This window comes from Schistosoma haematobium, chromosome 4, assembly GCF_000699445.3.
Source record: "Schistosoma haematobium chromosome 4, whole genome shotgun sequence".
Classification (NCBI taxonomy): domain Eukaryota; kingdom Metazoa; phylum Platyhelminthes; class Trematoda; order Strigeidida; family Schistosomatidae; genus Schistosoma; species Schistosoma haematobium.
In genome coordinates this window covers 22,842,082-22,986,260 of record NC_067199.1, presented here as the reverse complement: position 1 = coordinate 22,986,260, position 144,179 = coordinate 22,842,082, and the positions used below count along the sequence as shown (strand labels likewise).

General features: G+C 30.7%; 2 protein-coding genes across 2 annotated transcripts; one reads left to right on the top strand and one right to left on the bottom strand.

Moving 5' to 3' along the window:
* The first annotated feature begins 1,838 nt into the window (after positions 1 to 1,838).
* On the top strand, positions 1,839 to 3,270 carry TOMM40L (Mitochondrial import receptor subunit TOM40B). The gene has a single exon (XM_051215996.1). It carries the CDS (start codon positions 1,974 to 1,976, stop codon positions 2,928 to 2,930), a length of 957 nt encoding a protein of 318 aa, XP_051066543.1. The 5' UTR covers positions 1,839 to 1,973; the 3' UTR covers positions 2,931 to 3,270.
* Positions 3,271 to 52,180: 48,910 nt separating this feature from the next.
* Positions 52,181 to 82,734, bottom strand: TBX3_2 (T-box transcription factor tbx3; the record flags this gene model as incomplete). Its single annotated transcript, XM_035729823.2, has 6 exons — positions 52,181 to 54,823; positions 59,439 to 59,692; positions 62,155 to 62,231; positions 63,617 to 63,763; positions 69,377 to 69,644; positions 81,353 to 82,734. The coding sequence occupies 6 exons, from the start codon at positions 82,732 to 82,734 to the stop codon at positions 53,496 to 53,498; spliced, it is 3,456 nt and encodes a 1,151-aa protein (XP_035585308.1). The 3' UTR covers positions 52,181 to 53,495.
* Between the last annotated feature and the right edge of the window lie 61,445 nt (positions 82,735 to 144,179).

Genomic DNA, 144,179 nt, shown 5'->3' with positions numbered 1-144,179 from the left:
TGTGATTACATGTAAAGCGTTATAAGTAAAAAAAACCAGTTGTGGTCTTTATTTTGCCATCACAAAAGTCATTGAATGTACATGCAATTCTAGTCTAAACTAATTTCCAAACCAACGATTATAAGCATGTCTAATCGCAATACCCCACTCGGTATTGCATACGAGACTGAGGCCAACGATGAGCGTGAGATATTTAACATTTATTTGGGGCGTTCGCAGGGAAAATCAGTCTTGTAATTCTAAGAGAGAATACGAGAATCAAGTAAAGTCAATCGAACGTTTTAAAACAAAGTGCTGAGTACGTGAATTTTTTTAAGCTTCAAAGACAAATTCAGTAACATGCAATCTGTCATTATTTTTGCATTTCTTAATCTGGTCCGTTCTTAAGGGAAGGTCTACCAACGCATTTCCAGCCTTCGATCAGACAACGAGTCAATTACGATTTCAAGCTCCAAATTTGCCAATTTTGTTAGCGAATCGCGTAGCATCAGTGTAGTTAGTTCTTATAACAATTTTATTGACAGTTTCAAATTTCAAGGTTTACAGAGCATATGTTGCAAAAATCCGAATCGAAGAAAAAGAGAAAACAAAATTAATGGGTCTAAATTGTGAAAAAATCATGTTCAAAGCTTGGTTCAAACAAATAAATCCCAAAACCTGTACAACATATGAATTAGTCACTTTATCCATTGACGGACACCACAAATACAGACATATCCAGACAAAGTATTTTACTGAGCTTAATAGAATGTAATTTGCTGCAGAAACTCCTCAAAAGACACTACTCGTGTTTAAGCTACAGTCTTGACTGCTGAGCGCTGAAGAGATTTTTCAACTTTGAAGAGGCATTGTGTGTATCTTTGTGCAGTTTATGACATGCTTTCCTTTGGAATATAGACTAACGAATTATTTATCCCATACATTGATATGATACGTCATGAAACTTTTCATTTTTGATGAGGGGCCTGCTGAAATATGAAAAATACTAGGCTTAAATTTGGTATAACATATATTATTGAAGTTCCTTATGAATATAGAGGAAGATCAACAATATCAGATATATATCCTGATGGAAGCAATATTATGGAAAGAAGTATATTTCTGTTGACTCATTCGGAAGGCTTTTGTTAGTTCATATCTTGATGTGTGTTTTTCTAGGCTTTTCTTTAAAGATGTCACAACGCCTTTGCCAGTAACACATTTATAATCAAAGTATGCCAAACTAGACAAATCAGAAGTTAGAAGTGAACAGGTTCGAAGTTATATTTGAAAGGCTATCGATGTTTTGAGAAGCGTCTGATCTAAGCTGGCCTACGGTTGTAGAAGATGCGTAACACAGCCTATCACTCGTGGTTTGATGAAGATGCGTGATCGACCCCTGCAGCTGGATGTGTCCACTAAAACTAATGAGTTTAGCTTCAATTTCGAAGACTTACAGAACATATTATTTTGTGGATTTCTTTACTGCATCAAAGTCTTGGCAACCCATGAGTATTGTAACTACTATAACAGGTCTTTCACATCACTTCTTGATCCGATTATCTCTTTCATGCAATTAAATTACATCAAGCTTAGTCAATGATCATTACCGTGGTTGTAGACAACGCAAACACCCAAATACAAATACGTGTATATTTTCGGTATTTCCGTTGTTAATATTTAACGAACATGAACCAGTGATGCAGTTTTCTAGCTACTTCAACATTATCCTACAAGAAAATTCTAAAAGCCATATTACTGCGCAACAAATTCTTAACCCATCATTTTTGCAAAAGATTTTAGGAATTGTTCGTACTCATCAGCACACAATGATTTCTCACACATGTGTTTAAATTGGCACTTCCTTCCGCGGGTTATATCAAATGTAAGCGTGTGTGTAGGGTAGTTCTTTAGGACCTTATCTTTATTTAATAAATTAATTGAATCTCAAGAACTCCCTAGCCTTATTAATCCGTCTTGTTTTGTTTAGAATTATGGGCAATGCAGTGCATGCATCCACTCCCAGGGATGATGTATTTGCTGAGCTTGAAACGACACAATCGCAAGAGCGTCCGAACGTCGAAGGCCCTGGAACTGTCGAGAACATTCACAATAAAGCCCATGACATATTCCCCGTGCCTTTTGAGGGTGGTAGACTAGTTGTTAATAAGGGGCTTTCCCCCAACTTTCAAGTAAACCACTCTGTTTCACTAAATTCTGATGAACAATCGGGTTACCGTTTCGGTGTTACGTATGTCGGACACAACAAAGTTTCAGATACAGAAAGTTATCCGGTTTTCATGAGTGAACTTCAGCCCAACGGGAATATGCAGGCCCAAATAATACATCGAATGTTTCCTTCAGTATATGTTCGCTATATCGCTCAGCTCCAACGTCACCGCTTTGGGGGACAACAAGCTTGTGTAGAGTATCGCAAACCGAAAGTTCAAGCGTCTTTAACTCTTATTAATCCTGATATTGGTCGTGGTCAGTGCATGGCTGCACTAGATGTAATGCGTCAAATCACAAAACGATTAGCTCTTGGAAGTGCTTTCTTTTATCAGTGCTCTCCCCAGCTGCCTGCAGGGCAAGACGGTGTTTTTAGCTTTGGTGCGAAGTACACATCTTCACATTGGCAAGGTGCTGCGACTATCCGACCTTGGCAAAGTTCGTTTCACAGTAGTTTCCATGTTCAAGTTGACGATAATCTTCAGTTGGCAGCAGAGTTTGAATCCAATTATCAACAGCAATCAAATACTACCACTTTAGGTTACAAGTATGAAATTCCCAAAGCAAATGTCACCTTTAAAGCACAAATGGACTCTAACTGGAATATAGCTTCCTCTTTAGAAAAAAAATTAACTCCATTTCCTTTCACATTTTCTCTATGTGCAATGTGCAACCAAGTAAAAGCCAAATACTCTTTTGGCATTGGACTTATGGTTGGTTAGGATTTTTATGTTATTGTTTTGTGCATATGCCCGGCTTTTCCCCTCTAAATGCACAATTTAGCTGCTAGATAATCTTCAAGTTCATGTGACCTTGCTGATCGTTTCTGTATATAGCCGATTATTTATTCCAATATGTAATCATTAGCTTGTAATACAAGCCCTAATTTTGCAGCTGTATTCCCGAGTGAGATCATGCTTGTTATAATTAACATTAGTCAGCCAGTCATGTTTTGTGAATAAAATTAATACCTTTGTAAGTAGATTTTTAGTTTTTCTTTTATAAGTTGAGGTTGGCTTATCATCACTCTTCAAAAGTAGAAATGTGATTTGTAAAGTTCTTAGTAGGTTGCGAGTTCATGCGAAACCATAGCTTTCAAGTCGAATATCTAGTTTTTCTGTTAATTCTATAAGTTAATTGTAGTAAATTCCCAACATATAGGCGAATAATCAAATAATATGTTATTTTTATGGATCTAGTCTACTTTTTACGGTTATATTCGTCTGAGCTATATCTTATTATTGGCAAAGCAGATTAAAAAGCTTTATCTCTATAGCGTGGGTTTTAACCTTAAATCGAAATCTGTTTTCGCTTGCAGATGTAGGCTAAAATCGTAGTATTGTTTCTATTTTCACCACCAAATTGGACTCACCTAAGCGACTATGAAAATGTTAGCTTGTATCAACTGATAATTTGTATTTAAATCACTTGAATGTCTATCATGATCCACTGTCGATATCTTTTGCAACTCAGTAACCATGGTTTCGTACTCTCGATTTAGCAACGCCTTTTATATTAGGACTAGACATTATATAGTCTGTCAAACTAAATCAGGTGAAGCGTAATCCAAATTTATTACTCTTAGTTGTATCAGCAACAAACATATCGATAGCTTTTTGACTGCTTACTTCTGTAAAAATATCAAAACTGAACAGCTTTCTTCGTAATTTCTGATTCCATTGCAGTTTATCAGTTTTAGCAACTTTTGTTAATTTTTCTGCAAAAGACAGTTTCCTCTTAAAATATTTTTGTCGGTTTCTAAGTATAAAACATTTTGTAGTTCGAGGTTTTTGTTCATTTTCTGTACTATCTCTTGGTTGTTGCTTAGCCTATTGTGTTGCCCAGTCAGGTTCATTATCTGCCAGTCATAGTCAACGTGGAGCCTAGCCAGGATGTGTGTCAACTCACTGCTCAGTATGGTTTCAATTAGCTCACTTTATCCCTTTAGTTTGTTCTGGTTAGCAGGAAAACGCTTTCTTGAAATATAGTGGATGGGTAACAAAAAACGGATAAGTTGTTAGTGAGTCTATTAGCTTTTGTTACGAATCCAGATTAGATCAGAAATTAAAAGACCCATAAATTCCCATCACAATGACCCAAGATTTGCCGTTTTCTTAATGTTTATTCATAAATCATACGACTGTTGGTTATGCTCAGTAACACGGGTGTTTTCTAGTAGTTTCTAATAAAAAATGACTGCTTAGTAGCGTTGCATAAAGAGTTGAGTGCTTAATTCAAAACTAGTCGGTGCCCATGGCATTTCCCAAAGATACTGCCTCCTGCTTCAGTACTAGAATAATGTTAACGAATTGTTAGTCACATCTATAGAGATTTCGACAGCCAGGTGGTTTTGTTATAACGCGACTCGGCTGATACGCCGTGCGTAGTTGACAGTTCGAATTCAGTTAGTTTTCAATTTTTTATCTCCAGAAAAATCACCTAAAGACTAAGTTGTGACAGAAACACGTTACTTTTAACTAGGATTCCAAGTCACTGTAAGACGAAGAAAATCATTTCAGTGGTAAGAAAGGTTTATAGCCATATATAATAGTAAGGCCTTGATTTGCAGACAATCAAATAGGTTTATCAGTCTGATTGTTCTTAGTGTCTCCAACCACTTGTATTTGAAGTCATAAATGCCTGTATCGGGAATCTTACACAACTTAGGCATTTTATTCTTGACTTAGAACTGCTTTGGTCTCACCAATCACAATGTACTCTAAACTAACATCGTGTAGTCTTACCTGGTTACTGGAGTTGGAAATGTCACTTTTTCTGCACTACTCTGACTACCACTTGTTTTCGGATATGTGTAGATTAATTACAATATTCAGAAGTGTTTTACAGCTGAAGCGTGAAGTACGCTTCAAACTACTGTAAATATTTTGAAAGTTTATTGTGTATGGTATATTTTTCCTCGTCACAAGACGAAGACATTCATGTGCAGATTTACGTCTCACTTCAATCTTCGTTGTTGTACAATACACCCTGGCTGAAAGTAGGAATCACTCAGTTCTGTATGTAACTTTGGTCTGTCCTTAGCTATGCGATTTCCAATTTAGTACACTGACTTATTCGACCAAACTAATGACGCATGCACCAGTACGAGCAACCTAGAAATCCGATTGGACCCTTTTCCTCCTAGCCCTGCCTGGTAAGTCGAGAACGCCAATCTCATCCTCCGCTATATGAATCATATGTTTCAAACATACTGCGTTTGTATACAAACAAATCAGAGCACATCGCACCATAAAATAGGAAATAACATTTGTGCAAAATCAAGACAACAAGTGCCTGGTTGTGAGAAACTGTAACTAATAAATTGTGAATATCTCAAGAATAATAAATCGTATGATAATAGTCAATAGGTCAAATAAAAGCTTATAATAAAGGGAATACGAATATTTGTATAACATTAGTCCATAAGTAATTCCTAACGCTTACCGTTCATTTATTCTCGTCCGAATGTAACAAACTTTTTTGTATACAAAATTCATGTACTGATAGTTGATAACCCTACCAACCTATTAAGTACTCGGTATGTTTGGAAGGCTTCAATTCGAGATCTCGACATTCCTTGTGTGGTTCACTCGGTTTGATACCATACACATCATCATTACCTTATTCAGCTTCCTGTACAATACTAGATAGCTGTAATGACTTTTCAAAATTCTGATACTACTACTTATTGCAGTGGAATGAGGGCTGATATTACTCGACTCGAGGAAGGAAAATAAGACACTAAATGAATCTGTGTATACATCAGTCACTGGTTCAAAAAAAATCAAAAACCACATTGAGATATCTGTCGTTTTAAATATCCGGCCGATAGGTGGATTTGACTACATCGGACAGGGAGCAGTTAATTTTCATAAGTCAATAATTTGATGTATGTATATAGTTTACAGCATAAATTAAATTTTTTAGTTCACATATATAACCAAATTACTGAGTTACATTTATGCTTCTTCCTGGCAGTAATATTCACTATACCTGAATATATTAACTAATTCGTTTTCGTTGATCCATCTTGGAGTAATCCTTCTGTAATTATCAGCCTTACTCTGAAAAGAATCCTTAGGATTTACTTATTTCCTCCTCATCGAATGAATACGTTATATTTACACAATATTGCAACCCTTTAACTTCGCATACTAAATTTGATGAACTAAAAGTTGCTATCTGGGATTTTGCTATCCATACTACTTTTTCGTTTTTATTATTTAACTAACTTTCATGAGCAAGGAAAGCTAGGCTCACTAATTTCTCGAAATCTCAATTCTGTATGTGTCTGCTGATTAATTTGAGCTGATGAACAACGAAAATAGATCATACGGACTTAAAATATATCCGGAGAGTTACTCAACCTACGTCTTCAATTTGGCTACAAGCTGATAATGTTTGTATTGAATTCTGGCTGCCAATATTATTTGTTGATATGTTCTCACCGTGTTAGTCTATTTCACAACACACTTCTGCTTATTACGTTTGACATTTACTACGTCTGGGAGAAAGCTTGGTCAGGTTCATTCACATCAATAATTATTTCTAAGTAAAACTTATTGTTGTTTATTCGAATAACATGTTGAGGGCCTTGTCAAATATTCAACTTTTTCGTGGCCAAAAGATCACTACAGTATTTTGGAATGGCATTTATTTATGGTAGTTTTGAGTCCTGACTATTTTCAAAAACGAGTTGTCAAAGATAATCAGCAGAGTGTATATCAATATATTATACATAATGGACGATTGATAAGTGCTCACGAACTCAAATTGTTGATGCAGGCTTGGAAATAAACTTATATTAAAAGATAATGCAAATGGATAGAAAAAAATGATATTTTACTCTGATGAGATGATACTCATACGTATATGGTATTGAACACCAAGTAAACCAGTTTTTTAGGAATGTGTTATGTCAGTTGGTTGTTAGGCTTTGTGACAATCCTTTATTCCAAGGTAGTTTAATATTTATACATGATTCGATGCCAGATACATATTTTTAGCGCGAGGTGATTTTTTCTTTTGACGTTATGTATTTCAATTAACTAACACTTTATAACTTCAAGAAATTTGCTTAATTGGTTATTAATAGTTTCCGTAATACAGGTCATTTTCTCATGCTATCATCGTTTTAGAACTATCTGTCCTAGTATCTGCTTGTGTATGTGTGACGAATTTTTCCCATCTATAGATTTCTGAAACAATATGACAAAGGTAAATGTATTTCATTCTCAAGTCTAAAGAAATAAAAATTCTGCATCGAGTATAATCTGTATGCGTATATTAATTCCCGTATCTCTGTATGGAAGATGAAGTGTGCGGCGAAATTCATTTCAGAACTAAGTCGGAATCACATTCATAGAAATGAGAATAAGTCATCAGCTGACTGTAAAGCATGGACGTAAACACATTGTTCATTACACAAAATTATTCATAATTCAAGCATATAAGTCCAAACACGAATGCGCATTATATTTTACTCAACTAGCGTACAAGAGTTTGGTCACTCTTTAATCTACTTCAGTCATGACAAGTAGAATACCCAATAAACTGAAAGACAAAAACAAAGATTGCTTGATGTTTCCAAATATTTCATACTGATGCCAGCGTTTATTCAACATAATATCACGAGTGGATATGTAATTTCTCGCTGATTCAGTGTGTATGTCTCAAATTGGATTACAAAGCATGTAGTGTCTCCAGGTTCTTTTCATTGTAAATTTTCAGTCTTCCATATGTCGATACTCACACATAATAATTGTTAATCAAATATTCTAGCTATTTTGCCTGTTCTGTTTCAGTATAGTCTATGAGTCTACATTGTTTTATATTATTTAACTATCAGTTTTTTTAACAGCAGTTGTCGTCGTTTGGTCTGTAGTACATGTGAAAAATTACTAACGCAATTTCTTGTTTCTTCACTTAAGTCATTTTATTTCCAGACTCACCTTAGATGGGATAATTTATTCCCGTAAACCATCTTTTGAAAACATTTCGTGCTTTGTCACCAAGTCCGAACTAACGAAACACCAACATACTACTATACACTTATTCGGTAGTATAATTTTAAGACGATATATTTCTTTCAAGTGATATTAGCAACTGTCACTCCATAAACTTCGAAGGATATTGTATTTTAGCATCTTGTCCAAAAATCAACGTTTTATTTACATTCAAATGTACAACAAACTACAAATCTACTTTTAATATGTTCTAATGATAATTTTCGTGGTAAATGATATCTGGAAAGTAATCAACCATTGGATTCAGGAAATCTAACACGTTACCATATGTGATTTGTCAACTGTAAAGCGTTTCAATTTGATGTGATACTAACGAAGCTAGTTGCGTAACGTAAACGTAACTGAACTACTTCTGTGGTCAGTGACGAGATATCATTATATGTGTAAGAGCTGGGAATGTGATTTATCACCTAACTCACATTCCGTTAATAACTTCTGGAAATGCTTCTCGTCTGACATACTTGTGCGTTCGGTGATGGCATACTTCGGTTTATCATACGCTGCAGTTATAGGGATTTCATCTGTATAATGTGAAACTTCTTCATTCACTTCAGTGTGTTAAATTCTTAAAGCAAAATAGTGATCAGAATTTCGGGAACGTATATTCCAATGATAGGACTGGTCCTGCGCAAACCAGATTGGATGATGCTGGGGTAGTGTATTTAGACACTTCATCAAGTAATGGAAATTAGGAGCTATATTTTATACTGTTAGCGTTTATAAACAAAATATACTGAATACGGACATAAGTACATGTATAATGTCTCAGAAAATAAAGAGAAAACTAAATCTTAATAAGATTTTTTGTTTCCAAAGGAAGTTACGCTGTACTATTCAAATGCCATTTAATGCAAAGATGCCATTTTTCTTCAGGTACTCATTTGAACAGTTAGCTGTGATACAAAAACGGTTGAAAGAAAATACACTTCTGTAAAATTGCGTGTGGTTGATGTTCCTTTTGACAATAATTTTTCCACATTATAGTGAACATGTAAAAAAGTTTTCTTTATTGAGTTAACAGCTGGTATCATTACTTACTAGTGAAATCCACTTTTAATATTTAGAAAAATGCTGTTGTTGTGTGATCAGAGTTATCAATAATATGTAGGTATTGAAGAAATAATTAAAAATTCGTATAGTTGTTAAAAATTAGGAACTGTTGTTTAGTTATTTTTACACGTTCAGAGACTTTTGATAACAGCACTCATGATCCCTCTCGAGATTCGGTTACTAACATTTCCAATTCAATGTAATTACCATTTTTTCAAACTAGGATATTAGTCATACAAACATGGATTTCATCAAAACATTGCTATGACATCTTAGAATAGTCGTCATAGTAGTAATCTTCGCTTTCCTAGAGTTATCCAGTATATTGTGACACCTGTCTTTGGATTATTTACTTTAATGATCCGGAATTTGTGCTCACTAATAATCAGCTACGAATGAGACGTACAAAAATTGAGTTGGAAATACTGACTATGTGGTTTTGATTCACTAATCTAAGTTTATATAGGCTGTTGTATATAAACACGATTGTGAAGTACCAGACTAGACCAAAAGAGTTAGTTCTTGGTAAAAACTATCTTCAAATTGAACCAAATCACTAAAACCAGTTAATCAGACAATGACGTGTTTCACTATTAAACTGTCGTTGCTTTTAATTGTTATAAAATTATCAGTATTACATCAGAAACTATAGCCAGAAGAGAAAATATTAGGGACTAATCAATATTGGAGGTCATAGTAGATATCTGAAAACTTATTTTTAGATTTTTTCAACAATACAACTTTTAACACGCATATTAATCATTGTATGTGCAATAATTGTTTATAATCACGCAGAATGAACTCCACTGTTAACTACTAACCCAACCTATTTATTCTTTTCTATGTTATCCAAATCTTTTTATACACGTTTAAAATGTATACATTAAAACAAACCCGTATCTGTTATTAAATTACGAACTCGGAGTTCATTTGTAAACTAAATATTATTGTTCATTCATTATTCTATTTTTGATAGCCTTAATATGTAAGCTCCGATATTATCATAGCTTAAACTTCATTATGAAACATTTAGGGATTTACTGAATGAAATCTGATGTTAAATTATTTAGGATCCAGTTGTTTCATCAAAAATGAACCAATGAAAATTCTAATTAGTTCCTTGTTCTAAAGTTTCCTAATCTATCTGAGTATAACTTTAAGGAACTATCTAGAACAATAGTTATGTACAATACTCAGTTGGTGGAGTGTAGTTGATTAATAGATTTTTACTGTTATAATGATTAAAAACTAGGTTAGTAATTTAAACGACTCTGGCCCAATAATAATACCTCGGATTAACTACTGATCATGTTGAAATCAGTGGTTATTCGTGTTTTCTGCAACTGAAATAATTTCTTTCTCACTACATTATTTAATGAAACGTGAGTGGGATGTCATAAGGAATGTTTTATGGTTAATGACTACTAAACTATGGCTAGTAGTATAGAAAAGTGTTTGATATCGACTAATTTACAGTTTATACCAAAATAACTGAATTCACCATTAAAAACTAGGGACCACTGAAGTTAAAGTGACACTTTCAGCACAGCTTAACATGAGAAACATACAGAATACATTTAATCCCACCGTGTGACAACTGGTTCAATGTTGTATCTCTTCTGCTCATTTGGGTTGTTCAATCGGTCATAGGGAGGACATCACAGATCGCATTGAATGGTTGAGGATATCACGGTTCAACTGAAGTTAACAGTCGGAATCACTGAATTCTATCTTAGCTATACAGAGACTAAGCCGTCATGTCAAAACCTGGATTCTTGGGTTAGGTTGCTAACGGGGTTGTGAATGTCGGATAATCACGTTCGAAAGAGCTTTCCGGTTCCCCCTAGTTTTCAATGGTTGTTTAACTGAAGTCAGTCAACAATGTAAATTATAAACCCGCAAATTGTTTGTTCCGACTTCTTAACTCTGCATGTGATTGTTAGCCTGTTGTCGGATAAGATGGAATTGTCCTCATTTTGTATATGCTTTTTTGTTCAAATTTGAATTCCATACAAACTGTTATTATACGTGTTGACATCTGTACCACTGATATTTGTTATCGGTAGAGTTTGACCACTTTGATATTTAATGTATAAATGTTTGAGGTTTATTTCGTCAGTTGTTGATGAATTATTCGTTCATATTTGTGCCTAGTGCTCACAAATTCAAATCTTAGCTCTGTCTAATTAGTTACTGACATACAATAGTTACATCTGTTTGAGCTGATCAATTGTCGCATTTTTAATTACCGATACCCTGGTGACCTAAAGTCTACTGTGCGTTAATAGTCTGTAATTCATATTACTAACTCCTTTCATTATTATTCAGAACTTGTTCATGTTCATTTCATTACCTAGATATTATTTATATTAAGCTTTCTTTAATTGACCAACATATTACAACAATCTTAAGTATCTCGTTTAATTTCAAGTTTTATATTTATTTCAATAATTGAATAGTTAATAATGTGACAGAAGGAGTTTATTTTGATTATTTAATTAATTTATGCCTAAATATAAGTTGCAACTGCATAATATTATTGAGTAAAACAATACTACATACATTTAAGCTATATATATATTCTCCGACAGTCGTAATTTCAGGGTTTCATCGACCTGACTGATATTCATATACTCCTTTCAACTTCTTAAGCATTGTAGAATGATAGAGCACAATTAAAGCATCACAACTACCATTAACCTTTGGATCACATTTTAATAAATATTAATTTTCACTCAATGGAATTCATGATTATCTATTCAATGTGTACAATTTAGTAAATCTGTTTGATAACTATTTTTTTTACTTAATATGATCAATAGTCAACAATGGAAAAACTAATATAAATTTCCATGATGTTCACGTATTAATTCTATGAAATAATTTTTTTCAATTCAATTTAATCAATAAACAGTTCAAATACACTTGGTGTTGTTTTACTTGTATCTTCCGATTGTTATTTAGGACTGCAATTGATCAAATTCCTATTGGCATATGTACATCCTGTGCGGATTGCCTCGATATTGTCTTCAGTCAAAAGCTTTTTAAGCCAAGATCGATAACGGCTATCAGTGGAATCCAGGACGCGCGTTTCGTCCTACTTGTTTCTCGTCAGCTGGATGTACTTGCATCCTAGAGTTGATGTTCACTCCGAGACTCGAACCCAATACCATTCTCTTCGAATCTCAGAGTAAACATCAACTCTGGGATGTAAGCACATCCAGCTGACGAGTACCAAATAGCTGGAAACAATTAAGTTTATTTTGTCCAGTTTAATACAAGTAATGAGTACCTTCTTTAAATTCAAATTTTCACCTAGTATTTATGCTATATTTTGTTTATTGAATACCGAAATTAACAAAAAAATCAGTAAAATGTCTATAAAGTTGATTATTAAAATTTCCACTTTGTTGACATATATATCTAGTGAATTTCTATAGTAAAAATACCAACTTAAAAATTACATTTTTTTTTCTGGCATAAAAGACTTAATCATACACGCACAACACATTATGACAATTTCTATGCCAATATGAATTATAATTTGTAAAGAAATTATTTGACAGATTCAAGATAACAATCATATTTTATAAGTATTAGTCAATATTTATAAATATACACAACCGGAAAAAATAAAAGGGGTAAAAGATTGAAACTCTACTCACTTATAATATACATGTGTGTTTGATGATGAAAGTTTATTAACTGGGTTTGTTTCTTTTCTTCTGCACGGTATAAGTTTTCTTTCGCACTCTTTTTCATAGTGAGAATAAACAAAGTTTTTTTTAGTTAACTTTGAGTAAAGCTGTTTTATTCACTATTCAAGTGCTTCCGTTATCACTATTCATTGTATGGTGTATGTATATACGTATAGAGAGTCAATTTAGTTTATCTTATTCGAATCTTCGAAATGCCAGATGGCCAGTGATTGTGAGTGTCAATATTTATATGTATGCATGTATATGGTATATATCGTATCAACATAGTGTAAAATGAATTGTTTAACTTATTACTTTATTTAAACAACTATTACTGTTGTTTTCTACCTCTTTTTTTATTAATTATTAGAAAAGAGAGAAGGAGAGAATACTACCTAATTTGTATGATACCTTTTTATGCATATTCGAATGCAGAAGTCTTCATTCAGTTTTATTTCTACTAGATAGCTACTGATGATTATAATGATAAATATGAAAGCACTTAATGTGAGATAGATTAATTCTCACTGATAATATATATATATATATATATATATATATATATATATATACTTAGGAACAGAAGCGATGTAGGTGGCGATACGCATATATCACAGTATTTGTTCTTTGTTGCTTTTGTCGCCTCATGCTCTGCTTATCCTTTATCTATCTTTCCATTCCTCTTTCTATATATTTTGTGTTATTTTTTCGGCTGTGACAATTTGTGTTATCTTGCTTTGCTTTTTATTTACACTGTATTTTGTTTCGCTTATTTCATGATCAATTTTACAGTCTATATTTTGTCTATGAGTAGAAGTTAGAGGTGTTATTTATTTTGATTTTTGTCTGGTCATTTATGAGGTCTGTTTTTGTTGTATGAATGTGTATGGGTTAATAATAAATTCTTCGAAGTGATAGCTCGATTTAGGGAATTATCTCATTCTATCTCCTTTAAATGATAAGTTATATTAAATGGGTAAAAATCAATCATATATATTCCCATTAGTAACGCTGTTTTGTTTATAGTCAAGTTGTGAATGTCATGTGAATACTAAGTATATGCCTGATAAAAAATGGTTAATAGTTGAACGTAGCAATCAATATTTTTGGTCGTAACATCTCCATTTTTATGATATTAGTTTATACCTACCTTATAATTAACGTAAAATAAAATTGTATCAGTCAATACATCAAGATACTATTTTCTGTGTTAAATAAATCGATACTAATTTGTCTTTTATTCTCATTCTCAGCAAGTGGTACATGTTCTTGAGTAGTTTGTAAATAGAAAATTGCATTGTGACTAGTTAGTATGATGTGAAGAACACATTTTCGTTTTGATCGTTTTGAACGATCCATTACTCATACAAGTCAAGAAAAATATTTTCTTCTTGAACATCACGCCTTGTCAGCAAACAGTAGACTGATTCTAAAGTGTACTATTAATTTATTTAACAAAGAAGTTCTTACCCATAGACTTCTACCTATTTGTTTACTGGTAAAGCTTTCACTAAATACTCTGGATTCGCTTATGTTCTTGCCTTTGGGTTCAACTCTGCTGAAGCCCTTCTGGTTTTCTACCATCGTTCATAACAATAAATCAGTAGTACAAAAGGTAAGTGATTAAATGAATCTCAGATAATAAAGAAAAACATTTTCAGCGATCATCTGTGACAGTTAAATTGACAGTAAGAAATAATATACTTATGCGCAATGAATGGTACGGTTTTCTTTGAAATAGGCATTTATTTTAATCTTTTAATTAAATAATCATTACGTCATAATTATGTGAATAATGTAATTGAAACGCATATATATTTGTCTAAGACATTTATACCTGATAAAAAACCTATTTTATTTTATTCATTACAGTAAGTACATTTTATAAATGAAAGTACAATTGTGCTTCGTCAATATAAATAAGCCTTGATTTTGTGCTCCTAGTTTTCCCGACGTAATCACAATTGATTGATCACTGGGGGGCGATCAATGTCATGCGTGTCTAGTCCTCATTAGTGCAGATCGGATGCTATCGATCATGTTGCAATGTGGCCACCAGTCTGGGTGACTCGACACTGCGGACACTATATATTGAGATTAGATGGTGGTTGAAGTTAGTCGACAGGAAACCCTGGACCCGGGTTTCGTGCTACTTGGCACTCGTCAGCAAGGTGGCACGGTTTAGTGGTAACGTCTCTGACTGTGAAGCTGGGTGACACGAGATCAAATCCGCCAGGGAGCACCAGTTCCCTCAAGATTACAGGTACACCTTGATGACGAGTGCCAAGTAGCACGAAACCCGGGTCCAGAGTTTCCTGTCGACTACCTCCAACCACCATCTAATTTCCCGACATACTTTGACTCAAAAATTATTTGTAATATTGTTATGAAATTCGATCATCCTATTCTTCTAGTGATAAAATACTTTATGTCATCACAAACAGTTGCAATTTTGTTGTATCTTTTATCCAGATTAAGATTATCTAGAAAAGTCGTATTCGTCAAATGAAAGATTAAGTGAAAAACAAGTATTTTGTATAAGAAAAAGTTTATTTAAGGTCGTGTACTAAAATCACAAAGGAGGTTTGGAGTTCAAATGGATACTTTTAGCGCGTTTCCTTCTTTCTTTTATGCTTTGCAGTTTTATTGGGAAGATTTTAAGCGTATTTACTTGAAGAAAGTGCTGACCATTTATCAAAACGACAATAGGATCCTTGGAATCAATCCATCTACTCTAGACTAGATATTACCATAGGATCGGTATACATTTTAGGCATTTAGAATACTTTTACAACATATTAGTCTATTACAATAAAATAAGTAAACATTGCTTATGATAATGACAGTTTAGATTAGTTTATTTTTCAAATTAAATCTATCGTAATCTGCTCTCAGAAACATGCTTTTCATCTATTCATATGAAATCTGATAATCCTATTGGTACGTATCTGCAAAAAAGACTATTCGATTCAATCCTTATTATTCATGTGTGTTCTCGAAACATCATGTCATAGTTATCATGAATCATTATCCATTAAAACATACAATAATTAAATGATAATTACCAATGAAAAATATACGAGTAATTAAAAGGGTGATATATATGTATATACCTTCATCATTATTATATATGCTATATTATCTTAATAAACGTATATGGTTGACCTACATCAATGAAATAAAATCAAGATTATATTTTGATAATATAATATAAAAAAATTCTGTTTTATTCCTATCATTTGATGAGTTAAACATTAGTTACTGAGATGAAAAGGTGATGATATTGTAAATAATGGAGTTTTTTCGAGTTAGAGGAATGTTATGAAAATTTTTTATGACAAATAAATTATAAACTTAGTTATGAGCAAAGATGGACGGTTGTTAGCAATGGAATCCAGGACATACATGATGTATATATGCCAATAAGAGACTGATCAATTGCAGTCCTAAACATTGATGGGAAGATTCAAACAAACGATACAAAAATGAATTATAAACCTAACTGTTTTTGTTTTGATTATTGTTACTTATTCGAGAATATTTATAATAGTTTTGTTGAAGATTGTACATCATTTTACGGCGATTTACGTTTTGAACTGATGTCCATTGAAGGAATATTGACAATCAATGGGACTTTGGCAATTGTTTTATGAAATATTTCAAAGGTCCAGAGTTTGATCTCATATTCTTAATTGATTAGTCCGACGTGGAAAAGTGTTTTCAACTTGTTTGAATGGTGGGAATTGTTGACGCTTGTCATATGATTTCGAATTAATCTTTCGATTGTTTGGAAAATAAATCTACTTAATACTTAAGCAACAGGGAGTTTACTTTTGTTAAAAGATTTTATGAGTGATCATACCTTCAATAATATACATTTAAAATTCTATTTAACAGAGTGATTTTTTAGACAGTCACTAAAATCTAGGAAGGACTTGACATCTGTTCTGGGTATAAGACTCTTCAGTACTACTCGACCATGATCTCATCAGGAAATCGAACCCAAGACCTTTAGTTATCTCTGAAGGAGTTAAAGCTTTGGAGCCCTTTGTTGGGACCCAACGGTTTATATTTCTAACTTGATTCAACTCACAAGATTGTGCAAACACCATATATTGTCATTTGTGATATTTTTCTCACCTCTTATAATAAAATCATGTTTGAGAACTTCAAATTTAACCGTGTTCATAGTAACTTATAATAATTATTATGTATATAGACATATCGTGCAATCAGTCCTGATTGAATTGAATAATTGTGTTATAATCAATAATTTAATTTGCAATAAATGCAAATTAAATAATTCTGGAAATTAATATGTTTTTACCATAGAAAGTATTATTTGAACTAAACTTTGAGGTATATCAAAACAAGGACAACTTAATTATTATAGTATACTCTAGTATTTATTGATATGATTAGTTTATGGTTTCATCATCAATCGATAATGCCTAAACTATCAATATACTACTGTTTTCAATTATCAATTTTGTAAAACAACCATGTTCCATAGATTGACAAAATAAACAATATGTATTTTGTTGTTGTTAAAAGTAGAAAAAGTCCTGTTTTCGGTTTAGATTATTCTTCTTCTTATTTTAGAACAATCAACATTTCTTAACAGTATTATACGTTTTAATTTATTTTTTCTCTTCACTGTTGTTTAGTTGACAGCAGTTTTCTTACACTATATACATATATTCAATTATGCATAAAAAATATGTACATTTTTTCACTATTCAAGTTTACAGTTGTCATGATGTTTTTGTTGTCAACATGATCATCATCACAATCATCATCATCATCAATAATTCAATTTTGTGTTAAATGGTAATTTCACTCAACATGTTGATTTTTAAAAGATACTAAGGAATAAGAAAGATATAATTTACAATTTGTATATATCTATATTTATGTAGGTTTACACTTGTAAGTTACTGCTTGTGTGGTTCTTATGACATTATGGTTTGTTTTTTTGTTTCTTTTCGGAATCTCTTTTGAGGTGTTATGTCAATACACTAACAATATTATTATTATTATTTGTTCTATCTACATACCACCTACCCTTATTGAAAACCTTATTAACATAACTTTTTTTTTTGTAAATTTAAAAGTAAACAAATTGATGTACAATTTGTTTAAGTCATGGTAACAATTGATTAAGATACATGATTTTAGATGTATCAAACAAGATGTATGTAAGTTTATAATTAAAAATTGTCTTTATGTTTGCCACTTAGAATTTATGTGTTGGTAAGTGTATATAGGTATGTTAAAATTCACAAATATTTGACAGTTAAATGAGATTAATTTTTTTGTCACACCTAATGAAAAATGTAGGTATTTTAATTTAAAATGAAATTGAATAATTATGAAGAAATTCTACAAATCTTAGATATGTAAACTAAAACAGAACACCAGTTCATTTTAGTTGTAATGTACTACTTAAGTGAGCATGTAATACATTTTATCAACTATAGAATTCTAAGTTAACTGTGTTTTTTTTTTTAAGTAAGACAATTTAATCAGTTCTACCTTCTCTAAGACAGAGAATTTATAAAATATCAGCCTTTAAAACAGCAGATTTTCTTGCTTCATGAACTTCTACTTATAGGCGTAAGGTTTAAGCAGTACAGAGTTGACGGGATAAAAACAACCTAAAAGTGACCGTACATGACTGACCTCAAAACAGTTCTCTATTGAGCTCCGTGGTCAAACTCCCTGGTTGACAGAACAATAATACTAATCTTATTTTTTCCAGATTACTCGAGAAGAGATATCCTTCCGTGGAACTTTACTTACTTGAAGAAGTGTTTCATCTTTATTATCATCATGATTTTTGGACGACTGAATTTACGACTTGATTAGTGTATTTCAACAGAAAGTCTTAGAAGATAACTTAGAGCGGAGCACTAAATAGTATATCTTGATTGTTTTGTGTGAAGTCAAGTAATTAGAAATCCAAACTAATTTATCTTCTTCCTAAACATTATTTCTTTTATTTGGAACTGATTCAAGAGCTGAGGACTTTTAACTCGTACAACACAATTCTTCTTAGAACTTAAACTATATTTTATTATTATACAGCGGTAAGACAAGTTCCATACTAATTATTTATTTGTGTTATGTTAAAGACTGCAAACAGTACTTCAAAAGCATCTGCAGATTAATAATTAAGGATTATTTTGTTATTTTACTTTCAGTTGTTATGAAGATTTTGATAGTAAACGGACATTTTAGCCATTCCACAGATTATGACAGTTGGGAGCAGTTCACTTGTCAGGATTCGTGACGGGTAGAACAGGAGTAAATTGGTTAATATATTTAACTTTTTAAACCCAGTTCGTCACAAAAATTAGTTGATACTACTATTTAATCTTAAAAACATCCAAGGTGATCAGAATAAGTTGCATTTTGTAAGTAAACTCACCAAATAGTACTATTTTGTCCGGACACTTCAGACTATTGAAAAGATTTGTAAGTCAACGTTGAGTTCTCAATCATTTCAGAAACCTAAAATATCAACCCATTGTGACCTACCAATCTCAATTTCAATTGTGCTACAACTACCAAAATACCTCTAAAGGCCGAGATTTCAATATTAACTTTTCATTAAGCTTAATAATGGTTATTGGACTTGGGGAAAATAATTGGATACTAGTTTCTCAAAGCATTTAATATCCATTATTCTAGAACCATAACCAGAGATCGAGATACTGATATGTAATTTTTTCGTTATGATTTCACCAACTATTTACATTTTAAACTTCAACTTTATAGTTTTAGACAACCTTTCATTTTATTTTTCCGATTTGTGTCTTTTTGTTAGAAAATAGACAAAATACTCATTTAGATTGTTCTTAGTTATTATTAAACATTATGTCATGACGGAGTTTTTAGAAAGCCTTCGTGCTTTTTTCAGATCAGAATTTTTCAAAATACATTCCTCAGTTTCACATAAAACGGTATATATATATATGCACACTAACCAAATAAATTCTTCGGTACATAAACTTATGGCTAATGCTCCTCATGTCGTGATTTCACAATTTAATAGTTGAATTTATGAGTTCATTAAAGCTAGACCACTTTGGAAAACCTTGGAGTATTAGTGGCTGGCTTCAAGTTGGATTCCCTTGAGTTCTAGTGAGAAGCCGTGGCCAGTGCATTCTAATCCATGTCGAGTAGAGACAGGTATCTACCTCAGACAATGGATGAAGGATTGCACATGATCATGGATCCGTTGAAGTTAGACATTAACACCGTTGGATTCAGGCTCAGTGATCTAGGTGTCAAGCGTTCAAACGCGAGACCGAAGGTCCTGGGTTCGGATCTCATGAGCGGGATCATGGATGCACACTGCTAAGGAGACCCACACCAGGACGAAACGGCCGTCTAATTCTTTCAGGTTTTCCAAGGTGTTTTAGCTTTAATCGACTAATGAATACAACTATTAAATTACCACAATCTTCACAAAACTCCTTCATGATAATTTCTCAAGATAGTAATTCCTTTTTCTTAATTTTGGTGATAAAATATTTTAGTATGAAAGTTGGTTGATTAGTGTCTGTCCTTTTATCAGTGCTAGTAATTCATAATATGATACAGTTGTAAATAAAAATGTTTGTAAACTAGTATAAGTATACAAATGTTATGAGATGATAAACATCTTTAGAAACAAGCTCTTACATCAATAACAATCACTAATCTTTTTCACCACAAAGCAAACTACATTTAAACTTTTATGATATTGTAGTATTTTTCATTCAGTATTTTATTTACATACCTGTTTGTGTATATTTATTTAAATCTCTAGCAAACAATTGTTCTGAGAACGTATATAGTATAATGATGATTTTAGTGTAGAGAATGTATAGACAATGGATATTATCTAAATGAAGTCTTATTAGCTAATAAATTTTATTTTTGGTATTTTATAATAACCGTAAAACTTCAGACTGATTACCTGTATTATATACATATATATATACCCAACCGACTATGGAACGGTAAATAAATATCCGGACCACCTCGTTAGACATTACAAATTATATGAATACAGTTTGCAGATACATTTCTTACTAAAACAATATTGGTAGAAATATTATATGTGCACTATAAAGGCTCCCAAAGTTGTTAAATATCATTTTAATGAAAAGTTAAATACTTTTTTTTAATTACGAATTCCACAACTTATATGTTTTCTTTATAGCAGAAAGAAACATTGTACACAACAATGTTTTTACCAAATATCAAGATTAAAATAGAAATATTTTAACTATGTATATCATAACTTATGTATCTTTTTAAATATGTTGAATGGAGATTTCTTTTAATCATTATAGAATCCATCCGGAAGTCTTCGTTTCTGAATCACTGTAGAATAACAGTATAAAAGTCACTTCATTGTTGGTGTGTAACACTCTCTTACTCTCATTGTCACCAAGACTTCGATTCTTTATTTTGTTAATTTACTACCTTATTATACCCCTTTTTTATTTGAAATGAAATATTTAGTTGCTTTTTCTTTATAAAAAACAAGACAAAAAATACAACAGAGTGAAATTGAACATTTACGCAGTCATTTCAATTCATTTTAAATCCATTTATTATTCTTTTTAACCATTGGAAACGTTTTTTTTGGAGAAGTACACAATGGAGAGTTAAAGTGTATTTACAATGAGAAAAGCACAAATTATCTGATAATAAATAATACAAGACAGGAAAAGAGAATTGGAGACTTAAATTTCTTAATGTGTGGTTAACATAATATTAATATTATACAGTATTTCATTATTTCCTCTCTTTTATTTGTGGGTTTTCTTTTCTAACATTATTTTAGTCATTTTTATATAAAATTAATGATAATTATTGTGTGAGAATTATGTGTCCATTTTAGGCGAAAATGTTATATTATAATTTTTTTTTCACTGGTTAACCGATGATGGTAATGATGACTATTTGTGATAATAGAGGCGCCAATAACGGATATACACAGTGAAAAGGCGTATTCCTACACATTTTTTCCCTCAAACTAAAATGACTGACAGACTATTATTATTACTATCATTATTATTGCGAGTATGATTATAATTACTAACAGTAATACCAATAACGGTAATAATAATAATAATAATGGTTCATTACTTTCGTCGTTTATATTTATTTAATGCAAAAACGTAATAATTGTGATCAGTCTCGTGATGCATATTACTTTTCTGTTCATTTAAGTACCAATAGCTGAAGTAAGAATATTGAATTAATAGATTTGTCTTACTTTTTCTACGTATTACAAGCAAAATCGTGTTAATTTCTATACATAAATGTGAATTTTATTATATACATATATACAACGTAGGACCAGGCACATATGTGGATCGATCCAAGTTGCCATACCTCATTAGCACAACAAGATGAACACCGGATTCATAGAAGTGGTCAATTCGGTGGTGGTAATATGTAAGAGAAAAACTGCAACCTCAAGTGGTGTCTGTCAAGCTATCCACTTTCTCCATTTTTGCTTAACTTCATCATAGACTTACTGATGGTAATAACGCTCTCATCGACTGAATCTTCGGGCATTGATCTCCTACCAGGAGGTCCACTTATCGACTTGGAATACGCAGATGACATAGTCCTGTTTGGTGGACTTGTTCAATGTATTATCATTCTTATTCATGAGACAAAGAAGTTTGTACAGTTTTCTAAAATAATTTCAGATCAGAATAGTATTGATTGTAATTGTAAATATTTAAGAAAAAATTACTTTGATTGGTTTATTTCTAAGGTATTTTTTGTGAAACTGTGCTATTAATTACTGTGATTTATTGTGTAAAACAGAATACTAAGTTATCGATTATTCTTGCTTATATCTTTAACACTGAAATACTCGGTGCTATAATATGCTCAGTTGTTGTTGGCAATGTATACCTTTATAACCTCGTTACATAATGTAATATACGTAATGAATGTTGTTAGTTGAATAAAAATAATTAACAAAATATACAAGGAATTAAAAATGGATCAAATTATATAACTTAAAATCTATTTCATCACATAAAATACGACTTTTCACAGAAGTGAAAAAAAATTACAGGAAGATATATTATGCATGACTGTAATAAGAAAGTGAACTTGCCAGAATGGTGTTTGTCTACAATGAGTAAACATTATAAAACATTTGATTATGATCACTTTCGTAGTTTGTTCAATTAGTGGAAAGACGGTGAGACTATAATTTATGGACGACCTTTGAATGACTCTAAAGTGACCTTGAGAGTGTCCACCTTATAACTAGGACAAAATGCGGGTTATAAAAGAGTGTGAAGAATTAGAGTTATGATTTATAGTTTATGGTTAGGGTTAGGACTTAGATTTAGGATTTTCATCACAAACTGACATCAGATAAAATGCCGAAACTCTATTTAACCAAATGGATGGATGAACTTCGCGCCAAAATCTCAGACCTGCTATCTTATATCTGATTGGTTCATCCATACATTATAGTCTCGCCTTTTAGTCGACTGACAACTAACTCAAATGTTGACAATGTGAACACATTAATTTCATTTTAACATAGTTTTGTCTATTCAATAGATCCGACTAGGAATATTGTCCGTTTGAAAACTTGGATTTTTAAAAAAATTACATTGTTTATTAATATTCCTTTCGATCATATATGATGGAAAAAGAATTATTGGAATGTTTGGCTGGTTAATGAATAAGTCTGTGTTACTATCCCCTGATTTCTTATAACTTATTTGTCAGTCATACGTATTTTTCAAAAGCGATTTTCTTAGGTATTCACTCTAATTCTCTTAAAATTGGTTGGAAAATTTAACAAATCATTCAATTCACTTAAATTGGTAAACATACCTCGTCAAATATGATATAGTAATATGCTTCCTTTTTTACTGTTATCAATGTGGAGGTTTAATTTCAAAATGAAATTATTACATTTTTATTGAATGGGTTTCACAGCTATCTATCAAAATGGTTTGAGAAATACAGTAATAATTTGCACACTCATGTTAATAGAAAATTTTCAAAGTCTAGGATTGCCTGTTTTCTTTCAAACCGTACAAGTTTATCACTTATTAGTGTTATGCTTTCTTGTTTAGCGTGCACAGGCTACAAGTGATTTCGTTATTGGGCTTTTCAATCTGAGATTTTACAACAGCTATTCCTATAAATCCGTTTAGTTTCAGGTGTCATCTATAAATTCATCGATATACGGTTATTTTGTTAATAAATCGATATGTATCATATATTGAACCAATTAAATATCGGTTAAATGTTAATTGCTTATAACTGACCAATATATGGCTTTGTTTTCTTGGAAAGACCACATCCCACTGTTGAGAAAATGTTACTTAAAGTTCTAGGGAACGAATATATGTATGGGTGTAGTTGTTCATCTATTCAGTCGGGCAATAGAGGTTTCTTTCTCTCAGCCTTCTTACTCGTCCTATATATGGGTCTGATGTATAGGAATACTGAGTATCACTATCAGACGGAGATATTGAACACACGTAACTGTTTATATAATTGAAAATATTTTGACTAATGAAATTCAAAATAGACCCAGTTAATATGAAAATCATTTCTACTATTTTTACTGAGCTTCTGAAAAGCACTTTTACTCTTATAGACTAGGTCAGTAGACGAAAAAGGTCGTATTGTCTATTATATGTCTATGTATAAAATGTAATTATCATCACTATCATATTTCAAAAGATCTAGACGATTACTTGAACTGTTTCTCATTTTAAAAATTAGTTTGATTTCGAGAAATATATTGTTTACTTAGGTTGTTCGTAAAGGTTTGTTGAATCTGAAGAAAAGCTATGATTTTGGACTTAGTTATATCTGTTACGCAAGGGATTAAACGTTTATATTTAATGAATTAAAATTAGGATAAAATATCTGTCTAATGAGTCCTGGTTTTCAATAGCCTTTTAGTTGTTATCATCCCATTCTGAGAAATATCTTCAATCATACCGTTTACAAGCACAACTAAGTCTCATTTTATTTCTGTATGATTCATTTAGTTATTGTTCAATCTATTGTCATATTCTTTTCCCTACTATATTTTTTACATTTAGATCTAACTTCTATTATCACTTTTATGGAGTCGCCTTTTTCATATTCCTTCCAAGAGAATTCAACTATAATATATACCTGATTATATCGGAATTGTTTAAACATGAATAACGATAATCCTGATTAGAATCAAAATAGTAACCAGTAGACTAGGATTTAATTGAAAATAACATTTGTAATAGAATAAACAAAATTTATGGATCTTAATGAACGATATTTATCTGTAATAAACGAAATGGCAATAAAATTACATGTGACTTGGAAATGGAAAAGGGTAAATAAACGAGAGCGGGTTAGAAGAAAAGAGAAACTCGATCCATAGTAGAGAAGTTGATTATACAAATTATATTTGCGTATACATATTCGACATTTTATTACCTGTTGCTAATACTACTGCGATGTCATTGAAAAGAGTTGTTTGTGTACATCGTATGATAGACTAGATATGATCCTAGAAATAATAATCGATATTATCCATATGATCAATCATAATCTTCAAAACAATATTCGTATACATCATCTCCGTAGTTTACAAGTTTTAGCGATAGGCAACTTAATTCTGAATCTGAGTGTACAGTAACAGTCTGTAAAATCTTTTAAATTACCGTGGTCATAGTGTCTCTAATTTTCTTTCACGTTGTTTTTCTACTTCTTATCCCATTTTATCCCTTAATTTACAAGTGGATCTCATCCTTCTTAGTTCACGTTATCCAAATAATAAGCTGGATCATCGAATACATATGACATTCATTTTTAAAGTCAATATTGAATAATTTTAGCATTGATTCATTGGAATTTATATTATTTACTTAGCGCTTTTCTTATATAAACTTTATTATTATTATCACTATGATTATCCTGATATTGACGATGATGATGATGTTGATGATGATTGTTTAGTCAATAAGTTGTCATGAGATGCATTTATATCTCGCTTGTGTGTTTAACGATTAATGATGATAATGATATTTTGCATGTAAATTGTCTGAATTGTTTTGTGTTTACTTTTGTTTAAAAAAAAATTAATTTGAATTGCTAATCTTATTCTATGGAAATATCTAAATATTTTTACAATTTCTCTTTAAAATCTATGTGATAAACAGTGTAAAATTGTGTTTAAATGGATAATAGAATTTAAATGTAGCGCACTACTAGCTATAGTAATCATAACTTTAGTTTTATGACTAAAGTGATTATTGTAGTAATAAGTTCAAGTCTTTATTTCTTCAAAACTTAATGTTGTTAATATTTTTAAAAATATTATATCGACAACATACAACTAATTTCCTAACCATACTCAGATTCTTTTTCAAGGTTAACCAAATTTGTTCTAGTCAAAGTTAGCTGACAAAATCTCATAGAATGAGTTGTTTCGAACCGCTGACTTTAACTGACAAACATATATAAAAATGTTTGTATTTAATTGAGGAGAAAACTGATGTTTAGCATTTTCTTAGGAGGAGCTGAGTTAATTCATGAACAATCTCTGACTAGCACACCAAACATTAAGATTGTCAACCGATAGAATAACATAAGTTAATATTCGTAAAACGAGCTTCCAGCTGAGGGGGAAATTAGGAAAAGACGATGGAAATGGATAGGACATACATTACGCAAATCGTCAAACTGCATCACGAGGCAATCCCTAACTTGGAATCCTGAAGGGAAACGGAAAAGAGGAAGACCAAAGAACACATTACGTCGGGAAATAGAAGCAGATATGGAAAGGGTGAATAGCAACTGGAAAGTATTGCCCAAGACAGGGTTGGGTGGAGAATGTTGGTGAGCGGCCTATACTTCTTCACGAGGAGTAACAGGCGTAAGTAAGTAAGTAATATTCGTAAACTCTTATCAAATTATCTGAGTAACTAACATTTTCTGAAATTAAACAAATGTTGTGAAGATTTATAATGCATGAAGATGAATTATGTAGAATGATAAGAGAGATGCATCGTCTTCTAATCATAAGAAACCCTGAAAACCAAAGAGCACAGAACAAATGTTTCGTCCTAATATGGAACTCATCATAGTGCACTCCACTAATGGACAGGGATCATACTTACTTACTTACTTACTTACTTACTTACTTACTTACTTACTTACTTACTTACTTACTTACACCTGATACTCCTCGTGGAGGAACATAGGCATAGCATATCTAATCGGTGTAATGTATTAAATGAAACCAACTTTTTATTGATAAAGTAACAAGTGACAAAATGTTATAACTTGTCATCTAGCTCTTTGTAAAATATCTTTATGTTGTATGAAGTGATATGTTGGTTTAATTTGGTGTTTAGTTGACGAACTAATCTAAAACAGTTGTCTTTTTTAATTCACCGGTCGGATGAATTTTAATCTTCATTCATGCACCTAAAGTGAATAAATGCTAAAAATTTTTTACAAATTTCAATACACTTTCATATGGCTTTGTCACTTATTTATTGTATTCCACATAATAAAATAATATTGACTATTGAAAGTAACTAATTAAACGGAGTCTCGTTTGGATTATATAGGCAGATAGAGATACTAAATCAATGTAAGTGGAAGAGCTTACTAATTTACAGGTTAGTGATTAAAAATTCTGTGTTTCAGTCACTTAGACACCACTCCATAGTATAGTAAATTGTGATAAATAGTTAGGTAAATTAAATTTGGCAGTTGAATTCATGAGTCAGTTTAAGCTAGACCACCATGGAAAACCTGAAAGGCCGTTTCGTTCTACTATGGGATACCTCAGCAGTGCACATCTACGATCCCACCTCGCCGTGACCAGTGGAGTTCAGCCGGGTCTGTTGTGGGATAGTAAATCACTAATGACAACCGTGGATGGTGGCGCAATCTCGTGGGTTGGTCGAAGCTAGACGTCAACATCGTTGGATGCCGGCTCAGTGGTCTAGAGGTTAGGCGTTCGCGCACGAGTCCGATAGGTCCTGGGTTCAGATCTCGCTGGCGAAATGCGCACTGCTGAGATGTCTCATACTAAGACGAAACAGTCGTCCATTCCTCCCAGATTTTCCATGATGGTTTAGCTTCAAATGACTTATGAATTCAACTATTAAATTACTATAATATCCACAAAACTCCTCTGTGGTTATAGAGTAAATTTACCGATAGGTCCTTCATAACACTGTTATGTACTTGACAGTATATTAATCACGAAAACGTTTTTTGTTATAAGTAAGGAATAAAAACAATTTCAAAATTATTATTCCGACATTTCGAAAAATGTATTTATCTTTTACTAAATTTCACATTTATTTTGTATGAACATTTAGATATCCAATGTAAAGTACCATGGACTTAATGATAACACCAGTGTTATCAAATCATTCAAAAATATTTTTATGGTGTACAAAAGCCGAAGCATTTTGAATAATATGATAAACATTAAAGAGTGTAATCACTTAAAATAAATGAATGTTTCGATGTACGCAAGTCAATCTCTCTCGCAAAAAAATGGAATCTAAACGGTTCATTATTGACTTTAATAATAAGTTGAAAACTAACACTTTAGTCTTTTATGAATTTGTCGATTTGAATTTTTATTTTAATCATGAATTATGATTAGGTATAGAATTGCTATCTGGACTCATTAGTTTAGTAGATAACACATTAAGAATTTAAAATCCAGACTATTAGTTTCGAGTCCCAAATAGGACAGAATGCTCTGAGTTTTTTTATTGTTGACCACGTACTAGATGTACGAAAATATAACCACATAACCACTAAATTTTGAGTTACAATTTATTAACAAGTAGTTCAATATTCATTATATTAAAGATTCCCATTGTGAAAATTAGAACAACACATGTAAGTGAACAATTATTTCCAATTAGATCATCATTAGGCTTTACTTTAATATACATGAATATTTATACGAAAATGTTAAACCAATCAATATAATTTAGGTCAATGATCACAATGGCCAGTTATAACTTAACAAACAACCCTTTATTTATTTTTATTTTTATTTGTTATCATTAACCTTATTTCCACATCCAGTATTTGTTTGTAATTTTCGCCTCTTTCCGTTTGTATTCTTCACTATCTAATTATTTACTCACTTCTTATTACGTAATGGTTTTAATGTTTCATGATGACTATTCCAAGTCTATTTACCCACGTTTGACTTCCTATTTTCAATGTTTAACTATTGATATGACTTTTGTTATCATATTTCATTATTCTTACTACTATCAGTACACCTGTCTTTCGACTATAAACTTATACTTTTACCTATTACGAAACGGCCGTCCAGTGCTTCCAGGTTTTCCATGGTGGTCTAGCTTTAACTGACTCATGATTTCAATCTGTGAAATTTATAAAATCTCCAAAAACCCCTTCTGATAATAATCATCTGCTCACTAGTGACTGACTTCAAGAAATACTCCTGGAGTTCTAGTGGGAAGCCGTTACCAGTGGAGTACAACCAGGTCTGTTGCGAGATATCAGCTCACTGAAGACAATGGTATATGGTGGCGCAACTTCGTGGGTTGGTTGAAGTTAGACATTAAAACCGTTGGATGCCGGCTCAGTGGTCTAATGGTTAAGTGCTCGCGCGGAACCAGTAGGTCCTGGGTTCGAGCCCCGCGTGGTGCGGGATCGTGGATGTGCACTGCTGGGGAGTCCCATACTAGGACGAAACGGCCGTCCAGTGTTTCCAGGTTTTCAATGATAGTCTAGCTTCAACTGACGCATGATTTCAATCAAAAACTTAACAATCTCCACAGCCCCTAAACTGATAATCGTATTATTATCATTATTAACACTTTTAAGAAATGAATTGTCAGTGATTAATACATATTCCTTTTGTCCTAGTTACTGTGTTAATTAATGCTCAAAATCTACAGGATAAATTGTCTAAATTGTCTAACCTATCGCATTTTATTTTTTCCTCAAAATTTAAATTCGATTACAACAGGAAATTTCACACTTTCTAACTTTCTTCTTTGTCCTATTGGTTCAATGCGTATACATAAATTGATGCATACATTTTGTTCTTTTTTCTCATGATGCTTTTACACATTGTTTTATTTAATTTTTTTTCCTGTCTTTCTCTTACTTATGTTAAATTTCACACCCTTTCAGTACAACAAATTAGAATTTATTATAAAAACAAGTGACTTATTTTATAGTTCACACCTATCAGAAGAGGAATGAATAAATTGTCTATACATTTATAGTATGTACATATGTAAAAATAGGTGTGAAATATGCATTAAGATTGAGTATATGTTCATTATGGGGAAAGGACATTTTAAACATGGGGATTACTTATTACAGTCGTATGCAAATAAACATATTTTGTATGTTGTTTAATTTAATTTTTTTTATCTGTACAATTATTTTCCTTCCCCGATTTTCACACTCGTTTAAGGTAGTAATTAAATAGGAAATATTTATAAATAATTATTTTATCAGAGTGAATAGTTCAGCCGTGTTGGAAGTAAGCAATCTACTCATTAACCTCACGAGATAACCATTGCACTGTAAGGCAAATTGATTGTAGTTGGAAATATAAAGGATTAGAGATCAATTCATTGGTTTGAAAATAATGCTATCACCACTTCTAGGACCTGAAGATACTGTGTTTGATCTCTGTTCGATGCGACTATTGAGGAGTCTTACATTGGAAAGTAATGTTCAGTGCTTTATAGTTTTCAAAGTTACCTCAACTGATATTATTCAATGTCGAAAACTATGTACACAGTTGAAGGCAATATGTATTACAGGTGATTTACATTACAGGCTAAAGAACCTTTAAAAGTCGGAGAGTACTGGTCAGCTTTGTCGTCTTAGCCAAGAAAAAAAACTCAGTAAGAACTACCAATGACTTCACAAATGCTCGAGTTCAAAACTTCCAGACTACCATTTTGGAGATGCGTTATTCATTAGAAAATTCTCGATTATTTTTGAAAGATTAATTTATTCAGTAAAGTGTGTTTTTCTTTTTCCATATTAGGAAATTTATATTTTGCATATAAAACTATCAGTATTTATAACCTTCAGTGTGATTAGAATTTTAGCATAACTTTTTTATGTTGGATACAAATAGCACAATATTATAGAACTGAGAAATATTCCATTTTACTTTAATATTCCTTATCATCATTAGGTGATGACAACAATCATTTAAAATGAAAACAAAAATTCTCTTATTTAAATTATTCTAATTTAAACAAAACTAATGAATTTGATTCTAATATGGATAAACTCTTTTCAATATGATCCATGTCATTCATTCTATAAAAAGAGAAAACATAATTGTATCCAAGTTAATCCTAGAAAATGTAGTTAAAGTAATTAATTAAAATTATGTTAATTTTTTTTGTTTTGCTTTTTCTAATCTCAAATTATTCATAACTTGAAATAGTGTCGTCATTTTTAGTTAAAAGAAAAATGTCTATAAATGGAAATCAACTACATTCTTCTTTCTTCGTGTTGTTGTTGTTTCTACTTTAATTAGCTACTCATTCACGCATTGATTATCTCTTGCATATATATATATATATATATATATACCATAAAATTTGTCAAAATCAATTCACACATACAAACATTCAAAGAATAAATAAAAGTGAGATGTAGATTTTAAGAAGTAAAAAATAGGTCTTTTAAGGTGTACTACTTCCTATAATTCAATAAGACATAATTATTGTACAAATACATGAAATGTATTATATTCAATTGTTTTCGGTGTTTGAATAGTAGTGAATTGTGTGTAATTGATAAACTATTGGAGATTGAAAATGATTGAATAATAGTTGTTTTCTAATTTGGAATTTATTAGTATTGTATCATTATGATTAAGACAATGATCAATCCTAAGACTTTCTGATCTTACGATGAGCATGTTAATTTTAAATTCTTAAAACACAGTCTAATATTTTGCATACTTAGCTTCAGTTAATTTCTAATATAGGTAAACTATTATGTGATGTAATCAGTGAAATCTGCTTCAATCAAAACACGATTGAAATTTATCAGTTACGAATTTTGAATCAGTAATATAAGTGTGACTTTTGTGTTACGAAATTTGTAGCTATTGAGTATGAGTATGCTAAACAAAACTCAATTTGATGAGAAATGGTTATCTATTGTTCTTTATTTTCAACAGTTCACTAGCTGATATCAGACATTGAAGAAATCCATCTCGAAAGTGGACTGTTCTTCACAGAAAATGAATTTTCAGTTTATTTACATTTTACTTTTTTTGTTACCTTTTCACTTTCCTCAGTAAAATTAAAACATAACACATAAAAGATAATCATGATTTGCTAATCAGATTCAGTTATTTATCTAACAGTAATAAGGAAATTTGTATAAATTGGATTACATTAACTGCTTATTTGAAGAGATTCACACATATTTTATTCATGATTTTAATGAGTGAAAGATGAATAATTTGCAAACATTAAAAGTTATACTTCAACATGTTTAGTTTCTAGACAGATTCTAATATAATATTTCATTCTATTTTGTTTTAAAAATATTACAGTTACATTGTTTTGGTTTGAAAACGTTTGCATCAAATTATGCTGCTGTTAATAGTATCTTAGTTTGCTTAATGAATGTTTAGTTTTACAAACCCCTGATATAATCTACATAATATTTCGGATAATAGACAGACCTACACCATAATTTATAGTGTAACTGTGGTAAAGCAGTACCCACCAGTCTTTATCATCTAGTGGAAACGTATGTGACCGATGCCTAGATATATAACGTTGAATGCTTACTGTTTATCAGCGACTCCATTCAGAATTTTAATAAGAAAATCGATCAAGGACGTAGAAATAAAGCTTTCTAAACTCTACAGTTATTAGTTCTGAATGATTATTGATAAAAAAGTTCATAATTCACCATACGTATGTATTTAATTACTATAGAGTATCTTAAGAGATTGGCTACAGACATGTGGTTCTGCATGTTTACTATACTGACTCTGTTTTACTGGGTTTAGCACTAAAATCTGAACTGGGAAATGACAACCGAATCTACTGTAGCATGCTTATCAACAGTTCACTTCATAACTGGTTTAGACAAGCGTTATTATATATAGCAACAATGCAGTATATTCGTTTATTTGACTAAAATTCAATATTCTTATTAAATTTTTGTCATAACTCTTCAAGCAAGATATGTATTCGAATTAGTTTTCAGGAACATACCTTTACAATACTCTGAATGGTAAATTAAAAAATGACAATCATATGAATACTGTGTGTTCATCTTCAGTCAATCAATACTCTGCTTATTACTACAAACATTAAAAACAAATCCTGGTGAAAAAATGTGATTCCAAAAGAAGAACGTGAACTATAAGAGTTTGCTATCGAGGATTTTGATCACTGAGCTGATCATTATATCAATAATGCGTTATTCAAAACATAAGAAAAAAGCTTCTAAATTATTGGTTACTACTATTAAATTTAAAACCATGCAAATATTTTCCGACTGGATTTCTGCAAATCCTAACCTTTGAGATAAAGTATTGATTTATATGGAATGTTCATTCGTCTAGATACCTTGTAATTCAGTTATTTTCAACATTAAGTCCATAAGCATCGTAACAAATATTCAGTGAGCTGTTTTCAAATCATTATTTCCTTAAAAACCATAAAATAGAATACAAAATAGAAGAATGAAGATTTATTTCCTTAAAAAAGAAGGAATTTAACTTTATGGGTTACAAAACCATGATTGAGTAAGTGACTGAGTATCATACAGTTTGTGAAGCGTTGCAAATAAATATTTAATTTCGCTCATCGATTTATAATTTATGGATGGACCAATCAGATTTAGGACAACGGGTCTTGTATTTTGGCGCGATGTTCATTCATCCATTTGGTTAAATGGCATTTTGGCATTTTAACTAATGTCAGTTCGTAATTAAAAACACTAAATCTAATTCCTAACCTTAACCATCAATCACAAATCATAATCTTTATTCTTCCCACAAGTTTATGACTCTCCTTTAACTCTAGTAAGTTGGTGGGCATTCTCATGGTCACTTTAGAGTCGTTCAATTGTCATCCATAAATTATAGTCTGACCCTTAATTCATATCAGATAATCATATTAAATTATATAAAATATTTTTATAGTAAATATGAATTAATTTCCCAATCATCATAGGAAGGGAAAAAAATTACCGACCTGGGGATTATATATATATATATAGCTTCCTGTCTATTGATAATTATTGATTTTCTATAAAGTCTAAACTCACTTAATTGCTAATTTATTTTTGCTAAAAGCAAATAAGTCACCTAGAAATTTATAATATCAAAACTTAACCATATTTATATACAATTTCTGAAAAATAATTGACTATAAATTATTGATTAGCTTTTCCGAAAACAAAAAACCTCAGTTAATTTTCAGCAAAACATTGAGTTCATTTACTCATGAGAAATTCTCATTGCTATTATTATTATTATTATTAATATAAATCGGAATATAGTTTTAATGTTGATTAAAAAATAGAGTTCATTGAGTTTTGAAAAGTACTCATCTATCCAGTTAAGCTTTGTCTTATTTATTTTTAATAATTGAGATCATCAGTCAGTTGATGCTAGACCATCATGGAAAACCTGGAAGCACTGGACGGTCATTTAGTCCGATTGTAGGACTTCTCAACAGTGCTCATCCATCATCTCGCCTCGTGAGATTCGAACACAGGATCTATTTATTTTTGTTTTTTAAGAAAATATGGTAAACAAAAATCAATGAATTTCAACATTTAACTGTTGGGTAAATAAATGTTTCATAGATTTAGTTGATTTTTCTACATGTTTTAATTCAAATAGATCATAATTTTCTTATTATTAAGAAAGTAGATATGTATAGAAATTCAGGTTAATTCGATTATTGTTTACTAATCACTGTTATATTATCTAATGTTTGTATTGATTCAGTTTTGTTAAACTCCCGTTGCTAATACTGATAAACAAAATATCGAATAGTTTGATCATTTTAATCACATTGAAAGTTATTGACTAACCGACTAACTTTTAGATAATAATTTTGCTTGTAGAATAGAATTACACAATATATTGAATCATTAGCAGTTTTCTGAAGATTCTAAATGCACTCTACTCTCGAATGACATGCAGTCAAGAATCTAATCAAATGAGATTTGATTATTTTAAAGAGAGCAAGAACAAAGGTTGGTGCAGAATAATATGAACTCATTTTATTTCGTTAGGTTCTCATCAGCTGCTTACAACCTAAAATATTTGAAATTCAACATTATTACAGATATTGACATACTTATACATCAGAGGGTGATGAAGGATGAATATATGTAACATAATGTGGTAAAGATTTCGTTAGAGTTAATGAGGTCATAAAATTTTTGTTTCGAATAAATAGAGTTTGAGAGGGAAAGTTCTGGAACGTTGAAATAGTGATTAGAAATCATGGAATTAAAACACATTAGATTATTATGCAATGAAATAACTGAAAATAGATTAATGATAATAAAGAGAGATATGAATTGAAATTGGTCAGTTATGAATGATGAAATTATAAAATTCAGAAAGAGTTGGAATGACGTAATAAATAAAAGGGGGGGGGGTAATGTTACCAGGGCAAAAAAAGATTTATTACTGTTTCTTTTTGTATACAAAGACCTGGTTTTAAACGTTTGGTTGCTATCGCTTTGGAAAATTTCAAAAGGTTTGAATTCGATTGTTTGTTGATCACCTTGAAGGACTTCAATATATCGACTTCGTGTCCGGTGTCAAGGAGATGTCTTGCGATAGCGCTGCTGAATGCTTTTAGTCCGTTTGATCTCAAACCCTTCGAAATATGTTCTTTGAATCGGATGTAGGCTCTCCTTTCTGTTCTACCGATGTAACTGCTTTGGCAGATACATGTAAATTTGTATACACAGTTGGTGGTAATGTGAAAGGGAATAATTATCTTTAACTACATAATATCAAACTAAGTGCATAAATCTTTACGTCATTACTGAGGTGTATCTACAAGCAGGTTCTTCCGAGACTAGCTAATTGTAATATGACAATGGTAACATGAATTATTCTACAATAATCAAATTGTTTCAGCACTTTGATCTGGAATCCAACTATATAGAATTTTATACATAAGCAATGTTGGCTTATCTCATAATGAAAAGAAAAAATAGTCTTAATACAAGGAAGAACTTTAGAATCGATTCAAATAATTTAATCTTCATGATTAGGATTAACGAAAAGCGATCAACTATTGACGCTGATATCAAAATCATCAATGATAAGTCATGAGCAGTTCTCTCTATGAAGAGTTGAAATTTCTTGGATGACCACATAAAAAAAGACGATGAATAAAACACAACTAATAAATACAGATTCTTTTTTGTTATACAGATACTTGATTATTGAATGCAATAATGATAATAAATGAGAACGAACATTTACTTATATGATATTACGTTTTACTAGCTCTTGAAAGAAAACACTATTTAAGAATGATTGTTCAACTAAGAATTACTTATTAAAAACAAATAACTATTTTATTCTCATTTCTATAAAGTGAAAGCATTTCAATATTGAAAATCTCAATATCTAATCAATTCACCTCCATTTTATTTTAACAACTAAAGAAAAAGGTTAAGTTTCTTTCCTATTTTTTCTTTCAAAAAAGAAAATAATCAGGCGTTTGATTTCTTTTAAATCTTAATATTAAAACAAAGTGATTTTTGACCAAGTCATCGTTATTTGCTATAAGTTGATAACTAAAAAAAAAAGGAAAACAACATTTTTCTCTTAGTTTTTTTCGTAAAATTAGGGAAGAAAAATAGAGGGAAAACGAATCACTGAAGGATTATAAAAAAGAGGAAGAAGTAAAAAAAAAGACTAAAATAAAATGTTACCTTGGTCACTTCTATTCTTAATTACAAAAGAACTAAACTCATGCACATACACTTCATTTAACTGAATGCTTTTTAACATTTAACTATTCATCATGTGCGAAATGAAAGAGCTTTCTATCTTTTGTTTTATAATTCATGCCTACTTGATTTATTCAGTTATTCATTGAACATGAAATGAGGTAACGTGTTAAGTTGATAAATCTTCTGGGATTTTGAAAATGAATACCAATTCTTTAACAATAGAAATTTTCATTATTATTTTTATTGTTAGTTATCAATAAGTACACTTATATTCATTAAATATACAATAGAAAATATCTAAATTTAATAAAAGTTTGATAACTAACATTTTTCAAGTATATATAAAATTAATGAAACATTAATTCAATGATATAAGTAGGCTATACAGGTATTCAGTAATAGAAATAAGTTATTCTAAAAATATATGTGCATGTGAGAATGATATACAAGCTAGCAATCTTACATGCTTATAAGAAGCTAATGTAAAATATTTCGGAAAACAATGATTTCTTTATTTTGTTTGAATTATCTTAAGTATCTTAAACTTTGAAAATAAATTAAACATAATCAGTTTAAAGATGATGATGATGATGGTGAAGTAATCTAATTATATGTTATGTTATAAAACTTTAGGGTATACAATGGGATGTGTTGTTAATCTATTTGTGTACATAGTAAGTGTTACTCAAATACTGAAGCATATCGAATTTTTTGAGGGAACGGAACCCAAATTACAAACTATGATAATATTGACTTGACACAACCACAAGAGTAATGTTAATATTACATCTTAAGATTCGAACTAACACAAAACATTGGTCTCACTAGCTATCTTATACCATATGACAAAAAATAGGTGATTTTCGCTTAAAGCAAATGTTAAACTACCAGGCAACTCTGATTTTCATAAATGTCTGATGTAAATTAAGAACTAGAAAAAATAATGGTTACTACTCATTATCAAACTTATGTCAAAATTATATTCAAACTGAATAGTCTCTACAATACCATATAACTAAATACAAATCTATTTTCATGAATAAACAATTGTAGAGTTCACGCTATTGAATTAATCCGTCTTCTGATGTCATTACAAATAATATAGCTATTTATTCTGTTAAGCTATTGAATACTTAAGTGTTTGAATACATCTGAAATTAAATCAAATATATTCTTCAAAATTAATAGACAATATTAAATTCTATCATTAGAAAGGTTATTAACAGATAAAGATTGAAGTTAGGTATATATACTGGTGGATGTAGGTTCAGTAGTCTAGAGTTTAAGAGTTTGCGCGCGAGACCGAGAGCTCTGGGTTCGAGTCCCATGTGAGGGATCGTGTATATGCACTGTTGAGTAGTCCCATACTAGAACTAAACTGCCATTCAGCGTTTCCAGGTTTTCAATGGTGATTTAGCTTGGATCGACTTTTGGATTCAACTCTGAAAATACTAAAATCTCCACAAATTCTCATAATGAGAAAACGAAGTATTTTAAAAATTACTTTGCCTTCATTTAAACATACTTTCAGCAAAGTAAATTCCACAGAATTCCTTCTCTTTTTAAAAACAGAATTAAACATTTTCGAAAAGATATACACACCGAAAAAATTAAGAAAAGAAAAGAATCAAAAAAGAGGAGCAACAACAGTAAGAAAAATAAAATACAAGAGGAGAACAGATCAAGACAATGCCATACATTATTTCTTTTTCCTCGAGATTTAATCAAATATTTTGGTATAAAGAATTGTAAATATATCTATGTATTGCATTGAAGTAAGTTCACAAAATGTTCAGCAGACTCGATTGCCACGTTTTATCTGATCACTGATATATATATATATATATATATATATATATATATATATACTCTAGCTAATCTCACTTGTTAACTAGAAGGAAATTCTTTGACCCATTTTTTGTGTGACTTGTGTCGCTCGTCCGTTAGTTTTACTGTTGAGTGTGTGTTATCCCCATATCTAATAGATTAAATGTGTTCGTGTGTTTTCCTGTCAATTCATTCTTCTGTTATCATTTACCGAAAAAGAAATTCAACTTCTCTTATTCTTTCCGTACCCCTTCCCCAAACACATGCTTATTTGACTCGATTTATTTTATACCAATTTTTCTGAAAAAATGAATAAAAGCTGTGCGAAGGAAACGAATGATTGACCTTGGCGAAATTAACAACCGCCTTCATCTCCATTTTATTGTATAGAAATCAGAAAATAATTGTGAACTAGTAAACATAAATGAGCAAGGAAGTATATATGTACAAATAATCGAATATATATATATATATTTCTATGCAAAATATATCTACCTATGTATGTATGTTCTTTTTTTATTTATATTACATTGTATAGGCGAATAAAAGGAGTGTTAAACACTAAAATAGCAAATTCAACTAACAACTATAGAAAAATAAAACAAGATAGTGGTTGAGTAGAGAGTGATTACGTGTATATATGTGTGTGAGTTTGTATTTACAAAGGAGAAATAAAGAAATACAAATCCAGAATAAAAACACAAACAGGAAATATCACACACGAAAACAGCTATCAAACGATAAAACTGTCGAATAAAAATCATCATGTGTTGTTTGTTTATAGATGAACAACATGAGATAACATGAAAGAAAAGACATTGGGATAACAATAGAACACTATCGGAGACAATCTTTATAAACTATGTTGGTATATATATATATATATATATATATATATATATATATGACTCCATTTTTCTTTCTTAAAACATATAAATATTACCTTTCATTTCTACTTATCTTTTATGTATATGTTCAATGTTCTTGTTTAATTTTTTTGATGTTCTAATCATTGGTTTTCCTCTATGTATAGTACAAGGAGATTGAATTTTGAAATTATCAGGAACAGAATAGATAACCAATAATAATAAAACAACCAGATTTGATCTGTTTTATTTTCAAATCAACACTTCTATAATAATCATAATTATTACTATTTCATAATGTTTATTCCGTAAATTAGTCGAAGTAAAAAAGAAACCAAACTTCCTAATGTTTTGTGGAAAATGTAGGGGGTTTTGTTTTATTTTTGTACCTCATCACCCAGGTTAAATGTTAAAAATGTTTTTTTAATTTGTATACCAATTTAATAATAAAATATCAATACCCAATCGTCATTTTTAAATTTTTTCTTATCCTATGAAGAGAAAATTTGTACAAAATCAAAAATAATCACAATTTCAATAGTTGAGATCATGAATCAATTGAAGCTAGACCACTATAGAAAACCTGGAAGGACTGAACGGCCTTTTCGTCCTATTGTGGGACTCCTCAGCCGTGCGCATCACAATTGTTTTCCATTTAAAAAATAATTAATTTATATAATACATGAAAGATTAACTGTTTTAAGCAGTGTATTACATATAAGCAAAGATGGATAGTAGTTAGCAGTGGGAAGCTTGTGACCTAAAACAATATCGAGGCAGTTCGCACAAAATGCACATATGCCATCCTCATCGCATAAGCAGGTGGCTATCAGGACTCAGTAGCTAAGTGGATAAAGCGATGGCGTTTGAAGCGAACGGTACTGGATTCGAGTTTCTGAGTGGACATCGGCTCTGAGGTGCAGGTACATTTAACTGACGAATCCCAAATGAGACGAAACCGCATCTTGGATTCCACTGATAGCCATTATCCATCTTTGCCTAAAAAGCTTGCAACTCAAGTCTATATCGAGGCAACCCGCACAGGATGCACATATGCCAACATGAGACTGATCAATTTGAGTCCGAAATAACAATGGGAAGATACAAGTAAAACAACACCAAGGGAAGTGTAAAGACTATTTTCTTATGAAAAATCTCATGGTTTTGTTAACTATTACTTATAACAGTTCGATAAATAACTTACTAACCTGACTCATTAAGACAAAATATCCACAACAGATGCTCTATGATTTGGAGATGATGGAGAAGATTTGTAACTCTGGTGAATGGTTCAGGCGAAGTTTGGTGTGATAATTAAACTAGTACTAAAAATATGATAATCAGTGAATGATATTAATTGCTATATGAGTGAAACTAAGAATTCTTCACTACTATATTCTAATACTGCTTCTCATCGGTCAGACGACTATTAAGAGATATGAATATGTTCACTTGTTTTGTATAGTTGATTTGAATCATAAAGTTAGCAAAATGGTTTTTGTAGGGGACATTTCAATTTGAGGATAAATTTATCTGGTACTTCTTTGTTTTTTTTAACAATTTCTATAGCTGTTTCCAGTCAACGATAAAAACTAGTTTAAACCAAATATGTAAAATTTTATTCTGTTTTTTGCTCATTGTTATTTGTGAAATCTGGAATTTTTATCTTGTCTTATTTGATATTGGCCAACTAAACGTTTTACTTAGTATTTATACTGTATATCTGGTTTATCATATAATCAGTATCATTGGGAGTGCAAATAGTTTTAAGAATACGAAGGTGGTAGTCGAAGTTAGTCGACAGGAAATCATAAACATAGGTTTCATGCTATTTGGGACTCATCAGCAAAGTGTACCTGTAATCTTGAGAAAACTGATGCTCCCTTGCAGATTCGAATCCATGTCACCTTGCTTCAAAATCAGAAGTGTTATCATTGGACTATTTGGGGCGCAACTGATTTTTTTGTAAAGACAGAGGTGTATTTACGATTGTTTGGTCACTATGTAACAGTCAATTCCATATATATCAAGTTCCTTTTAACGCTAATCGAATGCTATCGACCAAGTTGCAAAGTAATTACTAGTCTAAATGACTTGATATCGTGTACACTATGTTGAAACCCTAACATGACTTGATAGATAGGATATTGGTCAATACTGTGTGATCGATCAATTACAAAGAGTTCTAAAACCAAAAGAAAAAGTGGTAGTTAACAACAGTCGATTCTAGTGTTATACTATAATAATATTTTAAGTTATTTATCAATGTTAATGACTACAAATAAAATAATATTTGTTAGAATAAGGTTAATTGGTTCATCGTCACATGAAGCCTACTTATTATATATTACATTCATTCATTCAGTACAGGTCAGTTAATTACTTCACATGTTAAATTTTCACTATGTATGTATCCATGTATGTACATACATGGATACATAATTTTATACTTGTGATTCATATATATAAATATAAATTCACAATATGATTTCATTTTCTGATAAATTATTATCATTGAAAATTAAATACTATTAGCACATTAATTCTAAAAGCTAACTTAGCTGACTTATCAGTAGTTATATATTATCCGTATAGTAATTCTATTTTATTGTGAATTTCTCATGTTCATTTATAAAGTAACTACAATTCTTTAAAAGAAAAGTAATAAGTTATCTTATGTAGTTGCATTTTCTCTTTTAAATATTAAATTGACTCTTAAATGTCTAAATTCTAGAAGTATTCAATCTATTCATTAACTAGGTAATTAAAACAATTAAAAAAGCCATAATGAATATTTAAGTTGACTATATTAAAACTATTTATGCATATGTTATTATAAATATTCATAAAAATATGTGATAATGTGAATTAACAAGTCACCCGATTTAATGATCAATGTAACCAATGTCTTATATCAAGATTTTACATTAGTTTAAAAATGATTAGAAGGGGTTTTGTGGAGATTTTAGTAATTTCAATAGTTGAAATCATGAGTCACTTGAAGCTAGACCACTAGGGAAAACCTGGAAGCACTGGACGACTGTTTCGTGAAGCTTCAAGACAATGATGTACGGTGGCGCAATTTCGTCGATTGATTGAATTTAGACATTAACACTGTTGGATGCCGGCTCAGTGGGCTAATGGTTAAGCGCTCGCGCGCGAGACTGTTAGGTTTTGGGTTCGAATCTCGCGGCGGACGGGATCGTGGATGCGCACTGCTGAGGAGTCCCATACTAGGTTGAAACGGTCGTCCAGTGCTTCCAGGTTTTCCCTAGTGGTCTAGCTTCAATTGACTCATGATTTCAACTATTGAGTTTAAAAATTATTGATAAGTAAGTTGATCCAAGCAACAACAACAAAAGATGGAAACTAAACATCGATTTTTATATGAAGTTTCATTATTTAACTTCAGAGTTAGAAATGTGGATGCTTTTTATTTATGCAGTGATAATAAGTTTTTGAGTTTTATTGGATATTGTTCAGTTTGAACAACGTATGAAAGTGATAAAAGGGTTAATAGTTACTGCATTTCATTTCAAATATTCTTGTATTCGGTAGGTATTGTTAAGTATTCAGTTCATATAAGTTAATAATCAAATTTACCTACATGAGATGAAATTAACACTAAAACAGATTTTTAGCGGTGTTACAAACATGGTGAGAATAATATTGGTGACCTGTTTGAACATCTGAGCTTCTTGTTCCTGTCATCTAGATATTTCAACAAGTTATCTATTTTTGCTTGTTTTAACATATCATTATGTTTATTAATCACATTCTATTAAAGTACGTTTATGAATAGTTTACAACCTTCCACTGTACAAGTTACAAAAAAGCCCAATCAGAGACATCGTGGTTGCTGGCAATATGCAGAGAAAAGAATGTACATTATTCATATGTCGATTCCTGAACTGCTGACTTCTAGTTGGAGATCACTCAATATTTATCAATGGGATCGACCAAGAAGTAAGAAATGGAAACTTATTGAAATACTTTGTTCTTAGAATTTTTTATTGTACCAAAAATATAATATTGAATAAAGCTAATGATAATAATAATTACTTTGTGCATATGATTTCTTTTAAGAATGAAATTGCTACAAGTATCATGTTAACCTTTGTCGTTAACTCACAAATGTTAAAATATCAAATGTTTAGCTAATGCACGTACTTATAGTATAAATGTTCTTGAAGAAAATGCCTTTTTACAAATCAGGATGATTATTAACTAGTCGGTAAGAATGAGAAGCATTTGTATTGACTTATTATTGAGCTTACTATTGACTCAATGTTTACTTCATTAGAAGATAACATTTTTTAAAGAATCCTGTTAATGAAGGATATGATGTATTGAAAAATTGTTGTATTTTTTCCCAACTAATTAGTACTAAATAAAAATATTATTATGACTAAATTGAACGAGTTTTGTGACTGTTACTAGAACTTCTTATTTGTCTAGTTAATTTGATGGATTTATTGAAATGACATTAAAAATTTGTAGCTCAGGTGTGTTCCTTTAGTTGTGTTGTGCTCTTTCATATGGGTACTTGACTTAAGAAGCTTTCATCATTGCTCTGGACAACATCAACGTTTATTTCACGTGGAGGTTTTCACTTAATCGTATCTATGCTTTTGATAAATAAGTTGACCTTGGTTCAGTTTATAATTAGGTTACCTTAAATATGATCGGTTCTTATGATCCAGTATACAGTATAGTTGAATTGCGTTTTCTACTGAAAATATCATATTAATTTCATTATATCATTATAAGAAAATCAAAATTTAAATGTCTCGTTTAGTTCCAAATATTAATAGCATTTTTACATTTAATTAAAGAAACTTCATGTATTTAACTTCACCTTACAGTTCTGATTAATTTGAATTTGATTTGGCATTGTTGCATTTGAAATTCATGTATTACTGATTGAAACTAAAAAAAGCTACTGGAATATAAAACACAACTTTTGTTTATTCATACTAAAACCGTTAAATTCCGACTGCATGTTAAGTTGTCCGATGCAAGGTACAAAAGTCCTGGGTTCGATCCTTGGGTGAATAATGTAATTTTCCCTAATATTTTCCTATTTCATACAGGGATATATATTATAAAAGATTTATCATTGAATTAATTGTTGTTCATAACATAACTACCTTTTTTCTACAGCTCTGAATAATTTTAAAAGCTATATTTAAAGAACTTTTGTGATCTTGCAGATCCTGTAATTTTTTAGGGGGGGGGAACATCTTCAATTCACTTCCTTCTAACTAAATAATTATTCTATTTTAACAGTTAGCGAAGTTCAAAAGTATTTTACTCTTAATTCAAGGAGCGCTCTTTAATTCATAAGTCTCTGTAAGAAAAATGATCTTGATGAAAATTTATACATTTTATTAATTATTATAAACGTTAAATCATAGATGATGCAGATGATGATGATGATGCTGATAAGATATAAAAAATGATGACTCGTTAATCAAAGATAAATGCTACGTAATATATATCTGTTACGTGATACATGTATTCGGGATTGTAACCTCTTAGTTTAGGTATATCACTACAAGTTTTGTTAAGTTATCAAATGATAAATATTTATACATTTATAATGTTGAATTCACTTTATGAAGATGAATTTTTAGTAAATTTTACATTTAGAATTATTTCAGTAGTTGAATTAATGAGTCGATCTAAGCTAGATCACCACTAAAAGCCTAGAAGCACTGGACGACCGTTCAGTCCTAGGAGTCCTCTACACCACTGAATTGAAAGTTAAGCGTTCGTATTCGAGGCTGAAGGTCTTGGGTTGAAGTCTTGCTTGCTGGATCGTGGATACGTAATGCTGAGGAGTCCCATACTAGGGCTAAACTGTCGTCTAGTGCTTCCAGGCTCTCAATGGTGACCTAGCTTAGATCGACTCATGAATTCAACTACTAAACTGATTATAATCTCTAAAAATCCCAATTCTGATAATCTGAAGTTAATTTTCGTTAAAAGCTAACATTAGTTTGATAAAATCAAGTAATGTTAATGAAATTCTAAATGATTAATTGAATTGCACTGTTTTCGGAAGTAACACAAATATCACCGACGGAATTAAAAGATTCTTATTTAATACTACAAATTGACTGAAGTTGGAATTAGTGAATTATTGCGTTCTAAATTTGTGGTCTAAAGGTAATGTACCCACCGTAAGATTTGATGCTAGTGTTGTATGTATGAATTACTGAAAGATTCCTGAACTAGAATTAATCAATTGCAATTTTTTCTTTTAACAGTGTATTCTAGGTATTTCTGATAATAAAACACTTCTTTCTGTATGCAAAAAACTGAACAACATTTAACATACATATTAGTGAATGATAATTAAAAAAAGCCAGATATACCGGTTTTAGGAAACACTGGGAAATTTTCTTATAGTAAAGTAAGCCAACACATATATTTGATGTACATTAACAAATGGTTCTCATTCCTAAATGGTACTAGCTAAAACGTCACCTGAGTATTAAAAATCATGAAAATAATCAATCGAACACTTCCCGTTATTGTTTACTCAAACATTAGATCAAATGCATTCTGCTACTTTCTTAGAAAATTGAATTCCAACTATCAATGTCGTTTATCATCATCAAGTTGAATAATAAAATACATTGTGATAGATGATATGTTTGTTATTGATAAATAAAAAAGTACCGACCGATATTTTTACTTTATGTTGACCTCAGATTAGAAATACAACCGTCACTCTTTCAACATTTAGTTCAGAATCTAATAACTGAAGTTATTTAATTCATTTATAGCGATATAAATTGTAGTTGTAAGCACAGCTCATCTTTTAAGTCTAGATAGTCTTTTAATCGATCACATCAGTAGTTTTCGATTGCAAAATAAAGCAATTAACAAACTGTTTTGTAAGCAATGATGGATATTGGCTAGCAGTGGAATCCAGGACGCGCGTTTCGTCTCATTCGGGACTCTTCAGCTGGATGCAGCTGCATCTCATAGTTGATGTTCACTCTTGGACTCGAACTCAGTACCATTTGCTTCAAACTCCATCGCGTTATTCACGAAATGCGCGTCCTGGATTCCACTGCTAGCCACTATCCATCATTGCTTACAAAAAGCTTGTGAATTAAGGCCATATCGAGGCATACGCACAGTATGCACATGTGCCAATAACAGACTGATCAATTGACGTCTTAAACCTCAATGGGAAGATACAAGCCAAACAATACCAAGTGAATTAACAAACTACTTTAAATTCTGTCATTATTTTTACAATAGTTATAATAAATTCCTTAAATTTTTATGTTACATCTACAAGTTTTTCTGTGCTACATAAGAATTTAGAGAAAATATATATGTACATGTTATAAATTATAGCCCTAAATATCTTCAATCTCTGTATATGCGCATAAATTTTCACTATAAGGGATTAGACACCAATTCAAAGAGAAATGAGTTCTTTTTTTGCCATTAAAAATATAGGGACTTGTTATTTTCTCCACATTAAAAAAGATTCCTGTGAAAAAGAGTATTCGCTGTCATAGTGTAACAAATTAATATGTTATAAATGTTAACTATATGAAGATACGATGAACGATTATGTCAATTTTTCCGCTGTCTTTTTTTAAATCATCATATGATTGCTTTATAACAATAAGATTATATAATCTATAACTATCTAGTTATCAACAGTCAGTAGAAGCAATCATATTCGATAATTATCGAACACATTAACTCTTGAAATGGTTCCGCTGAATGCCGTTTCGACTTTTACTACAAAGTAAAATTCATTTATTCGTCATATTTTTTTTCAGATTTAAAACTACCAGCAACCACCGGCATACATACACATATTTATCAATAGTATTTTGTAGATATTTTAATACTAGTTAGTTCAATGAATTGAACAACATAGTAGTAGACTACGACAAAAAAGAGTTCGTTGTTCAAAATACACATGCGTAACCATTTTGGTCGGTTAACTGAGATTTTTATTGATTTCATGATTATTCTTTCAACCACTGAACAGCAGTTATAAAAATGGAATCATAAAGGTGTATATGTATTTAAAAATGATTTTATCCAGAATTGTTTCATTATGATCCCTGTTAATATCAGCCTAATTTATAATAAATACAATGTTTGATTACTACTGACTTGTGATAAGATATAATAATAAAGTTATTTTGGTCTCATTGAAGATAAGTAAAGATAATTAAATGAAATATGTCTCAAGGTATACTAAAGCTTGTATATTAACGCTATCATTGGTTGTACAACCATTAAAAAAATATGTTAGACCATTCAACGTTCATGAAGTAATTCTCTGTGAAGAATAAAGTTATGAATGAACAGGGCAAGAAATCAATGACTTAAAATCAACTTTATCATAGTTACGTATATTTAGAAACAAAAATTTACACTTTACTAATTTTTTTTTCTTTTGATTGAGATCATGAATCGATGGATGTTCGACCACCATTGAAAATCTGGAAGCATTGGACGGCGGTTTAGTTCTAGTGTGGAACTCATACTTAATCATTTACAGAACATTATAGTCAAAATAAAAATGATGTGCAGCAAAAGCCACAGTATTTATCTTTAAAAATCCAACACATTATGAGACTAATCAATGATCAAACAGTTTTCAGTGACAATCACTAATTAGTCGACTTAAATTTCACTAATTTTAAAAATATAATTAAAAACCCAACTAGAAGTAACTGATAACTTCTAAAATAGTTTGACAATTAATTTGTCAGTCTCTTATCAGTAGAGGTAATCAAAATATTTTCCGGAAGCAAATATATCTTTAAATCGTGGAATATGTTTCTTAACGAGGGCTAACAGTGGAATCCAGGACGTGAGTTTTTTCCTATTTGGGACATGTATTCCAAAGTTGATGTTTATCCCGGAGCTTGAACCCCGTAACTTTTACTTCAAACTTCATCGCACTATCCATTTAGATACAGAGTTCACATGGTCACTCACTTGTGCACTGGGATGAATTTCGATTAATACATATTGTTGAAATCTTTTCATTGATATTTGGTGTTGCAGTTGATCAATTTTTTTATATGTACATTATGTGTGGATTACATATGGGATGCATATACATCCAGCCTAAATGTCTAAAATAGAACGAAACACGCGTTCTAAATTCCCCTGCTATCCACCAATTATCTCTGCTTATAAAGCTTGTGATTTAAGACAATATCGAACCGATCAGTACAGGATGCACATTTGTCAAAAACGGACTGATCAATTGCAGTTCTAAGAATCAGTGGAAAGATCCAAACAACCAATAAATATGAATTAAAATACATTGACTAAATTTATCATAGCAAATTCGTCGGCAACTTTTATTAATGAAGAAACAGGGTTAGGAGTTAGATTTAGTGTTTTCATCACTAATTGACATCAGCCAAAATGCCAAATGGATGAATGAATTTCGTTCTCAAATTCAAGACTTGTTATCTTATATCTGCTTGGTTCATCCATAAATTTCAGTCTCATCACATTATTTTTATGCAAATTATCAATCATCTTAAAATAATTGATTTAATTTACTAATTATTCTCACATTAGAAATTCCATCCACAACATTGGAGAGTTATTTTACTTAGTCTCTAATCAGTAGTTTTTATGGTTTTATTTCCAGTATTCATACATTATTATAAAATGTCATTCGTCCTTAAGTTTCTTCTTGAATACATTAATTACTTTTTAAAATTTTTGTTCGAAAGTTAAACATGTTCATAGTAATGTGGATAAGTTGTTTAACATTCGGGAATCACTGTTAATTATTCATTTACTGAGAGATAAAATAACAAGTATCTACTTAATATTTTTTATCTAACTAACTAACTAACTAAATATCATAATCAGAGAGAGGTTTTGTGGATATTATAGTAATTTTATAGTTGAATTCATGAGTCATTTGAACCTAGGCCACTATGAAGACCTGGAAACACAGAAAATCCGTTTCGTCCTAGTATGGAACTCCCCAGTAGTTGAAGTTAGACATTAACACTATTGGATGCCGGCTCAGTGGTCTAAAGGTTAAGAGTTCGCACGCGAAACAGATAGATCCTGGGTTCGAACCTTACAGAGTGGGATTGTGAATACGAACTACTGAGAAGTCCCATACTAGGACGAAACGGCCGTCCACTGCTTCCAGGTTTTCCATGATGGTCTAGCTTCAATTGACTCATGAATTCAGCTATTAAATAAAATAAATATTTCTGAGATTATATTATATTTGTATTTAAATATATTGCACAGAATATATCTTTACACCATTCTCTAATTTACTATTACAACAAGCTCAATCAAAAGTAGTGTTATACATTGAATTACTGTCGTTTTATCAGATTGTTGAACTGACAGAGTTAACCAATATAAAGCTTCTACACTATACATTTCATCACATCATCATTAACTGTTTTATAACAATTTTGTTGAGCATCTATTATTTAACATAGAGAATAATAATATATAATTTAAAGATTAAACAGATATATTTCAGGCGAATTACCTATAAATCACATGTAGCAAACAAAGAGCAGATTACAAATTATCATCATTGATTAGACAGAAAGAATTATTTGTTTAGTAATCTTAAAGTGCTGACAACAGATAATAGAGCAGAATAGTTCAGTAATGAACAATTTGTTTCTTTTTGTCAAGAAAACTAAACTTCACTATATATATATACATCTGATTGATTGCAATATTAGAGTAATATTTAATAGATCAGACGATTGCTGTACTGGTTTATGCAATTCTGTAAAAAGATCCGAGGAAATATATATATATATATATATATATATATATATATATATATATGAACCTTAAATTATATTTAGAATATAACATTTTACTGGCTATATGGCGCCATTATTCATTTAAATATGTTTATTTAGCAGATAACTACGATGTGGTCAGTAAGTTTGTGCATCTAATACATTCATACAGTTGTTTGTTTGTTTTTTAAAAATATTCGTATTATATTCAACTCTTATTCAATTCACATTTTTGATCTACCAAACAAACAGAGAGATAGAAAGTTTATATGTATGTTTACAGATGCACACATTGTTTAACAGATTTTTTTTCGTGTATCGTACATAAATTGACGGAATCAAGATTGGATTCCTTATTTATGTTTATATGCCATTCTGGTGTTTAAAAAAGTAAGTACACTAATAAGATTATTTACAAAATAATGATTATAAGTGGATTGGATTTTAGCCGTAAATTTTCCTGTTACTTAAAAAATAAATAAGAAATTAATTAATATTGTATATCAGCATATTTTGGTAGGGTCACTGATATATTTTTTGCAATGTATTAACAACAGGTATTGCTAGTAGTAGTGGTAATAATAAAAATAATTGTATCTAATACAACTATTAAGTTATGATGATTAAAAATGAGATTATCTGAAGTGTTTTGTTCATATAAATGAACGCCATCACTCACAACTCCATCTCGCAGAAAATCATAGACCGACGTCACTGGGCAATGTCATGACTTGACTGTCGTTAAAAACCCGAGTTATTGGATTTCAGCTGGGTCTTATTTATTTATTTGATCACATAAATATTGATACAAAGGGGCACTGAATATATATGCGTCACACAACTCGTTTGATTTGTGTGTGGGTGCCCAAACTGAGCAGGTGGTTTTCTTGGGGGGCCGCACCCGGAGCCTTCGACCCAGAGTTCTGATCCACAGGGCAGTGGAGCAATGTCAAGAGATACAGTCCCACGTTAGCCGGTGACCAACAACTTGTTCATACGCCATTTGTTACCTCAAAATACTGGGGCTCATGTGCACTACTGTTTGGAGTCAGGGTTTTCCAACTTCTCTAGGTGGACTCTCCATGTCCATCAGCTGTCTTAAAGCGCCAGACATTCTCTTTTTGTCTTCTCAATTCTATGAACAACACTCGCTCTGCAAGAAGTCAGTAAGTAGGACTTCCTTGACAGTGGCTGTATACGCATGGCCATGTGAGAGCATTTCTAGAGGGAGGGATGACCCTCCCCACCCCCGACCGTAGCACGGCATTTGGGGGCTAAACCTGATAGACATGAATGTCCCAATTTCAAACATATATAGGTATGGGTCTACGCATTTCTCAAGGATTGCTGCATAGGACACAATGACTGTCTAATAGTTCTATATTTTCATCCGTTCCTAAATTTATACCAATTTGTGACGAAATTAGTTTTAAATCTCAGTATTTTTCACAAATGATACAAATAAGCAATAATCGTATCTTTGATAGCTTCATCAAGAAGTTGCAGAAATTATGACTGAAATTTTTTTATATCATATTAAGAATAAAACACCTAATCAACACTACCACTTGACAATCGACCCCTTAATCGCCAAATCAATCTCCATATATTCATATTTGTATTATGATTCAGATTCACTAACTAATCTTTCTCAAGTTATAGTAATAACAACACTAATTGTAAATTTTATTCAAGGGAAATGAAAAACCATAGCAATATTCATAAGTACATTACATGCTTATACATATCATGTTATTATGAAAGTTCTAAATGTCTGAATGGAAAATAAAAATGTTTTGGTTTTTTTTTATTAGAAAGAAGTTATCTCTCATTCCGTTCTCCAATCATTTAGTATAATAAATACAAAATGGTCAAGTCAGAAGAACATAATTAAAACACAATCAAAATTTGAAATAAAAACTAATCATAGGAATGTCAACTGTAGAATACTACCACTCAAGATATCTTTTATTGAAGAAGAGTATGTTTGAAAGAAAAAGCAAATAAAAAAACAAACGAATTGATAGACATTAAAAAGCTTATCAGTTAAATAAATCAAATAATGCCTGACATTATTACATCATTTGTATTATTATTACTAGACAATATACAATTTTCAATATATCGTTAACGGATACTGTTATCATGCAATCAAACTACTGAATAAATACTTAAGTAGATTAACTTTGTAAACTAACTAGTTGATTTGAATGTTTTCTATTGCATGATAATAAGTAGTATTGACGATAACAACCACGAAAAAAACCCAGTAATAATAGAATCAACCATAAGACGGAATGTATTTATTGACTGTACATTTAATTTTATGCATTACACACACGTGGATGATATACGCATAACTAATAAATTATATATTTCACCGAATGTAAAAATTTATCAGTGTATATATTTGCTATTTTAGTAATATGATGCAATATTCTGGTAAATAAATGGAATGATAACAGTTTGAATCAATTTCGTTTTGTTTGTTTTATTGCTATTATTATGACTATTTCTTTTCTCTCATTCTTTTTTCTCTATATTTTGTATTCTTTCTATTTTAAGGGAAAATCAGTGTAATCAATTCTAACTGATTCTACTCACAGTGAATAGGTTCTGTTACAATTTATAGTCTAATGTGAACATTATCATTATCATTATAAATACAACTCTGAATATGATTATAATGAAGTTAAATATCACTGAATTATACAATAGTCATGGAGATTTGTTGTGTATGTGTGTTTTTGTATTAGATAAGAATAAAATATACAGTACAATTTATTTTAATTAAGATTATGTATAGATTGGGCATTAAAATTTGTAATTTAATCACAGAATTCATGTTTGTTTTTTTCTTATCATCTCTTATGTATGTATAAATACATTTATATTAGATCCATTGAACAATAAGCTAAAATGACCATATGATTCAAAGAAACAACTATAATTCATGTTTATTATTCACGATGATGATGTTATTGTTATTGTTTACTGAAAAATTTTTTATTATCTTTTATTCTTTTTCTCTGTAGATATTTTATTAATGGAATCACTTCCCAGTTGTTTATAAACTGACTGATCATCTGAATCGATTGACTGCACAGACAATGATTCACTGATAATTACATGCGAAGAAAAGGGTGATGTTGATGAAGATGGTGATGGTGATGATGATGAAGAGGATGATGGGACGGATTGATTTATTAATTTTGGTGATCTAGAATTTTGTTGTAAACTAGTTAGAGCATCAATAGAGAAATCGGGGGATCGTTGTTCTGAATTTAATTTCGATTTAGACATGATTATATCGACATCGTCATTCATAACATCAATATTACATGAAGTAGTATCATTGTTATTGTTTTTACTAGTTATAGTAGAATTATAATTAGGATTTATTGCATAATGATTAGTTGTAACAATATTATTATCATTTAATTGTGGACTTGATGTAGTTACATAATTTCTATGAGATGTATCTAAAGGAAATGAATTCTGATGAAATAACGATAAAATATGTGATAGAAATTGTGGGTATTGTTGCATGTAAATAGCTAAATTTGCGGTATAATTTGACAATGGATTCATAGAATTAAAATGTGATCTATTCATTGATTCATTGGATTGTTGTAAATATTGCATTGAATTTATTGAATTTTGAAAAGAATTTTGTATTGTTGATGTTGTTGCTAATGAGAATGACTGTGGTAAAGATGAATCAGATGAAACTGAATAATTGGATGATTTTTGATCGACCAATTGATTTTGAATTAATTGTGATGTAAAATGATTTGTCCAATTTGAAAGAAATTTATTCAATGGACTAGAAATGAACTGTTTGTTAATATTAATATTATTATTATTATTAGTAGTAGTAGTAGTAGTAGTATGAGTAGATGATCCAATTTTTTCCGGATCAATAACTTTTTCAGATTGTGATAAATAATTAGCATTTTCATGATTTATAATTGTATGTTGATTAATAGTAGGATGATTAAAATATCCAATTGATTCACTTGAAATAACTGTTACATTTGGTGGAATTTCATTGAGTTTAGAAAAATTGCCTAAAGAATTACATTTTAAATCTGTATAAGGTGAAGAACATAGATTATTTTTATTTTTTAATGTAGATGGACATAAAAACATTGATGATGAATGATGTTGTTTTGAGTCGATACCTTTTGGATAATATAAATTATGTTCATTATTTACGGAGAAATCTGTTGTATAGATATTATCATTAGAAGAATAAAAGTATTGATTATGTTGATGTGTTCGACGTATTTTTCCAACTCGACCAGTAAAATCAACTAATCCTTTCGATCCATTACCTAAACCAATGAAAAATAAAGTACAAAGTATGTTGTAATTAAGTTGTACATTTTAGAATAATCAACTCTATGAAAAAGAGGAGAAAATATGTAATTTGTTTCCTAAATTTTTATTAAAGATGGATAGCAGCTATCAGTAAATATCAACACGTGCGTTTTATCTTATTTGAGAATTGGTGTCTAAATATACTTGAATCTAAGTGTTAATATTCACAATGAGACTTGAATATTCTGTATTTTCATTAACAATTTACTTGATATTTGAAAGTTTATTATTCACTATTCTAAGTCATATTTAATGTAACATCCGTTATGCAAGATGTAAACAAACTTCGGAGATAAATGGCTCTTTAGCAGAAGATTCCAAAGGACAGTTCTTGTCCACCGAATCAAAGACAGGACTAATATCAAGAAACACAACGATTGTTGGGTTGCAGTATGTGTAAAAATGTTCTTGTATTTAGGGGAGTGAAAATGTGATCAATGTACATATGGTCTGGAGGTAAATTTGTTCTTTGAGGGTCACTTCTTCATAAGTTTTGTACGACCTTCAAAATATGTTGGAAGAAAATAATTTGGAAGCAATCAATAGTAAAAGTTCATTACGAAATTTGTTGCATAAATTAAGTAGGCCCTTTTGAAAGATTGAAACAATGACAACTTAACTTTAAAATAACGAAGCACTTTCTCTTTCCCAGACAGAAAACGAATTAACAGCACTTCACTATAACCTTGAACACATGTATTAAATCTAAATCACATATCGATACTAAGACATTCAAACCTGTATATTTTTTCATTTGTATCAATGTGCGAACATTAGAGGAGAAAAATGAAAATACTGCACATGGGTTCTGAATAAATATATTATATGATAACAATACTCATAATAATAACAATGATCATCTACAAAAATGTATATAACCTATTGCTAACTAATCAGTGTGTTGTAGATTTACGTGGAGAAAAGCGAACACACTTCATCGAACTGGATAAATGGGACTTTTTGACTGAATAGACATAACCTGATCATGAATTTAACCATTAAATTACTACAATCTCCACAAAAATCCCTTTCTGATAATAACCTGATTAAATAAACTATAATCTATTATAACAAATACCAGTCATCGTAATGATATACTGTGCAGATGGTTTATAAGTGAAATACACGTTTTTCATCATAGTTGTAATTGATAAATCTTGAAAAAAAATGTGGCTGAGAAACAAAAGGTAAAGGATAAAACTTTTTAATTATATTGAATAAATGCTTAAATGTTCAATGACATATTGTCCTCTCACTTTATATTCTTTTGATCTTAAGACACAATCAAAAACACTTTGATAATGAATAAAGTTTGCTCTCTCTATCTCTCTCTATCCTTCTTATCCCTTTCTACTTCTTTTATGTTACGAACCTTAGCAACACATGAACATTTCATGCTTTTTTAATGATAGATAATATTAGGTGTAGTAATTTATACTCAGCGGGAAAATGTGATGAGAACTTTTGTTGTAAAGATTCACGTGTAAAAATTTCATCATGAACTGATTCAAATACTTTATTATTGAGTTGATATTTGTTTCGTCAAGCATAATTTGTCCCAAATTATATTTCTTTTTTTTTTTTAGAAAAAAAAGGTATAATTTTACTAAGTTCCATTAACCTATTAATTTATGTTAACACGCGTTACTGATATATATGTACACGTATATGCACACTCACACACAAACACAACATATTTCTATGTCATCAATGGTTTGCCACTAGGTATATCATAACCAAACTTCCTTCCCTTATCATGTCTTCTGACCTTTATAATTTATTCACATTATCTCCCAGTATCTCGTAATTATCATTTTTATTTTATGTGATGGATAAAGAAATAAAGAGAAAGAAGACTTATTTCTCGTTTTTTTCTAACTTGTTCATTTATGTGAATGAGCATTTAGTTGTACAGGAAGAGAACAAACAAACAGTGACAACCAAATTATTGGGTCATGCTTATTACTGTTATTAAGGTTTTTATAGATTTACATTACATATACATATTTCAAGAACAACACCGTCTGATACGTAAAACTGCCTCGATTCCTTTAAAAAAAGTTAACCGAATGAACAACATTCAATAAGTGTGGTAGAATCGATGCTTTCAGCTGTTTTTCCGTTCATTTAGTGAGGAAAGTTTCATGTTAGAGTGTGATTTTCATTAGAGATTCCATTGCAAGCTTTTAATGTTTAATATATTTGTATGTATTTTTGATTTTCATATTTGGTTTCTCTTCAATGATATTTTCGTAGTAGACTTCAAATTTCTGACATGAAATATTCAGTGAAAATTATACTTCAATCAGCAGCACTCATTCACTAAATGAACAGAAAAATGGCTAAAAGTGCTGAACACATCACAGTTATTAAACACTGATGACACTGTAGATAATTTCAGCCACAGAATGGAATGAGAATTAGAAAATCGAAACAAACAGAGCACCTATACTTGATCGTTGATGTATTAGATGCGTTACGGACATATTTAGTGTAATTAAGATTTTTTAAATGAGTAACTACAGTATAAATATCATCCTTATTTTCAGAAATATAATCAGAAGGAGAGAAGAAACGGTATTCATCCGACATAAACAATAGTAACCATTATTGTTATAATTAGATATGTTCATTGAATCACTTTTAATGTTTACAGTTCAAATAACTTATGTGGTCATATTTTTCCAGCTGAATTTGTACACAAGGAATTTAAGTCACAAAAAGATCTTATATAAACAACCATCGAGAACCAGCATGCATTTAACAGGTGTTTTGTTCTATTACTCACTCTACAGAAGTGCATATTCATTACTCTACCACAGGGAATCCGACCCAGGAACTTCAGTTTTGCATAAAAACGCTTAGAATTTAAACCACCAAATAGTGAACATGTTTGATTTCAATGGCTTTTAAGATATTACATTCCCTGAGGTGGATAACTGTCTCATACCTGACATGGTTGAACTTCACTGATCACGACTTCTTACTAGAACTCCATAAATTATATCTTGAAGCTAGTCACCAATGAGTACATGATTATAATTACTTTAGGAGGTTGACTACTGAGTACATTCCGTTTAAACAAAAAAAATTTCATTAAAACCATGAAGTGATCAATGTTTGACCACCAGTGAAAGCCTGGAAGCAATGGAAGGCCGCTTCGTCCAGGTGTGGTGCTCCTTAGCAGCGCGCATCCACGACTTTACATACTCAACAATCTCTGCAACGCTATACTGATAATTATCATGTGTTCACCGGTGAGTAACTTCGAAAGAGAATTCTGCAAGTTTTAGTGAGATTCCATGACCAGTGGAGTTCAACTGTGTTGGGTGTGAGGCAATTACCCACAGGAGAAAATGAGGGATGGTTGCACAATACCGTGGATTGATTAAAGTTAGACATTAACACTGTTGGATGGTCGTCTAGAGGTTAAGCGTTCGCGCGCAAGACAGAAGGCCCCAGGTTCGAGGCCTGCATGCAGATTCGTGAATGGTCATTTCTAAGGAGTGCATAGTAGGACGAAACAGCCATCCAGTGCTTTCAGGTTTTAAATAGTGCTCTCATATTGTAACTCAAGAATCTCCGCAACCGTATACTGATAAAAAAATATTCGTTTAATTTCAGTCAAACATGAATATTGGAAGAGGTTATTTATTTGCTTTTTTAGTGTTCAATTTATGTAAGAAATCAGTCATTTTTTGGCATTTTTTCCGTTTATGTAGTGGATAGGTGATGCATTTAAGAGAACAGTTTATACTGAAGATTTCACTTTAAGATCTAACTGGCACTTTATTTACTTTTTTCATCCGGGAAGTATTGGATATCCTATAGTGTCGTGTTCACAGAAGACATAGGTAAATGGTTTTAGATAATTAAAATAGAATCCTCAGGGACAATCATCCTTTTATTACCCAATAATGACATACTAAATGAATTTATAAATCCTCGAAACCACTGAATATTGCATTTTCATAAAACATTCAAAAAAGAATGGATAACTTCACATTAACTTCCCATAGTAAGTTAGTTTATAAAGAATTATGTAATTTTGAGATGGTGGAGAAGATTTGTAGCTCAGGTGGATGATTTTGGTAGAGTTTTGTTCTCTGAGCTGGATGGTTTGGTCGTCCAGCTCAGAGAACAAAACTCCACCAAAATTATGTAATTTTATAATAATCTTTATAGTATTGATATCAAATGGTGAATAAAATAAGTACTGTTATACTATGTTTCAATTAAACTGCCCGAAGTTTCAATGTATTTTTATTAAATGTATACAATTAGATAGTTATTGAAAAATGGAATTAATTAATAATAATGGTATTCTATAGGCCAAATAGCATAGATAAATAATATGATTGTTTAATGATAACAAAATAAATGGAAGGTGTAAAGATTCTGAATTTAATTTTTTGAATGAGGTCGTTGATTGGTATACGTTGATGAAGAGTCGTAAATCTGTACTGTTTAATGGTGCCTAGCTTCATGATCCATAATAATAAAAAACTTATTATTAAGTCTTATTATATACACAGTGTATCAGCGAAAAAAAAGAGAAAAAAAACTTACGTTTATTAGAATGTTTAACAGATTTTGATTCTGTTCTATTCATATGTAATGGTAATAATTTTTTCATGGATAAATTATGTTTATCATTAAATTGTGAAGGTAAATGCATATCCAAATCATCAAATTCATGTTCATTTTCTGTATCGGATGATGTATTATTAGGACTTTCATAAATTTCATGTGTTCCATTTTTTTGATCATCATCACAATTATGAATGATTGGTCGATTTGGATATTTTAAATTATCTAATCGCCTATAATGAAAAGAATATAGTTATGTATGTAAATGTTACAATATTTGTTAAAATTAATACTACTCCTACCATTTATTGATAATTTGTAATAAAATATTTTTATATACTGTACAAGAAGTCATTGAAAAACTGTCTAGCCAATTACATCGTTACTGTGAACTAGGTTTCAGATGAACTTTTCAAGCGTTTAGTAAAAAAAAATCATGACTTTTGGAGTTATTCCAGTTTTTTCAATGGTTATGATCATGAGTTAATTAAAACTAGACCACCATGGAAAACCTGAAAGCACTGGACGACTGTTTCGTTCTATTGTGGGACTCCTCAGCAGTGCGCATCCATGACCTCGTCTCGCGAGATTCCAACCCAGGACCTTTCGTTTCGTAATATTTATATACTACTTATAACTGAGATCTTATTGTAAATTGAATTTTTCTTTAATATGAATCATTTCTGCACTGCAAGCCATTCAGAATACTAGTGACATAATTTAGATTAAGTGAGAAATATCATCGTTATCTTATATACCGATGAACTTATTGTAACAGATAAATATTGTTGGTTAAGATAAACAGTTTTTATCAGTATAGGGTTGTAGATCCTGTTCGTGTGATCCGAACCCAGGGTCTTCAGACTCGCGCGCGAACGCTTAATGTCTGGACCACTCAGTCGGCATCAAACGGTGTTAATTTCTAACGTCTACTAATCCATGAAACTACGCGATCATCTTCCATTGTACTGAGGTAGATACCTGTCTCTATCCGACACAGATTATCTCCACTGGTCACGACTTCCCACAATAGGACGAAACGGCCGTCCAGTGCTTCCAGATTTTCAATGATGATCTAACATCAATCAAAAACAGTTTATATCAATCAAAAATATTATTATTTTCAAGTTTTCTTTTTAGATATCAGTTATTTCAAGCAAATTATATTTTATTCTTTGAAAAAATCTTCAGATTTCTAATAGACATAAAAATTCACTATTCAAAATGAATTTCACCTTTAATTTGATAGTCACCATCAGATTATTGTAGAAAGAAAATTTTTAAAAATAAAGATAAATACAATGCATCATTGATGAACATGGTGGATCTCATGCAGATGTGAAGGCGCAGACCGACAAAGCAAGGGCGGTATATTTACAACTGAAGAACATCTGGAACTCAAAACAACTGTCAACCAACACCAAGGTCATAATTTTCAATACAAATGTCACGACAGTTCCACTGTGTGGGGCGGAAACCTGGAGGACTACGAAAGCCATCATCCAGAAGATGCAAGTGTTTATTAACAATTGTCTACGGAAAATATTTCGGATCTGTTAACCAAACACTATTAGCAACAACCTACTAGGGGAGAGAACAAACCAGATACCAGCGGAGGAAGAAGCGCTGGAATTGGATAGGACACGCAATGAGGAAAGCACCCAACTACGTCACAAGACAAGCCCTCACATGGAATCCTGAGGGCCAAAGGAGGAGAGGACGAACAAAGAACACATTACACCCAGGAAAGAGAAAAATGAACAAAAATTGGATAGAACTGAAAAGGATGGCCCAGGACAGAGTGGGTTGGAAAATGCTGGTCAGTGGCCTGTTCTTTATTGGGAGTAACAGGCGTAACTGAACTAAACATTGTATTACCTAGATGAATTCAGTAAGGAATCATAATGATTAAAAATGAAATTTACTATTTTACATGTCCTGATTGAATAAAATTTAATTTAATTTGATCTTCATTAAAGATACTATAGGTCTGATTGATATTTATTATAATAGTTGAATTCATGAGTCGATGTAAGTTAGACCATCATTGAGAACATGGAAGTACTGGACAACCATTTTGGCTAATGAACTCATCTAATAAAAACTCTATGATCTCCACAAATCCCTACTTCTAATGATATCTATTTATTAAATAGAATTAATTAGTTTAGATTAAATTAATATTTTCATTTGTTTGTAAACATTTACAGTGATTTGTAACAGAAAATGATGTTTAGTAATATTACTTCATTAAAAACAAGTATCAACTGTTACTGGATAGTTGATGGCCTGTTTGAACATCTGAGCTTCTTGTTCCTGTCATCTAGATATTTCAACAAGTTATCTATTTTTGCTTGTTTTAACATATCATTATGTTTATTAATCACATTCTATTAAGGTACATTTATGAATAGTTTACAACCTTCCACTGTACAAGTTACAAAAAAGCCCAATCAGAGACATCGTGGTTGCTGGCAATATGCAGAGAAAAGAATGTACATTATTCATATGTCGATTCCTGAACTGCTGACTTCTAGTTGGAGATCACTCAATATTTATCAATGGGATCGACCAAGAAGTAAGAAATGGAAACTTGTTGAAATACCTTGTTCTTAGAATTTTTTATTGTACCAAAAATATAATATTGAATAAAGCTAATAATAATGATAAAAATAAAATCTTATTTAAAACTCACTTTTTATCACGTCTCCCTCCACCAGATTCACGAAATCCTTTAGCGAATGGATTATTGTCTATTTTCAATTGTGTTATCTATGAATTTAATATGAAAAATTTATATTGTAATGTAGTTTACAAAATTACGTCATATAGATACATTCATATGATTAGTTTATCTTATTACTATACACTAGATTTTTACATAAACTTCTCAATAATAATGTGTTGTTTCAACAGTTGAGATCATGAGTCAATTGAAGCTAGACCACCATGGAAAACCTGGAAGCACTGGACGGCTGTTTCGTCCTAATGTGGGACTCCTCAGTAGTGCGTATCCACGACCAGGAGCCCAGGACCTATCAGTCTCGCGCCAGGCGCTTAACCAACTAGACCACTGAGCCGGCATCCAACGGTGATCTCAACTGTTGAAATTACTACAATCTCCACAAAACCCCTTCTGATAATAATGTATTGTTTAAAAACTTAGTAATAATAATAACAGCTAGTTTTAAATATTAATCGTAAAGTAGAAAGATATTCTTTGAGTGAAATCTTCATCATTAACATTTGATTGTCATGTTGCGATATGGCTTAATTTATAGATTTATATGGAATTTAAATCAAGTCGTCGTGCAATCTGAGTTCATTTATATTTCCTTAACTGTAATCAAATTATTTTATTTTTCAGAAAACCTACTGATTTTATTTATTGTTTCTTATTTGTCGAACTAAATTTTATTTATCACCCTTTTCTTATAAGAATGAATTCTGATCTAGAACTGATATAATAAACAAGCAAACAATTTGGATGGAAAAAAATATATAGACTATTGGATACCGACTCAGTGAATCAAAGCTTAGGCACAAGATGTTAGGCCTGTAGATCATGGGTTCATTTCCCGGCACAGTCATGAATGTCCACTCCTGGATAATAGTTAGTAGAACAAAACTACATCATGTGGTCACTGTTTACTAGCTTTAAGATGTAATTTCTGGAGTTCTAGTAAGAAATCGTGATTACTGAAATTCAACTATGTCAGGTATGAAGCAGTTATCCACCTCAGGGAGTGGGAGATATTCGTGCAATATCTTAAATTGATTAAAATCAGAGATGTTCACCAATGAATACCTAGTCAGTGATTTGACCCCCTACTCTGAAGTCATAAATGGACACTGCTAAGGAGTCCGAAAATAGAATTCAACTTCTATCAAATGTTTCCTATTTTTCAATAGTGATGCAACTAAAGTTAGTTCATAGCATCATTTATTTTTTGAAAATTTGTCGATAGGATGTTTATTGCACATTTTAGCTAAAGAATTTAATGTTCAGAATACTTCATTCATATCCATATGACGTAAATAATAGATTCTATCCATCATTTTCAATAATTACTAAACTACACCAGTTTAAATGTTCTTTATGTATTAAACAAAATTAGTATAGAACATGTTCAGTTTTTTTTAAAAATTTAACTCACCTTTTCATTTTGATAAGCAGTAACTGCTAAGAATTGAGTTTCTTTAAATGTATAAGTATGAAATTTTGAATATGGTAATCTTAATATATCATTAGCTCGTACTAAATGAAATCTTGGTTGATATTTATGCATTGAATTTAGTATTGTCTAATAGAAAACAAAAAAACAAAGATCGATTTGAAAAAAAGATAGAAACAAAAAAAGTTTAGTTTTGAATAATTTTTTTCAAATATTGATTCATTTAAACGAAAGTTAATGGATAATTGCATGGTGATTACTTATTAGTATAATGACTATTATTATTAGTGTTGATGAAATGATTCTGTAGCGGTAAATAAATCCCCAAAATAAATAGATCTGTAAGTTTTCGACATTGGATGCTGACCATATGTTTTAGTGGACTCATCTAGCTGAAGGCGCCCGGTCATGCATCCGCACCAGATCACGTGTGGTAACGCTGTGCTCAACTGCTACTGCAATCGCTAGCCAGATTAGATCAGAGAATTCCGATATTTTGGTTATCGCCAAATACACTCTTCCGATCTCATCGACTCTGTCTTTTGATTTCTCTCGGTGGGTACAAATTATATTAGAAGGTGTTGCTGGTAAAAGCGTTGTCAAACACTGAATACCTGTGACATCTTCAACTCTGGTTAAATATATATGACGCTAAAGTATAAAGTTGACAGATCAAATCTAATTGTTTGTACAATAAACTACTCGTTACATATTTACATAGTAGATCTGTAAAAACCAACTATCGATTGATCACTGAATTTAAAATATACCATAATAGATTCACTAATAATTGCATTGTCTAATATACTCTGATTTCATTGATAGATGAAAGTTTCTTTGAATTTCATTCATCAAACAGTAATTATAATAACATTCTATGAGAATAAATTTCTTGATAGATCTTGATCTCAATTCATAATGGAAATTACTTATAAGTTGTATTATTTAATTCATGAAATGATCTAATTAATTATTATTGCATTCATTCAGTTTGAGATGAAGTTACCAAAGTTGTAATAGAAGGTCAGTGAAGTTGACCATTTCGGGAATTTGAAATAATTACTTATTGCCAATATAAAGTGAGGATTATGGCCTATTCTAAGTTGGAAATTTATTTGTCTCATGCTCTTGATGAATTAAGAAGAATACACAACATTTAAAATATATTTCCAGTTATATCACAATAATCAACCAAATTTAGTTAAAATATTTTCATTCATATAATATATAAGTGATTTTATCTTAAAGTTACTTGATAGTGGCTAAATCAAATCCTTCATTCTCCTTTAAAATGATGAAACTATCTGAAATATAACCATTCAAGTGTTGAAATATCGCGTTACTATCATAATAGTATTAATTCATAGTGAAATAATTTACTATAAGCTTACTTGAGTAATTAAATACTAGTCACACAACTGAATATATATTTCATTATATCATTATGACATAATCATAACGATAATCCATGTATGGTAATAGATTGTAAATACCAGTCAATCATATATTATTTCTATATCTCATAAAAAATAATCAAGAAAAATGATTCACTTTGATCCGGATTTATTACTTTCTTGTGTATGTTACATGTTATTTGATCTCATAGTTAATTTTTGATGTCAATTATCACTTTCAAGCATGATTGAATGAGATTTGAAGCCTCCTTTAAACTGTACACATACATTTTGAATATGATATGGATATATACATATTTATCACTTAGTAAATTTCTTTATTCTTTGTTTTAGCACTATTTTATTCTACCTGTACAGTTTCTCGCTCACCTCCCTATCCGACAGCTATCACCACTATTTACTATATTTTATCTACCGTATCTTTATTGTCTTTCAGTGACAAAGTTCAGTTACTAAGACTTTGATGATATTTCATTAATTAGTAGGAAAATATAATTTCAAGTTATCAGAAAAGACCTTAACTACTAGTTTAGTGCAGCTGATGTTCTCTAGATAATAAACTATACATAAATGAATAAAAATGCAGACATACGCGACACGCACATGTCCAATTCATATATAGACATATTTACAGTAAGGATTATATTCATTCGACTAGATTAAAGTGGGAGATTGTTAGTAATTCACAGAAAAATTATTATTATTGTTATTGTATTTATTAATCTTTTGTGGGATATATTTTCACTATGAGTTCTTTGATGTCAGTTCGCTTTATTTATTTTCAAACGGAACAGAAAACAATTCAAAATATTGTCTGTTCTGTTAATTAATTCACCGAAAAATACACAACAAACAGAATATGTACATGCATGAAACATCTACAAGCCGAATAGAAATTATACATTGGTAACACTTTAGTTGTGGATTAGGTACGTTTTCTTTTGTCACGAATCCGAGAAATATAGTCCTTCATATTCACAGACATGAATTAAAAATTTATTCAGAATAATACTTACATATTTTTTGTACTGTAGCCATTACACACTTTGAACTAAGTTAAAGTTAAATGTTTCCATTACCTAAATATTTCAATCGACACTTTGTTTAGCAGCGACAGACAGATTGTAACAACGTAGAACTTCGTACGTACGTAAATCAGTTCAAGTTGCCATACCACATTACCACAGAGATATAATTGTCGATTCAAATCCCGTAGTGGTAGAGGTAGTAAGAGTATAAGTAGTAATCGGAAAGATTAGGGTTTGAAGATGTTATTCAAGGAGTATAATCCAGTGAAATATGATAAACTTTGTTTAGCAAATTTAAACGAAATACTCCGATTTCATAGGCCGTTAACCATCATAAAATTATTTAATTTTCAGAATAGTGACTGAATATGCTTGTGAATGACTTAATTTTAAATTATAAAATATATGGTTAAGTACAAGAGTTGTGTTTTCAATACGATTGCGTGTGCGTCTGTTTATGCATCAGCTGCCATAAAACACAGTAACAACTATTCCTTTCTGTAATCTTTTAAAATCGAATTCCTGTTTCACTGAAATCATGGAACGAACTTAATTAGACCACCATTGAAAAACTGGAAGCACAAGAAACCCACTTCGGTCTAGTATGGGGCTCCCCAATGATGTACATCAGCGATGGAGCTAAACATCGACAACGTTAAATGATGACCCAGTTGTCTAAAGATCAAGAGTTCAGGTTCGAGACCAAAGGTCTTGAGTGCGATCCCTACGTGTAAGGTATTGGATGCCCACCTCTGAGGAGTCGCGTACTAGGGCGAAACGAACGTTCAACGCTTCCAGGTTTTCAATGTTTGTCTAACATTGATCAGATCATGATTTCAAAACAATTCAAAAATCACAACTCCTTACTAAAAGATTCCATTACTTAACAAGTGAATCAAATATTATTTCAAATGTGATTCAACATTTCTACAACTTTCAAGTAAATAATTTCAGTGATGTAAGGACAGCATAGATGATATGATAAGATGTTTTTTGATGATCAAATCGGTCAACTTGATAATTTGTTCACAGGATTAATTTCTGGATCCCAGCTGAATAAATGACAAAAATTATCGGTGAGACTATAATTTATGGACGACTTTTGAGTGATTCTAAACTGACCTTGGGAGTCTTCATCTAATAACTAGGATCAAATGAGGGTTATAAACTAGTGTGAGGAATTAGAATTATGATTTACAGTTGATGGTCAGAGTTAGGAATTACATGTAGGGTTTTCATCGCGAACTGACATCCGCTATAATGCCAAAATTCTATTTAGCCAAATAGATGGGTAAATTTCGCGCCAAGATCCGAGACTTGTTATCTTATACCTGATTGGTTCGTCCATAAATTATAGTCTCGCCAATTTATCACCACTAGTCAATTGACTACAAATATAATTAGCTAATCTAAATTACATTTTTCAACCGTAACGGTGTAACTTACATATCAGATTATTGTTAATTAATGAAAATTATAAAATAGACTATTTCTTGAACTCCCGCTTATTATATGCTGATGTAAGTAGAATGTTTAAGAATTATATTCACTTCTTAATATTTCTAAATTTCTCATCATCAATGATGATCCGTTTAACATTTGAGATATTTTATTATAGATTGAAATCATGAGTCAGTTGAAGCTAGACCACCATGGAAAACCTGGAAGCACTGGATGGCCATTTCGTCGTAGTATGGGACTCCTTGGCAATGGGCATCCAACACCTTACACGTAGGGATCGCACTCAAGATTGTCGATCCCCAACTGACTCATGATTTCAATCTGTGAAATTTCTAAAATCTCCACAAACCCCTTCTGATATTTTATTGTAGTTTAATAAAAGTAGCCAAGATCTATTTACATTCTTTCAAAAGGATATATTCTAACAGAGGAAGTTCTAGGAATAGTTAGATTATTAAAATAATGAAATATATTTAAAAGCTACTTAGAATATTTTCATCACAATAAATTTCACCAATTTATCGATTAGTTATTCTCTTTTGAATTGAATGTAAATATCTGTTTATATTTGGCAATACTCAAAATGCGGGTAATATTGACCTTATAAGAATCAACACCATTTATGGCATGTTTTTATTCAATGATAATCATGTGTAAATTTATATGAATATTCAAATATATGTACGTAAACAGTATTTAAGTATTGTGTTACTTCAGATAGACACATACGTCTTTTTTTTTAATTATATCTTGTACATTGAACACAATGTACCACATTGTTTAGACATGTTAACCAGTTAAAAATCATTATAGATTGAACTAATTACTTTCTTAAACTAAAATGAATAGAAGGATGAATAGTATATTTAGTGTTGTTGATATCTGACTTCTACATAAACTGCTAAATGTTTCTCTCTTTTTTTTACACTCATTCTATTCAATAGTTATTTATTTATTTACTAATGTTTATTGTGTTAAATGCTGTTTAGTTACAGAGTTGTTTGTTCTTCTTTACAATAATTTTCGGTTGTTATTGTTTAAACAAATCCAAACTGGTTACACTTTGAAAAAAATTATAAAGGTAATGATAAATGTATCAAAAGAATAGAGAGTTATTTCATGGAAGATAAATGATCAGCATTATCATCATAGTGATGATAAAAGAAAATAGTTCAAATAATTTTTTAAAAAATTTTGTTATTCATCTTAGAATAAACAGAACCGTCTAGTTTCTAAATGTAGTCAGTATATATCATTTCACTTTAGTTTACGTTGGACTATATATGAATGTTTATTAATTGTATTGTATTTTATATACAGTACAGTATGTATAGCAGTACATTTGTACTGCTTTATATTACTCTTGTATTTTATTTCATATATGAATTAATCAAATGTTTGAAGTAAACAGAGTACAAAACAAAATGACTTACCAATAAAATATAAAACGAACAGTTTATTTTACTAGTGAACATACAATGACTAAACAGTCACAGTAACACATTCTTTTTTCTATTCATGAAAACTATATTGATTTGTAATTATGGAATTACTATTCCAATGACTAATATTTAAAATACATTAGAATTTTTTGTAAAATATAGGTCGTAATGAAAGTTTAATACACATTAGTAATGTAAATATGATTATGGTTTAATGAATCAAAGGATTTGACTTTCATTTATGGCGTCTCAGATTAAAATCATCATCCCATCCAATTAAATTGAACACTGCCAAATAGCATGATTAACTATTACACAAGAGAACAAAATGTTGCTTATACTCATAAATCTATTCACTTTAATTTTTAAACAAAAACTAAGTCACAGATAACTTACGTAACCATGTTTATCAGAAATATTATTGGTTAATTTAAGTTTATGAAAAGAGATAATTTTTTGCATCCATTGTTCACCAGTTGATGGAGAATCTGGGTGAATATACATACGTTTAGGCATTTCAGGATCAGCTTTTCCTGCAACTGTCCATAAATTATTTTGAAATTTATATCGACAATCATCCAATGCTACAATATCCATTAAAACAATATATTTAGCACGTTTTTCTAAACCAGTAATTTTCACTTTAAATGGTGGAAACATTCGTCTGTATAAAGAAAAAAAGATTTAAAAAAAGAAGAAATTGTATTACATTTAGAGAAAAAAATATCTAAAAGTATATGATTTCGTATAGTTCTATAGATGAATTGATTATCATCAAACTTAAATATAAATAGATAGTTGTTTCAAATGTGATAAAACTCAGTGATTATCAGAAAATATTGAGTAAATATTTGACTCTACCTGAAGATTCACCAACAACTCAATAAACAGTTAACTTATGTAAATAATCATATATAACAATATTGAATATTAATAGCTATCTTAAGGATTGACTTTATGTTAATTTTACTATTCTAATAATTAAAATGAATTTATTTTAATAATTGAATTTATGAGTCGATCTAAGGTAGATCATCATTGAAAAACTGGAATGACTGGACAGCCGTTTTGTCCTAGTATTGGACTCCTCAGCAGTGAGCATCCACGATCCTGCCTCAGTCTCCATGAGGTATTTTCTGCAGTCCTAGTGAAAAGCAGTAACCACTGGAGTTCAGCCTGGTCTGTTGTGAGATAGTAACTCACTGATGACAATGGTGGATGTGTCGCTCAGTTTCGTGGATTAGTTTAAGTTAGACATTAACACCGTTGGATGCTGGCTCAATGGTCTACTGGTTAGGCGCTCGTGCGTGATACTGATAAGTCTTGGGTTCGAATCTCGCAGGGGGAGGATCGTGGATGCGCACTGCGGAGGAGTCCCGTGGTAGGACGAAACGGCTGTCCAGTACTTCCAGGTTTTCCATGGTGGTCTAGCTCCAATTGACTCAGGAATTCAACTACTAAATTATTTATATGTTATTTTTCTAAAATCAAAATCATATTACAAATCACAAATGGACTAAAGTTCAAAAACATTAATTGGTGATTAAAATCCTGATAATTTTAATTTTCATTAGTTATTAAAAGATCTCAAGACTGTCTGAGTACACTATGTTGATAAGTCATAAATCAGGCTACGATATTTTGAAATAGTTCCTTACCTCTAATTCAAATCAAATATATATAAGAATTATTTGTAACTTATAAACATTATCAGAGAGAATAAGGATAAATAGATGACTGAAGCATTATTAAATACTTCTCTTCTAGTTCAAATATAACCAACCAGAAAAATGAACATTGTACACTGAACATTTTTCATAAACATTGATTTTGATTGCATGATTTATTAGTGAAATATATAATTAAGATGGGTGTCATATATAAAGTGAAAAGATTTATAAATTACAATGTATTTCTTATTTGGATAAATTATTGTTATTACGTCTACAGATAATTTGTGGCGAAGCTTCGTTCTCCGGACTGCGTGGTTTAATTGGCAACATTTCATTATCCTTCTGCACATCATTTGTGACATAAACCTTACATAAAATTTAGCTATTTGAAAATTTCACGATTAAACCATTTATTTCAGGATTGTGTATTACTAAAAATGATTACTTAAGAGTTGAATAATCTCAAAGAGTTGCCTAATCAATTGGGATTTGTAAGATATCTCAATCTGTAGTATAGGCAACTAACATTCTGATAATACCAGCACGTGTTACAAAAAAATATGAGTGAAGTGTACATTGTTTCTACAGTAATACATCACAGATGATGACTAAAACACTTCAGTAACACAGTAGGAATAGTGTCATAGATAATTAAAGTGATCTTTCTCATGATTTTTTCATCAGTGAAACAATAATTAAAGCAACAAAAAAATAATCAATGATGAATATTTAACTAAAGATATTACAAATGTTACAAAATTATTTATCTGTCATTTAAAGGAATTATTCACCACAATGTGATGTTATGTGGACTATCAAATAGCTTGGTTAATTTAAGCGAAATTCAGGAATATGTCTATATCACTATTGTATATTTCCTGTACCTTAAAGGATACTTGATAAACATTCGAATCTGGATTATCTGTAGAATTCTTTAGATACTGAACTCTTGATCATGAGTATTAAGTTTACTTTAGTGTTCAATAGAGCGACTCATTTTATTTATATCAAGCTATGTTTTCATATGACTTCTCGGGACTTGTTACTATGACAGCATAAAGATACACTTTAAAGATGTACATATAATTCTTAAAACATAAGATTATCATTTATAGACAGTTTTTAATTTTTGATGTCTAAACAATTCTCGGTATAGAACTACACAAAATTAATGAACACTAAAACATTAAAACAATAAGACAAGATTTATATATCGCTTGTTTGAATCTTCCTAATGATGTTTAGGACTGAAACCGGTCGGTCTCTTATTGGCATATGCGTATCCTGTGCAGATTGGCTCGATATTGCCTTAAGTCACAAGAATTATAAACAAAAGGTAAATGGTGGTTAGCACTGGGATCCAGGACGCGTGTTTCTTCCTATTTTGGACTCGTCAGTTAGGTGTACCTGTCTCCCAAAGTTGGTGTTCACTCAGGGACTCGAACCTAGTGTTGTTTGTTTCAAATACCGACGGATTATCCATTTAACATTCTGGATTCTATTGCTAATCACCATCATCTCTGCATAACGTAAGACAAAATATACACATATAAACATGTGTGTATAAAAGTATTGATATATTCGTAATCCATTTTTTCAATTAACAATTTTTTTTAATTTTCTATAGGAAAAATGTACTACAATTAATAGTATCATCTTTTAAATCTCACTGTTCAATTAGTTTATCGGAACGATACATATATTAATATTGAGTATGGAGCACTTAATGAAAGCATATTTTTCTCAAAAAGTCTCTTTTCGTGTTTTCCTAATTAAATGATAGAGAAAAAAATTAGTTCATTACAAAAAGCCACACAAACAATGAATAATTTAACCCGCATAAATATTTAACCCGTTTTCAAATAAAATGGGTTTATTTGTTTATTTATTGTCCTTCCTTTCTTTCTCTCTCCCCTACTCTTTATTTGCCTCCAGTTAATTGACCACCGAATTAACAAATGCATTTATCACATCATCTCATGTCTATCATAATTATTGAAATAAGTTTAACCGGCTTTATTTATTTTCACATTTTTTTTAAAGCGTGTAAATGGGTACACATTCAAAATAAGGCTAAACATTAATTTATGATAGAATTAATGAGAAACCGTTAAGACTATACTCGTCACTTGGTCGTTATTTTTGTTATTATTGTTAATAATGATAATAATAACAATAATAATAATGTTAGTATCATTAACTTTTATGGGCGTCACAAGCATATTTCTCTTGTCAATCCTATAGGGTAGTAAAAAAAAATGAACAAATGAACTGTTTTCCTTTTAGTATCTTTTGTTTAAATTATATAAAAATTTTAGTTATTCTTATTTACTTGGTTTATTAGCTCTGAATTCTTTCATTCAATATAATAATCAGATTAATTTTCTACCAACATTTTTGTTTGTTTTTTGCAGAGGATAAAAAATGGCATTGAATAAAAAAAATATTTTTCATAATAAATGCATGAAATTCATTTGGAAAGATATATACATATTGTGTGTGTGTGCGTGTGTGTGTGAAAGAGAGAGCATTTAATCATGTATATTAATGTATTGTTATTTTTTTGCGTAGGAAAAGAGATTAGAGTAATCTCAAGACTTGCTAAATATAGAAAACTGACAACATTTTTTTTAGTAATCAGGTAGTAGACAATTAAGAATAAAACTTTACTTTATTACAATAAAAATCATATATATTTATATAATTGTTATCTATCAAATCCTAAATTTCTATTTTCCATTATCTTTGTGATTTGATGTCATCATGACAATAGGTTGAAAGTGACAGTCATCTATGCAGCTATGTAAAACTTATTTTCTTAATTATTAATAGAAACATGTTTGGGAAATTAATTAAAAAATTATTATTTGTAAACAACCAACAACAAAAAAACTTTTGCAATGTATATCATTAATAATATACAAGGAAATTACTAAAACAATCTGGAAATAGATTATCTTAATGAATAGAAGTTTTAATGATTAGAGTCATCTCTAGATATTATTGTTATATATTAGTTATACTTATTATATTTATAAAGGGTTATTCAATTGAATTCAATCATAATAATTGTTAAAGTCATGCATATTTATGAAGATGAGCATTATGTAATGACGATAAGGAATTAGAAACTAACTTGTTATTATAATATAATAGATCATATATGAACTGATTTGTAATTGAATATCAGTTATAATAGTTTTTATATTTCAAAACATGACTAATATTTTCGTAAAGGAAATCTTAGCTGACATTATGAAATGATTGAAGTTAAGTTAGTCTTCTATATAAAGATTTCGTAATGGAATAAGTGTTGCCAAGGAAAAAAAACCATGAAAGAATTAAAACTATGTAAGATTTAGTAACAATGAAATAGTTTCTTAAGCAATGAATTCTTTTTCTAAGAGTATTTTACATTATAGTTTGATATCAAATACTGAACCAATAAAAACAGGAGATTACTAGAAAATTGTTTAACAATCTAGTTTGTTAATCCCTAGTAATATCTACTGACAACTACATACAGAATTCAATAAAGAAAAACCCATTTAAATCTCATTAATGATAGTAATATTAATTTATTGCTTAGGGACTTAATAGTTTACATGTCAGCATTCAATCATTTTATTATGTGTAGTGTTACATCAGTTCTTTTATTTACTGCTGTTTAGTATATAGTTGGATGTAATACAACAAAAGTGATATTATATTATTTATATCGTTAATTTACCCCAACATATTTTAAATGAATTTGATCCACTGAAAATGATCTACCATCTATTCGATCAAGTTTTTCGCATTTTCTTTTTTAGAATATAATTTTTGTAATGAGGATAGTGAATAATATCATACACTAACAGTTCAAATGAAAAACATACATTTCAAATCTTATTCCGATTTATTACAATGAAAATTTATTATTATTAAGCTGTAATCTAAAATAAGGCTGAATGTTACAAATTTATGATGTGCATACAGTCGTAGTTCCTCCCCCCGTCACATACACACACAAACATCTCAACCGTTACCAAAATTATTGAAGTTCTTTTCCTAAATAACATTTTGTCGGTATATACTACATCCTAATTTCCACTTTTATCTTATTTCATTCAGTTGATCAAGATTACTGAAACAAATAAAAATGATGAGTATAAAAGAGGTCAATCAAACATATCATTGTCATTATCACCACCACCACCATCATGATATGAACAACCAATCAAAGAGTATCACAAACAAAGTCACTAATTGTTAATCATATCGTTTTATTTCTTATTCTTTTATCATTTCATCTGACTGATACTTTTCTCTTGAATTTGTTTACTTGTAAAATTAGTCCCGAAGGAATATTTAAAAGAATTTCTTATGAAATTAAACAAGTGTTAGCGAGTATATATATGTGCGGAAGAATTTGTTTTTGTTTCTTGTTTTTTTTTGTTGAAAAAATGAAACACATTAAATCTAATATTTATCTATAGAGTACCAATTTGTCTAAATTGTCTTTACATTGACTTTAATTTCATTCTATATCAATAGGGTTCACTTTCTCTGTTCACTTTATTCCTTGTTTTGAGTTAGATGAAGATAAAAAATAATTGTATATGAAATATAGGTTAGGTGTGATAATTCCTAAACTGAGTATATAACAATAAACTTCAAAGTGAGTAGGAAGGCATTATCATGAAAATTTCAGTAATAAATATATAAATACATCATTTCTATCCCTAAGGAATTGATTTATACTTATGAGTTAAACTTTATTCATTATACGGTTTCATAATAGCCAATTAATGTATATGTAGTTGATTTGTCACAGTAAGAGCAAAAATAAACTAATACTACGCCAGCAATCAAAATGTACATGATAACAACCATAAAAGTTATCGATAAAAACAGTGATAATGTTTTTTATATGACTTAAATGTTTTACTGAACTATACTCATAGGGATTACATTTAGATGAAGTGTTCCTTCACTACAATGGATAAAATCCGACAATTTTCTAGATAAATAATAGCTTATGAATAATAATACAAAATTCGAGAATGTATCTGTTCATTGATAACTACTTTTAAAAGAAATTCCCTAAATTCTAGTGAGAATCTACGATTGACGGAGGTTAAATCATATCGGAGATGGGGCAGTAATAGGTGATTACCATGTAGAATCACTAATTTACTGAAGTTTGGGCTACTATTTTCCACTTTAGTGGCCTGAACATTAAACGATTACTGTGTCGCCAAGAGGTATTATGCTTAAGCCTGGGAAAAGTCGTAGATGTACACTGGAAAGCTATCTCAATCTAGCGAAGGAATCCATACTAATGGACATCCACGACACCAGTGAGGATCAAATACAGGACGCTCAGATTTCTCAATGAACACAGCCGTCACACCACTAAGCTGGCGTCCATTGGTGCACATGTTTGAAGTCAATCAACCTTCTGTATTGCGCAAACTTCTTTCAATCCAATCATTTGGCGACTGACTGACCGCAGACGTGATTAAACTCCACTGATCATGGTTTCTCACTAGAACTCAGGGAATTATCACTCAAAGTTAGTTACTAATATCTAAGTTATCATTATTAGTGTAAATGGTGGGTAAAAACTGCTGAAAATAAAAGTATCGACAATCATGCCTTATTAATATTATCTTATCAATGATGAAAATAATCGACATTTTTTACTCTGTCTATAATAGTCACTTTGCGTGTTTTCCTATTTTTGTATCCTTATTACTTAGAATATATGGTTATATGTATACAATAATCTGAAAGGATTCTAAGAATATTCAATCAAATTAATGAAGTTCTCAGTAGTCATGTAACTATTAACTGTTTTTCATACTTTATTATTTAAATGCACCCTAACTAGGGAAAAATTAATCATGAATATATCTCTCAATTGAAGTACTGAGTTCCTAGAGAATATAATTAGGTTTTACTGATGATTATTAAATAGGATTGAAATTAGTTTCAAAGCTTCTTGTGGAATACCTGAAACTGTCTTACGCCAAAGCTCACTACGATGTTGAATATTTTAAAGTTATAACTACACTTAAACCGAATTCGATTAGGACTAGGAATCAGATAATTTGATACTAATCATATTTCAATCAGCAGCTATCTGGCATAAATAAAATTAGTGCTAATGAAACCTAAAAAATGCAGCGACTCATCTTTTCCTAGACAATATGAAGACCTTTTCCAGATGAAAATACCTTCCCTATAAACATTTTATTTAGTAATCCTCGTATTCTTATACAATAATATGAAGCAATCAATATAGAGGGTGATAATATCACTATTTGTTGATGGGTCGTTAGAGCTGATCTGGTCTAACCGCACATATAATGCAAATGATGTAGATTCACTTAGAGCGGTGGTTACAGTAGAACTTAATAGACAGAATATGATCACTTAGAAGAACTAGACAGATGTGATATTAGACAGTATCAAGGTAGGCCACACATTCGTAATCATCTTTGGTACTGAGTACTTTTCTGCAATATTATCATATTGTGTAGAGAATTTCAATGGCATGGAATGATGATGATCTATTAAAACGTCATTTGTTTCCATAAATTTGATACATATGCATATGTATTTGTTGGGAAACTATGGGAAATCATGAGTGTTTCTCATTCACTTAACATTTTTTGTTCATACAATCAATATAACATTAATAATCACACGAATTTCTGTGGACGACAATACGGCCTTTAGATTAAGAAACTAGTAAATCAGCAAGGTCGTGTATGATCAACCTTTAATGTATTGTCCCTTAGGTTCTCAATTGATCTATCTAGTTGACTAAGACTACTACTAATTCATTTTCTTTTTCAAATACCTCAAGAAGTATCTTTTCATAGTGTGTACAACTGAAGAGTGATGACAGCCCATATATTTTTAGCATCACCAGAGATTATCTTGTCTATGATCATATCCCTTCATTATTTAGTTGATTAATGGTTTACAACAAATAATTTTAACTAAACTTTTTTTTAGAAAAAGTATATGTATTCTTAAGACAGTTAATCAACCTTTCTTCTAATACTATAAAGTTATCTACATAGATATATATTATTCCTAATATTTGTTTCATCAAACTAACATTGAATGAAGTATTCACATAATATTTTCTGTCTCATATATTCGAAAAGTAGTGTGCGTATACTCAAATATATTTCTATAAGATATGACAATCTAAATAAATTATATTTGCCAAATTTTTTTTACTCAAAATACTTTTTTTAGACTGTCATCTAATGGTATACTTTATACATGCAGTTATATATATGTTAGATATTAGTTAGATAACAAATAGGCTATTTGTTGTGTTTATTCTCTCTAATCATGGTATAATGTACATTTTAAAATACAATATACAACTATCCACAATTTTTAATAAATGTACATAATTTATCTCAAACATACAAACAAACATTAGTTTGGTTATATCCTGATAAATTAATTTGTGTGCTTATTAATTACACATGAATAAATAAATAACATTTAGGCGATGGAAATGTAGTTCTCTCATTTTGTCTAATGTTTGATCTGTTCTTGATTCTCTTCTTTCTTTTTGTCAATGGAGTTAATCGAATTTTCTTTTCTTTTTTTATTTGTTTTTTTTAAATAAATCAATAAGGACAACTAGTTAATCATTATAGTAATCATTACAGAAGCATCTGTCAAGATAAGTCTATTAGTATGTTTATATGAAAGAAGTGTAGATAGTATATATATATATATATATATATATATATATATCTTATGTTTGTGTTCTAACTGATTATATTATTTCTATTTCTAGTTATCTATGAAGTTTCAGTTAGTTATGATAAAATTTACTGAAGTTCATGTACATCTATCCAATAGAACTGATTAATGATGCATGAGAAGATGGAATAATATTGAAAACAAGATGTTCACTATACTATAAATGATGATTAGATTTTTATGAATTTAAAAAAAAAGTATTTTAATACGCAATAATTTGTTGTTAATGAAAATAATGATTTTAGATTTTATAGTTTACACCATGGATTAATCTTAGTGAACCGACTAATGAAGACTAGAAGACACTAGACAGCTGCTTTTGTCCTAGTATGTGGTTAGTTAACAATATGGATCCATAACTTTATTGGCGACCAAACCGAAGGTATTCAGAAGTTTTGGCGACCGCTTAACCTTTTGATAGCTGAGCTGGAATCCAATGGTTTGGATTTGTAACTCTTATCAATTAGTGATATAATTCAAGTATCTTCCAATGTAACTTAATAATATACTGATGAATTTGTTAAATATTGTACTGTTTCCTTCCTTGAGTATTTTGGAAAACGAAGGTTCACATTATAAATGGTTCAGTTATCATGATAGTTTGCAGTGAAGTGATTTGTAAAGACTTCATAAAATTTGAGAATTAACTATCATTACGAACGAGTACTCAAAGGCTACCTTGTAATCATCTATAACTTTACTATAATACATAACTATCACCTTATCCATGAAGTCTAGCTCAAAAGTATCCAGTTGAGGACAATTATTCTATTATCATAAATCCCAATAGGGAATAAGCATAATCTAATATGAGCTCAATTACTTAAAAACATGATGTTCATCAAGAGAGACCTGAAACTTAAAACAAAACAGTTATTCACATCACTTTACTTTTACTAATAGTAATAGTTCTCCAGTTAGTGTCAGTTTGTGATCAAATCTGTTTTCAAGTGTTCTTAGAAAAAAAACATTTGGGGTTTTATAATCAAGCATATAACTTTAAAGGATCAATTCATCTTTTTACTAATCAGTATGAATAAATTACTTTCGCAAAATATAATTGTACGATCCAATTATTTTCTACATGTGCCTAAAACCATATTTTGACAAAATAAATGGTATTTCCCATTCACTCATTTTAATCAACTCAACAAAATGTAAAGAAATTACATATTAATTTCTATTTGCTGGGAGAAGGGTAAATAAAAAAGGTGTCTCAATTTTCTTATCATCTTTAGATCATAGTTAGAATGTTAATGTAATATGTATTACGTATTCCATGATGCATTAGGCTTAAGACTATTGGATTAGATGTTTGAGTTCTATTGTACTTATATTATACTGAATAAAAATTGAATATCACCAGCCTTGACATTTAAATTGTGGTTTAAATTTCTACTCGGTTAATAAACTTTACTACTATTGTTTTTGAATTTAAATAATATTAAATAAGATTAGAATTTCATTTAGGAACTCCACTATTTACTCTTGTCTTGATTAATAAGATTTCTAGATTACTGATAGGTATAACGAGTGTGTTTTCCAGAAGAAAAAAACCCATTGATAGTGTAACTCAATCAGAACTACAACATTTTGTCAGTTCTGTAAACAGTATACTCTATGATTTTATTTTCACAAGATGACAAAATGTTTATGATCCTTACTATTGACATATTTGAAATAGAAAAAGAAAGTAATATTTGATTAAGCATTGAAAATCATCTCATCAAAATACTACTCTACTTCTCGACAATTACTTCTTACAACACTAAACAGTTTGTAATCTATGAGCTGATTAGTTAGCATTATTAGTTTTTTTTAATATTTCATGTAATTTATCAAACACAACAAATAGATGGGTAGTACCTATTGAGTTAAGTATGTAACTGTATATTTGTTCATTCATTATAGACAATTATACACATTTTAATGATGACGTGAGATAAATAGGATCATTTTTATCATGAGTCAATGAAACACAAAGTGTTTGTAGGTTTGCTTATAGGTATGTTTGTAATAACAATAACCTTGCTGGATATATATATATATATATATATATATATCCGTTTAAACGTCATTCGTAAATATTATTCGTAATATACGTCTTAAAGTCTTTAATGTATTAGTAAACATAACAACTAACCCTATTAATGAAATTAATTACTGATAAATAAGTATAGCCATTCATTCCTATGTCCTTATCTGTGTAATGTACGTGTGAATACAAAGAAATGTGATGTTAATATCATCATTAAACACTTGAAAAACCTTCAGGAAAAATATCTCAATCTCTTTTAAATTTAAATTTATCCTTTTTTATATGTGACTTTTCTTATCATAAGTTTAGTTTAATGACAATAATCAAGCTGTAACTTTTTATTGAGTATGCATATACATTTGAATGTCACTGTAGTACATTTTTTAAATATGTGAATTACTCAAATTATTTTGTCTAATGTTAATAACATTTTGAGTAAATATCTGAGAGAAACATTCACTACAAATTATTCTTGGTAATTACCACCATAACTGTTTATTACCATAGTTTTCATCAAAACTATGATCGATTTTCTTCAAGTTTACGTTGTAAATACTTCCCTCTCATAAAAAAATGTTGAAATCACTTTACAGGATAGTATTTTTATAGTAAAAATATTTTAATGGTTTGCAACTTAGTGGTTTAGTACGCTCCTAATGTCCAGTTCATTTTCACAGTGAAAAATCGACTAATGTCACTGACATTCATACAAAAATGATGTGAATCTAACCCGAAATGTGGTGAATGAATTGAATAATCTTATCACACAATGAATTTCTTCATTGAATCCCACTAATGAAGTATATTACTTGTGATAAGTTAACTTACAAATGAATTAAAATAAATGTTATAACCTTGAAGTTTTATATATTAACTTACCTTCCACTTTTAGTGATCACCATTTCGGTACCATGACAGTGAAATTTATCCCATAATGACTTATCAATTAATTCTACTTCTGGTCGGATTCCACTTGTTTCTGACGATGTTGTCGCTCCCGTTGATGACGTAGGAGATGTTGATGACAGTAATAAATTTGATGAGTCCATGTTAAGTTGATGACTGAAATTTGGTTGCAACAATAATGGATTTGGACATGATTTGAAATTGGTTGGTAATGATGACGATGATGATGGCGATGTATTACTGCTGTTTTTCTTTGTATCTTTATCTTTTATCACCTGTAAAGTGTCTGCTTTCCAATTATTTATTGAGTGACTGTTCATACTACTCATACTGTTGTTACCATTATGATTACTATTACTATTATTACTACTAACATTACTATTGTTGTATAATAGATGTGATCCCATAACAGACGCTACAGCATTCATAATTGAGTTAATATCTGGTGTATTATTATTTATGTTATCAATACTATTATTAATATTATTACTACCATTGTTTATACAACTGCCAATATTCATCCCATTGATCAATGAATTACATGGTGATGATGTTGATGACATTTTAAAATTGTTTGTAGCTAATGCTGCCGCAGCCATTGCTGCCATTGCTATAACCGATTGAGAATAATTCATTTTCATACTATGAACATCATTTAGAATAGATGAAGCTCCTGTAGAAGTAGTTATTGTATTCATGGTTGTAGTTAGAGAGCCCGACAACTGGTGATTATCTCCTGTACTTTCCTGATTTTGTTGATTTGAATCTAAAGTTAAAAAACGACTAGGAGAAAATGATGAATTAGTTTTTTGTGTTGCCGTAGATGACACTGGTGTTGAATTGTTTGTATTGCCAATCATCGATGAAACAGTGGATCCAGTTGACTCAGTCGTATTTTTAAGACACTTGAAAAGAGAATGTGTTTGATCATGTTCATTTGTATCTTCAAACGATGATTCAGATAAACTGTGATTATTTCTGTTCGCTTCTACTAAATTGTCACTTAAATTTGATGGAGATTTGAAATTACATATTAGATCAGCATAATGTTTCTTATCCCATTCGTTATTAGTTAACCATGGTGGTATAGGTAATTTCATGGATTGTTGATTTCGCTGACCATAGAAATCTGTGACTGTAGTTGGATTCATCGCTGCTGTGGACATGGTTAAACTAGATTGTGAATCTAAACGTGAATTATGTATCGAATGAGATATTGGTAAATTATTTGATTGTAACCCTAGTAAGTTTGGTAATCCAAGTACTGAATTTATTCGAAAATTACGATTCTCGTTGTGTGAATTATGATTATGTGATAAATTTATCAATTGTCCTGTGGAAGAATTAAAAGTCATTATTCTTGAAACATCGAATATGTTGAATTGGTGTACAACAAAACAATTTCTGAATTGATATATAATACTATACCCAATTACTTGAACAATTTAAATGTAAATTTATGTAGAGTGAAATTCACTTGTTGGCTGTCTCGTAGAAAATATGTGGGAACTATTCATACAAGACTTAGAATAATAACATAGGGGTAGAAAAATATTAGAAGTCGCTGATATCTTTGATAGGTGGTGAAGTCAGCACCTTTTGGCGTGATTTTCATATAAAGCGTAAAGCATAACTAGTATCCAATTGGGAATGCAGGTGTGCAAGATATTGAAATTAAAGAGTGGGGCAGACTAATCTATTTTACATTTCTGTCACATGGATTGTATTATTTTTTATCTTTCTATTAAATATGTGCCAATGATTAAATAGAATGATTGTGTGTGTATACACGTGTGGATAAGATTTTTTGTTCAAATGTATGTTCACCTGTAGGCGGCTTGAATCAATCACATCATTAGCTATCAGTCTCACCCATTACTTCTCACCCTTAAAATAGACACACCAAAAATCAGTAATTCTATTGGTAAAATGAAAATTAAGTTGACTATTAATCGAGACATTTATTATAATTGGTCAATCACACCTTAAGTTTATAACTGCGTGAACATCTTCTTACTTAAACCCTTACCCTAAATTAAACTGAGTTCGATTGTATTTAAGACATATACTACTTGTCTCAACGCAACATGTGAAAAGTAGCAACGCCTTTTGGGATCATGTGATTCGAATGAATACATTATGTAGGAATACTACTACCCTTGTGATAAACTATTCTATAAGAGTATTTGGAGGGAAGAAATTTCTTGTGAAATTAGCTTTTTTTAAATTAGCAATTAATCGGCGATAGCAAATAGGTTTCTTGTGTTGCAGAATACTTGGCACCTTACTGAAACTGGACAATTAAATAAAAATTTAACTAGAATTGTTTCTAAAATTGTGAACCATTAAAATAAAGTTTTATTTTCATCATTTCAGATTAACATGTTTTGAACGTTTGTATTAGAAACTAGCATTGGTTAAATCAACACTATAAATCAGCATATGGTGAATAGATGTTCTATTGTTTTTATGTAGCAATCACTTTGCAATACACAATCCTTGATTTTACTCTCAGTCGAATATAAAATTCGTATCAGAAGGGGTTTTTGTGGATATTATAATAATTTCAGTAGTTGAGATCGTGAGTCAATTGAAGCTAAACCTGGAAGCACTAGACGGTCCTGTCGTGTGACTCCACAGAAGTGCGCATCCACAATCCCGCCTCGCGAAATTCGAATACAATATTGATTGATTTCGAAATTAATGAGTTTTATTCCACACATTGAATCACTTTATTCTGTACAACAATATCAATCACAAATCATTAGAGCAATACAACTTTTAGGTACAGTAGACAAAGTGCAATTTCAATGTTAATTATCTTATTTTATTTAAATTAATATTAATAGAGATAGTAATCCAAATTCCCTGGTTTAACATCTATTCTATTTGGAAGATATCTGATGAATCGACTTCAGATTCTCAGTCTGAATTATTAAATTTTACATAAAATTTAATAATTCAAAATTTATCATTTATATAATTTAATTCTATGATTATGTTAATCTGAGATACTTTTACAATATTTAACCCCTTTTATACTACTCATTCACTATCAGTCAGATAGTACTGATTAAGATGATTCGAAAATTGTATTCTAAGTTGAAAATAAATTCGAAAGTAGAAATAAAGCGAATTATTGCAAACAAGTAATCAACTTATTATTATGCAATTGACAAGTAAAAAAATACGTACATTTTTAAAGACAATGTTAGATGTATAGAAAATAGAAGTTCTGGAGTCTCAGTAACATACAATGAAGACTTACGCAATTCGAATGTTTACTATGAATAAACTTATTATGACAATACATCAACAACAAAATATTTAGTATGTTAGATCATTATGGTGTATTAAGGTGTGATTAATTAAAAGTCAATGAATCTTAGTAAAGATGTATGTGTTCATATGCTGAGCACTGAGTTAAATGATTGCTCAAAAAGAAATTAATTTAATATGATAAGAAGAGAAATACTGTTGTGTTGTGTGTATAGACCAAAGAGCCAGAGTAGAGTAGGGTGAATGATCTCAGAATGAATATTCCAAGCAATGGAACATATTTTATTAGTTACTAAATTTAAAATACTGTTTAAATAAATAAAAAGTAGATTAATCAATGGCACTAAACAGTAATCACATTTTTAGTATTGATGAATAGTTATTTTTATAAGATCATTCAGTCAGTGACTTGAAATAACAGTGTATTCTATATGGTAATGAGTAATCACAACTTATTAACAGGAAACTGTTATCAGTCTAGTAGTATCCTTATTTATAATAAAGAAACGCATCATTCTTTACTTAAATATCCAGGTCTGTGATGTAATTTTTATTCAGTATTGTGTTTTGTAAACTTAACAAATTTCTCAAATAAAATATCTTTTTGTAAATTTAATGTAAAAGTGAATGTGTATTCTATATTAGTCCATAAGATGGTAAATGGACTCTTGGGTTTATCCTCAGATAGATTCGAACCAATATCACTCAGTATCTTAGGTGTATATATACTGTATGCAAACAAATGGTAATCAGAGTCAAATCTAGCTCGCCCCAACTTTTTAAATAACAATAATAATAAAATAACGAAACATAACTAATTACGTATATTATTAATTGTATGTGCTTGTGTCTTCATATTGTTGATATCCAAGAATGAATTCTCTCAGTGTTTATTGTTACATCGACTATTTGGGCAGATATTAGTGGAGGTTAATGATGAAATTTTATTTTTAATATAGTTTGCAAGAAAACTATAAATTCTCTTGTTTATCGTTGAATAAATATGATTTCAATCCGTGAAATTTCTAAAAATGTCCACAAACCCCTTCTGAAAACATGACTTCGTTGAAATATTGATAACGTTCGTGATTTAATATTCTAGTCGACGGTTATTGAGTTTAGGTCTCAATTAGGACAGGGAATATAGAATACAATTATATTCAGCTGACCAGCTTCAATACTAGTCGATCACTAAAATACATGGGTAAGCAGTTTCTCTTCTGAACATAGGTACCTTGGGATCATTGTATTTATATTTGAAACGGACTAGTAGAGAATATTAAAATTAGTAGTAGAGTATTAAGAATATTTTTTGTTTAAGGCAGATCAGACATGTTCTATGTTTTCCCAGCCATAACCTACCTTGTATAGAAGTAGTGTGGGTGGAAGTTAGTGGAGGCTAAACCAAAGCGTGACAGTAGTCCATGAAATCGTCGAATACTGGAGTCTGAGATGAGGAAAGGTGTATACTACTTCATTGAAGTTGGTGCGATAATCGCAATCGGTGTTTGAAGTGATATTGGGTAATATCTGTCTTAGAATCGATCACATTAGCGTAGATTTACTTATCTTCTCCTAGTTCTAGAGTTTTCATTCATTCTTTCTGAATCATATTATCCAACAATTATTCTTTTTCATCATAATTGATACTACTTATATTATGACCTTTTTACTATTCGTTTTGTTAATTTTCTCTCAATGCACTGATACAGTATGACAATTTAAGTCTGTTCTTATTAATACTAAACTCTATTTTGATTATAAGCGACTGAATATGTTAATTTTAATTAATTAACATTCTGTTACATTTACAAAAAAACAATTTCACTATTGAATTTCAATTGATTAATTAAGATGAAAATGGAAATTTAAAGAAATTTTTGACTAATAATTATCAACCACTGATTTTCTCAGTTAACTGTTCCGTCGGAAATACATTTACCTAACTTCATATCACTTTTCATTCAGATACCAACTAGTTCTATGAATTTTTATGATTACATGGGATATATATGCATATATATACTACAGTGGCATTATATTCACAGTCACATATCTTCATCCAAATTGAACCTATTACAATTATATAGATAGGATTGTTTATACAGTGAATCAGTAATTTGATGGCTATTAACAGTAATCACGCAGACGATTAGCAACTCAACCGAAGTATTTTGGTGGTAATTCCAGTTAAGCATTCTGAATATCATCGATACCTACTTGAGTTATATATAAAGTGAGTATTAATGATATTCAGAACACTTAACAGTTAAATTATTTAATTTAAATAACACAGCATTACCCATCATATGATCTTATTCATAATTAATCCAAATCTTTTTCGTACGATTTACGTCTCTCTTTCTATATAGTTTAATCATGGTGAGTTTTTTTCTCTATTTTATGCATAACTTATTACTTTTATCTATCCATCTTTTAAATCTGTGACATTCATTGCACAAGTTATTAATGGGCATATACGATCTAGATAAATAGTTTGAAGTAAATTAACAATTCAATGTTTTCTTTCTTTTTAGTTTTTTTTTCACAGATTAGATAGGGTTCCTCTTCTTATTTTATGAGATTAAATTATCTTACTAACCATCTTTATTTAAATTTGTCTGATTCAAAATAGAATGACAACTGCTGTATGTTTTTTTCTTGATACAATAAATAAAAATGGCCATCTTATCATGAAATCAGTGTTTTATTTTTTTTTAAAAGGAAGGTATTCGACACCTGTAAAACAATTTTAAGTTTCAATCATTGTTAAAACATAAACTGGTATCTATTCCGTTGGGATTTAAGTGATTTACACAATACTTATTTATGGTTTTCATTTTTATAATAAAAACGATTTACTGATAGGAAGGAAATAAACTTGTAATTAGTATTAAAAAAGAAACAGACAGTGGTTGACAAAAAATATTTAGATGAAATATATTGTTTCACAGATTGAAATCATGGGTCAATTGAAGCTAGACCACCATGGAAAACCTGGAAGTACTGGACGGTCGTTTCGTCCTAGTGTGGGACTCCTCAGCAGTGCGTATCCACGACCTCGCCCCCTGAGAGATTCGAAGCCAAGACATTAACACCATTGGATGCCGGCTCAGTGGTCTAGTTGGTTAAGCGCCTGGCGCGAAACTGATAGATCCTGGGTTCGAATCTCGTGGGGTGCAGGATCGTGAATGTGCACTGTTGAGGAGTCCCATACTAGTACGAAACGGCCGTCCAGTGCTTCCAGGTTTTCCATGATGGTCTAGCTTCAATTGACTCATGATTTGAATCTGTGAAATTTCTAAAATCTCCACAAACCCCTTTTGAAATACATTATGACGAATTGATGATAGAAGAATTTCTTTTATTTAGGAAATGAAATTCCAAGATCGTTATGAATATGTTTTTACTTAATTTGAAATTTTTCAACAGTAAATCATCAATACTTACCACAGTAAACATGAAATCATTCAGTCACTATGTTGGAATCCATTGATTAGTATATTTGAAACTTCAGTTAATATGAATTATAAATGGTTGTTATTCAATGATTAAAATCATTGTGAATTTGTTTGAGTAGGATGTCTATCAAAAATGTCACATGATGATCGAGTTGTTTATTAAAAATTAACTAAACTTTTAAAGTGATTAGTTTAGTATCATATGGCTGTTTGCTATTATAGCTGAAAATCTTAGACCGATTTCAAATGAAATTGTCGATTTTACTGTCTGAGAACGTATTCACCAAAAGTAAACAGTTATCCAAGGTATATAAATAGTGAGTGAAAACTGTTGGGTAGTATTCTGGAGTTGCTTTATTTCCTGTGAGATTTTTAATTGTCCAATGTAATAGCTAGAAACTTTACTTACTTACTTACGCCTGTTACTCCCAATGGAGCATAGGCCGCTGACCAGCATTCTCCAACCCACTCTGTCCTGGGCCTTCTTTTCTAGTTCCATCCAATTCTTGTTCATTTTTCTCATGTCTATTTCCATTTCCCGGCGTAATGTGTTCTTTGGTCTTCCTCTTTTCCTTTGATCTTGAGGATTCCATGTGAGGACTTGTCTTGTGACGCAGTTGGGTGCTTTCCTCAATATGTGTCCTATCCACTTCCAGCACTTCTTCCTGATTTCTTCCTCCGCTGGGATCTGGTTTGTTCTCTCCCACAGTACGTTGTTGCTAATAGTGTCCGGCCAACGGGTCTGAAGTACTTTGCGTAGACAACTGTTAATAAACACCTGTATTTTCTGGATGATGACTTTCGTACTTCTCCAGGTTTCTGCCCCATACAGTAGAACTGTCTTGACATTTGTATTGAAAATCCTAACCTTGGTGTTGGTTGACAGTTGCCTTGAGTCCCAGATGTTCTTCAGTTATAAATATGCTGCTCTTGCTTTGCCGATTTGCGCCTTCACATCTGCATCAGATCCACCATGTTCATCAATGATGCTGCCCAAATATGTAATGCTTTTTACATCTTCCAAATCTTCCCCGTCAATTGTGATTGGATTGGTGCATTCTGTGTTGTATCGGAGAATCCTGCTTTTCCCTCTGTGTATATTGAGACCTATTGCTGCTGAGGCTGCTGCCACACTGTTCGTCTTCTCCTACATCTGTTGTTGCATTTGGGATAGAAGGGCCAGATCATCTGCGAAGTCTAGATCATCCAGCTGCATCTTAGATGTCCATTGTATCCCGCGCTTCCCTTCAGACGTTGACGTCTTCATGATCCAGTCGATCACCAGGAGAAAGAGAAAGGGTGAGAGTAGGCAACCTTGCCTAACACCGGTCTTTACTTCGAACGACTTTGTCAACTGTCCTCCATGCACAATTTTGCAGTGTAATCCATCATATGAGTTCTGTATGATATTGACTATCTTCTGAGGCACGCCGTAGTGTCGAAGAAGTTTCCATAGTGTTGTTCTGTCCACGCTATCAAATGCCTTTTCGTAGTCAATGAAGTTGATGTAGAGTGATGAATTCCATTCAATTGATTGTTCCACAATGATCCGTAGAGTTGCGATTTGGTCTGTACACGATCTATCCTTACGGAATCCTGCCTATTGGTCACGAAGTTGGGCGTCTACGCAGTCCTTCATCCTGTTTAACAATACCCTGTTGAAGACTTTTCCCGGTATTGAGAGAAGAGTGATGCCCCTGTAGTTATCACAGTTGATGAGATCGCCTTTCTTCGGTATTTTGATCAGGAGTCCTTCTTTCCAGTCTTTTGGTACTTGTTCCCCATCCCAAATCTTATTGAAGAGAATGTGGAGTATCCTTGCAGTTGCTGCTACGTCTGCTTTTAGTGCCTCTGCTGAGATGTTGTCCGGTCCTGCTGCTTTGCCACTCTTGATTTGTCTGATGGCCATGCTGATTTCTTCAATTGTTGGTGGGCTAACATTGATTGGGAGGTCCGTGGGTGCTGCTTCGATGTTGGGTGGGTTCAGTGGAGCTGGTCGATTCAAGAGTTCTTTGAAGTGTTCTACCCACCCGTTTTGTTGCTCTTCAATGTTGGTGATTACCTCGCCTTCCTTGCTTTTCACTGGTCGTCCTGGTTTGGGGCGATTTCCAGAGAGTTTCTTTGTCGTGTCATACAATTGTCTCATGTTTCCTTATCTTGCAGCCTTTTCCGCCGCCATTGCTAATTCTTCCACATATTTACGTTTGTCGGTTCTGATGCTCCTCTTCACTTGTTTGTTAACTTCTGTGTATTCAGCTTGTGCCTTGGCGTTTTCTGCTCTTGTTAGACTGGTATTGATTGCTGCCATCTTGTTCCTCCTTTCTTGAATCTTATCCAGTGTACCAACAGTGATCCATTCCTTGTGATGGTGCCTCTTGTGACTCAGAACCTCATGACATGTTGATGTGATTGCCTCTTTGATCCCCTTCCAGTTGCTCTTCACAGTAGTTCCTTCTCCATTGAGTAGATCATGAAAGGCTTGGAACTTGTTGCTGAGGACTATCTTGAATTTGTTGAGTTTGTTAGTACCCTGAAGAAAGGCCGTATTGAACATTTGTGATATTGTCTGCCCCATTGTCCAGTGCTTCTTGAGTCTCAATTTCATCTTGGCGACCAGAAAGTGGTGATCTGATGCTATATCAACACCTCTCTTGGTTCTCACGTCCTCTATAGTCCTCCTGAACGTTTTGTTGATGCAAATATGGTCGATTTGGTTTTGCGTGGTGTGATCCGGTGAAGTCCATGTGGTTTTGTGTATGCGTTTATGTGGGAATGTGGTGCCGCCTATGACCAGTTTATTGAAGGCACATAGGTTTGCAAATCTCTCACCATTTTCGTTTCTTTCTCCCAGTCCGTGTCGTCCCATGATGTCTTCATATCCAGTGTTGTCCGTTCCAACCTTGGCGTTGAAATCTCCCATCAGAATGGTCAGGTCCTTTGTTGGGCACTTCTCGACTATTGACTGCAGCCTATTGTAGAATTGATCTTTAGCGTCTTCATTGTAGTCGTTGGTAGGCGCATAGCATTGGATGATGTTCATTGAAATGCCCTCTTTCTTTGTTTTAAACGAGGCTTTGATGATCCTTGGTCCATGAGATTCCCATCTTATAAGCGCATTTTGCGCTTGCTTGGACAGCATCAATGCAACTCCTTGTGTATGTGGTGCATTTTCTTCTTCATGGCCGGAGTATAACAGGAGCTCTCCTGTAGTTAGTCGTTGTTGTCCAACTTGTGTCCAATGTGTTTCACTGATCCCAAGTACATTTAGGTTGTATCTTCTCATTTCTGCAGCAATTTGGAAGGCTCTCCCGGTGTCCCACATTGAACGAACATTCCATGTACCTAAATAAATGGTCGCTCTGGTTGTCAGAAGGGGCATCGGCCTCGTAACTTCCGAAGGAATTCGGCTTTCATCATGAGGCGTCATAGTTCTTCTAAATGAAGACCTTCTGACTCCCAGGGTAGAGTTTAAAAGGTTTGAATAATTTTTTCTGGTTAGCGTTTTTTAGCGAGTTAGTTTTTTACGGGATGGGACGCTAACCCCATGCCCAACCCTCCTCCTTTATCCGGGCTTGGGATGGTCAGTAGCCCCCGGAGGGACTCCAGGTGGGGTTAGTTAGAAACTTTACTATTGTTTTATTCTGAAGAAAATGTTTTATATAAATGGAACTATTCTATGAAATTCAACATTATAAGTTTGCTAACAGTTTAATGGATAAATATTTAAATGAAAACTTGGAATTTGTATGAAGTATATGCTAAAATATTTTCGGTTTCTTCATGTTAAAAGTTCGTGATAAACTATGTTTATTTCATTTCAACTTTGTAACATTGTTTTCAATGATCATTTATATGGAGTATTTTACAACAGTATAGAGCTCAACCAATCCAAGGTAGATAAATCGTAGATCATTATATGTTGTATATACATACTTTTGATAATGTGATGGCTTCATATTAGATGATCGACATTAATCATAGGGAAACCTTGTAAATAAGTTATGTGTGAAGTCGTACTTAACAGAAAGGTGTATGTGGAATTTTTATGTCAGTGAATTTTTGCGTGCTATTCTAACCCATGTTAAATTCAGATATTTTACCACTGTAATATTCGGAAGGGCAACTGGCTTCGAGTAGTACTGAGTTGTTTATATTAATTTATCACTCAGTAGTAATCAATTTATTGTTTGTTCTATTACTTAGTACTGATTTGATTTTATCAATATACACCGTGACTTGTCCACTGAAATAAGTGGCTTGATATATAGTCACACTTTGTTTGATATTAGATAGTTGGAGGTGGTTGATGAGAAGCTTAGAACTCAAGTTTCATGATAGATAATAGGAGTTAGTGAGGAGTATTTTCAGTGATCGTAACATTTCTCTACATTATCGGAGATCGTTTGTACTCATCTGTGTAATATATCTTCGTTTAGAGAAATTCCTAATCACTCAATTTGTTTATGATAAAAATAGTTTGTAAACCACTAACCCACTTTTAAAATAAACTTTGAAATGGAATTTAATTCTTTTAGAAATAAACATCTGTTCGTTACTATTTGGTTATTCGATTGTAATCTTATTAGATGCATACATTGACATATAATGTCTACTTATCTATTCAAAATAATCTTGTATGTTATTTTCTGTATCTTAATCCGATAGAAAGTGAGAAATTTAATCGTGTATTTAAAAACGGAGCGAAATCAGACAATAGATGAAAGAGCAATAACAGTTTAATCATTCTTTTTTCTCTCCGATACCGACAAGCCATAGAAAATAATCTAATAAATAAACATGTGAAAATTATTTCAGTAAACATGAATCGGCTAAATCCCTTTTTTATCGAACAATAACAGAAAACAATTCCAGTAATAAGAAAAATTTCTTCACATCTGGGTACGATTAATGGTTAATAGTGAACTATGGCATTTATTTGAACATGGACAATAATAATAATTATTATTATTATTACTACTACTCATGGTACTACTCACATTACTACCACTGTTAGTAGTATGGTGATGACAACGACGACAACAACTGCTAATAAAAACCACACAAATAATATGCAATTCAGTGAATACTGTGGTATTCGATGAGATATAGTTCTTTTTCAAAATAGAGGTTGGCACAAATGTCATTAATTAAAAGATTCAGTTCAGTACTTGGAAATAGGCTCACCTACACGCAAAAATATTTACCAACTCACGCACGCACACATACACACACAAACAAGCTAATGAATATGCATATAAAAATACCGAACTGAATTGAGGCTTGGAAGATTAATCCGCTTGAATTAATTCGTTGACTTAACTAATTGTAAAAATAGATCAGGTGATGTATACATTTTTATTTATCTGATTTTCATTATTTACTTTTCTCATTTAAAGTTTCTTTTTTTATTAATGATCTAGTCTAATCCCAGTTTATATTCTTCAGTGTTTAATAGATAGTTAGCTATTGTATATTTTAGCCTTGTTATAGTTATGTTTGTTGTTATTGAATACTTGTTAGTTTGTTTTTGATTTTTGAAATATTTCTTATCTTAACACCAATATCACAAGTAAGATGGTCATTTCAAAGGATAAATCATGATACTGTTTCCGGTTATGTAACTAATATGTATATATATGTACAGTAAAGTTGTCAAAACGAACACAATTTCATATATATGTTGTATAAATTGACATATATTTATCCAATTTCAACTAGGAATATTTTAATATTGCGTGCATCATATAACAGATTATTTGTATTGATAATAATCATTTATTTAATTATAAATAATGGAATATTTAGTATAGAATGTTTGTGATAATCATTTGAGTCTCAGGAATGTTTCTATTATAAGCTAATAGTAAGTGAAGAATAAGTTTGGGAAGTAAATAGCACTAGGTAGTCATTTTATATTTTAGAGTTTGAGACTCTTTAATCCTACTCCTACTCCTCCTCCTCCTCCTCCTCCTCCTCCTACTACTACTACTACTACTACTACTACTACTACTACTACTACTAATAATAATAATAATAATAATAATACTCCGATTATAGTATCTATAACTTTTAAATTTCATGGCTTGTAGAATATCACTTTTAAATGAATAATCTTAAGGTTCAATGAAGTACATATTCGAATTCAGTTAGTTTCATGTACGATTGTATGATTTCCATATAAAAACCTCATAACTTAGTTATTCTAATCATATGCATAGTAGTGATCACAAATGAACTTATCGAGTTGATGAGTGAAATCAACAATAATAAAAAAACAATAAGTTGCTATAAAATGTATCCTGTGTGAACTGCATTGACATTGACAGTAAGTCCTCACAGGATGCATATATGTCAAAAGAGAATGATCAATTCTAACCCTAAATATAAATGTGAACCTCCAAACAATCAATATATTAATTACAATCTTAGAAGTAGTTTTGTGGATATTATGTTGACTCATGTTCTCAACTATTAGAATTACAATCTTATTTAATTTCAATTAATTGAATGATATGTGATTAGTTGCATACTGTTCTCACACACATACACATGCATTATGAGGTCATTTATTTTCATGCTTCATTATTATATTATCATCGAATGATTAACCTGAAATTACTATGTAACTAAAGATCAAAGATAATGGTAATATGCGGTATTAATGTCAATCTATAAGTTTTTTCACTGTTTAGGTAGAAATCCTTACAAATCAAATTTATACTCGTTACATAAATGAAGTGTTATTCGGATTGAGAAGTTCAGTGGATAAAGGATTAGTATTTGAAGTATAAGTGACTACATTTGAATTCCACTGTATGAACGTCAACACTGAAGTTTAGGGACATCCAGATGACGAGTTCCAGATAAGACGAAATACATGTCCTGGGTGTTTTTTTCTAGCTATTACTTGATGTTATCAAGACAACATGTGAATTAATATCAATATACAGGTGATCCGTTCAAGATGAACATATGTCAATAAAGACTGATGAGTTGCAGTTCTTAACATTAACACCAGGAAACTACAGACCTTTTCAAATAGCCACTAACTAGTTCGATAGGTACGGAGATATTCGCACGGGTTGTATTATACCTTTGTTAATATTGAAGATTACATTTGATCAAATATACAAAGAAACTTGTAACTAACAAATAGCACTGAGGTAGTCATTCAGGAAGTCCATTTAGCAATCAAGAGTGATGAGTACATCCTTTAACATCAACAACAGGATTATACAAATTCTTACTAATAGTTAGTAACACTTACCAACAGTGTCATTTTGGTGTGAAGATTTATAGTTTGAAGATGATATCTAACATACTGGTGAATTACTTCTCCAGTTAATGTTAGTGTGAAATGGAAATAATTTCCAAAGAATTTAAATCTCTGTCGAAAAAAACATCATAGCAAACGATAATCAGATGAATATTAGTAACTACTTTCAAGAAAATATGTTACTGAAACAGTCAACCGAGTAAGTTACTAATGTTATTAAGATCAAGTGTTATTAAAATCCAAAGTTTGTAGTCATTGCAAGACTCCAATATCACGAGCTTGACTCGATGTCCAGCTATAGGTAAACACTGTCGAAAATTTCCGAACTAACATAAAACATATGTCGAATACAAGGGAATTTTCACTGGCTCTCCAAATAAGATAAATTTGTTAAGAAAGTAATTTTTTGAAATAACTATTATAATTTTCATGAAAGTAAAAACGGAAGCTTGAGTCGACAACCTAATTTGTGCCTTACTCTGATAATTATAGATGAATTTAACTATATATCACAAATGAAAATGTTAAATCTATTAGTTATTCAACATTTTAAATAGTTTAACAAGTTTATGAAACAACTTACGCCTGTTATCCCTTATTGAGGAGCATAGGTCGCCCATCAGCATTCTCCATCGAATTCTGCCCTGGGCATTCCTTTCCAGTTGCTACTCATTTTCTGACATATGCTTTCAATTCCTGATTCAATGTGTTCCTTGGTTTTTCTCTTTTCCGGTTCGTTTAAGGATTCCAAGTTAGCGCTTGCCTCGTAACGAGGTTTGATGATTTAACCAATGTATATTCTATTCATCTCCATCGTCTTTCCTTATTTCTTCTACAGATGGAAGCTGGTTTGTTCTCTCCCACAGTGGGTTGTTGCTGATAGTATCCAGTCAACAGATCTAAAGTATCTTATGTAGACAATTGTTCATAAGTACTTGTACTTTTTGTTGATAGTTGCAATATTTCTCCAAGTTTCATCTCCTTACAGTAGGACTGTCTTGACGTTTGTGCTGAAGATCCTGAGTTTGATGTTGGCTAGCGGTTGCTTTGATTAGTATATTTCTGTTATCATCAAAGTAAATGGTAAATATAAAGGGCTCTTCAACTATTTTTTCATTTGATTTCATATTAACATAAATAGATGTGACATTTTATTAGAACTGATATTATAAATCTCTCCCTAAATGCATTAATTATATTGGTATTTGCAGTGAATTGCATTCACCAGAATGCATGAAATTCAGGCATTTGAATTGAAGATTATATCTTATAATAAATTAGATCCGCCACATGTTTTTCTACAGATATTATTATAAACTACAGTTCACTACTAACTTTACTGATAGGATACACTCGCTCATTGAAACAGTTTGGACATCTATGTATATCATACATTAAAGTAAAAGAACTTAAGATAATGAATATGCATACATTTGGACAAACAGAATGAATATTAAACACACACACACACAATAGACCAATATTCCTAAATGAATCTAGCCTGGAGCCTACATGATATAAGAAGAGATCAAAAATATTTGTATACAGTCTAGTTAATCAGGTGAAACGATGAAAGGTATGTATAAAGTTAACTAAGTTCAGTTTTTCTATCCTTCGAATATTAAACAGAAGGTGTTTTTTCCACTGTTTTATTTTTTGTTTAATGAAATATTAACTAAAGAAGTATATTCTTTGTTCATATTTATTTATCGGTTGATCTAACCATCCATCCATCCCTTCATTCATATATTCATTTATTTATTTACTGTACTATTCTCTCTATCCATCTATCTACCTATATAATATCGTTTAGCGCATAATAATTATATTAATAATGTCTTATTTAGTGTCATGTTTTTTAATGGGCTATTATTCACAAGGTAGCAGTAGTAGTACTAGTACTGTGTCACATGTTTCTTTTAAATGTATATGATATTAAATATTTATACATGAAACGATCTACTTGCAAATGTTCGGGAAAGGATTTTCGACCAAGTACAAAATTGTTTTATTTTGTCTTCATCTACCACTATCTCAGTCTATCATATTCCATTTCTTCTAACATTCATCTATCCCATTCTTCTCTTATCAATGGAGTAAAAAGAACACAAATCAAAAACAATACAAGTAATTGTATCAACAACGAATTATAATCATAATAACAACAGAGGAAAACACGACAACAAGATTTAATTTATTATGTGACGGAATCTCACAACTTTTCTCTCTTTCTATTTATGAAGTATATTTTATTATTATTTTTACATTATGTACGTGTCTGGTGTTGAATTATTTTTTGTTCAAGAATTCTACACCATTATTTTTCGTTTCACATTGTCTGTCTTCATCATGGGATGGTATTTATCTGATTTTAAATAGAAAAAAACAGAACAATAGGGAGGTCAGTTTATTGAAAATGAACTACTTTTTCTTCATGCCTTTGAGCTTATACATATGTTTATGTGTATAGACGCATGGATTCGCATGTTATCATGTACATATTCCTGTTTTATTTATTTATTGTATTACAGCTCGTGTATTACAAGGTAAGATTGTATGTTTTAGAGGATTTATGAAAGTTCTAATTCTAATTTTAGTATAATGACTTGTCGTTTGCAGTTTATGAGTAAGTGTAATAATAATAATAACACTGTTATTACTATTATTATTAAAAGTACTAAAATGTTTGTCACTAGTTTAAGTACGAAATTTTATGTCAGTGATCAAGATGCCCACTGTCTATTATTCTGGTAGAATGTTTTCCTGAAAAAAAATATACACAAAAATATAACATGACAATTTTATGTAAACTTTTTGCATACATAAATTTAATTTATTATACTGGTGATCATGGAAGTCGGCTAATTTTTATTACTGTAATTAATCGTAAGAGTACACGTATCACTTAATAATATGATCATATTCCAAGTGTTTCTCAAACATGTTAATAACTACACAGATGAATGATTGATATATATATATAATTAAGTATTTTACTTAATACAGTATACGAAGTGAAAACTGTATGAATATACCAGTTTATGAGTGATTATACTTGTTAATGTTAAATTCATTGTATTAATACTCGCATAAATAAAAGCTATTCGTCTCACGTCTTGTTAGTAAACGAATCCCTTGGTTTTAGTGTTACATAATCCTTTAAAAACTCAATCATATATTGAAGTAAATAACAAAATTGTCGATTACATGATTATCTTCTCAGTTGATAACTGATTTCATATTCATCTAACTTACAAAAGTATTGAATATTAGATTAGTTTGACACAATTCATAAAGTACTCAAAAGTTATTTCCATTATTTAGGAGGACAGACTGACGTAAAATGTGTACGACATGATACAAGCTTATCAGTTTAAGTACTTACATTTCATGTCAAACACAATAGTACATGATAGTACAAAATAATTTTAAAAGCCTAACTTGAATATTTACGGATATACAGAGCAGAAATAATATTAGCATTATTGTAATCAATTTCTAACCATACCAACTAACATTTTTTGCCCATAAAATATGTGGTAATTATCTAGCTGATATCTAACTAAGTAATCTGCACCAATCGGCATCAATTTAGCTAAGTTATATAAATACTTTTATATATTGTGTCAACAGAATATTGTTAAAATGAATCTCATCAAAGAGCTAGTACTTAACAAAACACTAGACATCGATTTATTCAAATAGCTTGAGTTCAGGTAAGTTTTAGTGTTACACAAATAGACTAGTGTGATTGATATTTCTATTTGTCTTCTTTGTTTGTCTCTTTTAACGTGATCAACACAATTTACAAAGCAATAATGATGAATTAATACATAGTTTTTGAGTCAATCAATAAGAGTTCATTCACTTATGATTCAAAGTTATTTAGTTATAAATACAGTATAATTTTATACATACTACTGACATTATGAGAAAGTATCATTATGATATATATATATATATATACAGTAAAGGTGAAACATGGATCTAATTAATAAATGATGATGATAATCGATCACAAACGTAATATGGGGATTCTTATGGTAAAAATGCACATCTTTCATTCAATTAATTCTCTTCATAAACGTAACTAAATGTAATAAGTTCACTTTATACTTCAATGTTTGTTGCAGTTACTTTACTAAAAACCTATAAATACAAGTCTAAATTGTTCATTTTTAAAGGTAATAGTACAAAGTCATTACAGACGAAATAGAATAGATAAAAATTACAAACTAATAGACTAAAACAAATACATAATTTTTTTTATTATCTAACATTTAAATCATGTAATCACAACACATTGGCTTGAAGGTTAAACATATACCATGAAACTTAAAAGTTTTAAGTTCAATCACTGATAGGAATTCATCGATAGACCTTGGTGATGAGTTTTTAATACTAAGGACCAAAACAATTATCCACTACTTCTTAGTTTTCAGTAGTTGTTTAACCAAAATTTAGTTCGTAAAGTTGACCCTTAAATATCAGTATAGGGGTTGTGGAGATTAATAAGTTTTTGATTGAGATCATGAACTGATTGATGTTAGACCACTGTCGGAAACCTGGAAACACTGGACGGCCGTTTCGTCCTATTGCGGGACTCCCCAGCAGCGCGCATTCACGGTCACGCTCGTGAGGTTCGAATCCAGGGCCTTCTGTCTCGCGCGCGAATGCTTAATTTACTGGACCACTGAGCCGGCATCCAGTCGTGGATGTGTCGCTCAATTTTGTGAATAAGTTGAAGTTAGACATTAGCACCGTTGGATGCCGGCTCAATGGTCTAGTCGTTAGGCGCTCGGGCGCGAGACTGATAAGTTCTTTGTTGGAATCTCGCCAGGCGGGATTGTAGATGAACACTGCTGAGGAGTCCCACAACAGGGCGAAACGGCTGTCCAGTGCTTTCAGGTATCCAATGGTGGTCTAACATCAGTCGGTTCATGATCTCAATCATTAACCTTTAAAATTGAACAATTTTTCACAACAGCTTATAATAACAAACTATTTCATGCCAGAGATTTTCAAATATTAAAACAAAATTCAGTTGAAATGATGATACAATAGCTAAATAAATATTATAAAAATTGAATTTATCACATTAATATAAATAAAAGTTTTATTTATCATAGAAAATTTAAAAATAAAAAGGATTTGTTCATATTTACATGTATATGATAAAGAAAAATTAAGGTTAACTAACTACCATCATAGTGAAATGGTAACTATGAAAAAGAAGTGAAATGTTTCAATTTCTTATAGTAATCAATTTAAAATTTAATTTAATTTAAGCATTCAGGTCATAGGTATTGTTTAATGAGTCAATAATGAAATCACTTTAACATTTAAGGATGATTTGTTTGTTGTTCAAATGGAATCACAGTTTTTCTAATTTAAAATAACACTGATTTGTATAATTCTTGATTGTAGGTTTGTGATGATTTGCAAATCTTTCTTTGTTTATGTGATATTATTAACGTTTAGTTTTATAAAACGTAAATATAAAATAATTTAGATGAGGTTAAATTAAACACTTGAGTGATGTTCGACTTTAGATCATCCTTTCGTGTTCGAATTGTAGATAGATTTTGTAAAGTTATTTTCAAACTACTGATTGGTGACTGGGTGAAAATTATGTGTTTCTACATCAACCATCAATTCGATATACTATAAGTAAATTGACTGATCACTGAACAGTGATCAATGTTATATTTACTTAAGCCTTCATGTTGATTAAATGTTATCGATTGTGTAATGATGTAGTCACTAGTCTGTGTGAATCCACATCGAGTACATTATGTTTTGACATTAGAGGGTTGGAGATAGTTAACAGGAGATACTGAACTGTGGCTATGTGCTAGTTGGCATTCATCAACGTGGCGTGCCTATAATCTAGGAGAACGTGAGGTTACCAGGGTCTACATAAGTAGCACGAATAACTTATTGTAGACCCCAACCAGTATAAGTTTCTAAAAATAATAGCTCATGGAAGTAATTGAATCACTGTACTTTTAAAAACTTATAGTGGTAAATAACTCTAAAAAGTTTAAAAAAACCCAGTTGGTATTTATTAGTGGTGTTGATCTTGACAGCTTGAACAAACCTAACCAGCTAAAGGTACTTGATCAAATAATTTATTCAGATTTTCATCCCTGAAATATTTTTTTAGATCCTTTATACAATTAGCCTAGTTGTCTCATGTTCCCTTCTCTTGCAGTTTTATTCCGTAGTCGCCGCTAAGTCTCCCACATATTTCTGCTTGTCGGCTCTATTACTCCTCTTCACTCACTTGTTCGCTTTTGTGTATTCCATCTATATCTTGACTTTCTTTGCTCTTGTTCGGCTGTTTTTAATTACTACCTCCTTGTTTCTCCTCTGTTGAATACTGTCCAAGGTTTCCATTGAAAAGCTTCATGCAATCCAGCACCTCCTGACACGTTGAGGTTAGTGCTTCGTTGACCCCTTTCTAATTGTTCACCATAGTAGTTCCATTTTCTTCGAGTAGAGCTTATTAAGCTTTTAATCTGTTGCTGAGAGATATCCTGAATTCTTTGAGTTCGTAGGTATCCCGAAAGAAGGCCGTATTAAACTTTTGTATTACTGTTTCTCTAGTTGTCCAGTGCTTCTTTAGCTTCAGTTTCATCTTGGCCACAACTACGTGGTGATTCGAAGCTATGTCAACTCCTCCCTCGGTTCTCACTTTTTCCATTGATCTTCTTAATTTTCAGTGATGTAAATGTGATCGGTCTAGTTCTCTATAATGTGATCCGGTGAGATCCATTTAACTTTGTGTATTTGTTTGTGGGGGAATATTTTGCCACCTCTGACCATTTTGTTGAATGAACATAAATTTGCAAATCTCTCGCCATTTTCGTTCCTTTCTCCCAGTCCAGGGCTACAGGCTGAGTTAGCTGATATTTGGTGGAGTATTTTTTAAGAACCATAGAATATTAGACAGTTGTTTCTTTCTAATTCGTGGCTTTTCATCTATGTGTAACGAAAACTCCACGTGAGGTCATATTATGCAAAAATTCTTCTAGTGTTCGGGGCTTCTTTTGCTCATATTAGCTAGAGATGAGAGCGAATTTCAAGTCATTCGATTTTTCCACAAAATGTTTTATGCTGACTTCCTTCCGGTTATCAGTTTATTCATTAACTGCTACTTTTTCATTGACCATAATCATAATCCATTAAGGATAAAAATCCTGGGGTTGATCTGAAGTATGGTAGTAGGCGTGGACTAGTGAGGAGTTCTAAATTAGACCGAGACATTTGTCTAGGTCTATCTGGTTCCCATAATTCTTAAGCTAATGTCAACTTGTGAATAAAATTAAATTAGCTCTCATGTTCAAATAAGAACTGGATACTCAGTCTACTAGTCAGAGAGGTTCAAGTGTTTAAGTGTTTTTTTAGTTTCAGCTGTACTACTAACTATTTCAGCTGCCGTACGTGAACAGTTTATGAACCACTCCTAAGATTTGTTTTATTTAATGTACCAATTAAGTTAATGAATGCATAAAATACTTATATTTTCTTGGATAACAGATTACAATAATATCATCAGTATCATGTTGTTAAAACTAGAAATTTTGTCTTCATAACCTCAGTACGAATGCATTCAAGTATGAGGTATTTAATCATCATAGTAACCTGTTTAGAATAGAGGGTATCAGTAAGTTAACTATCCAATAGAAGTTCTAGAAATCGATATTTTAACTACTTGTTAGCAATATAATAAACATGACTAGTTATGCTTATCAGATAATAACAGTGTACTCATTGACATAAAAATGTGCGGTTTTGATTGAAAATCACACTAATATGAAAACAATGAAATTATCATGTGTAAGTACTATTTGTTATACAAATCAGTCAGGATGTAGATAATAGTAATAGCAATGCCGCTAACATTTTTATTTCAATCAAATATAACGAAATTTCAAGTTAGTTTTGTATCAGTGAATATATATCATGTTTCAGATTTCAAGAGAGATGAGTAAGTGTACTTTCAATCAGTTTATATAAAACTGCAAAGTGTAATCAAATGTTACTTTCCAAGTATCTTTGATAATGAGACAATTCAGTATTTATAACTATAAAGGAAATAAAAAGTATATTCGGGAAATGATGAAATAGTGAATGAACTCAGTTTGCCACATATTAAGATTTCTAGTCAATGTATCTATACAGTATTAATACGCATTAATTTGAGGTTTGCATCATTTCTTCAGAAACGACATTGGAATTGATTTATGTTGAATACATACGGATTTTATATTCCATGAGTAGCTATCGATTACTTTGATAGAAGTGCCAACCAAGATTTTCCATGATAATTCCTAATTTAATTGATTGCTTCTTACATAATCACTTATGCCAATAAAGCACTATCCTTAATCTGATCGAATGCACTGATAGCATTGTCATTGATTTAAAAACTGAATAATTCATAGAATACTATTTCTTATGGTTTCACAATTGACCATTATGTATATTTTTTCGAAACAGGTATCTCAAACTTACATTTATGTTTATAGTTAGAAACATTGTGAAGTTCTTCCAGAAGGGAAATTTCTACCACATTGTTTTGTAATAAATCTTGATGAGTTCATCAATATAAGAGGAAACTAGCATATTGCAGTCCGTACATTAACTTAAGTTATCAATGTTCTAGTGAATAAAAGAATAATTTAAAAAGATAAACCAAACAAAATAATAAAAAAATATGAACCAGAACTTAGTTAATTGAATTATATTTAAATAATATCAAATGATAACTATTCTAGTTGAATATACTATTTAGAATAGAGACTTAGTCTAGTAATGGATACAAGTATGTACATTTAATTCTATTTGAAACTTATTAGCTAGATGTACGTGAATACTGATCTCAACATTGGGACCTGAATCCAGTATAGTTCATATCAAATATTAACTTGCTATTCATTAAGATATTAAGTCATGATAATTATTAACCTGTTTATATTATGACTAGTAAGGAATTGAATATAATGAGTGACATTCGATTTAACATAAAATGAATAATAGGAAGATTTCTACAAATAGAAGAGATAGAAAGAAAGAAAATCTAATTAAATTTTCATAAAGATAGATCAACATTTTTTTCTAAAGAGAAACTTTTCAGACATTATTGAAATCATATTCTATAACAGAATTTGATATATTCGAATGATTTTGTTGAATAAATTTTAACCATTGAAGATGATAGTGATATTGGTGATGATGATGTTGATGGTGGTGGTGGTGGTCAGAGTGCAAATGGAATGGTGTGTTACACTGAAATGACAATAATAAATAATCTAGTTAGATAAATTAACTGAAACATTCCATTCGATTAACACAAAGGTTATCATTCATATTAATCTTAGTACTGTCCACAAATCCATGTAGTAGTTTGATTATCCTCGTTAGTCTGTGTATATGTATCTGTTTGTTTATATATATATGAGTGTATTTTTCTTCAGGAAGAACTTAACAGTCTATAAAAGTTTTTAAAAAAATATATTCTGTGATCTTTAAAAGATCTTTGAATGGAAAACTATATGATTTTATCATAAATACTGTAGGTAATTGTGCAGTTAATTAACATAGTTTTTAACGTCTTGACCATGTCTCATGATTTTCTATATATATATTAATTCTATGAAATTTGACATGTTAAAGTCTTTTGTTTATAAGTAGTATAAAAATATGTGAAATTTTATCGAATAAATAATTGAATGATCTGTTTAATTAAGATTTGTTATTTGTTATTTTCCATTGATAATTGTATTCTTATTTTAAGAAATTCAATGTTATTGATATGAATCATAACCATGTATGTTATTGACTAGACAATCTATGAAAGTTTTCAATTAACATAAATGAAATGTAATGTCACTAATGTTTGTTTCATTTTTAAGAACAGTTCAACACTATTTGAGTATAGCATTTCTCAGAATTAAATATATATATATATTATTGTATTGATATTAATAAATAACTCTACCATTTGAATAGACGGGATTAATATCCCCAAATAAAATATACAGAAAAATAACTCAATGGTCATCTAACTAAAGTTAGTTTATGCTGTAAACTATGATGAAATTCAACGATTTTCATAGACACATTATACTAAATTAATGTTTGTTGATATACCTTAGTTGTTCAAAGAAAATTATGATGTTATTTATAATCCAGAAGCAATTAGATATAGTAATATTGGCTGAACAAAAAGAACGCTTTACTGTCTGTCTAATTAAGTGTGAGTTTCTGTTCAATTGTTACTGACTTCATAAAATTCATGTAAATGTTTTATTCACCAGTAATTAAAACCGATAGTTAACTTTTACATTTGGATATATGAAAGGGAGAGAGAAACCTTTAATCCTCTAAAAATCATATGAAGTTATTCTCATATGGAGAACAAGAATTAAGTTTAATAATCAAGTTATAATTCCACAAGATTATCAATGGCCTACAAAATTCATATCATACAATATCATCACTAACTTTTGACCATATTTAGTTTTGTCTACGATTTTGTAGATGTATCATTTTACTATCAAAGGAATAACATTTTCCTGGACATCTAATCTGCCTTCTAATCTTTGTTCATTTGAAAGAGGGGAATTTGGAATCCATAACTCGATTGTCCCGAGTAATCATAAATCAAACTCATGCTTGATCTATTCAAAAGATTAAATGTGCATTCACACAAAATGTATACTATGTTACTCTGTTCTAAATGTATCGTATTGCGGGAAAATTTAAAAAATGCCAGTATACGTTCTAAATCTTCCAAAAAGCTGCCCAGTGTTTATTAATTGAATGCGAATCATTTGTCTCGGTCCAAACTCTCTCTATATTTATTGGTTAACAGAAAGACTTGCAAGTATATTAAAATTAGTGCTTGTGAATCGAAATACAAAACTTCTAAATTCCAGATGTAGCACATATCGTGTTAAATGAAAAGATTTTGAAGTCAAAACTGGATCAAAAGATTTATGACCCTTGTTAATTGATTTTGTCATAACAAAAATTATAATGAAGATATTGTCTAAGGCATTATCTATATCATTAATCAACCTAAGGAATCTATATATCAATATGGACTGATCCGTCCAATTCAGTAAATCTCAAGTTACGATGCAACTACTATAGCTTCATATTTGATAAACTAAAGATGGAATTATAAAACTCATACTTAGCAAAGTAACGTCTACTCACGAGTAATATACATTATACAGCTTAACTTTACCCCTACCTTCACACACTATGCAAAGATTTTCATGTTATAGAGGCTTTAGATTTACAGTTGTGTTTAATGCCAAGTAGCTAAAAGCAGTCGAGCAGTGAAAATATGATTTAATGCTAATTGACACCTGTCAGTAAGGGAAATGTGGAATCTAAATTACGAATGACTGTGATACTGGATTATCTGAATTCAAATCATATAGAGAACATCAGCTTTTGAAGGTTACAAAGATTCTTTTTTGACGACTACCTATTACAGCTAAACCTAGATTCACCGAATCAAATCAGTTGCATACTGTTATCTAACACCTAACAGAATGTACAGCAATTTAGAGTAGTAAAGAGGTGTAATCTAATCATAGCTTGATATATATATATATAAGGCGAGTTTATAGTAATATATTTTTATATTGTCAGCTGAAAACTTCTTGTTGTAATCAAACATATTAAATTGAGTAAAGCTATCATTATAATTATAAATAAATATTTAATTGTATTTTCAGTGTGTAAGACAAGTGAATGGACAACGTGGTATTCAAATATTGACAATAGAATATCTGGAACACCTATATTCGTTTTCTGTAATAATTCGTTTTATGGAAGTTACAACACTTTGGCTCATATAACAAGTATGGGTTTATGTAGTTAGTTTTGATACATTTTCGAACTAAGGATTAGCGATACTACTGTGAATTTACAAGCAGAAACAATTATTGGTGTTGTTTAGTTCCCTGAGTTAAATTGGTAAGTTAGTGATCAAAGGGATCCTAGGAATGTCAGTGGATGCCTAGAAGTATGAGATTCAGATCAATTAGCAATTAATGGACAAATTGACATAGATCCTATCTGTCAGCCCATAGGAAATAGGTCAACCAACCGCAAGGTTAGAAGTCGACCGGTCAAGACAGTCATCGTAAAAACAATGGTGAATGAGGATAACAAAAAATAAGAGGAAAACCAATCAAAAATGAGGTTATCCATACCACCTGATTTAACGCTAATCATATACTTAGTAAACTCACTTCTGAGTATACTAAGCGCTGGTGATGTTTTCTTGGATGACAGTGAAAGTTCTATAATTGAAACATTTAACTTATTGAACTGAACAACATCGAAAACATCCATCTAAGCTACAATTCTTCATTATCGTTTCGGAGACAGCTGTACTAAACATCTTACAATCAGGTTAGATAATTTTAAGCTTGAGGATTAAATTATTCTTTCACATGATAAAATAATTAAAATCTACGATAGAATTTTATTTAAATATAATACTTACAAAACCACGAGTAATTAAAAATATACTCCAAGTAATCTCATCTAGGCGATTATAAATTAACATTTCCAACAATTAATTCATATATCTGTCATTGGAAGTAGTAGAAGTTATAATAATAATATGTTCAGTAATGCATGAATAAAACTGATAAGTATTCTTTGCTTTAATATGCTAAAAATTTATTCTATATACATACTGGAGAGAATGAAGTTGTCTCTTTTCACTTGAAGTCAACAATAGTTAAAGTATCATGACACGAAAAGCAAATTGAGATTTCTCACTGTTTTCTTTTTCTTTTCGTGCCCGTTGTGTTCTCATCATTATTACATAGATGTTATTATCTGTTTTTTCAGTTTTAAATACTTTATGACATTTAAATAGTAACTAACAGTTAAACTGATTAACATTAATTATGCATGATATGATTTTAAGATTAAATGTGACTATTTATTAGTTGTTGTTTTTTCAAAAGTTTGTTCATCAATGATTGTTATGGTTGTTATCATTTAAATTATCCGGAAAATTTGAAATAAAGTAACTGAATATGTTAAAACAAAGAAAAATGTGAGTGGACAAAAGAAGAGAGAAGTGATCATAAAACACAAGAAATCAAAAAGGTGGAAATAAAAAAACTAACAAAATGAATTTTTAAAAAAAATGAATAAGCATAAGATGAGTAAGGTCAGATGACAACAAACTGATTTATTGGCTCAATTTTCATTTTATTTTCGGTATAGGAAACTGTTTATTGTGCTAGTTAATAAAGTGTGTTGAGAGCAGTTGGTTGAATTAACTGATGTTGATTTTCCTCTCTACTGAACCTAGTTAATTACTTTATTTATTTGAAACTGAGTAGAATAACTATGATTGTTGTTATATTTAATAATATCTATACATTATGGTTCGTCTTTTAAACCGATACATAACTAACAAGATTGCGTATCATGCAATAATACGATATCTGAAATTTGGGAAATGTCAATTTAGGACGAAATAGCTGTTTAGTATTACTTACTTTGTAATAGTTCACTTGTAAATACCAGTTTTATAAAGAATGAATAACAAACATTATGGAATGAAATGAATTTATTGTATTTTGTGAACTTTAAATCTTCCACAAATATGCACTGATTTGTATAGATAAATAAAATATTTCACAAATATGATTTATATGTAACATATAAACAGTCATTAAGTTCGCTATTTAAAAAAATGTTTATAGTTACCATTAATTTTTCATACACGTTCCGTTGATAGAAGAAAGAAATAAGCAAGCAACAGGAAGACACCATGATGTAATCGAGTACAAGAAAAATGTGTAAATTGTTATAATTACGGTATACAGAATTATAAGATTGATAATAACTACCAAAAACAATAGTAGAGTGATAATAATAATAATAATAATAATAATAATTGGATATACATAGTATGAGGAAACGCAACATTTGTAGAACATCTTATTTATTTATACAAATCAGTGTTCATGTCTATTGTCTTTAATTTACACAAGTTTATCAAAGGAATCAATCATATCATATCAATTTGTAATAAGGATTTTCATCCAGTTCAATAGAACTTACTAAACTATTCAATCAAACAATAATCAGTTACTTAATAGTGATTGTTATTGAAATGAATTCTAGAATTCCCAGTTGAGATTTGTAATTATTTGTAACTATACTAAGAGTTAATCAGTGACTTACCGACATATCGTAATTTATACCACTATATTACCGAAGAATTGAAGCTGGCAGTATGAACTGTCGGATTTTGACTAAGTAATCTACATATACTATATCATTTATTCTCAGTTGATTGGAATATTTGTAAATTATAGAGAAATAAATATATTTTGAGAAGAAACTAGTTGAGTTTGAAGATTTTGATCGTTAAACTACAATAAATGGACTTAACTCATTGTTATAATTTCAGTTCATGAAATATTTACTCATGTAGCATGTAGAAAAAAAATTAAGTGAACATAACTAATCAGTATTTTCAGTTTTTAATAATTCCATTAATAATATTTTTTTTTTATAAGAATTACTCTGTAACTAATTAGTTTCCCTGAAGACTAAACTCCAACAAATAGCCTCCAACTATATATATATAACAGTATATTTTAGTAATATATATTTCCCTACACTGATTTGTGGAAATAATTGATAAGTCATTGTCACATATGAAATGTTACTATCAAATTTCATCAATAAAAATACAAGCATTCATAATATTTACAGTTTAATGATATAAATGACACTTGATATTAGATTTCTAGAAAGTGGTTGTTTTTCTCTATTCAAAATCTGATATGAATAAATTACACCTTATAATATATTGGGAACTCATAGAATGAATTAAAAATCGGAATTTAGAAGGTGATTGAACTAATAATGTTGTAACAATCTTACTTAAATATTTCATTATCTCTCTATTTATTTACACAAATGAACTTCATTTTGTAATGTATTTTATAGAAGTTTTAAACCAATTTTTATTTTTTTAAAAAAAAGATCTACAGTGAGATTCTGTTAAAAGAAAGTCATTCGCTTATAACACTCTTACTAAGTTTGTTGATCAATTATAATTCTTTGTCACTAAGTGACTAAATGGAACTGATTTGCTTAAATAATTTGGAATTCGGAATTTGGAATCTCGCGAGGCGGGGTCGTGGATGTACACTGCTGAGGAATCCCACAATAAGACGAAACGATCGTCCAGTGTTTCATGGTTTTCCATGGTGGTCTAGCTTCAATAGACTCATGATCTCAACTATTGACATACATATATACTTATTTTTTTTTAAATGTGTGGATATTGTAAAATCTAAATCTTGGTCGTGTGAATTTTTTTGTATCATTAACCAAGATACATGATGATTATGACAATTAGATATGTAAATTGTAAATATTATTATCGGAATTAAGAAAAAAATGAAATACTTTCCATGTGTTTGTACTTATAAATTATATATGCGCGGGTATATTATTAATATACAAGCAGAATAAAAGATGAATCCGAATTGTTTTCATTAAAAAAAAAGAAGAAATTTGTTAGAAAATCAAGGCTAAAAATCCGAAAGATATGAACAGCTGTGTTCATCTTTAATCTATCACGTATACATATATATCATATTTATTAACAATATAATCATATACACTTAGGTAAGGTTTATGAGACGCTACTCTAATGAATGCATAAAATTGAAATGTAAAATCACATAAAAAAACACATTCTTTTTCATAATTTTGCTCCTTTGAAAAAAAATCATTCTCTCCAGATGTCTTCGTCTATGTGTACTCGTATGGGTGAATGTGTACATGTTAAATTTTGCACACATTTACAAAAAGGTGCCGAATATTCCATTTTCACCCTACATGTTTACCACAATTTGTAATAATAATAGTAATAATTTACAAACATGTGTTGTATTTGGTTCGATATCAACAAGTAAGATTACTAAATTAGATATTGAATAGGTAATTGAAAGTATCCTGAATATAGTTTTAATATGCATCTTAATATATACAGACGTATAAAAGAATAGAACATTATTCTTTTATGTTCATATATCTTTTATTTGAACGCATATTGGTAATATGGAGATTTCATACTGTATTTTTACTACTGGTTATTTAAATTTAATAATTAAATTCATGAGTCACTCTACACTAGACCATGATTGAAAACCTAGAAACACTGGACGGCCGTTTCGTCCTAGTATGGAAATTCTCAGCAGTGTATATTCATGATCTCACACGTACGACTAAAACATAGGAACTTTGGTTCTATGTGTGAACACATAACCTCTAAACCACTGAGCTAATATCCAACGGTGTTAATGTCTAAGTTTAATCGATCCATGATCTTGCGCAACCCTTCACCCATTGTCTGAGGTGGATAACTATATCAATCCAAAACGGATGCTCACTGATGAGTAGTCCCATGTTAGGACGAAACAGCCGCCCAGTGCTTTCAGGTTTTCCATGGTGGTCTAGCTTAGATCGACTTATGAATTCAACGACTAAAACTACTACAATCTCCACAAATCTGCATTTTGATATTTAAGTTTAATTTTAGCTTCTTTCTTTTGTGCACATATTCATTTAGTGGGATTTACTTTTTTCTTTTTAAGGAAAATATTTAATTTCAGAAATATATTACACATCAATGTTGTGTTTAAAAAAATTTAGATCGTATGGCTGTTGGATATTCTATGAGTAATGGAAGTAATTGATACAGTCTACAATGTATACAACAGTGACAAATAATGATGAAGCGGGAATCCTAATAAGATAAACTAGTGTTGTACTTAAAATACTTTAAATACAAAACAGCTTTTGATATAACTGAATAAATTTGCAAAAAGCATATTTACGACTTATCCGTAGATGTTACAGGGAAATATATAATAATAATGATATATTGAGTCGGATTTTAATTTTAAAAATTGTCAATGAAAACACCCTTATATTTTGAATGAAGAAATGTTTTGATTAATCAATAATAGTCAAACGGGAAAGAAACTCCAACTGTTAGAAATAAAATATTATTGCTTTTTTGTCATAGTAAAATAAGGTTAGTGAAGCGTTAACGATCAGACTTCACTAAAAAGCGTTTAAACAATTATTAATCATGTATTCACTAATTACTGTTATCAAGATTGGACTTCAAAAAAGTTCTAACAGGAACCTGTAACGTCTAGATCCACTCGTCACAGGTGACAAACTGGCTAAGTTTAAGAATATAAAAATTATCAGTTCTTGGTGTAATGGCTGTTGAGACTTGAAAGTTTTAGTTTTAATCAGATGTGTAATTGTTGGGGCACATTGTTGATGAATTAATAACTAAGAAGAAACAACTGCGTATTACTTCTTGATTTTCAGTGATTCTCAATATGGGATTAGATGATAATGAAGAAACATCTGATAATTTTTTGAATGTCTCCATAAAGCATTTCATTATATAAAGAAAGGTAAAGAAAGGTCTTTTGTCTTTATTATCTTATAAAAGCATTTCGGCTGATGTTTCAGCTTAACTGGTTTCCTAACAACATTTGGATAACAAACTGAAATATATATCTTCACAGAATCCTTGAGGGAATTTCCAACTATTATTCAATGTAGAATAAATGGAATGTGGTTAGTAGTGGAATCCAGGAAGTGAGTTTCATCCAATATGGTACTCGTAAGCTGGATGTACCTGAATTCGGTTCCTGCAACTAGTTCCAAATAGGGAGAAACGCGCGTTCTGGATTCCACTAGTAATCACCTCCCATTCATTCTATTCTAACTTATGCTTTAATGGCTATACCGAGGCGATCCGCACAGCATGCTTATATGCCAATCAAGACTGATAAAATTTCGGTCAAAATATCAATAACAGGATGATCCAATTTATTGATTTCTACGTTTTATTTTAGAGATATTTATCTCGTTATTCGATATCATATAAAATATTTTTCAAAGCTGCAAACTATTGAATTCGATCCAGCAGGATTTCATATATATATATATATATATATATATATATATATATGAAGGGGGTTTGTGGAGATTTTAGTGATGTAATAGTTGAATTCATGAGCCAATTACAGCTAAACCATCATGGAAAACTGGAAGCACTGGACGGCCGTTTCATCATAGTGTGGGACTCCTCAACATTGCACATCCACGATCTCACCTCGTGTAATTCGAGCCCAGGGTCTATCGGTCTCGCGAGCGAACTCTTAACTTCTAAACCACTGAGCCGGCCGGCATCCAACGGTGTTAATGTCTAATTTCAACCAATCCGCCAAATTGCGCCACCGTCCACCATTGTCTTCAGTGAGTCACTATCTCGCACCAGACCTGGTTGAAATTCACTGGTCACGGCTTCTCATTAGAACTCCGGAAAACACCTCTCGAAGCCAGTTACTAGTGAGATAGTAGCACTGAATACAATGGTGGACGGTGGCTCAATTTCGTGGATTGGTTGAAGTTAGGGACTATATATGTATATTTGAATTGTTCTCATTTTACCAACTGGAAGTACATGATATATTTTATTTAGATAGCTGTGAACTAGATCATGAATTATATTGAACAGTTAAAGATTAATGGTATAATATATATTTTAAATAGAAGTCCTTGAATAATGTTACTTGTCATTTGGGTTCATCTACCAAATATAAAATGATTATTGACCATCAAATATAATTGTTTAAGTAATATGTATTACATTAGTGAAATTATTTCTTTCTTGTTATGTAAAAAATCATAATATTGACACATGAAACATACATATTCTCTTTGTCTCTCTCTCTGTTACATACTTATACACTTTTGTAGATAACAATAGTTGTTAACATGATTTATGTGAACAAGAAGATTATTCAAGACAGAAGATATATTTCATATCATAATAATCACTAACATCATCATATAATTAATCTACAATTGATGTTTGAAATATATGCTAGATGTAATTGTGTCAGTATTTCTTTTCAGTAGCTCAGATTAACACTATTACACAGTATATTTATGAATTCCACAAGAAAAATCTCAAAGAATTAACAAATAGAATGAAATCGGTGAAAGTTAACACGAGTATATGTTTGTATGTTTAGTTGCTAACTTGTGAAGTCAGTATTGGACTTTTTCACACTCACCAGGATACAATGACAGATACCATAGCGTTGATTACATGAATTCTGTTCAGTAGTATTCATTTTCTTCTTCATGCTTTTTTCATTTTTTTTTGTCTTGAAATCGTACACTTACCATACAGCTTGAAGTGTTTTACTAGCAAGAACGTGGTGGTAGGGTATAAAAGGAAATTTCACTTATCTAATAGATAATGTATGTGTGTGTGCACACTTGAGTGTAAACTAGATGGTGGGATAGTGAAGACCAACTCTCATAGTGATGGTAAAGATAATAATGAGAAGAAAAGTAAAATACGAGCATTTCTAGATCGTTTACATATTTCATGTCTGTTGACTTTAATGTCCCTTTTTACTACTACTGATGATTATTATGATAGTATTGCTAATAAGAATAATATATGGAATGGCGCCAATTTAGACAGACGTACAAATCAAGTAGATAATTTTTGTCACTTCTGCATGTATTTAAATATGAAAGCAATGATATGTATGTATGCATTCGTGCATATGTGTATGTATGTTTGCACAAGCCTAGTTACTTAGCTATCTATTTATTCGTAAATTCATAAATCTAGTTAGTCATAGAAGTAGTTATAAGTCAAGCATGTTAAATAAAGTGAAAATAACGTTAAAAAAACTGTTAAAAACGACGCGAGTTAGGAAAAAAGGCATGGTTGAAACAAGCTGTAACAAGTAACTTAGTAATTAAATGTAAAAAAAACATTTGTACACAATAGCCAAAACCCCAGGTAGTAGCAGTTATGTAGAAGTGTAATTGATAGGCAAAGTTATGGCAATAAACCTTATTTCTTTCTCAGCTTTCTTTTAAACCATTTATCAAATCACTAATAATCGGTTAAATGTTTTAACAACACGCTTACAAGACAAGTTTTACTTGTAATATATGTGTAAAAGAATCACCAAAAAAAATTTGAAAAAATAAGCGACATCTAACAATAACAATGATAATAACAGAAAACCAAAGACAGAAATAGTGTGACTTGTCAAGACATTTATGTACACGTCGTATTTTCTTTTTCTTTCTAAAAAAGGCGCCAACATTTGTAGATTACTTGTCAAGACCAATTAACGCTAAAATATAAGTGATAAGTTTTTTGCCTACATATACCCAATAATCATAAATAAAACTGTGAAACTAAGGACGAACAAAAACTTGACGTAAAGGTTTCTTATTTGCACAATTATTTATTTATTAGAACGAAAAAAAAGAAATGAGGAAAATCTTTTCAATCTATATTTCAATAATAAGCATTTTCTTATAAATTGAAGTGGAAAACAGTAGACGATAGTCCAGTTTTCATTAGATGGCCTATTCATTCTATTTGCCATAAGTGATATACATATATATGTCGACAGACATAAACAGATTGTGACACCGATCATAATTTGAATTGCTGGTAACAGAAGACTAAGAAGATCGAGTTGAAGAGAATAGAAAGAATTTGTGAACTGGAAGTATCTTACAAAGTGTGAATGACAAAAGACGGAAGTGTGCAAACGAGGCATTCAGTATATGGTTCTCACACTTTACCAAGACATTCTGTAATTTGTATTAAAATAGCTTGGTTGTCCCCGTTTGCGTTCTTGTTCATAATATATATATACCTATTGATTTGCAATTCGAGAGTTAGGTTGACAGATTATTTATTATGGTATATTTCAAGTTACATTCGTGAGTATATCCCAGAATGATTTATTCAATAGGAATTTAGAACAGTTACGTTAATTATTATGTACAATTTTATGTACAATTATAAATCGGAATGAACATTTCTAATGGAATAGTTCATTTTAAGATAAATACATTCAAGTGATATGAGCTCAGTGAGAAATTATAAGAGAATGTGAATGTTTTTTAAGTTTTTCATGTTAATAAAATTAATGATAATAATATTAATAATACTTATATGAAGATACGTAAATAAAAGTAGTATTTGAATGAGATAAATGTAAGTTATGAAAATACGAAGAAAGTTATTAGATGGTGGTTGGAGGTAGTCAACAGAAAACCCTGGACCCAGGTTTCGTGCTACTTGGCACTCGTTCTGTTGATTACCTCCAACCACCATCTAATCTCAACATAATGCACGCAATTTCGAGTCACCTAGACTAGTGGCCACATTGCAACTTGATCGATAGGACTTGACACACATGACATTGATCACCACTCAGTGATCAATCAATTGTGAAGGTTATCTTTAGGTTAGGTGATTAATAACTTATTGAATCCAAAGTTAATGTAAAAGAAATGATTGAACATTTTTCTTTTTACACAAAGCTCCCACTTTTTGTTATTTTCTACGTGTATTGCTTCTATCGTTTTAAGAACTGTGAACCTGATAGATCATGGTAGATAATTATTAACCATATTAAGTACTGAAAAGTGACTGACCTTTCTACCGGGTACATGATCAGTTTTAGTGAAGTGGGCTAGAATTATGTTGTTAATAGTTTTAACTATATGTATTATTATCAGTGCTGAAATGTATATTCACGAGGATGAAAACGTAAACTTTCTGAGCACCAAATGATGTAACTTACTTCAGAGGAGGAGAAATGATGAATGAAAAGGAAGACAGTCTAGGTAACTAGTTTTTAATCTTCTTTTTACCATCAAACGAGTGAAAATTACAGTTCTTAATTTTCCTGTATTAAAAATTTTCTGAAATGCTCTGCGTAATCTCTAGAGTGATGTTTCACTGGCTACATCACCTCAAATTTTAAGATGTATTTCTGTCATAACAACTTTATTAATAATTCTAAATGTATTTGGTATACTTGTAAGAGACATATTTAACTTAAATTTAGCTATTCCTTTTAGAGCATACATTTGAACTTGTGAATGTAGAGCCCGATAAAAATTTGACAAACATATTCTTTATTCATACATATGACAGGAATTTTCGAATATTAAAATTTTTATATCATTACTGAACAGTTGGAATTATCCTAGTGTTGATGATCTTTTCTGAATTCTGATTAATCCTCGTCAGTTTATTTACTTCCTGCGAGAATATCTTCTATATAACCATTTTTGTCATAGGTTTTATAGAACAGTTGGATTTCGGATAGCAGTTGAATCCAGGACACGTTTCAGTCCTATTTGGGATTCTTCATTTGTTTGTATCTAAATCCAAAATGAGTTGGGCATTCGAAGCGAAAGACAGTCGATTGTAGTATTTGTATGAACAGTTGCACTGGTTGAACGTATATCCAGATAATGAGTCCTTAATAGGACGAAACGAGAGTTCCAGATCCCATTACTGGCTACAATCTCTCTGTATAAACTCTTTTTTATAATCAATAAAAATATAATGTTGAATATTTTGGTTGATTATCAAACAACTTAAATCCCAGAATACTCTAATCATTGAATAGTTATTTTGACATAATGTCTAACTTGAACGATATAAAAGGTTAAATGAAAATCAAATAAATAAACACCATTATTACTACTCTATTTACCCCAACAACAACTGAAATAAAAGCGCCAGTAATTGAGAAGAGAATTGACACAACAATAAACAAGCATGCATCACTTAATTTTCGCCTCTCTCCCATCCCTCCAACAAAAACCAACAAGAACAAACAGAAGTTAATTATTAATAGTATTTAAAAGGCAGCTGTTTACAATGTGTAAGTAAATGTTAAAATGAATGAAATCAAACAACTGTTGAATGCTTTCTACCACAAACATGAGTATTTAGTTAATATATATTTAAAAATAGAATGTTTCTTCCTAATCTCATTTTCTCTTAAATGGTGCCAGTAACTAGCGTCCATGACATATGATTAACGATTTGACATTATATCTCTGTGGTGTTAAAATAAATTGTTTACAATTTTATTTCATTTATTTAGAATGAATTATTATTTTTTTGGTGGGACACAACTCACCATTTAAAATAAATATTTCTACCATGAACTAACATCTTGACTGAAAAATTCATGAGTCGATCTAAGCTAGACCACCAGTTGAAACCTGGAAACACTAGACGGTCATTTTGTCCAAATATAGGATTCCTGAGCAGTGCGCATCCATGATCTTGCACGCGTGATTATAATCTTTACAAACCTCCATTTTGACTGAAGAATTATGGAAAAATCAGACACGTGAGCGATTTCCATTCGGTCAAAATTACTCCGAAATTAATAGTCGACTTATGTTTATTAAGTAATTAGTTTTGAAGTAAATTCTTCGAAATTTTTTGATTGGTAGAGTGGAAATGATACATAACTCTTAACATAAATCATGTCCGTAAGTGTATATATACAACAATCCACCTACAACAATGAATAATAGTAGTAAATGATTGAAAAGAAGAAAACTGGTTTTGCTAAATTTTCAGTTTAATGATTCGATGTTATTTAACTAAATGTGAAATACAAAGATTGTCAGGATATACTGAGGTGGTATCCTGAACTGGAACAATAGTTCTCCATATTAAAAAATATATAAGTATACTTCAATAATACAATGAAGTTTGTCGGTTTACAGGTTTAAAAATAGATCATTTTGCACAAATTAGGTGACAGACTATGATATTGTGAAATGTCAAACACAAATTTATGTGTAACACATCTAGTCTTTCTAAAAACTGATATACTTAGATACCAAGAATGGTTTGTTGAAAAGTTTCAATTTATAATAAATCTTGTTTTTCATTAAAGTATTTTCACATTATTACCTTTTTCAAACACATTTAAACCGTGTAAAATTGATGGTTATATTCACTACTTTGCTATAAGTTAAAGGAACAGATCAGCGATTTGATTTAATTATGGTGTAAAAAAATCAATAAATGGTATTTATTTCAATGTAATTAGTACACATTATCACTAAATCATTTTGTTCGTTGTTTTAATAATGCAAAACTCAGATACTGAACATATACACACTTTGATTGTAAGATTTGAATCTATAGACAGTGAAATTCAAGGTAAATAGGTTATACTTTGGTTAATTGAAGATTTGGATAGTAGTTAATTGACAATTAGTGTCTTTAAAAAAACTCAGTCAATGAACTACATTGCTTAATCATTACTTCGGATTGTTGATAATTGTTCTTCCCCATTTTTAATTTGTTTAATAATATATGTTACACTTTGGATGTAGCTATGTTGCATTGAAACTTCACACGGAGCCCCACTAGCCTGTACTTCCGGTCCCAAACTCTGATTAGTGAGGAGGATTGGGTATAGAATTAGGAACTATAACCCGTAAAATAAACGCTGATACAGAATCGCTAAACAGAGAATACCAGATAAACTTTGCTGTGGGAGTTGAAAGTTCTTCATACAAAAGTAATATAACGCCTTATGGTTCTTCGGAAGCCAAGAAACCAATGTCTCTTTTCTGATAGCCAGGAAAACAATTTATTTAGGTACATGAAATGTCTGAGCAATATGGGAGATTTAGGGAATTGTTCATACGACAGAGGCGTTGAGATGATACAAACTGGCCATGCTTGGAATAGGGAAAACCCAACAGATACAGTTTAAACAGAAAAGAATAATACCAAGAGGACCGTTGTTGTATTATGGTAATGAAGAAGAAAATCCCCTCGACACACAAGGAGTTACGCTAGTTCTCACCAAAGAACCTTTAAAAATGCTTATATGATGTGAAATTTAAATCCAGAGTCGTCATAAAATCTTTGAGAACGAAGAATCAAAGAATTACAATGAATCTTGTCCGGTGCTATGCACCCATTAATAATAGCAGTGAAGATGATAAAGATCAAATTGATGAGATGTTTTAGCTTACCCTAAAAAACTGACCATGAAAAGATCTAACCATCCTAATGGGGTACCTAAAAGTCAGGATAGAGGATGAACAACACCAGGAATAAACACATCACAGGGTGACTAGAATTGAGAGAAAAGAACTGAAATGGTGGGAGACTAATATATCTGTCTTCCTTTAGGTATATGGTTATAGATAGTAACATTTTCCCTCTCAGACGTATGCAAAAGGTTATATAGGTCTCATAGGACCACATTAAAGAAAACCAGATGGATAACATTTGCATAAACGACAGGTTCAGAAGGTCAATGGGAGAATTAAGAAAAAAGAAAGGGGCTGGTATAGCTTTAGATTACAACCTGTTGATAACCAAAATAGAAGTGAGGCTAAAGAAGCAATGAAAAATTAGATAACCAGCACTACAAAAAGTATGATACAGTCTTCCTTCAAGATGACTACAAACTCAGTGAGTTTAAGATAGTTCTCAGAAACGAGTTCCAAGCCTTAAAAGATTCATTATAGGAGGAGGAAATCACTTTGGTGAATAACTAGAAAAAGTTTAAGATGCAATAACTCTCCCACACCAGAATATGCTAAGCCCCCTGAATCACAAGGATAAAGAATGAGTCCTTGCAGACATACTGGCACGATTCAAAAAACCAATGACAGGAAAATAGCAGTCAACAATAACCGAAGGAAAGAAGAAGCTCGAGCAAATACCCTATATACAGAAGCAAACAAACAAGTGAAGAAGAGAATTCGAGTTGACAAGTGGGAATATGTAGAAGACCTAAAAACCTCAGCAGAAAAACTGATATAAGACAACTATATTATATAACCGAGAGACTAGCGCAGAAATGAAGTAAACAAGAGGGACCAATAAGGGACGAAGAAGGGGTACCAAACATTGAGGATCAGGGTAGTGGAATAAGTGGGTCGAACACCTTGAAGAGCTCTTGAACAGATCAGCGCCACCAAACTCAGTGGACGTAGAAGCAGCAAGCACAGACCTTCTAATAGACGTTAACTCACTATCCGTCGAAGAAATCGGGATAACCACTGCACAAATCAAGAAAAATCGATTGAATGGGACTTATCACTTCACAACAGCTTTCTTGACCATGAAAAGGAATTCGCTAGAGTGGATAAGGGAACCTTGAAGAATATTCTATATTATGAATTAACTGAAATGATTGTCACCATCCTACGGAACTCTTACAATGGACTGAGCTTAAAAGTCATACACAGAAGCCAGCTCTTAAGTGCTCTGCTAGTGAGGACTGGTGCCATGCATAACTGTTCACTCAACAGCTTAACAACTTAGACCCTTTATCCCATACACAGCAACAAATGGAGACAATGACTGACAGTCTAGCAGTGGCTTCCACAGCATTAAGCTTCACCATTCACGAAAGAAGGATCAGAATCCTAAAATACAACACATTGAGCACCGACCAAACCATAATTGATGTCGAATTTCTGAAAGAAGGGGGAACCATTATGTGCCTTAGTCGAATCATTGGATAAGTAGGAGGAATGTCATAAAGTTATGAAGGCATGAATTGAGAAATTAAAGGTAACATTCTTACAACTGGAGAATATTCGAAACTCCTAAAAATCGTCAGAATTTTCAATACCAACCTTAAAAGTGCTGTTGTGTTACACTGAAACTTGGATAACTAAAACAATCATCACTGAAAAAGTACAGGTATTCATTAACGATTGTCTGAGCAAGATACTCCAAATCTCTTGGCCGAAGATTATCAGTAACAACCTACTCAGATAGAGAAAACACCAGACGCTAATTAAAGAAAAACTTCGGAAAACATAAAGGAGGTGGATAGGACACATCAAACCGTCAAACCGGATCACAAGACGAACCTTAACTTAGATTCCTGCAGGATCTAGGAAAAGAGGCAAACTAAGGAATATATGATTCCAGCAGTTGGAGGTAGACATCAGAAGAATAAATGGCACTTGGTGACAACTGGGAAGGAGAACCCAATACAGAAATATTCGAAGATCACTGGTGAGCGACCTATGCTCTATGAGGAGTGTCAGGTTTAAGTAAGTAAATGAGTATTCTGTATGAAGTATTAACTTAAGGCATAACAGTTGTTCAATACTTTCTGGTAGATTATTTCATCTTTTGAAACCATAAATAATCTATAAACAACATAAATGTCTTCACAAAACACCTTAGAAAAAATTAGATCTTCATTAGTGACTGCCCTCTAGCTACCGAAGATAATAACTGGTAAACCATGATTGTCAGACACCAATATTAGGTGGTAAGCCAGTAACTAACCAGTGATGTTTTTCAACAACCATCCCATATACAAAACTGGCTGAAGTTAATATTGAGAGCTAACGAAATCTAGCTCTGGATTTCAAATATGTCATGCTAGTAAATGGACTCCAAAGTTTTGAATTCGATCTCTTTTTAGGGGTTGTGTTTGTGTATTGTAAATAAATTTCAAGCTAGTATGAAACAGTTGTCTGATACTTCTTGATTTTCAGTTTTTCTCCACCTCATAACAGTCCAAATGATTATTCGTAATTTATTCAGATTATCTTCAACGAAACGATAAATTTAGACGTAAGTAGTGAGATATTGAACATTGGACTTGGGTAAAACACGTTATATTTGAAAGTAGCAATTCTTTTTCTACCTAAGTTTTATAGCTGACAAGTTATAAATTCTATCAATTCCTTATATTGGAGGGGTACATTAATGACTAGTTTTATTTGTAGATTGTGTAAGTCACAGGTTGACCTCAATTGTACTAACAAGTGAAACGATGAAACTTTAGATAGTTTTTTCATCCTATGACAAGACTCCTTACTTTAACATTAAAATGACAAGAAAATAAATGATTAAATAAACTCATGAATGAACAAAAAACTGACTTTTCATCCATACCTAAGGACCTTATTACCTCCATTGCAATCTTCATTACGTCGTGATACACGCATACATCTCAAATCACCTCCGTATTTATAAGTATGTCAATATATATAACAATAATTTTAAAATACTATAATTTGTAAACAGCTGATGAGGACCTAACAAGATGAAATGAATCCAAATTATTCTGCATTAGTTTTTATTTTTACTCTCTTTTTAAAAAACAACTGACTCTTTATTTAATCTATTTCTGCTCTTTCTTCGTTCTCGGAAACTTTGATCGTTTCAAACCATTTTCTGGATAAATCGACAGTGATTTAGTTGTAGGTTATGGTGAATGAATTTGATATTGTGGTGTGTGCTACTTATATTGACATAAGTAGTATATAACGCGAGTCAGGAATATAATGTCTGGCAGCAGAAGATCGAGAAGGAAAGAATAGGAACAGAAAGCGAATGGTGTGGAAATGAAGAAACAGTGAAGTATGAGACAAGTGATTGACAATTGCAAAGAAACAATCAAATTAAAGACAATTAATTGAAGTATTTACTGTATGGTTCTCAGATTTTAGTAGGATGTTTTGTAATTTTGTGTTCAAATACATTCGATTGTCCCCACTCCTGTTCTTGTTCACTAAAATATTACTGAATAAATTCACAATAAAATGTAGCAAATGAAGAAAAAACTAATCTACATACAAATTATTGGTAACAAAGAAAATATCTAGTCACAAATTATGATTTGAACGATAGAATTCTCCTTGCTTTTCTTTTTTAACCTTTTCTTCTCCCGCTTTTTCGTTTACATGATCCTACTCCTTTATTATTTCTTATATTAATTTCTTTCTCTTGTCATATAATTTGTGTAATTTATTTTATTAAACATAAACATAAAAAGAGACAATAATGTTTTTATGGCGTATCTGTATGATTGGTCACATAGTTCTGTGCTGTAAAGACATAATGAGCCTGTGAACAAGAAACAGAAGGACAAGGAAAAACAAATACGTGAAGGGAGACAGACAACTAAAAGAGTACATGTGTACTTGTTTGGTGATAGGTGGTGGTCGTAGTAGTAGTCTTAGTGTGATAATGAAAATACAGTATTTCCTAATTGTTTTCTTTCTTTCAAAATGAACAGTAGTATTAATGATAGCAACAGAGACGGCAACTGTAGTACATAACACTCATAATCTGTCACTAGACAAGCGAATATGGCGACAGAATATCGAATTGAGAAGATCAATAAAATATGCACAAATTGTCTTCTTATTTTTCCCTTTGAAAAAATTGTTGTTTTCTGAAACCATAATCCGATGAAATAAATTATACGATATACATACTTAATCTGTGTGTATGTGTTAACTGTATTTAAAGTGCAGTTATCAAATATATTATCTTTCTAACTAAATGTTTCTCTTTCCTCTATGATTATATCATTAATTTTAGTAAATATTTAGTGAACGAAATGAAATGCTACAGCTTTTATTTTATACGAATTCTTCTATTCCTATCAGATTAAACTATTTCATTAGTAAAACTATGTAGCGGAGTTAACAAAGAGAATTATTCACTAAAGTGATTTTGTTAAGATTTTGTACAATTTAAAAGTAACTTTTATCATAAACTAACGAACTATGAAAAAGCGAATGAAAATAAGCTAGGACTAATCAATTATTGGATTGTAGTTTGAGATTTTATCACGGTGAATGTATATGAATGCATACGTGATCGAGGCTCAAACGTTTAGCCCAGAGAATATATTAAATAAAGTAATTTAAGTACATACGTTATAAGTAAATTCATGAGTCGATCTTAGCTAGACCATCATTGGAAGCCTGGAAGCATTAGATGGCCGTCTCGTTCTAGTATGGGACTCTCCAGATGTGCGTATCCACGACCCTACACATGAAACTCAAAATCATGACTTGATCTCACGCACAAACACTCAACCTCTAGACCACTGAGCCTGTATCCAACAGTGTTAATGTTTAACTTCAATCAACCCATGATATTGCGCGACCGAATTTAAGAAGAATCCTCGAAGTTCCAGTGAGAAGTCATGGCCAGTGGAGTTCAAATAAATTATAGACGAGATTATTATCACCAATGAAATCAGATAGTAACAGCGCTACATCATGAATTAACTGAAATGAGCAACTTGAATCAGTGAGCTCTAACATAGCTTGCCTCTAGCTCTGAAAGCGCAAGTTTGAAATATGACAGTGATATTCATGCACTTTTAAAAGAGTTCTATAATGTAACAAATAATTGATTCTGATCTTGTGTGATTGTTCAGTTCAAGTCAGAAGATGATGTGTACATTTTTGCATATATAACACATCAATAGTTAATACAGTCTTTCTACAATTAAAATCAAACACAAAAAACTATTCTATACAACTTGGTTTTCAATGTTTCTTCACCTATTATTATTTCTATAGAGAATATTGTCTTTAACTTAGGTTGATATCCATAAATCAAATATTAGTGAGACACTTAACATGTTAATGACGGTAAACGATATGTTATCCCAGTAGAATATAATACCTAATTGTAAACAAATATCATCTTTATATTTACTCATTTTTAGATAGTTCTCTTACTTTCAATACCATTAAAAAAGAGACATTTTTTATGAAGAAAACCAACATTTCATCAATCACTTTCATACTGAATAACCTTTTTTTTGTTTTACATAAACAAATGATTTAAATGTTTTCTCTGGGTGTGGTTGATAGTATTAACCATAACAACATTTAAACATCTGGTAAATAAATATTCGGCATAAATTAATTTCACCACTAAGTTACTTTCCCTTTTATTGTATCTTTATTTCGTTTTTCTTCCTTCTATAAGAGTAAAATAGAATTATTGCGTTTATTAGTGGTACTGAAATTAGAATAGAGAAAAAAATGGAATATAAGAGGAATATGTTGATTTTAGTCTTTTTTTTTCAAAAAAAAATAATAAAAGTAAAACAAAAGTTACCCTTTTTATTCTCAATTTTTTTATGGCTACTATTTGAGTTTTTTCTGAAAAAAATTTTAAACTTTGATGTTCACTTTCCTGATTATTTACTAATGAACAGATGGTTATTTATATATTGTACATGTTAAACAGATGACCGATATTATAAGGATAGATAAGAGTCAAACACTAGACATTTATATATATATACAATTAGATTAATACAAAGTATATAGATATGTTGATGAGAAAAAATACGCCAATTTCTCTAATATAGACTCAAATTATTCGTCTATAAAAACTTTCACTAAACTATTTTATTGTTAACTAATCATTATTGTGCATCATTATGATCATTTGTAAAAAGTTATAGATTGTTATCTATTCATTCATTCAATTTCTATACATGTAAATGAGTAGACAAATAAATAGACTGTAAATTATTCAATATACACATAACCATATATATTCCATATCTATAGAAATGGTCATTTCAAATAAAATTTACTAAGAAACATAAAGATAATATACTATTTTTGTGTTTCATATAAGCGATAATAAATGGCGGCAAAGTCATCAGAAATCAGCATAATTGAATAATTAGCCAAATGTACCGTATAGAAAGAAAGAAAGAAAAAAAATAGAAGAACGACAGCTTTGTTGATAAGTTTCCAGAAAAATGTCTCCAATTTTCTATTTCTTTGTTAATAATAACAATAATAAAGTGAAAATTGGAATTTGTAGGTCAGTTTATTCAAGTAAATAAAGAATTGATTATTTAATCTATTTTAATAACCTTCGTTTGATTACTTGAAATGTTTTTTTTGTTTTTGACTATTAAAGTTTATTCAATCAATTTCTATATGAAAGATGGAATTGGTTCAATTAATTAGATCGTGATCTCTTTTAATTTTTGGATGTTAACAATCTTACTGAGGTATATCTAATAACAACTTCTCCATAATTAATACCTAATGAATTGGATATTTTTGACTAGAAGATTGTCACAGTTGACTGATCACTGGGTTAGATAGTGGTTGGATGTAGTCGACAGGAAACCCGGGTCCAGGGAGCACCAGTTCCCTCAAGATTACAGGTACACTTTGCTGACGAGTGCCAAGTAGCACGAAACCCGGATCCAGGGTTTTCCGTCGACTGCCTCCAACCACCATCTAACTAGAAGATTGTATATTGTATTTGTTTGTAAGATATTTAATTATAGTAATAAGTTATTTTCATACAATATAGTGAAGTTTAGGGGATTAACAGACAATAACTATAATAATCTAAGATCTTTTAGAGTATAAACTATTTTTGAAGTTGAACTGTGTTTTTTGACTCAATATGCACATTAGTTAGACTTGAAACTACGCTATTAATTCTGTGAAAATGCCATCCTATTGTTAGGTCACTCTAGGAACAATCTGATTTCAATAAAGATTGACGAGTAGAACTTAACTAATTAGATTGAATATCATTTTTAGATTCGAATGTCAGTGCTTTTTTATGGTTTTATCGAGTTTTATCGCTTGCCAGATGTTCTTTGTATATAGTAATCAACAGATTATTCATTCTAAGCCAAGAAGATTACTAGCTCTATTTTCTTAGTGGACATTACCGATAATGAAAAATTTCCATTGGAGTAAGTTATGTACACACAAATAACAAAAAAGATTTTAATACTAATCGATACTATCGTTTAAGATTAAAATATTCTCTTCAATGAGATAATACTACTAACAATTGTCATCAGTATGCTTTCAAAACAACTTTTTCATTCAATAAAATAATGTAATATTAAACCAGAAATATTGACTCATTTGATTCGGATAAGTTGAATATTCGAACATCAAGAAGTAATTAAAAACTTTTCTTTAAGAAAATCAACAGATATTCAAATTATAATTTTCTTTCAATTTTGTAACAATGTTCTTGGGGTTTTCAATAATTTTCTACCACATTACTCTTCACATAACAACTCTGAATTTTTCTTTCTTTTAAAACAAATCAACCATCTTAGTTCAGATATTACTACTTCGAATAGTAGGGTGTCGTCTTGTTTATTTGTTCGGCTTCCAATTGAAAAGGAAATTAGGAAGGAGGCGGATAAGACATACCTTACAGAAATCACCAAACTGCATCACGACACAATCGCTAAATTGGAATCCTGAAAGGGAGAGAAAAAGAGAAAGATGAAAGAATACACTGCATTGAGAATTGGAAGCAACTAGAAAGAATTGGAAAAGATTGCCTAGAACAAATTTTGATCGATAATTCTGGTGGATGGTCTATGCTTCTCCAAGAGGAGTAACAGCTATAAGTAAGTATCTGTAGTTTTTTTTCTTAGATGGAATTCTGAACAGAATTGAAATAAAAAAGTTTAGAAGAAAGGACACAAATCTTGAATATTTCAAACTTAAAATGATTATTTTCTCACATTATAAACATCACTAATAAGATCAGAAATGAAAATGAGTAAATGAACAAATGAATTGTTGAATGAAATAAAGAATGGAAAAAAGAAAGAAAAGGATATGAATGAGAAATAAACAAAACAAGAGTAAATTTATCCTGTTATAATTCTTAATAAAGTAAATGAAATCATTGCGTGTAGACTAAATTTCATTATGACTTTTTTCATACATTATATATGTGAATTATTTCTTTTTTCTTTTTTTTTAAAAAAAAAGGGGGGTAGTCATAAGGATTTTCCCAACACCTGTTTTATTCCGTATTAAGATTCACAGTGATATATGTGCATAAACTTAATGGGGAACTTGTGAAAACACGGAGAGAGAGAAAGGAGTTGTTTTCATTATTATTATTACTATCATCATCACTATTTTGTGATTTGTTGCCTGTACTTATGTTGTTTCTGTTCTTTCTAACCTGAGAAGAAAAAAAACACATTATCTTTTACGTTTTTCGATTGACATAATATTGAATAAATTAGAACTTGTAATTATTACATTGTTATTCACGTTTCGATTTTAACATTAAAAATTATTGTTTATTATGATGGTAATAACAACTGACGGGTCCCAAATAGGAAGAAATGCACGTCTTGGGTTCCCATGCTAGCCACTATCCATCTTTGTTTATATTTGTAGATTAAGGCAATATCGAGACAGTATGCACAGTATGTTTGTATGCCAATAAAAGACTGATCATTCGCAGTCCTATGCAAGAATGGGAAGATTTAAGTAAACAATACCAAGTGTACAATTTTATAATGTAGACGTTGAATCAGAAACCGGGTATTTACCTCTTTATTCTGAAATGTTATTTTACACAAACTCATAGTGTTATCCAAAGCATGTGAATGAGTTATTTCATGGAATAACTGTTCATTTCTTTGTGAGTTTTATTCGTTTTTTCTGAAAGGAATATTCGGAAAATTCAATATAACAAATAGGTATTTATTGGGATAAAAGAAATGATTCTGGGGAATGGTTTTAGGAAATGGTTCAAGAAAATGATTATACAATTCAACTACCATTGAATGTCATAAAATGAGACTGAATTATTGCATACTTACAAGGAAATTGTAACTTTTCAATTAATAGTACAACACTTTCAATAGTTTCAACTTAAGGAAAGATTGTAATCACTATGTTTTTAATAGTGCCTTATGAGCACCTATATTTTCTCGTTGTAAATGTTAAGTACTACAACCAGTCTATCTGTTGTGGCATGTGTATATCGCAAGCGGATTGCTGAAAACTTTTAGAATAAACGGATTACCTAGCCTCACATCCACTGTGGTTGAGCTCTACTAGTCAAAGCTTCATACTTGAACCCTGAGAATTACCTCTCATTGTTAGTAATTAGCAAGTAAATAAATAACTACCATGTAGATTAATGATGATTTATGGATTAGTAGTAGGATTTTGGATGAGTTGTTAGAATTTTCAGATCAAACACTACTGTTACTAGTACTCACACTACTACCTAGAATAGAATCATTTGAACTAAGAACTTGAAATTGCTAAGTATACTGTCTTTTTAACAGTCTTGATGCTCCTATACATTATGGTGTCCCTAGATGACCTTCGAAGTTGAGCTTCATATGCAATCAACTGTTACTTTTTTCTAAGTTGCTTGTTTGTTTCTTTCATGTATATTTATGTAAGAAGTAAAACTTGTGAACGTGTTAATCACAATTTAGGAAAAAAAAATACTTGTCATCATCTTAATCGTAATAAACTCTATGATCTCTTTCACTCTTGTCACAATTATGATCCTATGTTATAATGAACCGATTTTTCACATTGGTGTTATTGTTGTTAAAGATTTATTTTCTTGAACATACTGTTACCATAATTAGTCATTATTCATAACAAAAATGGACAAACACACCGCAAAATCCATAAGGTGTTTCCAATGTTATTATTATTTACTTTTACATCTTATTTATGCCAACACTATGACATCGTAAATAACTAACTGGAGTAAAAACGTAGATCAAAAAGGAAATGAAATAAAAAATAATCATGTTTACAATAACAACTACAATTACCATAAAATTAACAAACAATACTTGATTATTTGTTGCCATCTAAACTCGATTATAACACCAACTTATAAACATCATAATCATTAGGAATCTATCAATTCAACAGTCTTAATAGGTATGATCAATTACTTGAAATATTATTTATTAATATTCAATATCATATAATTTTCATATTTCCATGTTCTGTTTTAACATTAATGTTGTTTTGTGTTTATTTTATATCAAATTACTACTGTTCTTGTTATGGCTTATGTTATTGTTATACATCATGTCAGTAATAAAGCAAAAACGTTGGAAATAGTGTAAACGAATCTATATATTGTATTTATAATTTATTGAAACAATTTATTTATGTGTTTACTTGGTAATTTATGACAATTAACTCGGAAAAAAACAAACAAACAAAATAACAACATAGTACAATACAATATTAGTACAAGTTGGCCGAAACCACTATCAAGCAAAAAAGTATGTAGGCAAGTTTTTCATATTGCCTAAATCATCTTCACTATCACTGTCAATAGTAAGAATAATTAAGAATTAGCAAAGAGAATGAAATGAATAATTAACGGATAAATCTTATTTGAAACTATATTGTATACAAACAGCTAGTTGTTTCTGTATTTCAGTTTTGTACATTATATGATTGATTCGTCCACAATAGGAATAAATAACTGGTAGTATATTCTAGGATTTTCGGATATAAGGTATGCTCAAATGGTCATTTTTTTCTCTTTCTAAGGACTACAAAAATTTTTGTCAATCATACTGAGAAGTTGGAACTATTGAAGCTTGTTTGTTTGCATGAAATCGGATTTCCAGGCACTTACTCGTTTACTTTGACCAATCAGTCAGAGTTAACTTTCGTTAACCACTGTATTCGTACAAAATAGTTAGAGTAAATGATAGAGAGAAAATACCATTTAGAAGTAATAATGTCATTTGTTATTGTAAATTTGTACTGCTTCAGACTATTATTATTCTATACGATTGACTGTGGTTTGTAATTGTTAACAATAAAACTGTACCACTTATCAATAATCATATGTTCGTTTTGGTCTTAGCTTTCAAGGTCAAGCTCAAGGACAGTGGTCTGAATCTTAATTGGTGCTCATCAGAACACTAGCCGAGATAACGTTAAATTTTTTTATAAACCATTAAGTGTGATAAAATTCATGATATATTTAACAATTCTTATTTCAAAACGGGGGGTTGTGGAGATTGTAGTAATTTTAATAGTTGAATTCATTAGTCGATTTAAGCTAAACCACCACTGAAAACTTTGAGGGACTAGACGGCTGTTTCGCATGGAGCTTAAGCGTTCACACGTGGGATTGACGATCCTGGCTTTGAGTCCTGCGTGCGGGATAGTGAATGCGCATTGTTGAGGAGTCCCATTCTGGGACGAAACGGTCGTCTAGTGCTTCTAAGTTTTCAGTGGTGATTCAGCTTACATCGATTCATGAATTGAACTATTATAATTCTTATTTCAACCAGTTAACTAAGACTCACACTTACTTTCTCCTGTTACCCTTCGTTGAGGAGCATAGACCGCCCATAAGCACTCTCCATCCAACTCTGTCCTGGGCATTCCTTTCCAATTCTTTTTAGTTTCTAGTCATTCTTTCCGATTCCCGACGCAGTGTGTTGTTTGATCTTTCCCACACTAATGATGAAAAAGTATTTCGATCAGATATCAAGAGTGACTTTTTGTTTCATTTTCAACACAGTTAAACTTCATTACTTATGAATTTCCACTGGAGCTTCGTGAACCCATTTTAAGATAGCTTAGTAGTAATGGTATGATTATTGTTCAGTAGGATAATTTATGATGATCAAATCAATTAGAAGATTAGTTTCTTAACAGACTGATCTTAGTTAAAGTGCTTTCGGAAATCAAAAATCTGAGTACAGCTTTGTCTTCCTACATTAATATTCCTTATCACTATGTTACATTTATCAACAAATATAAGATTGAACTTAATCTCACGCTGAGCTTAAATCTCTCTATTTGAATAGATCATCATTGTATACAAGTTACATTCTCCAAAAATATAAAAGAAACAATTGCGTAACAATCAAGATCATATTTTATGACAAATACATAATCCGTTATGTTTACAAATTTCCGATTTTAACCTTCCAGTACAAAGTCATTTGATTTTTTTAAAAATTTCTATTCATTTTACGACTGTTATTCATATTGACAAAATATATTCACTTCCATTTATCTTTGCGTATGATCTTAACAAGTCAAATGTCTTTTTTAATAACCTATCATTATCTATATATGAATAAGTAGTAAACATTTGAATTGATAAAGATCATCGCCAACATCACCAATACAATCATGGTAATAATGTTGATGATGATGACGATGATGATGATTGATGTTTGGCGTAGATAAATATCAACTATTTATGATAATCCTATTAATGAATTTCATTATTTTCATTGTTAACCACATAGATTACTAATGTTTGAACATATTACGTCATAATAGGTTATAAAATTGATTATTTATTTTGAAGGGTATAAATGACATAATAAACAGGTGTAGAATATTTTGTTGTTGTTGTTGCCGTTTTAAACTACTTAAATAGAAAGAAAATATAACATTTAATGGTTTTCATTTAAGCGGATTAATAAATAACAACATAACTACTAAATATTGAAGATTCATTAAACTTGATCAAACTACATTCATATTTAGATATATAAAACATACATCATAGTTATAATAATATTTTCATATCATTTGTTTATATGCTTCTATAATATGTATATATCTTAACGTATATACTGTCTAGTTTATAATGTTAAATGTTTAATTATTTCATATAATGGACGTCATGTTGTGAATTAATTCATAACTTGACTTATTTCATTTGGTCACTCATTGAAAATTCTCATAAAATAGATTAGATTTTAACAGTTGTTAGAATGAATTTATTCATTTTATAATATTGACTAAGGTTTAAAGAAAAATTAAAATAACATAGAACTAGTTTTCATATGTCATTCATGTTAGAAACATTCATTTTCTTAAATCCATTTGGTTTTGTTTTATTTGTATCTTCCTATTGTATGTTTAGAACTTGTAATTGATCAGTTTCTTGTTGGGATATATGTATCCTGTGCGAATTGCCTCGATATTGAATTAAGTCATAAGCTTTATAAGCAAAGATTAGTTGATAGTAGAGTTTATTTTTTCTGTTTTGTTAATCATTTCAAGATTTTGTTATAAATTTTAACATATACTAATTTCACTTAGTGAATCTTTAAAGACTTTAAAGTATTGGATAGTTGTTTTTTTATTAGTGTGAGATTTTACAGCAATGAGTATGCACAATATTATGCTGAATCAAAACTTTAAACTTTGAGATATTGGGTTGACCATGTCACCTTAACATAACTAAATTAGTATATAAAAAAACTAACTTTAATCATTGAGAATAAATATTTCACTCTAGGGCTGATTCAATTCTACCACTCAAAAACTTTAATAAAACTTCAGGTATCTGTTTCTATATATATATTAGAAGGGGTTTGTGGAGATTTTAGAAATTTCACAGATTCAAATCATGAGTCAATTGAAGCTAGACCACCACGGAAAACCCAGAAGCACTGGACGGCCGTTTCGTCCTAGGGTGAGACTTCTCAGCAATCCATATCCACGATCTCGCAACCCGCGAGATTCGAACCCAGGACCTATCAGTCTCGCGCCAGGCGCTTAACCAACTAGACCACTGAGCCGGCATCCAGTGGTGTTAATGTCTTGGCTTCGAATCTCTCAGGGGGCGAGGTCGTGGTTATGCACAGCTGAGGAGTCACACACTAGGACGAAATGGCCGTCCAGTGCTTCTGGGTTTTCCATGGTGCTCTAGCTTCAATTGACTCCTGATTTCAATCTGTGATATATATATATATATATATATATATGTCAAATGTGAAACAGATTTCCATCTGAAGCAACGAAAGATAGTTGTGCAATGTAGTGAATTAACTGAAATTATACGTTTAGCCATTGAATGCCAGCTTAGTTGTGTGGAGGTTATTTATTTACAAGCAAGACCGAAAGCCCTGGGTTCGATTTCCTGTTGTGAGGTCATGGAAGTACATTTCTGAGGAGTCTCACACTGTTATAGAAGCTGTTGAATGTTTCCTAATTTTCATTGGTAATTTAGCTAAGATCAGTTCATGATTAGAAAACTGAAAATATATCTATTTCGACTTTTAGTCAACTTCATTTCTATGTAAAAAAATGTTAAACTTCATTTGTAATTATTGTTTATACTTTGAGGATTTGTAGAGAATTTAAACAAAACTTAAATGACCATGTTTTATGCTTTTGTTTAAGTTAATAAACTGGTTTATACAATAAGCGAATACTGAACAATTTCATTGAGGTACCTCTGTGTATCTTTCATGGTTATTAAAACATCATAAATTTAGTTAAAATCGAGCTGTGGTTTGATTTTAGATATTCGATAACTCATCTGCAAATAAACAGTTGTAATTGTGAATTGTTACTCAAGAAAAGTACTATCGAATTACCATTTAAACAAATTAAATGTATTTAATTCCAGTGGTCAATGCTACTAGGATTAGTAATCGCGGAATTTTTCTTTCTAACTGATCTATTCCATTAAAAGCTAAAATGTATTAATTAAATCCTTCGAATTCACCTTTCCTTTTAATAAATATAAAGATGTTATTTGTTTACAATTGGGTATTATATTTTACTGGGATAACATATCGTTTGCCATCACTAACATGTTAAGTGTCTCACTAATATTTGATTAATGGATATCGATCTAAGACAGTATTCTCCATGGAAATAATATTAGGTGAAGGAACATTGAAAACCAAGTTGTATAAAATAGGTGTTTGTATTCGATTTTGTAAATTTTCGACACTGTATACCGGTGAATTGTGTGCACAACATCAAACCAACGATTTCAAAGTATCATGTACATTTTAATGTTGTTTTTCTAAAAGTTAAAGTCCGTATAATTTATTCTTTATTTTGTGTGTATATTTGAGGGAAATGAATAATAGTCAATTATTAGGTTAATAATTTCATGCAATCAAATAATTTATCTCAACAGATATACTATTTCAGTGGTTGACATCATGAGTCAATTGATGCTAGACCACCATGGAAAACCTGGAAGCCCTAGGATGAAACGGCCGTCCAGTGCTTCTGGGTTTTCCATGGTGGTCTAGCATCAATTGACTCATGATCTCAACCATTGAAATTACTAATAATATCCACAAAGCCTTTCAGATATACTATTGTTGATGATAAAATAGCCAATATATTCATCAAAATCTGTAAAACACAATGATATAATATCTAAAGTAAAGTAAATCAGAATTTGTCTTCATTTTTATGAATCCTTTAGATTTTTCCTTTTTTGTTTCAATATTAAAATATAATGAAATTCCCCACCATATAATTGAATAACTATTCATTAATTCCTACTTTTTCATTGAATATTCCAATAAAAATGATTTTTGATAAAAATCAGCTTTTTTTTTTATTTAAAAAATTGTATATTTCTTTTCTATTATTTAACATTCCAAATGAACTAACAGTTATGATTCATGTATTTGTATATACATGTGAATGTTTCATTATTATTATTATTATTATTATTGCTGCTATTATTGTTACAAATATTCTCTGAAATAATTCAAATAGTAAATATTTGTTTGGCGCCAATTTTTTTTTCCGATGGAAAAGATATATATATTTTGTAAAATTGTCAGCTAGAATTATTACTATTATTTATCTTATTAATTAGCATAATTTTTATTTGACATTCTAATTTTTATTTTTAATCAAAATCAATTAATCAAAGAGAAAAAAAACTTTTCCAAAAAAAACTTTGTTAAATTTAATTTTCAGTTCATTGATGAATAATTTTGTTGTTGGTGGTGCTGTTCTTGTTGTTATTGGTTAGATTATTTGTAGAAAGTAAAGACACTATCCTTAAAATAAACTGATAGTAACTAAAAATATACTTTTCCATATATTTTTGAAAATTGCATTCTTCTAGTTTATAGTGACATTTTAATGTTTTTTTATTGAGATCATGAACCGATTGATACTAGACCATCGTTGGAAAACTGGAAGCAATGAACGGCCGTCTCGTCCTATTGTGGGACTCTTCAGCAGTGCGCATCCACGATCCCGCTCGCAGGATTAGAACCCAGGGCTTTAAGTCTTGCGCGGGAACGCTTAACCTAAAGGACCACTGGGCTGGCATCTAATGGTGCTAGTGTCTAATATCAACTAATCCAAGAAATTGCGCGACCATCTTCCATTGTACTGAAGTAGATACCTGTCTCTACCCGACACGGATTAGCTCCACTGGTCACGGCTTCTCACTAGAACTCCGAGAATTTTTATGTAAAATCTTCACAGAATTTTAAGCGTAAAATTAAAAAAAACAATGACAATTAGTAGCTGATCAACTTTTTGTAGAAAAATCCCTATGATACTACATAGTTGGAGGTAATTAAAATTTTCCCTTATTTTTTATATACGTTAAGTAGAATATGATTAAATATCAAATAACTTAAACTATTCGTCGCATTATAACTTGACCAATGTTCGGTCAAGACTAATGACCATTGAGTATGTCGTTAATTGTTTGTTATTGATCATTTAATATAGATGGTCTAGTTCTAAACAGATGGCTACCAGTTGATGAAGCAATGAATGTTAGTCATGATATATGATCAGTTGACCTACGTTGGGAATGTGGAATATGTAATTTCAATTCAAATATTGTGGTAATCACGACAATGAATGATTTTGTAACTATTGAGCGTAGATACTGGCCTTTTAGCTTTTATCAAATACTATTATGTCGAGGTAGTCGATCAAATATCGTCACCAGATTACGGGACGACCAGATATAAAGTGTTTTTTTATCTCCCGGATGGACAGTTTAGAAGTCATACATTGATCCACTTCTACGTATACTTAAATATAATTTTCCCAGTAGATTATTGCCTTCTTTCTTATTTATCTTCGGAGTAGTCGTTGTGATGAATTTAAAGGCCATTATTTTCCAATTCTTTTATATTGAGTTTATGTTCAAAAGTTTCATAGTAGAACATATCAGTTATCCAGTATTTACTGAATTGTAATAGTTGACCGGCAGATATGTTTTTTGTGAAAAACTAACTCAAAAATAATGACAGTAAATTTGATATAAAGTCTCAAGTAGTATTCATTCAATAAAAGTTGACCATGTTCGAAATGTAGAAGAAATAATGATGATCAGTCGACTTATTTCAATGTTCACTTATAAAATGATTGCCTTTCAGTAAACATAGAACTTCCGCTGGTAAAATAAATTTTTTTCCATTAAAACAATAATATTTTATTTAACTTAATAGACCATTGTATGTCATATTTACTGAGGTATCAATTTCATATACATTTACTACACTAATTTAAGAGGTAAATTCATTCTATAAAATAAATTTAATTAATTAACTAGACATATTTATGTTTCATGTTGAAATCTGATTCTTTCACTTCCTTCGTTTTTTGTTCGTTTTCTTCCCTTCTGTCTTTTTCATTCTCATCTTTTTTCTTCGAGATGTTATTTTACTTGATCCATGGTTAGATATTTAGTGAAGTCTAGTGTTCATTGCAATGTAAATAATGAAAGGGAATGAAAAGATGGTGAAGAATATTACAGTCTATAGTATGTATAAGATCGTTGATAATAATCTTTTTATCTTACTTCATTTATTCATCCTTATTTTATTAGCCTATAGGAAAATATAATTAAACCTTGAGGCTAAATAAAATTAAACTAAATGATGAATGTGTTGAACAAGAAACGCAGGAAGGAATAAAACTTTTAAAAGGATACATAGTTAGTCATTAAAAAATAGAAAATAGAGAAAGTAACTGATATCAGATTTTAACAAACAAATAATTATTTGAAATACGGATTTATATGTCTTCTGATACCACACCCTAGAAGTCAACAACGTAACAAATCGGAAGAAAAGCGTAAATTAACAGATAGTAGAAAGTTATAAAATTAATGAATTGATGAATATAACTTAAATTAAATCGGATAGTTTTAATAATAAGTCACTAGTGACTAGGACTCAAGGTCCCTTAAAAGTGAACAACATTTGATTTGAAAACATAAGACAATTATTTACACAGTGTTAGTAAATAACTCATACCGTGGTGTATGCTACTTATGTTGACAGATGTAAGTAGTATGTAATACCAACCAGAAGTGGAATGCTTGTCAGAAGAGGATTGAACTGAAGAGGATAGAAAGGAATTGGAATAAAAACAGAATTGGAAGAATCAAAAGGATATGAAGTACAACTGAAAGATGTGCAAATGATGTATTTGATGTATTATATTTGCATTCTACTAAAGCATTGTGTGATTGTACATTAAAGAACAAACTGGTTTTCCCCCACCTGAGGGTTCGTTCACTACAATACTAGCTGAATGAACATATTAGTTCACTGGTTATAGTTATTTGTTATGAAGAAATAACTTTCTTTGTGTAAAACCATTCAGTCAATATTGAAGACTTGAAACCAGGCAAAATAACTATCCAGTTGATACATGAATCTTCTACAAAGTTCTTTATTCAAAGTTAGTTCACGATGAAAATGAACTTTAAATTATTGTGGACCTTTACAAACCACCACTTTAAAAAAATAATTACATATTTATTAGCAACTAGAATTAAAATGGGTTACTTGAAGTTTAGCTCAGAGGCTATGATATAAGAAGTCAAACAAATAGGAAGTTGGATAGTACGTCCTCAGTGATATAGGATGAAAATTGCAGTTTGTTTCAAATAAACTGACGACCAAAAGTTATGAACTATTATCTTCCGATTCTGTGGTTGAATAATGTTCAATTGCAATAAAATCACAAGTCCAGCAGACTGATGAGGAAATTTAAATTAGAAATAAACTGTTACTGATTTTCAATGGTTTTCCAATTTATTTCTGTTTTTGTGATATAAGATATTTTTCAAATGTTTGGTCACAATTTTCACTATGGAATAGAATATTTAGCTTCATAACTAAAAATCAATAATGTATATTTTATACAGAATTAACGTATTGTACTTAAAAGAATAATCTAAGATGCTCCTTTAGCCCTATTTGTGAGTGACTGGTTGGATCTACTAACGAAGATAATAATGGCATAAATAACATACAGGTTGTATAAACTAGTGTCTATCTAAACTCAATATTCAATGGATAATGGTCTGATGTTTGAAGCTAAAGGTACGGAGCTCAAGTCTCAAAGTGAATACCAACGTTTTGATGCAGGTAAATCCAGGTGACGAGTCCTGAATAGAATGAAATGCGCAACCTGTTTTCACTGTCATCTGCAATCTATCTATTCTGTAGAACAGTAATTGTATATAGTTTAAATTTCGCTGAGTCTTACAGATTATTTAGTTCATTTACAGTGAACAAATTAAATCATCATAAAAGACTTGCGGTTTATAAGCATTCGTTTTTATGGTTATCTACTACAGTTAATCGATACTTTGTGAATATATATTTTTTTTCATTTATATATTATATTGATGTATTCAATCAAAAATTTATAGGCTATATTTTCTAAGAAGCAACAGAATGATACAGAATTAATCAATGTTATTTCCTCTGTTTGACTAGCAATAAAATATCCGAAGACTTATACTAATCACATCATAAATCTTTCAAAAAAGGAAAACTAGTACAAACTGTGAAAAAAATAAAGTTGTTTTGTGCCACCAGGAGAAAAGGACAACACCATTCATTATGCATGTGTTTTTTTAAAGGAAAACGTTAAAATTCAACTTCTTTGAGAATTAAAAAGTAATTAACTTACATATACGATAAAATAATTAAAAGGATAGAAGTGAAAAAAAGTTATAGTTTGATCATTTGTTACTAATAGGTGTTATAGATCATAGGATATAATGCATTCTGGAATCCCTTTTTTTCCTTAAGTAATCTCTTATAAAACAATTGATTATAAAAAAACAGTTTTCGTTAAGGAGATTTTACTTTCAAATTTAATAATTGACAAAAATATTTACCAAATTATGTTGAGGAGTTCCACAACAAGACGAAACGGCCGTCCAGTGCTTCTACATTTTCATTGCTGGTCTAATATCAATCGGTTCATGATCTCAGTCAAAAACTTAATAATCTCCACAACTCCATACTGACCAAATTATATGTTTAACTACTTGTTAGGAGGTTAAATGGATGAGTCGTAATCATAAAGTCAATTATATAGATCTAAGCAATTAAATATCTTGTGAGATTTATCAAAATTCAAGCAATAATTAATTATTATCAGGATGAAGATTTATGAAGGCTGTAGTAGTGGTCTAAAGGTTAAGCGTTTAAGCATGAGATCGAAGGTTCTGGGTTCGATTCTCATGTGCAGGGTTGTGGATATGCACGGCTTGGGAGTCCTATACTGAGACAAAACATCCATCTTGTGCTTCTAGGTTTTCAACAGTGGTCTAGCTTAGATCGATTCATGAATTGAACTGTTAAAACTAAGCATTAGAATTAAAAAAATAATCTTAGTGATGATAATGTTAAAGTTTTAAATGAAAGGAATTTAATGTGTATTTTATGTTGAAAATGTTTTTACTAAAGTGAAACAATAGACAAGAAAACAAAAGACATTTTCATAGAAATTAAATAATTACAAATTCTAGGGAAATATTAAAAAAAGAGACAGATTTAAGAAGTACTTTATATATATATAACTGTCAATAACTTGTTAGTGGTTGGTGATACTTTTAAAATGTAAAGAAGCTTTCGGCATAAATCTCTAGAAATATTAAAATAGTAAGGAGGTAAAATTTTAAGGCTGAATGTATTGATTCTACCGTTTAACATAGTTAATTTGTATTGTCCTTTGGTAAGTCGTTCCAAAAGATATATTCTCGAATTAGACAGAAAAAGATACCTCGAAAATCGAGTGTAGTTTAGGTATATTTCCATGAAACACGGTAAAAGTGATCAGTTTTCGCATTGTATTCAGAAGAAATTTCTAGATCCACTTTCATTATCGGAGCTTATAAATATAATCTAAACGTTCACCCAATAAATTTCAAAACAGATTCTTATATTTATAAGCAAAGATGGATAGTGGATAGGAGTGGAATCCAGGACGCGCGTTACGTCGTATTTGGGACTCGTCAGCTGAATGTACCTGCTTCTCAGAGGTGATGTTCACTCTGAAACTCGAACCTAATATTGTTCGCTTCAAACACCATCGCTTTATCCACTTAGCTACTGAGTCCTAATAGCCACCTGCTTGCGCAACGTGATGAAGTTTTAGATTCACTTGGTGTTGTTTACTTGTATCTTCCCATTGTTATTTAGGACTGCAATTGATTAGTCTCTTGTTGGTATATGTACATCCTATGCGGACTACCTCAATATCACCAGTGCTAACCACTATCGATCTTTGCCTATAAAGCTTGTGACTTCAGGCAATATCGAGGCAATCCACACAGGATGCACATATACCAACAAGAGACTGATCAATTGCAATCATTCCATAAACTCAAAATATTCAATAACAAATCAACAATCATTATTCTGTCTTAAATTCTATGACAAAGTCATACAACTGTTGACTCAAATCAAATTAATTCGGCAGCTAAGTACTATCATATTTCAATCTCTGCAAGGAAATAATACATCAGTGTTATTTGTAAATATTCGATTTTTTTTGTTTTAGTCTGTGAAATCACATCTCTTTAATCTATCTGTTATACTGAATAACAAAACTTACAGTTTGTTGTTTTTCTTTCAGAAGATTTTCAGTTATTTAACTTTTAACAATAATAATATCAACAACAATATACAGACAAATAAATTTATTAATCTATATATATATATATATATATATATATATATATTATATGAATTAATCATTTAATAACAGTTTTGTTTTAAATAAATGAGTGAATTAAATTATCTGGAAACCGGAAACATCAACACTTAATCGGCTAAAAAGGAAACTAAACCAATTTTATTTTAAAAAAATAATAAAAGGCAGAAATCTAAACACTGGTGTGTGTGTGTATGTGTTTGTGAATGTATTGGATTAAGTTGATAAATCCAAAATGAGAAAATGAAATATATTGAATAAGTGTAGTAGAAATAGACAATGTAGGTTCATGTTGATATCTAATCGTTTTTTCTATCCAACTTCAACTATCAATTAATCATTATTACATCTCACATTGTCATACAAATTTTACAGTTGAGAAGGAAATAGTGTCATTTTCTGTTAACTATAGTTAACGGGACACATAAACTGTGTTGATAAACTTTTTTTAAATCTTTTTGACTTGTGAAATAGTATAGAAACAATTCATTGTATATTGTTACTGATCACTGGATAGATGTATGTTATACATCTATCTATCTACACTTGTGTCTATATGTATATGTTTATTGTTTATGCTTTCCACATTTATATGTAAACTCGCTATTTCGTCTGTTCACAACGCTTGTATTAATATTTTCTCAATTAATCTTAGCTAATAAAAAAAATTATACATGTTATAACAACAATAATTAATACCAATAACCTAACGGTAAAACATCAGTAACATTAACACTATTTTCATATTATTGTCACTTATAAAAAATAAATTAAAGGAAAGAGATAAATATTCACATACTACTACTACTATTACTACTAATACTACTACTGTTAAACATGTCATGTTTACACGTATATGTTTAATTTATACCTCTATTCGATAGGTAGACGTGTATGTATTTCACGCATTATTAATCACAACTCCATTAAAATTAATTATTTCTTTTAAAAAAAAAACAAGTAATATCAAGGTGAAAAAACATCAAACATCAGCACACAAAGAAATAAAACGAATTATTTACAAAAAATAAGTGAAATATTTGTACAATGAATTGATCATCATAATGAGAAGTAGTGACCAGTGGAGTTCAACCAGGTCTGTTGTGAGATAGTAACTCACTAAAGACAATGGTGAATGTGTCGCTCAATTTCATGGATTAGTTGAAGTTAGACATTAACACCGTTGGATGCCGGCTCAGTGGTCTAGTGGTTAAGTGCTCGGGCGCGAAACCAGTAGGTCCTGGGTCCGAATCTCGCAGGGGGCGAGGTCGTGGATGCGCACTGCTGAGGAGTCCCACAATAGGGCGAAACGGCCGTCCAGTGCTTCCAGGTTTTCCATGGTGGTTTAGCTTTAACTGACTCATGATCATAACCATTGAAATTACTACAATCTCCACAAAACCCATCTGATAATGAATGACGTTGATATCAAGTTAAAATAATTATCATGATTGTTCCCCCCCCCCAAAAAAAATAATTCACTCTATCGATGAAATAATCTATAATT

Excerpts from the sequence above, each read along its gene's own strand:
- TOMM40L (XM_051215996.1), top strand. The coding sequence starts at position 1,974 with ATGGGCAATGCAGTGCATGCATCCACTCCCAGGGATGATGTATTTGCT.